The sequence below is a fragment of the Stomoxys calcitrans genome, chromosome 5 (genome assembly GCF_963082655.1).
Source record: "Stomoxys calcitrans chromosome 5, idStoCalc2.1, whole genome shotgun sequence".
Classification (NCBI taxonomy): domain Eukaryota; kingdom Metazoa; phylum Arthropoda; class Insecta; order Diptera; family Muscidae; genus Stomoxys; species Stomoxys calcitrans.
Window position 1 is genome coordinate 149,173,463 of NC_081556.1, and position 144,179 is coordinate 149,317,641.

General features: G+C 36.6%; 9 protein-coding genes and 1 long non-coding RNA gene across 25 annotated transcripts; 6 read left to right on the plus strand and 4 right to left on the minus strand.

The window, feature by feature from the left end:
- Positions 1–12,986: 12,986 nt before the first annotated feature.
- LOC106084648 (chromatin assembly factor 1 subunit B) lies at positions 12,987–15,630 on the plus strand. The gene is made up of 2 exons (XM_013248500.2): positions 12,987–13,620; positions 13,686–15,630. The coding sequence occupies exons 1-2, from the start codon at positions 13,043–13,045 to the stop codon at positions 15,529–15,531; spliced, it is 2,424 nt and encodes an 807-aa protein (XP_013103954.2). The 5' UTR covers positions 12,987–13,042; the 3' UTR covers positions 15,532–15,630.
- Positions 15,631–17,149: 1,519 nt separating this feature from the next.
- LOC106084644 (mediator of RNA polymerase II transcription subunit 23) lies at positions 17,150–25,575 on the minus strand. The gene is made up of 18 exons (XM_013248489.2): positions 25,469–25,575; positions 25,310–25,403; positions 25,075–25,225; positions 24,641–24,941; positions 24,066–24,581; positions 23,917–24,003; positions 23,759–23,860; positions 23,599–23,699; positions 21,868–22,116; positions 21,687–21,814; positions 21,447–21,621; positions 20,895–21,383; positions 19,379–19,702; positions 19,093–19,316; positions 18,944–19,026; positions 18,728–18,875; positions 18,223–18,667; positions 17,150–17,867 (listed from the first exon to the last, which is right to left on the minus strand). Exons 1-18 carry the CDS (start codon positions 25,505–25,507, stop codon positions 17,231–17,233), a joined length of 4,293 nt encoding a protein of 1,430 aa, XP_013103943.1. The 5' UTR covers positions 25,508–25,575; the 3' UTR covers positions 17,150–17,230.
- On the plus strand, positions 18,599–19,432 carry LOC131998045 (uncharacterized). The gene is made up of 3 exons (XR_009398509.1): positions 18,599–18,689; positions 18,764–18,900; positions 18,960–19,432. It is a non-coding gene; the product is annotated as an uncharacterized LOC131998045 (long non-coding RNA).
- A 343-nt stretch (positions 25,576–25,918) lies between the features above and the next one.
- Positions 25,919–31,106, plus strand: LOC106084637 (uncharacterized). Its single transcript, XM_013248479.2, has 3 exons — positions 25,919–26,025; positions 30,519–30,730; positions 30,796–31,106. The coding sequence occupies exons 1-3, from the start codon at positions 25,984–25,986 to the stop codon at positions 30,974–30,976; spliced, it is 435 nt and encodes a 144-aa protein (XP_013103933.1). The 5' UTR covers positions 25,919–25,983; the 3' UTR covers positions 30,977–31,106.
- Positions 31,107–31,167: 61 nt separating this feature from the next.
- On the minus strand, positions 31,168–52,602 carry LOC106084636 (dnaJ homolog subfamily C member 13). Of its 2 annotated transcripts, none has more exons than XM_059368477.1 (23): positions 52,481–52,602; positions 51,756–52,054; positions 51,538–51,678; positions 41,571–41,715; positions 41,033–41,231; positions 40,471–40,975; positions 39,593–40,390; positions 39,387–39,536; positions 39,030–39,221; positions 38,851–38,970; positions 38,703–38,791; positions 38,254–38,422; positions 37,190–38,187; positions 36,655–37,115; positions 35,578–36,599; positions 33,764–33,939; positions 33,151–33,700; positions 32,768–33,091; positions 32,320–32,697; positions 32,084–32,251; positions 31,907–32,029; positions 31,585–31,843; positions 31,168–31,524 (listed from the first exon to the last, which is right to left on the minus strand). In XM_059368477.1, exons 2-23 carry the CDS (start codon positions 51,945–51,947, stop codon positions 31,409–31,411), a joined length of 7,275 nt encoding a protein of 2,424 aa, XP_059224460.1. In that variant the 5' UTR covers positions 51,948–52,054; positions 52,481–52,602; the 3' UTR covers positions 31,168–31,408. The 2 variants fall into 2 exon arrangements, with proteins under 2 accessions (XP_059224460.1, XP_013103932.2); XM_013248478.2 differs by having other exon boundaries at positions 41,033–41,234.
- A 492-nt stretch (positions 52,603–53,094) lies between these two features.
- LOC106084624 (cyclin-dependent kinase 5 homolog) lies at positions 53,095–54,479 on the plus strand. The gene is made up of 4 exons (XM_013248451.2): positions 53,095–53,333; positions 53,401–53,668; positions 53,733–54,017; positions 54,078–54,479. Exons 1-4 carry the CDS (start codon positions 53,166–53,168, stop codon positions 54,233–54,235), a joined length of 879 nt encoding a protein of 292 aa, XP_013103905.1. The 5' UTR covers positions 53,095–53,165; the 3' UTR covers positions 54,236–54,479.
- Positions 54,480–56,913: 2,434 nt separating this feature from the next.
- On the plus strand, positions 56,914–61,676 carry LOC106084635 (flotillin-1). Of its 3 annotated transcripts, none has more exons than XM_059369068.1 (8): positions 56,914–56,992; positions 57,196–57,282; positions 57,538–57,613; positions 58,030–58,384; positions 60,028–60,498; positions 60,558–60,701; positions 60,769–60,933; positions 61,206–61,676. In XM_059369068.1, the coding sequence occupies exons 2-8, from the start codon at positions 57,231–57,233 to the stop codon at positions 61,221–61,223; spliced, it is 1,281 nt and encodes a 426-aa protein (XP_059225051.1). In that variant the 5' UTR covers positions 56,914–56,992; positions 57,196–57,230; the 3' UTR covers positions 61,224–61,676. The 3 variants fall into 3 exon arrangements, with proteins under 3 accessions (XP_059225051.1, XP_059225050.1, XP_013103931.1); XM_059369067.1 differs by lacking the exon at positions 56,914–56,992 and adding an exon at positions 56,999–57,087; XM_013248477.2 differs by lacking the exon at positions 56,914–56,992 and having other exon boundaries at positions 57,002–57,282.
- A 4,273-nt stretch (positions 61,677–65,949) lies between these two features.
- Positions 65,950–78,170, minus strand: LOC106084634 (sulfhydryl oxidase 1). 2 transcript variants are annotated; one of them, XM_013248472.2, is made up of 3 exons: positions 78,012–78,170; positions 76,174–77,860; positions 65,950–66,665 (listed from the first exon to the last, which is right to left on the minus strand). In XM_013248472.2, exons 2-3 carry the CDS (start codon positions 77,611–77,613, stop codon positions 66,162–66,164), a joined length of 1,944 nt encoding a protein of 647 aa, XP_013103926.2. In that variant the 5' UTR covers positions 77,614–77,860; positions 78,012–78,170; the 3' UTR covers positions 65,950–66,161. The 2 variants fall into 2 exon arrangements, with proteins under 2 accessions (XP_013103926.2, XP_013103925.2); XM_013248471.2 differs by having other exon boundaries at positions 77,917–78,170.
- Positions 78,171–84,205: 6,035 nt separating this feature from the next.
- Positions 84,206–137,253, plus strand: LOC106084645 (SPARC-related modular calcium-binding protein 2). Of its 12 annotated transcripts, none has more exons than XM_059369056.1 (12): positions 84,206–84,512; positions 84,699–84,874; positions 107,195–107,514; positions 131,279–131,435; positions 131,508–131,998; positions 132,560–132,674; positions 133,131–133,268; positions 133,518–133,624; positions 133,689–133,996; positions 134,771–134,914; positions 136,449–136,618; positions 136,692–137,252. In XM_059369056.1, the coding sequence occupies exons 3-12, from the start codon at positions 107,431–107,433 to the stop codon at positions 136,760–136,762; spliced, it is 1,785 nt and encodes a 594-aa protein (XP_059225039.1). In that variant the 5' UTR covers positions 84,206–84,512; positions 84,699–84,874; positions 107,195–107,430; the 3' UTR covers positions 136,763–137,252. The 12 variants fall into 12 exon arrangements, with proteins under 12 accessions (XP_059225039.1, XP_059225041.1, XP_059225040.1 ...); XM_059369058.1 differs by having other exon boundaries at positions 84,703–84,874; XM_059369057.1 differs by having other exon boundaries at positions 84,206–84,506.
- Positions 137,254–139,052: 1,799 nt separating this feature from the next.
- Positions 139,053–141,988, minus strand: LOC106084647 (GPI ethanolamine phosphate transferase 1). Its single transcript, XM_013248499.2, has 2 exons — positions 141,162–141,988; positions 139,053–141,095 (listed from the first exon to the last, which is right to left on the minus strand). The coding sequence occupies exons 1-2, from the start codon at positions 141,946–141,948 to the stop codon at positions 139,288–139,290; spliced, it is 2,595 nt and encodes an 864-aa protein (XP_013103953.2). The 5' UTR covers positions 141,949–141,988; the 3' UTR covers positions 139,053–139,287.
- Positions 141,989–144,179: the final 2,191 nt, after the last annotated feature.

The following is a 144,179-nucleotide window of genomic DNA, read 5'->3' on the forward strand; positions in this document are numbered from 1 at the left end:
AATCTCTTCAAACTCTTCAGATATGAAATGGCCATTACTATATTCAAGTTTTTTTTTTAACAAACACAAAACGGGAACTGTAACTGTTACCAAGCACAAAGTGAACAAAGAAATTCTGTAAACGCGATCAAATAGTTTTATTGTTGAACATACACACAACGACAGGCTGTTTTTTAAATGTATATTTTGCAATCACAAACTCTTAATTTTTAATTGTCTTACTTTTAAGTATTTAATATGTGTATTACAAATTTATATACATTACATTTATTTACTTGCCATAATACTACTTAGTAATCTCAAGTCAATGCTTTACAAGAGTCTAAAAAGAAAAGTTAGGCCTATCATTTGTATTTGTTTTTCAACGAAACGCACAATTAATTAAGCTTAGAGAGAAGAGAGAAAAATAAGAAAACACTATGATAAAAAAAACGTCCACATTTGAACAGGATTTAAAATATTTATTACGCTAAAACCATCCTTCGGAAGTAACGAAAGCGGAAACAAAATTATGGGAGACCATTTACAGTGACAAACTAGTAGCAGGAAATATTTGTTATGAGAAGAATCAGCCATCTAGCACAAAAGTGTAAACAGTCCCGTTACAAGTAGTGGGTAAATCAATAGAAGGTAGAGTTAATTTTCCAACATATTTACCATCCCTGGCTTATGTCATAACTTCAAATATTATCTCACTACGGTAAACTTATTTTTTAACCTTAATTGCAGAGATGTAACATACAAAGCTTGAAAAAAGCATGACGCTTGCTTTTATTGATCTTCCCTAATAAATGGAAAGTATTGGTCAACAAATCTTTAAATTAATTTAAAATTGAATTTTGGCAAATATTTCTTGTGTAAAATTTTTTATTTCTTAGCCTTATAAAAAGGTTATATGAAAATTTGCAAACATTGGGATTTTCTTGGAAACCTCTGGGCTACAACTGTTCAAATGAAAAAATCGAAGAATTTATTTACTTTCGGCATATCGTTTACCATTATTGCCTTTAATTCTTCTAATGAATTTAGAGTTCAAATTGACTTAAAAGTTGGAGCAAACGTTAAAAACATCCATAATAATATGTAATAGAAAAAGCGTTAGCCGAAGACCCCTTTGTCAGTAGCAAGCTGATCCTGTACCGATTTCCTTTAAAAACTAAAAGCACAATTTGATCGTTGTGAACAAAAAACTAAGCCTAAATTAAACAACAAAAGTATATTTAAATATTTATGTAATATTTTTTTTTAAATTGTGTATGTATATGTAACTATGTATTGTATTAAATTATTATTTTTCTTTAGCAAAATGGCATTTAACAATATAGTATTTCGTTTATTTAAAAAAAATATGTTTTTATTAAAAGAAAATAATCAATAAGCATAATCAATTATAATTTGAGTTGTAATTAATAACAAACATACCATATTCTCCCTGCTCTTTTTAAAATTCGTTTTAAAAGCTCTCTATCTCTAATAAACAGTTTTAATTTTTTTAATTTATTTCATATTTAATATAATTTTTTTTTTGTTTTAATTTAAAAAAAATTTCAAACCCATTTTATTTAAAAAGAAATCAATATGCGTTATTATTTATAATTTATATAAATTTAAAACAAAAACAACATATAATTATGAAATTAACATCTATTAAGTATAAAATATGTATTTATAACAAGATCTATTTTTAAGGCAAATCTTAAAACAAGAGTAAAAACCAAAACAAAACCTTACTCCATGAATTTTCGTAAAAGTGTGCTAGAGTGAGTGCAGAAAGTGGTAACTCCCAAAAAATATTAACTGTGTTTGGCCAAATTCTTTACACTTTTACAAAATGAGTAGAGTAAAAAATTTTGTTAAAAATAATGTTTCCACATTCTGTATTTTTTGAAAAAGTTCCTCAAAATGGCGACAATTATAACGTTTTTTTGTCACACAAAATGAAATGTACGCAAAATTTGGAATTTTTTCGAACAAGTATTTATAATAATTTAACAAACAAAAAACCAAAAATTTCTTAAATTCATAATACACATAATACATATTTATTTAAAGCTATAAAAAAATAAATAAAAATAAAAAACCAAACACTTTTTTCTACCTTTTTTTATTTATCATATGCATACATACATATGTATGTATGTGGAAAAGATGATAAATATAAGCAAAAAAAACAAAAACTTTAAACGACCAGACGTTAATATTCTTCAAATTTCATAGATTTTTATGTTATGCTAAAACTACAACCTCACTTAACCATTTTGTATCGAATTATTGAAAAAATTCAACAATTTACAATAAAAGGTGAACAGTCCTGTTTTTGTTTCCAAATCAAAAAACAAAATTAGTCTGAATTCCTATGAATTTAGGAAAATTTACTGTCCTTATGGCCGTCTTCGACCCTCAAATGAATGTCGCAATCTATCTGCAGTTAAAAATTGATCAAACAGTTACTTAAGCCAACAGGGTTAGACTTGTTCAAATATTTAATCTGGTACAAAAGAAGTTTGCCCACAATTTTTCTAAATGTTTAGAGAGTGGAAAAAAACATACGAAATGAGATAGATGTTAACTTAAATGTATCCGCTTAATTCTGGATTGTATAAATAATTTTATACTTCATGTTTACAGCACTCTTCTGCAGTAAGTTAGCGGAATGCAATCAGCTGACTTAAAAACGTTTTTATATTTTTTCCTTCATTCTTCCATATTTAGCCACTCAACTTTTGTTTTAATAAAGTTGTTGAAGAAAAACCTTTCCACTTTTTGCCTTGTACAAGTGACATTAGCATCTATTGAACTGTTTTGCTCAGAAATATTGCCACACACAAAAAAAAAATTATTAGTGGCCTAACGATTTTGTATTAAAACGCCAAATGTACACACTTTTGTAGTAGTTTTAAAATCATTCGAGAACGCAAGATATATTTATTTACAGGTAGTGGCAGTTGCCCAACAACAAAATATTTAGTGCACTATCTGTCAAAATCAGTGATAAGTGCAATTCTTATTTTGTGTATGTTACTAGTTTGCGCCATTTTTCGTTGTTTGTGTGTCATGGTTCTTAACTACCACAACCAAAATTAGTTGACAGATAGTGCAGTTCGTGAGAAAAAATTTTACTCAGGTAGGTACACTACCTGGTAATTATGTCATGGTTTGGGTACCGTTCTAATTGGGTATTTCAATTTCGTACGCTTGTAAGTACTGAAACAAAGTAACGGTGGACTTTGGTTACATGTACCATATGAAACATATTGAATGCAATACATGGTTTGTTTTTATTAAATATGTTAAAAATGTTAAATATATTAAAAATTTTAGCAAAATATGCCTACAAAAAATTTTCAAGCATCAACAATCAAACTGATGCCTGGTTGCTTTTTTGTAAAAATACATTTTGAAATGGTATCCAATGCATAGTACAATCATGATATATGCATTTACAGGTAGTGGCAGTTGGCCGACAAAAACAAATTATTGAGTTCACTATCTGTCAAAACCAGTGATTAGTGCAACTCTGATTTTGAGTATGCTACTAATTCGCGCCATATTCCGTTGTTTGTGTGTGGTATGGTTCTTAACTATAATACACGCACACGCCAAAATTCGTTGGCAGATAGTGCACTTCGCGAGTGCATAACTACCTGGTTATTATATCATGAGTACAATTAAGTAGTAGCGTTATTAACACAATAACAATCTCTACTCTGAGATGCAAATGCGGTAAATTGAAATGTCAACGAGGTTTTGGAAATAAACTTTGTTTTACAACGTGTCTTCTTCAAATGGGATTTATTTTTGTATTTTCATCATTATAACAGTGTTTTGTGGCTTATGTGTGGAATATCGGATCAAATAGAACATTTGACAGATTTCCGTTACAGAACTGTTAAATAAATCTATTTTAAGGGTTCATTAAGTTTTTTGAATAAGGCCGCTAATCCATGAATACCATAAGAGTATCCGCTTACTCAAAAATATGGACAAATTTGGCACAAATTGTAACTGGAAGTCGTTCGCGTACATTATTTGCAGCAGAAGAGAACGGGAGAATACGTGAGAGCGAGCAAAATGTTGAGAGTTTGCCAAGGTTTTTTTTCAGCAGAAATTTGCAGCATCATACAGATTTGTTAGAAAAACCAGCTGTTTAATTAAAAAAAATAGCAAATGAGAGCAATCGCTGTCCTCACTCTTCTGCAAATTTCTACTGGAAAAGTGCGCGAACACACCTAATGTGTTTAACCAACCATTTATCAAAGGATCAAAGGAAAGAAAAAACGATGGTTTGCATGACATAATTACCAGGTAGTGTACCGTACACAGCTGAGTAAAATTTTTTCTCGCCAAATGCACTATCTGCCAACGAGTTTGGTTTGTGTGTGTATATTATAGTTAAGAACCATACCACACACACAAACACGAAATGCACCACATCAACTCTGCTTCAATGCTGTTGTCTTTGTTGTGTATTGTTGTTTGAGTTTTGTTTGTTTTCTGACAAAGAAAAAGAGTCCGTCGGATTTCACAATAATTTAATAGGCATTTTCGCTGTGAATGAAGTCAGTACTAGGCTTTACGTGCTGTAGAACCAGTCTTGTTTTCATTAATTATTTTTTCTTTTGGCGCAGGTAAGAAGTTTTCACCATATTGTTGAATTCGATCAGATGACTTGAAATGACTAGCCAGAACAAGCCCATATGTGGTCTGCCATATTTTGCTTGCTTCATCTATAAAGAAACTCAGAAAATAAGTCAAGCTTACCCAAGATACACTTGCAAGAGATAACGATCAGCTGACTTTTTAAGTGCCAGAACCGCTAATCACTCGTTTCTTTATGTAATATAATTGCGTATAACAAACTCCGAATCAGAGTTGCACTAATCACTGATTTTGACAGATGGTGAACTTATACTTTGTTGTTTGGCAAGGCGGATTTATAAAGGTGGTCTCACGCCTCACGCCGGCCAAGTTTGACGGTATTAAGATGTCAGATTTTTGTTTGCATTCTCTTTGTTGTCATCTTCTTTCTCGCATATTCTCCGCTCACGTATTCACATGTATACACACACGCACACAAACTTCTTTGAGTGTGTTGGCAAAACGTCGATCAGCTTGATGTGAAGATGGCGGATTACACCATATGAGTTGTGGTTGTTGTTACAAATGAGACCACCTTTAATTGTTTAGCTATGGTTGTTTGGCAACTGCACTTACCTGTAATAAATTGGTCCGTTCGCGTCTTTTCCGTTTTATTTGAATTTAACAGCTGACTTTCATAAAACAGCTGTTCGATGCTGCAAATTTTTGCTGAGAAAAAACTTCTAGTAGAAATTTGCAAGATCGCAATTACCAATCATTCAAAATTGTGCTCTGTCTCAAGCAAAATATATCTGTATTCTTTCGCCAACTTTTAGAAATCAGTTGATTTTACAGAGGGAGAACAGATGACTTCGATGAATTGACAAACTAATCGAGTGACAAAATGTTAGTGGTCCAGATGCTAAATTTGTTTCTTCATTCTCCTATGAGGTGAGATGAGGATATCGATTGTTTGCAATTGGTTTCAAAAAGCTAACTATTAAAATAAATACAATTAGTAGGGACATAATGATATAAGTTCAACAAGAAAAGTGTGACTTTGTTTGGGCATGCGACTCACTGTTTTTTATTATGTAATCCACCTTGGTTATTTTTATTTCTAGTTTTGGTTATTTTTATATATATATATATTGTAGATTTATGATTTTTTTAAAATTTCCTTCGAGAAGAGAATTACTTTGAACACTCGTAAACATCTTAATTGTATACTTTCTCTAACTATAAACAGCCAGCATTTAAAACTTTTAAAAGCTCATATTTATACGTTTTTTTAAAAACAAGCTAATAAAAACAAAAAGCACAATTTCATCTTAAAATCTTAAAACAAAAAATTAAATTGAAAAGAACAAAAAAGAATGATTGATATATCTCTTATAAAACAAAAACTGAATATGTAAACAACAACAAAAAGCATACCTATACATTAATACATAAATACCAAGAAAAATGGAAGTAATAATAATATAAATACAACTAAAACCAAATTTTTTCTCTTCACAATTTTTACAGAAAATTATCATAAACCAAAAATAAAATAAACATTATTTACCATTTAAAATAAATTAAAGAAATTAAGTAATACTAAATAATATTTCGAAACAATAAACTAACTAATTAATTAGTGATTAATTTCATTGATTAGTGATTAATTAGTTAAAAAATAATAATAACTAAAGAAAAAAAAAACAAAATAACAAAGAGAAAGACAACTTCAAAGTGACCATTTTTACAAATAATACAAAACAAAAAACAAATGTCTCTAAAACCAAAACAAAAAACACAAATTATTTGTAATTATATTTATTAAACAAAAACCAAGATGAATAATAAGGAAGAACCTCCAAAAAAAAACATAACAGAAACTATAAACTTAAAAAAAAAAATCACAAATAGAGTAAACGTTTACATTAATGAGTATAAGAAAAATGAAAAGAACAAAAAACCAAATCGAAAATCTTCAAAAAGGAAACCAAAAATAAAACAAAGATGTAATTATAACAAGTTATTTACTAGAAATCATTTCAAATAATTTTGAGAAAATATAAACCAATTCAAAACAAAACAAAAATCAACAACAACCACAAGAAATTTAATATGTTTCATTAAAACCAAAAAGCAAAGGAAAACAAAACTTTAACCAAAACCAAAAACAAACGACTTGATTTTCAAAATGGACAGACTACATCCTAACTCTGCAGGAATATATCTACACACACACACACATACATATAAACGCATATTTAAATTGAAGGTATGGAATTTGAATTCTTTATGATGCATTTCAAATATAATATATGAAGAGAACTGCTCATGATGGCGGATTTTTTTGATTCCTACATATAGGTATACAGCTAACTGCAATTATATCGATCGTCTGAAAATCAACCTTTACTACCAAAACCATTAAAATGTTCGCACTCAATATCAGCTGTTTCCCCTCCATAAAATCAGTCGATATTTCGCTTTGCCCTGGTGTATGAGGTCAATGCACTCTACCAAGCTTCTCAAACGTGGAAAACACAAAAAACTAGTGGTTTTGACAATTAGCCAATCTAGCCCTGAGTGTCTGTGCCAGGCATCCACTTTGCCTAATTCTGTGTGATGTAAAATGAGCGTTTTTTTGATCTCTTCTATGCCAAAATCCAGTGATTGTGTAAAGGGAAACAGGATATATTAAGCAGAAAAAGATACACCTACAAGAGACGCCACCGAATGGTAACTTATATATCAGAATTCACTAATAGATGGTTATGTCACAGGTTTCATTGAATAAGGTTAAGCCAAGCGATCAGCCAACATACCATTTTCTTAATGTTTGGCAGTTCTAGGCATTATGGATGTCGTAACGTTTTCACCTCTATGATGACAATTTTCAATCGACAGATTTGACATGCTTAATGATGTTCATGGGGCCTTTCCACTTTATGTTTTCACATGTGACCTAACCTTCTATTGGTGAATCCTTGTTGTGCCAGTTGCAGAAAGTCAATAGTGGAAAGGATCCATGAACATAAAAGATGCCAAAATGAGTCGATTTATAAATAACGTGAGCAAAAAATGTGAACAAAGAGAAACTTGGCATCCTCAATGACAAAAACCGTCTACAGTTTAAAAGAAATTATATGTAGACTGATTGTTTCCACAACCTTATTTCGTGAATCCTGCCTGCCTATTAACAGTAAGCCCCCGTTTACACTGCTCCGGATTAAAGGCTCTCGTCAGTTGATTTTGTAAAGGGAAAACAGATCGAGCCATTAAATCCGGATTTCAAGAGCAGTGTAAACGGGGTTTAACAATGTGCTACATTACCGCTCATGACATAATTACCAGGTAGTGTACCGTAAACAGCTGAGTACAAATTTTTTCTCGCGATGGGCACTATCTGTCCACTAGTTTTGTTTTTGTGTGTTTATTATAGTTAAGAACCATACCACACAAACACCGAACTAGTAACATACTCAAAATCAGAGTTGCACTAATCATTGATTTTTACAGATAGCGCATTCAATATTTTGTTGTTGGACAACTGCCACTACCTGTAAATGAATATATTTTGAGTAAAACCCCGTTTACACCGCTCATTAAATCCGGATTTAAAGCTCTCCTCAGCTGATTTATAAAGGGAAAACAGATGATCGAGCCATTAAATCTGGGTTTCAAGAGCAGTGTAAACGGGGTTCAACAATGTGCTTCACTACACCTCTCATAACATAATAACCAGGTAGTGTACCAGTAAATTTTTTTTCTCGCGCAGTTTTGGTTGTTTGTTTGTATTAAAGTTAAGAACCATAACTCACACAAAAAACGAAAAATGCCGTGAACTCAAATGAATCACATACTCAAAATCAAAGTTGTACCAATCACTGATTTTGAGACATAGTGCACTCAATATTTTGTTGTTGGGCAACTTCCACTACCTGTAAATGAATATATGTTGCTACCGCTTGATTTTTCTTACCACAGGGTTCTCATTTTAAATTCTTATAATGGAGCTTTAAGATTTTCTCAAAAGGTTATAAAATCTACACAGAAAACTCCTACTCGTGTCAAGGCGGATTAAAAAAGGTGGTCTCACGCGAACAGCTGTTAACAGCCGGCCAGGTTTAGCGGTATTAAAATCAAGATTTTTGTTTGCATTCTCTTTGTGGTTATTTTCTTTCTCGCATATTCTCTGCTCATGTATGCACACGTACACAAATTTCTTTGTGTGTGTTGGCAAAACGTCGATCAGCTTGATGGCAAGATGGCGGATTGCACCGTATGATTTGTGCTTGTTGTACAAATGAAACCACATTTAATTGTTTTGCCATGTACTCATGTAAAACAACGTATAATTGACATTTTCTAAGCCAAACTTTTTAACTGAAGCGCCAAAAAGCAAAACGTCAAGAAACCGTTTTTTAACAAAATACGGGACTCAAGAAATTTAACATCAAATTTTTTGTTTCACTCAAGGCTTTTTTAAATCGCCTTCCAATTTAATACTCTCGAATTCTACTTTACAGGTATAAACTTAAAATCTGGCTATCACTTTTCAATATTAGACCGGCAACCTCTTTCAATTTAAATTATATTACAACAAACAAAACATTCACACTCATACATACAAAAAACTACAACAAAAAAACGAGTTATTAATAATAGTTAGTAAAGGATCATTAGGTGTTAAAACTTCTTTGTCTCGCGTTTAATTTTAATTTTGCTTATATATATAAACCAAAACCAACAAAAAAAATCTAAATTGCTTTAGTTGTACGAATTCATTTTCTATTTTTAAAATCGGTTATGTGATATATTTCCTTCTCTAAATTTGTTTCATTTTTGTTCAACAACTTATTTTTAAACATTTCTAGTTTTTCCTCTCTCTCACACTATCTCTCTCAATACAGTCTTGTTTCTCATTCTCATAAAATTATTGAAATACATTAAGTAATAATTGACTCATAATAGTAGAGAAGAAAAATAAAAAGGAACAAACTACTACGGATAATATCTGAAGGCAAAAAAACTTGAATAAAAAAAAAATCTAACAACCAACAGATTCGAAAAACAAAGAGTCCTTAAAAAACAAACAAAGAAAAACAACACACATTTGTATGTAAAAGTGAAAAAACCAAAAACAAAGATGTAATGGAATCTCCCAGTGTTAGAGAGGGATAATCTTGAATTAATATAAAATTATATATTATATAATAAAAAAAAATTAAAATTAATAAAGAAACGGTAAACCAAAAAAAGAGCTTAATATTTTCTTTATAGGTTTCTACCTGGCAGTGGCCGGTTTGGGAGAAGTATGTGTTTTGTAGATGTGAGCTTGGAATGCCAAGCATCTCAATATTCTTGATATTACAGGGTAGCTGACACAAAATGAGAATATATATTTTGTATTGATTCAAATGTGTGGAACTAATCTAATGGGTTGATTATGGATTGCAACTCAACAATAGTTGCGTTGCCAGGAGATACAACTTTGAAATAAAAATCTGTATCAGGATTCACTTAACAAGATTGTGTTAATTGATCAGCAGGATTCACTAAATAAGGTTAAGCCCAAGGCGGATTTAACAAGGTGAACAGCTGTTAACATCCGGCCATGTTTGACGGTATTAAGATGAAAGATTTTTGTTTGCACTTTCTTTGTTGTTATCTTCTTTCTCCCATATTCTCTGCTCATGTACGCACACGCACATAAATTTGTTTATGTGTGTTGGCAAAACGTCGATCAGCTTGTTAGATTTGTGGTTGTTGTTGAACCACCACCAAGCTATCAGCCGACATACAATTTTTTTTTAATTTTTGGCAGTACTTGGTATTGACAACTTACAACTTGTTTTTTTTTTACATTTATTCTTTGTTAACGTTTTTTACTATTCGATGACATTTTCAATCGGCAGATTTGGCAGGCTTAATAATGTTCATGGGACCTATCCACTTTATGTTCTCGCAAGTGACTATTTGTGAGTCCAGAGCAATCAGCTAACATATTGGGTTGCCCAAAAAGTAATTGCGGAATTTTTTAAAAGAAAGTAAATGCAGTTTTAATCAGATTTAGAATGAACTTTAATCAAATATACTTTTTTTTACACTTTTTTCCTAAAGCAAGCTAAAAGTAACAGCTGGTAACTGACAGAAGAAAGAATGCAATTACAGAGTCACAAGCTGTGAAAAAATTTGTCAACGCCGACTATATGAAAAATCCGCAATTACTTTTTGGGCAACCTAATACAATATTTTGAGTTTTTGCCGTTGCTCAACATTCAACTTTTTTTTTGCATTGCATTTAAAATTTTTTTTTTCATAAATATTATGATAAAATCATTTATATCATGGACATTTTTCATTCTGAGTACGAATAGAGTGCGATCCAATCGGTATGTATTCTCCTATTTATTGTGCTACACGTATGTTCGATGAAATAAAAGCTCGATTTAAGCGAAAAAGTTGCATATTTATTGCAAAATCCATTTGATGCTCACAACTTTCAGAGTTGTCATCTTTGAAAATACATATGACAACACATATCGTGTGATACCAGCTTAAGCATTCAAAAGGTCTTGTTTTGTACTATTTAAAATACACATTTAAGAACCTAGAGCCCATTTTACAGATATTTATAACAGTAGCTTCAAATCAGATCACATAATGCATCATGGCTGAGTTATTTTATAGGTTGTCTCATTTGTACAACATAAAAACCATATGGTGAAATCGCCATCAGAAAGTGTGCGTACATGAGCAGAGAATATGCAAGAAAGAAAATAATAACAAAGAGAACGCAAACAAAAATCGTACATCTTAATACCGTAAAATCTGACCGGCTATGAACAGCTGTTCGCGTGAGACCACCTTTTTAAATCCGCCTTGGCTGCAACCATGAGGTAGCGTACCGTAAACAGCTGAGTACATTTTTTTCTTGCGAAGTGCACTATCTTTCAATGAGTTGTGGTGTGCGTATTATATTGGGTTGCCCAAAAAGGAATTGCGGATTTTTTAAATGAAAGTAAATGCATTTTTAATAAAACTTAGAATGAACTTTAATCAAATATACTTTTTTACACTTTTTTTCTAAAGCAAGCTAAAAGTAACAGCTGATAACTGACGGAAGAAAGAATGCAATTACAGAGTCACAAGCTGTGAAAAAATTTGTCAACGCCGACTATATGAAAAATCCGCAATTACTTTTTGGACAACCCAATAGTTAAGAACCATAACACATAAACAACGAAAAATGGCGCGAACTAGTTACTCAAAATCGGAGTTGCACGACTTTGACAGATAGTGTACTCAATATTTGATGTTGGGCAACTGCCAAATAAATGAATATATCTTGGCTGCAACCCATGGTACAATTAAGGTGGCGTCATTAGCACAACAACAAAAACCTACTCCCAACGAAACTACCTTGAGTGGCAACTACCGTAAATTGAAATGTCAAAGTGGTTTTAGAAATAAACTTTGTTTGTGTGTTTTTATATTTATATTTCCATCCTTATAACACTGTTTTGCTTATGTGTAGAATATCGGATCAAATAAAACATCCCCTCAAGATTTCAGAAAAAATATACAGCTGTGTTATCAATCCTTTGACATTTAGATTGGGTTGGTATTCTATTCTGCTTACGGAATGGCTGCTGAAATTTTTAATTGTTTCGCGAGCGAAATTTGACAGCAAACAAATGTTTTTGTTTCCATACTAAAACACGTTTCTTTATCTGCACTTATTGTTTTCTCTATTTTATATATTTTTTCTCAAATATATATCAAATCAATAAAACAAACTTAAATGATGCCGGCAATAGTTTCAAGTGTTGGCACTATAGTAGTTTTTTGCCATTTTCTTTATTATATACAGAGTATAACTTTTCCGCCGATTTTCAGCCAACGTTTCGCCCACGTTTTTTTATATGGATTTTGACAGCATTCGGCTCGAAAAACTGAACAGAATACCAGGATGCACTTATAAAGTGAGGTCATGCGAACAGCTGAGTAAAATTTATGATATCAAAGGATTGATAGCACAGCTGTGACTGTATTCTAAAATCTTAAAAATATGTTCTATTTTATCCGATATACCACACATAAGCAACAAAACAGAGTTATAATGATGTAAATACACATTTGAAGAAGATAAGTTGTAAAACCAAGTTTATTTCTAAAACCACTTTGACATTTCAATATACGACATTCGCCACTCAAGGTAGTTTCTTTGGGGGAGCTTTTACCGGTTCCTAAAATTATTCATTATTTACCGTAACGTATAAACGCATGATATTTATTCACTAACTAATTTCTTATGCTTTGCGTACACTAAACGTCAACATTGATGAAGCACTAATTCACTTTGGCGCCTTTAATTCCATTTTTCATTAGCATTTTTCAGGTTGTGCAGTAAAGTTAGTTGTTTTGATAAAAGTTTTTGAAAGGTTTTTTTAGTTTTGTTATAATGAAGTGCAAAATACCTGAAATATCTTGGCATAACCGCGATCCAGTGTTGAGCGTTGATATACAACCGAAAACTTCATCGACAAACATCTATCGTTTGGCTTCTGGCGGAACGGATGCTCACGTCTTGATATGGTACATGAAATTAACTTCTGGCGAGCATGGAGACATTGAATTGGATTTGGCCGCTGACTTGACTAGGCACCAGCGAGCAGTCAATGCTGTTAAATGGTCACCCAACGGAGAACTGTTGGCTTCCGGTGATGACGAAAGTGTTGTTTTCATATGGAAGCAGAAATCGGACAATGAACCCATTAATATCTTAGACCCCACTAATGAACAGGACAAAGAAGTGTGGATCACTTTGAAAGTTTTGCGTGGTCACATGGAAGATATTTACGACTTAAGCTGGTCGCCAAATTCATTGTTTTTAGTTTCTGGATCTGTGGACAACTCTGCCATGGTCTGGGACGTTCAAAAAGGAAAATCATTAGCCATTTTGAGTGACCACAAAGGATTCGTTCAAGGTGTTGCGTGGGATCCCAAAAATCAGTACATAGCAACATTAAGTACTGATAGGTAAGTTGTTACTTCATTGTCAGTGTCCCACTTTATTCTAATTTATTTCTTTCGCCTGTATATAGGTATTTAAGAATATTTGACATACAAACCAAAAAAGTGCTGCACCGCATTAGGAAAGGAACACTTCCTGTGCCCGAAGATAATGCTTTGCATGGCAAAACTATGCATCTCTTTCATGATGATACATTGCAAACATTTTTCCGCCGTCTAAGCTTCACTCCTGATGGTAAGCTTTTACTCACACCTGCTGGCGTTACAGACTACGAGGGTTGTACACAACCTTTACATGCAACATATGTGTTTAGTCGTTATGGTTTCCGCCAACCGGCCATCATTTTGCCTTGCCCTGAACAATATACAGTGGCGGTTCGTTGCTCGCCCATTCTCTATAGTTTGAGACCACATGATCAGGAAAAAAATCCGCCCGTTGTGCCTTTGCCGTATCGTATGATTTTCGCTGTAGCCACCAAAAGTTGTGTCTACTTCTATGATACACAGCAAAAGCAGCCTTTTGCACTCATATCGAATATTCATTATACTCGTTTGACAGATATAACGTGGTCCAATGATGGTCGTATAGTTGTTGTCTCAAGTACTGATGGCTTTTGCTCGCTCATCACCTTCGAAGAGGGAGAGTTGGGAGAAGTTTATAAAGACTCTGATGCAGTGCTGGAAGCTGCTTTAGCCCAAGTTATTGCGAAAAATTCCAAGACCAAAAAATCAAAGGACAACGACAACAGATCAAGGAAACCTTCCATGGATGAGAATAGCCAGTCTAAAGAAGTGGGGACACAAGCTCAAAAGGAAGCATCGCTGGAAAAAATTGTTGAAAAGGACAATGCGATTGAAGCTTCAACTGGGGTCAATAAAACGGAAGAGACTAGTGAGGCAACCACTAAGGAAAACAATGAAAGTACAGAAGTGTCAAATGATACTCCCAAGGCCACTCCTATAGCCATTAAAAGAAAGCCTGTTTTAGAAACCAAGGTAAACAAGGAAAAAGAAATAACCAAAGCAACACCTATTGCAATCAAACGGAAGCCAGGACCAATTGATAATTCCGACAAGAATACACCAACTCCTATCGCCATTAAACGCAAGCCTGGTCCTGTTGAAACAAAACCTAGTGAAAATGTCGATGAGAAATCTGATACAACTGAAAATTTAAACACTGAAGAAAATACTCCCCCGAAGGCCACAAAACCTGTTATAATACTTGATAAGGAGATATTAGGTACAGACGAAAAATTTGAGTCTCCCGAGAAAAAGTGTCGTCCTGCTACACCCATATCCGTTAGAAGGCATCCGCGCACGCCCAGCAATACACAACAAACGCCAACACAATCAGCTGCTCAAAGCCCGACAACATTTTCAAAAGTCCTGCATCCCCAGAGCGAACAAACCACACCTTCTTCTTCTCTACAAAAACCAATAAAAACTCCACAAAGAGAAAAGAAACCCACACCCATAGCTGTTAGAAAAACACCAAGAAGTATTCCTGTGGTCAATACGCCCACGCTAGTTGAAGAAGCATTGGATGCTTGGCCTGTAAATAAGGATGCATTAAATACAAGTCCAACGATTGAAACGGACACACTAAATTCTCAGAAGACAGTGAAAGAAAGCGGTGTAACACCATTACCAAGTGAAGAGACATTCGATCGAACAGAAGACATTTGTTTAGTTTATGAAGAAACTGTGGAAGAGGCACCAGCACCACCAGTAATATCAACATCAACAACGTCAATACTTGTCAAGCAAACATCGGTATCCGAAGAGTCTTCCTCAAAAATTGAGAATAAAAGCGACGTTGCAGCTAATCCTGCAACACCGAGCAATAAAACTCCGCGTCGTGTAGCTTTGAAAACCATATCCACGCCTAAATCTAAAAAGAAGCTATTGGACTAGATGTAACTGTTGAATCGTTATTTGTTAAGAAGTTTTGGATTTGTATTGTCTATTCTCTAAGGTATTCGCGGTTCTCTTTAATACAAATATTCAAATGAAAAACTAAAAGTTTATTCTTTGGAAGGGGACAATGGTTTGGAGCATACGAAGTTTCCTTCAGAGAGAATATTACGACAACATTTTTTATGGAGAGGAAATTCAGACGAAATTTTCTGTGGATAACCAATTTAGACAAAGTTTTATATGAATAGCAAATTTCGACAAAATTTCTAAGAAATGACAAATTTTGACGAAATTTTCTATGAAATGACAAAATTTTCTACGGATATAAGATTTTGAAGCAATTTTCTATGCATAGCAAATTTTGACGAAATTTTCTATGACAAAAATTTGACATTTGCTTCAAATAGCAAATTTCGACGATATTTTCTACGGATAGCAAATTTCGACGAAATTTTCTATAAATAGCAAATTTTGCCGAAATTTTCTAATGATGGCACATTTCGACGAAATTTTCTATGGATAGCAAATTTGGACAAAATTTTCCATGGATAGCAAATTTCGAGGGCATTTGCTTGGAATAGCAAATTTCGACAGCATTTTCTACGGATAGCAAATTTTCTGTGGGTTGCAAATTTTGACGAAATTTTCTATAAATAGCAAATTTTGACATTTTCTATTGATGACACATTTCGACGAAATTTTCTATGGATAGAAAATTTGGACGACGACAAAAATTTTACGAAATTTTCTACGGATAGCAAATTTTGACGAAATTTTCTATGGGTAGCAAATTTCGACGAAATTGTCTTTAGATGGTAAATTTCGACAAAATTTCTCATGGACGAATTTCGTTGTAATTTAAATTTTTTTGGATAGCAAATTTCGACGAAATTTTCTATAGATGGCAAATTTCGACGAAATTTTCTTTGAAATTTCAACGAAATTCTACAAAAACAAATTTTTCCGTGGATAGCAAATTCAAACAATATTTTCTATGACAAAATCTTCGAATTGCAAATTTCGACGAAATTTTTTATGACAAAAATTTGACGAAATTTTTTGTAACAAAAATTTGACGAAATTTTCTACGCATATCAAATTTTGAAATTTTCTTTAGATGGCAAATATCGACGAAATTTTTTATGACAGAAATTTGACGAAATTTTCTATAGATGGCAAATTTTCTATGCATAGCAAATTTCGACGAAATTTTCTATAACAAAAATTTTACATTTCTTCGAATAGCGAATTTCGACACAATTTTCTACGGATAGCAAATCTAAACGAAATTATCTGTGGAAAGCAAATTTGCACTAAATTTGTATGGATGAAATTTTCTATGACAAAATTTTTTTCGAATAGCAAATTTCGAGGAAATTTTCGACGAATAGCAAATTTAGACGAAATTTTCGACGGATAGCAAATTTCGAACAAATTTTCTATAGATAGCACACTTCGACAAAACTTTCCAATGATAGCTAATTTCTACAATATTTCTATAGATAGTTTATTTTGAAGTTTGTTTCTAAAGATAGCTAATTTTGAAAAATTTTTCTGTACCCTAATGCAAATTTCTTTGCCTACGACGTAATGTATTTTAAGAAAACAAATAAAGTTTGTGTTTGTTAATATTTTTGTATAGTATACCATAATTTTTTAGTTTATAAAAAAAGTTTGATAAAAAAATTTCTTTGCATTAATTATGACGCATAGGGCCTCCCATATTGGGCGGTTGTGACTGTTGCTGTAGCTGTTGTTGTTGCTGCAAGTGATGCAACTGCTGTTGTTGCAATTGGAATTGCATTTGCTGCATCGGTTGATTCATCTGTGTTAGTTGTTGCTGTTGCTGTTGTTGTTGTTGTTGCTGCTGTTGCTGTTGATTTGGCAAATTGGCAAAATTCTGTTGAATTGGATTATTAGCAAATGCCGTCGATGTAGTGGTTGAGGGCTGAAGAGCTGGATTTAAACTGTTCTCATTAACCTTATCCAAATGTTTATCTTCAATATTTAAATGACTTATGAAGCGCAAACGCTTTTGTAAAGTTGGTCTTAAGCGTTTTATTATAGCTTCCGACTCATTCTTAATGATATTGCCCACATGTATGTATTTGATGTGGTACAAGAAATCACATATGGGATCCATATACTCTAAGGGTGCTGGACCATGTTGCTTGTCAACTACTTCTAACATTTCGTAAAGCAATATAGCAATACCAGCCACTGCATTCGGTTTCTCTTGCTCAATGCGCTGCAAAAATGGACCAAAGACATGGCAAAGAAATATTAACTGATGTTCGGTGCGGACACAAGGCTTCAATTTCTCTTTAATATATCTGGAAAAAAAGGGGGAGGAGAAAAATTTTGTATCAGTGAGTTGTAACGGCTCCGCTGTGCTTTAGCGTCTGTAGGAATTTCAAAACGTAGGTTGTGGTGTGTTATCGATTTTTTTTTGAGCAAAATAGGTATGTAGTACATCACACTTGTTGCAAACAGATTCATTCATTATTTGGATCCCTCAAAGTAACATAACCTCAATATATCTCATTTCAACCTTAACCTGCCATTTATTACTTGTTTTAGGAAAACATACCAACCACCACAAATTCGAGACCACACCAAATCTATTGTATGTGACTTGAGACATGCTAAACCTATAACAGACTCCTTTACAGTACGTATTTTACAAACCTTGTCATTGTAGCCAATTTAAAGCCACCCATATGATGAAAAACGGAATGTGCCACAGCTAAAACCACTGCATACGTCTTTTCCACCATAGCCTCTCGAACCATTTTGAAATTGAACATTTCAAAGGCATTGAAACGATATGACCATCTCAACATTTTGGGAGAATTCAGAACTTCCTGCAATCTATCGTAGATGCCGCTCCAATAGGCTTCAGGCAACTCGGCCAATACAATACCCACAGCATTCAAATAAGTGTGAATTTCTTTTTGTGGTATTAAAGCATAGCCCTTGACTACAACATCAATGATATTATTGGCCACTATATGTGGGGCAATGGGCAAACTCAACAGCTCAACACAAGTGACATACATGGCATGGGCGGGAGCATTGGAGAACTCGTTGAAACGCCAGTCGGTATTGAAAAATACATTTTTACCACTAATGGCTGAAACAAGACAGATTTTTTAGTAAGAATTTCTGAAAGGAAATGTAAAAAAAAACTTACTTTCAGCTAAACGTGTTATTAATTTCATATAATAAGACAACTCTGGATTCCACAAGAGGTCTGGACTTTGCAAATAAAGTTTATATTGTTCGCTTACACACCAGTTGGCAGGGCGTATATCGCAAAAAGAGCCAGTGACAGCACTTACCTTTACGAAAAGGACAACAAATATGGTGATATAATAGATATTTAAAAAAAAGTAATTAAAAATTTTACCAATTTCTTTTTTAAGGAGGGGCGTTCCCTTAAAATACGCTCATAAAAGTGCAATGTATTGTACAGATAGGAGATGGGACGATCTGGGGGTAGCACAAAAAAATATCAACAAAGGAAAAGCCAAATTTCATATCCAATATTAAGTTTACCATGGAATTTGTATAATATGCTTAAATGCTCCAAAATCACTTCCAATATTTGATGGACATGTTGTATGGGAAGTTCTATAAAACGATGTATAACTACATCCAATACCGGCAGAAAACGCAGACACATATTTGAAAAATACACAGGTAAAGGGGGATGCGATGCCGATTCGTCTGGAGCAAATTTTTCAGGATATTTTTGATGGAATGACAAATGCTTCTCATGCCTAAAATTAAAAATATCATAGAGGAAAAAGACAAATCACTACATATTTGTCATAAAACTTGCCAATTATTTTGTTTCCAATGATCCGGATTGTTTTCCTTGCAAAAATCGGTGACCCGATTTCGCAATTCGGAAGCTTTGAGCAACAATAGTTGAATAATCAGGAAACAAACTTGGGCTTCATTTCCTTCCTGCGTGCGTAGAGCCAAGCACAAAACTACTCTGTCTATGGTGACCACATTGTATTTCCATATCATATTATTAATGGAATCCACGCATTTGTGAATAAATTCTTTGCCATTGGACGAGACAACTTCACTGACCAAATAATCGCAAAGTTTTCGTAGATTCGCTGACAGTGCACGGGCGCTGATGCCTTCTAATATTCTGAGAAAAGTTAAAAAGAACTTTATTTTAATTCTTAAATTCCAAAAAATTAAATTTTTCAATTTTCTATGAAAATTTTAATTTTCAATTTTCTATGAAAATTTTTATTTTCTATGAAAATATCAATTTTATATAAAAAATTTAAATTTTCCATGAAAATATCAATTTTATATAAAAAATTTCAATTTTCTATGAAAATTTCAATTTTCTATGAAAATTTCAATTTTCTATGAAAATTTCAATTTTATATAAAATATTTCAATTTTCTATGAAAATTTCAATTTTCTATGAAAATTTCAATTTTCTATGAAAATTTCAATTTTCTATGAAAATTTCAATTTTCTATGAAAATTTCAATTTTCTATGAAAATTTCAATTTTCTATGAAAATTTCAATTTTCTATGAAAATTTCAATTTTCTATGAAAATTTCAATTTTCTATGAAAATTTCAATTTTCTATGAAAATTTCAATTTTCTATGAAAATTTCAATTTTCTATGAAAATTTCAATTTTCTATGAAAATTTCAATTTTCTATGAAAATTTCAATTTTCTATGAAAATTTCAATTTTCTATGAAAATTTCAATTTTCTATGAAAATTTCAATTTTCTATGAAAATTTCAATTTTCTATGAAAATTTCAATTTTCTATGAAAATTTCAATTTTCTATGAAAATTTCAATTTTCTATGAAAATTTCAATTTTCTATGAAAATTTCAATTTTCTATGAAAATTTCAATTTTCTATGAAAATTTCAATTTTCTATGAAAATTTCAATTTTCTATGAAAATTTCAATTTTCTATGAAAATTTCAATTTTCTATGAAAATTTCAATTTTCTATGAAAATTTAAATTTTCTATGAAAATTTCAATTTTCTATGAAAATTTAAATTTTCTATGAAAATTTCAATTTTCTATGAAAATTTCAATTTTCTATGAAAATTTAAATTTTCTATGAAAATTTAAATTTTCTATGAAAATTTAAATTTTCTATGAAAATTTCAATTTTCTATGAAAATTTCAATTTTCTATGAAAATTTCAATTTTCTATGAAAATTTCAAATTTCAAAGTTTTGTTTTTTAATAAATTTCAATTTTCCATGAAAATTTCAATTTCAATTCGTTAAAAATGCTTTTCTTTGTATGGATTTTTTTTTAATTTTAAAAATATTTTGACAATGCTTATTAACTTACTTGTAAGCCACTGGGCTTATATTTTCCGTCTCCCAAATCATTTTGTAGAGTAAACACAAGAATAGAGGACTTGTATTGGGTTTTATGAAATGGCTTATAATATCATTTTCATTCGACATTGAGGTCCAAGTTCGATACTCCTCTTCAACAGATTTTTTGAGTAACTGCTTGTTTTCAACCGGATGATTGTTTTGTGCAAAAAATTCTGCCAATGCTGGCGGGAAGCATGCCAATGAATGCGAAGCCCAGGAATGTGGAGTGTTTTGCATTATGGTTGAGAGTAGTTCCTTACACCAAGCCTGCATATCATCGCCCGAGGCAGTGATGTGCATCGACCGGGCTAAAGTTAAGATTAAGACGCGATTAAGTTCTTCACTTTCTGCGGAAGCCACAGATGCGGGTGACTTCTCATTAAAATAACGCGAAAGTTGAGGTTGAAACTCAACCGAACCCAAACCATTGATGAGACGTAAAGCAGTCGACTCAAAGCTATAAGAAATATATGTCTTACATTTCATTCACATATAGGACTAGCAGAAAGTTTCTACATACCACAAATTCAATTGCATTTTATTAGTTTGTGGCATGGGAGCCAAAGAATGTAAATGCGATAACAGCTGAACTCTGTAATGAGTGGGTATGTGATGCAGTCTATAGGAAAACATCTCAAGTAATGTGTGCAAGATACCCCAAGCTTGATGTTTAAATACCGATGGCAATAGTTGCGCTAAAAAGAAACAAAAACGAGGCCTTGCAGTAACCTAAGATCTTATATTCGTTTAAGAAACTCACTCAAAAATCCCTTTATGCCTAATGATTCGATTTCAGTATATACCAAAAGTCGTGCATACGTTTCAACTAAAGCAGGTGTGGGCACTGTAGTTTTGCTTTGGGCTTGTTTTATCATCTGCGATACAAATCTAAATGGTTGGTTATTAGTATGAAGATGTATGAGGTGACTCAATGTACTTACCCATGTATCAAAGACATTTTACTGTGAACCGTTAAACTATCCAGTACCACCATGGAAAATGGCACTGGCTGTAAAGGTGCTCCCGTGGCCGTTTTTACATTTCCCGTTAAACCTTCTATCAGAATATTCATTGGACGAGTAAAGTACTCTTGATTCGTAGAATAAGCATTGCATATTAAAACAATACGAAAATCGTTTCCCAAACTCATAGTCATCATAGTGTTAGGCATAACCAAATGTTGAAGGAAACTTTAAGGAAAAATGTTATGATAGTGACAATGGTAAACTTCATTATTACTGTTAAAAGGGTTAAGGGTTAATGGAGTTTGAGATAGTAACTTTAGTAACTACCTCGGCACCGCCGTAACCGAAACAAATGACCCCAGTTTTGAGATAAATTGAGGAATAATACTGGCAAACAGATGCTACTTTGGACTAAGTAATAAGTTTAGAAACATGTCCACCTCTCCACACACAAAGATTACACTATACAAGACACTGATACTAGCCGTGTTGTTATATGGTTCTGAAGCATGGGTACTTGTGAAAGCAGATGAGGCAGTGCTTGGAGTATTTGACAGAACGATTCTTCGTAAAATATATGGACCCGTTTGCGTTAATGGTGAATATAGGCGACGTATGAACCACGAGCTGTATGACGACGATAGCATATTTACACGCATCAAAATACATCTGCTGCGTTGGCTAAGTCATGTTGTCAGAATGGATGAAGAAGCTCCAACAAAGAAGTATTTTGAAGGCAAACACGGTGGTACAAAACGCAAACCGGGAAGACCAAAAGCCCGATGGAAAGATCAAGTGGTGGGAGACACCTCGACACTTGGTGTCAGAGATTTTGGAATGAGCGCAGGCTTGTGGAACAAATGTTCTGTCATAGCCAATTAACGTAAGATAAGTACATTTAATAGGTCTAACTGAGCTTTTTATTTAAAAATTCAAGCAAAAGGGCTCCCGAACAATTAGGCAGAAGAAGGCAAAGGATTTTTGAGAGATAAGCATTGTGTTGTTGTAGCAGTGTATTATACACTGAGGCGGCAGCCCTTGCCGATGAAGAACTCCATCGGGTCAATCCGGGACGTACAACTGGCAGCCATGGGATTGAGAATAGAATTGTTTTATACGAATACAGAAGTGAAAACCTAATAACTCATAATCTCTTAACGCCAAACATACATCAAATAGACAATCAGACACATACACATCATTCCTAGCCCAATTCCGAGTGGGCTAAGATTGATGGCAAAGAAACACGTCACCTGTCGATCTGGCCGGCCAATCCAACTCGACTTACTACCAGATCCCTCTAAACGCCTAGCAAACGAACAAGGGGTACGGACACAAACAACTTAACCACCGGCACGGAATAACTGTGAGCACCACACAGGCAGGAACATTGAGATCAGATCTGTGTGGTGTTCATGGCTGTCTCGAGAAGCTTAACTGCAAGCTACCGGGCGCGTACACAGGTTGCGAATAGTGGATGCTCGGACAATGAGCATCATAGACACTAAGTATAAGAGCAAGAGCCGGTGCCACCCCGTTCACTCACAAAGACTCTCCGTATGGAGCATTCCACCATCGGCAAACTGTGGAAGCGCCCGGCAGCGCTCGTGATAACGATGAATATCACACAGATCGGAGCTTAAAACTCCAGCCTGTGTGGTGCTGTGGTATTGGGATAATGCTTTACGTAAGAAAGGTTTGTCTTACTCGTGATGATTTTTAAGGGCCACTGGTAATGGACGGGAAATATTCATATTTTCTGCTCTGGCTTTTTTCATTAAGTGTATCCATATGCATATAGGGGCCATCTGAAAAGTGGTGAAATTTTTGGGTTAAATATAAGTATTTTTGTTAATAGTTTTTTTACCTGTCTCAAGCAAGAAGATTTATTACAATCTGGTAGTTTTAAAGGTTCTTGTTCTGGGTATAACAAATCAAACAATTTGAACATGGGAAAGAAATTTGTAATCTGCAAAAACCAGCTAGCTTATAGCTTATATTCCAACCATAAACACATTAACTTACGGGATTTTTCTGTATACTCCCCGATATGAATTGCAATAAAATCCACATAAGCTGATCTCTACCCTTTCGCAATTCCTTTTTTGATAACTAAAATTGGCAAAAGGAAATTTGAAAATATTGTTTGAAGATTTGGCAACTTAGTTGTTTACCTTTTCGTACAAAGCAATTATGATGTGCATAAAACTGACAAATTGAAATAGAACAAAATATATTAATTGGCAAGATAAGTGCAGCCAGATCCATTCATTTTGAGATATTTGTTCCTCGGGTACATTGAATCCACTGCCTGCTGCATTTTCATTTGATTCGGTCATTTCCATGGCATTTATTATCAAGTTCACCAGTTGATCTTCCAATGTATTGCAACGTTGTTTTTGGTGTTTTTGCAAATTCAACATAACCGATACCATTTCCTTGGAATAGCTTTGGCCCAGCACATAACGCAAAAGTTGGGGTTGTTCTTCCATAAGCTCTAGCTCATATGGGAGAATGCCTTTGAAATTAAATTTCAATGTATTCGGATCTAATTTCCATGAATTCATCATATGATCTGCATATCCAAAGTGTTCAACTATAGGCAACATGTGTGTGTGGCCTATTATCGATACCATTTGAGCTGTTTGACGAAATTCTTCAACGACATCGGTCATCAGTTTATTTAGTTTCTTAAAAACAAAAATTAATTAGTACGAGCTTGAATGTCTTTGTGGGTACTATGCCTTACCCAATGATAGGGAAACGGTTTCATAAACTCATTTGCTATAAAGTATGCCGGCAACAGGCAATTTTCCCTATCGAATATATAACGTATGGTATCTTCCAATGCCAGCAATTGTGGCAAATATGTTACATTGACGTTGAGGGGAAAAGTTTGAGCCTTATCCCTACAGCTTTTCATGATTTCTCGCACACCCTTGTAGTCGACGTGATCAATAACCTTTTTTATGAGATGGAAACTCTCTATCCAAAAAAGTTTATTTTCATAATTAAGTTTCTCGCAAAGAAGAATTTTATCGCAAAGCAACCTGTAAAATAAACAAACAGGTTAGACTTAAGGATGCTATATTAATAAATACACTAATTGGGATGAGGCAAAGGATACCATATCCGCATCCACTTTACGTCTGAGTTTCAGGCAATTTTGTAGCTATTACTTACTTTGAAGTCAAAAGGTGAGCTTCGGTTAGTTTACCCAATGTAGCCATCAATACTTTCAAGTGGTTGGCATTTGTCACGGTGGCTGCTTTTTGCAGATATTGTCTGACAATATTCTCCTTGTTGTCTTGCGGAACATTGGAGAAGGCTTTGACTGAAAGAAATTGTATGACAGTGTTTTAGTTATAAAAAATTGACATCGCTTTGCCTTATTGCCATTGAAAATTACCCTACTTACTGATATCATTGGTGAAACTTGTGGCTCTATCATTTTCTCCGTTGGGGTGGTAAACAATTACGCTCAGAAAAGCTTCTTCAATGGTTTCCACTTTCTGGGATACAAACAAACAATTATTAGTAATTTTAAACGAATGGTATTTAATATAGAATAGTGTACCAAGTAATTATTAACATAATCCAAAATCTGAACTTCCATTTTGCCGGATTCACAATTTATAAGAAAATACTAAAATAATATCCGCCCGGCGTAAACAAACACAATTATGACACAGAGTTGCCATCATTTTCATTGGTTTTGTGCATTTTTGGAACGGCAAAATAAGTCTTCATCGTATGACCGAAATTTAGTAAAGAAAAATGTTGTAGTTAACCCATAGCTCCATTTGAGTAATGACAAAACAAACATGTAAACGTCATTAGCTTATTTTATTTGCCAGCAAAGAAGGAACAAAAATGATAGGGATGTAGGATGTAGGTGGCTCATTACTTTTTTGCTGACTTTTCTATGACAGCTTGTGGCATCCCTGTGTAAAAAGTTATCGAAGTTATAATTTTAAATCGATTGTTTGTAATCGATTTTTGATTCATGCTACACAGGGTTGTTATACTAAACTATAACGTCAATTTTAAATCAAAAAGAAATAAGATTTAAATCTTAAAAATAAAATTAAGATGTTTAAAACTTGGCAAAAACCACTGCATAAACGAAAATTAGTAAGCATAATTTCAAATAGAAATATAGGAATAATGTGGGTGCAAAGCGAATTAAATAAGAAGAAGAGAAGTACACGAGTAATACAAAAGAACAACTTTATTCGTAGACGTTAAAATAAGGAGTGAAATTACAAAGTAGAATGATTATGAAAAAGCAAAAATTGGAAATAGTAATTGGACTGGAATAAGAGAATAGGGTGACCAGATTCTTACATACGCCGCCACAATCCAAATACTATTTGACGACAAAAATTTATCAAAAGTTTTCAAACAACATTTTACAAAAATATTCATGTTTGACTTTACTTAAAGACTTGGTAAACAAATCTGCCACATTTTCAGCTGTGGTAACATATTCGATTTGGATCTCTTTTGCATCGAATTTTTCCCTTATATAGTGGTACCGAATATCGATGTGTTTACTTCTCTTATGTGCCACTGGGTTTTGGACAAGGAACTGGGCGCTTTGATTGTCACACTTCAGGGCAGTCGGTTCTTGAACGTAAGCATCTAAGCCAATTTCTCGCAGCAAACTTCTTAGGTACACGACTTCCTTCGTCCCCTGGCACATAGCCACGTATTCAGCTTCCATAGAACTGAGAGACACTTGGTTTTGCTTTTTGGACTCCCATGCTATGGGTCCACCAGACATGAAAAGCACAAACCCACTGTAGGATCGACGATCGTTAACATCTGAGCCCCAGTCGGCATCTGTGTATGAAACTAAATCATTAGCATTTTTAGAATAAGTTAACATACCCTTTGGTTTCAGCTTAAGGTATCGGAGAACATGTTTTGCTGCAGTAAAATGTTCTTTCTCGGGATGGCTGCTAAACTGTGCTAGCTTTGATACAACGTGAGATAAATCAGGGCGAGAGTAGACAGACAAATAATTCAGTGCACCAATCAACGACTGGTATTTGGTGACGTCATAACTACTACAATTCTCCTTCGTGCACTTCTCAAGCACCAAACCATTAGCAAAAGGTGTACTTGCAGGCTTACAATCTGTCATGTTCCACTTGGCCAGTAACTCTCTTACATATCTCTCTTGATGAACAGCTATCTTGCCTCTTAATCCCTCTCTTTCGACTTCTAGCCCCAAGTAGTACTTTGCTGGTCCTCGATCAATCGCGTCAATATGCTGATTCAAATCTTGAACAACGCATTTCATAATGGTCTCCGATGAGCATGACAACAAAATGTCATCCACGTACACAGCAAGTAAGACAAGCTCATCTTTTATCTTTTTCACGTACAAACAGTTGTCAGATTTGCACCGCTCGAACCCAATTGTCAACAGAACTTCATTCAATTTTCGGTTCCAGTCTCTGCCGGCCTGCTTTAATCCATAAAGCGATCTTTTCAGTTTACACACTCGATCTGGATACTTGGCATCTTGAAACATTTCGGGTTGTCGCATGAAGACTTCTTCTTCTAATTCGCCGTTGAGATATGCTGACACAATATCGATGTGATTCACCAAATATCCCCTTTGAGCAGCTATGGCAAACAGCATTCGGATAGCAGACACTCTTATTACCGGAGAGTAAGTTTCTGTGTAATCGACTTGGGGTTGTTGTGAGAAACCCTGGGCTACTAACCTCGCTTTAAATTTTTCTACTTCACCACTTTGGTTACGTTTCGTCACAAACACCCACTTACACCCAACGATATTTTTGTCAGCTGGCTTTTCTACGAGTTCCCACGTACCTTTTTGCTGCAAATTTCCGAACTCTTTCTGCATCGCCTCTTTCCACATTTTCGCGTTTTTGCTCTTTAAGGCCTCTGCCACTGTTTTGGGGTCTTCTTCGTCTTGCACAAAAGTATTTACAAGAGCATTTGCTGATTCTACTGCACGAACTTTTCTCGGACGTCCCTTTCGACCTGTCCTAAGAGTTGTTGGTCTTCCTCTTCTTCTTTTCACACCGGGCACTACTTCTTCTCTTTCTTCAATTGAGGTGTCAGATTCAGAATCCACATCGCCGCTGTTGTGTGCTTCTGTTCTGGCGATATCCCCTCTTTCTTTGTCCACAGAAACATCAACAACAAACCAATCGTCATTCTGCTCCATTTCCCCATTCATAACAGTTGGGGTTTCTTTTGCTTGTTTGGAGAAACTGTCTTCGAAAAACATGACGTCACGGGCGATCGTAATTGTTTTTTGTTGTTTACTATACAAACGGTAGCCTTTTGTTTGATGAGCATACCCAACGAATGTAAGTCTTTCTCCCTTAGGTAGTAGCTTTGACTTGCCTGGTCGTTTGTCTAAGGTGACTACGTCACAACCAAATATACGTAGGTGGGCTACTGAAGGCTTTCGTCCAAACCAACATTCGTATGGTGTCTTATTTTCAAGCACCTTCGTGGGACAACGATTCCGTATATAAGTGGACGTATTTAAGGCTTCTGTCCAAAGCGATTGGGACAATCCAGATTCCAGCAACAAGCATCTAGTCATTTCTACGAGCGTTCTATTAGCCCTCTCGGCAATCCCATTTTGTTGGGGGGTATAACAGACTGTTTTTTGGTGGTTGATGCCTTCATTCCTCAAAAACATTTGAAACTCATTACTAAGGTACTCTGTACCATTATCGCTTCGTAGGGTTTTTAAAACATTGCCCGTCTGTTTTTCGGCATTCACTTTAAAATCTTTGAAAACTTTTAGGGCATCGCTCTTCTTCTTCAAGAAATAAACAGTTGAAAACCTCGAGAAATCATCGATAAACGATATAAAATATCGTGATCCACCTTCGCTACATACTCGCATCGGCCCGCAGATATCGGTGTGTACAAGCTCCAAAGGTTTAGTGGTAAAGGTTTTACCATAGCTTGGAAAAGGCTGAACCGTGATTTTACACATTGAACATGTAACACATGGAAAACATTCAGGGTCTGACGACTCAACAGACATACCACGTACCATCTCTTTACTAGACAGCTTTAACACATCTCTTATGTTAAGGTGGCCATACCTCTTATGCCAAAGAACTCTTTCATTGTTTTGTTTTGCCATCATCAATCGTTCCCTTTTATTAAGCTCCACAACAAATATGCCAGCATGGGCCTTCGCCTCAAATATCATCTCCCCTTTGCTTGTTGTTGCAATTGCCTTCTCTTTGGAAAAAATCACTTCGTTGTTGTGCTCAATAATTTTATGCACAGATAAAAAATTAGCACTCAACTCTGGCACAAAGAGAACATTAGATAGAGTGATGTCGGTAAAATCCGATTTAATATTTACATCACCTATCCCCTCTGCATACACACAATCACCTGTTGCGAGAGATACCTCTTGCTTATGGGCTTTGAACGAAGAGAACAACAGCTTGTTTCCACTCATGTGTGATGAGGCTCCACTGTCTACGATCCACATCTTGTCATTGGAGCATATTGCCTCTTCACTCGCACGCATTACCATTGCCTTGCTGTTGTTGTTGTTGTTGATGGATCTGCATTGGGACTTTATGTGTCCACGTTTACCGCAAGCATAACACTTTATATTCTTCTTTCGATTCTCGTCGTTGTCTTTTTCACCTTGTCTTCTTCTGAAGTTTGCCTTTTGCTTGGAATTTGCTGCGAAAACATGTTCCTCTGTCACGTGATGTCTTTCCCCTCGTCTTTGAAATTCTTCCATTATTTTAACCTTGAGACGATCAAGTGGGGGCAGAACATCTCTGCTTTCCACAGCAATGACGAAACTTTCGTAGTCTTCAGGTAGGCTACACAGCAGAACAATACTTACGAAATCTTCTGGAATAGTGATGTCGATTTCCTTTAGAGATTCGACGAGGCTGGTAAACTCGTTCATTTGTTGCGTAAACGATGATCCCTCCTGGATTTTAAACCGTACCAAACGTTTGAATAATGTCACCTTACGAGCTGGATCTTTTGTAATATAAATGCTGCCCAACCTTAGCCATGCCTCTCTGGCCGTCTTACACTTCTTAACGTGAATCAGCTCCGATGGTTTTATACTTAGCGTGATGGTGGCCAACGCTTTCATGTCCAACGCAATCCTTGACTCCTTTTCCTCCTTGGTTGCAGTTGTAGGACAAACACTATCAACTACCGACCAGTAATCCATCGTGATGAGGAGGCTCTTCATATGAATGGCCCAACTTGGGTAGTTTTCCCCATTCAACTTCTCAATTTGGAGCGAACCGGACATTTTTACTTTAAACTTTTAACAATTTACAAAAAACGACTTTAAACATATACTCGACTGACTTGTACTTTCTTATTTAATTTATTGGCACGCTGGGCCCATAACCTTTGTGGGTGCAAAGCGAATTAAATAAGAAGAAGAGAAGTACACGAGTAATACAAAAGAACAACTTTATTCGTAGACGTTAAAATAAGGAGTGAAATTACAAAGTAGAATGATTATGAAAAAGCAAAAATTGGAAATAGTAATTGGACTGGAATAAGAGAATAGGGTGACCAGATTCTTACAAATAATCATTAGTTTATTATTCTAAAATATTTTGCAGTGGAAACAAATGTCTGTTACAAGTAAAATTGTTTACTATATGCGACCGTTTGTAGAACAATTAATTGAAATTTGGCTGCAACCGTTGCCATTCCCAACCATTTTTAAATTAATATACTCTGGCATTTTGAATATCTTTCTTCTAATGCCCATTGTTTATCCCATATTAATTGTTATTCTATATTATGGAATAGTACAATACTTTTTTGAAAAGTAGGTTATTGCTCAAAATGAATTAATAGAATTTATAATTTTAATGAATTAATATTCTTTTGTAGAAGCTTGGATATGCGATTTACTCAAAATATTGATTTGATACATTTTCTAGAACAATTATTTTCATTAGAAACCTTCAAAGAAAATCAAAACTCCCTGTTTGTACCCTTCCTTAAGGATATCTATGCCTTGGCTTGCTGCATTGACTATATTCGACTTGCCTTGGCCATAATGATGGGATAAAAATTGGGAAAGAAGTAAATTAAAACTCTAGCTATCTACATGAATTATTTTAAATTTTATTTCATCACTTTGTTTTATAAATGTTGAATTCTTACCGTAAAAATAAAAATTATAATTTTATTATAATACATATGTATGTATACTTTTTTATATATTAATTTACTTGCATTCTGCAAAAATAATAAAAATAGAATAATGAAGGAAAATGAAAGGTGTGTAGAGATTTTTTATACTGTATAAAACATTTGTTTTTATATAAATTATATACTATTTTCGCAATATGACCTAAATTTAAATAGAAAATGTTCAAAACATTTTTAAATAAAAACAGTTTTTTATGGTTTGCCTTTACAGAAAAAGAATAGATTCACTGATGCTGGGATTGTGAGAGGCTATGTGAAAACATTAAAAAATGTTTGTTAAAGGTAAATATTATTCCTCCGGAGGTCGAGCAGATGGATCATCGCGGTCCATGGGTGGTGGAGACGTAAGCACTTCAACATTTTGTGCTGGTCCTTGAGTGAGGTAGCCTGCGGTAGGATTTATACCTAGAATAAAAAGATTAAAAAATAAACGAAAAATAAAAATAATAAATTCTTAAAATTTACCTGTTAGATATCCTCTAACATTAGTATCGGTTATAAATAGGTCATGTCTTTGATCTTTAAATTCTGCCCACACTGGATGTTTCTGCAGGATTTGATTCACACGATCTCCATAGTTGAGATTTGTAGTCATACCCTTAAGGGCAGCAACTATTTGTGCCTTAACAGCTGAAGCATTGTCAACGTAATCGAGACGGCTATCCAAAAGACCCAACAAGAAAGGAATGAGACCAGCTTCCAAGGATTGGCTTATTAACGAATCCTGTTAAGTGTAGACACTGTTGTTAATTTTTTATATACAAAAATCTCGTGAAAAATTACTAACATGTTGATGCTTAAAAAGCCGACTTAAGGTTTCGCAAGACTTCTCTATGCAATCTCTGTTATGCTCCATGCACTTCTTCAAGGGCAAAATGCACTCGGTTTGCGAAATAGCACTGACACAAAACTGCAAAGGACAAAAATTAATCCTTAGGCGACAAAAATTATTACTCGTGCATACCTCGGACAGGGATAATTGATGTAATACTGATAACGTATTCTTTGGTTGTACGGACAATAGGTTAAACAATTTCGGTATATGGCCTAATACAGGAATGTCATCAGCCAAATTGGGCTGGGATCTCAATAATTCCACCAAGGCTGTGGTCGAAAGATCCAAAACGTCTTTCTATTTTTTTTTGGAAATAAAAGTTTTAGTTTATCTTTCGACAATATTTAAAGCTATTACCCAATTACCTCTGACGAACTTTTACTTATTTGATCAACAACAAAATCTAAGAGATCTGATAGGAATTGTTTGGGCTTTCGCAAGGTCCAAGCGGGATTAGCAACAAATAGACGCAAATAAACACCGGCCACAACTATCTCATTGGAAATAATATCTTTAAGAATTTCAGGATCCTTCCATAAATGCTTGGCATTGAGTTTTTGAGCTCGGTAGAAACTGTCACACATATCAGAAACAGCATCTCCCACATTAGCTCTAGTCTTATCGTTCCATATCAATTCTGGATGCTCATGTATCGACTCGAATAGCTGAACCGATGTTTGAGGCGACTCTATCATAGCATCCACAAATAGAGCAGGCAAAAATTTTGATACGGTTATGCGGACCTAAATGGAGATGGTTGCGAGACAAAGAAATATAAAGTGTTAGCTTCAATGCTTAAATCATGGAATATACCTTGGGTCCACTCAACCTATCAGCAGTCATTTTTGCCATAATCTCGGCACACATCTCTCGTATGGCAGGATTGCGGGAATTACAAAACATGTCCAATAAATAAATAACGGCTCCTTTTATTTGGGCTTCTTTTATCATTTCTTGGACATTCATGAGCCCAGACAATGTCTCTAGCACCTTCTGTTGGCTTGCTCTTAAATCGGGATCTTTAAGGGCAACCAAGAAACTACCCAACAATTCGCAGGCTGCAATTTCCGTTATACAATCCTTATTACGCGACACCAGGGCAACGACTTCCAAAGCCACCGTTTTAATTGTAGTATTCTAAGGAGTAAAAACGAGACTTAGCAACAAAACAACCAATAAAATGTGACAAACTTTACATCGCTAAACAGATTATTTGCCAAAAATCCAAATATCATATCAAAATTTCCTATACATTGAATTTCCACTTCGTGATTAGCCTTGATGACAGCTATCAATGCTTTGAGCACCATTATGATATGCTGCTCCACATTGCCATCCTTGGCAAAATCATACTTATATTGACTTTGTATTTTCTGCTGTTCCAACATCGCTTCAGTTTCTAACTTTTTTCGTGATTTTGAACGATTGTAGGCATTTAGAACTTCATCAAATGTCTTGCCACTTCTGTCTGTGGTTTGATGATGCTGCAGCTTAAGTTGAGGATGATTTGGGGCCAAGGTGGGTTTTAATATGCCATCACTAGCCACGCCGCCAGTTGAAGGTGAGACCACCGCATCTCCACTATATGGTATGGTTTGAGATGAATTTTTCAAACACATCATGTAATGATAGGCTTGTTTCAAATATTCCAATAAATCCCAGGCAAATTGTTTGGGATTTTGTATAGGGAATGTGGGCATATCATTATAGATGCGTATAAAAACACCACCAATTTGTAATTCATCTCTGAAAGTAAACGATAAAGAAAGTTATGAATGAAAAATGCTGGCCGGCCAATGTTTGGCTTACTTGTGTGCATCAAATTCGTATTGTGATACCAATTGATGAATTTCCGTTATATCTTCAAAGGTTTCTTTAACTGAGGCCGAACGCTGTTGCTCTAGGAAATCTAAAAGTTGTGCTCTGGTTCCATTGTCCCAAATTAAATAAGGATTGCGTGTGTTCGATGTAAGTAGTTTTAAAATCTGAAAAAGATGAATATCTACGATTAGGCAATAGGTCTGTTCAGGTACTTTTCCAGCTAACTTTTCCATTTAACTATCTTAAAAAAAAAAATTTTAAATTTAAAAAATTTGCCGGCAAAAGTTTGCGAACGTATTTTGTTCCAAAATAATGGTTGCTGCCTTGAATCTTGTTAAAAAGTTAAATATTTATTTATTTTGATTCTGAGCTTATTTATATGTATAAAATTCAATTTGTGTTTGTTTGTTTTTTTGTTCCGTATATACTCAAAAACGGCTGAACCGATTACCTTGAAATTTTAACAGTTTGTGTAGGTTGGTCTAGAAGGAAACATAGGCTATATAATTTTTTTATATCGGGAGGGGGCGGACCCTCCCCCTTACCCCAAAAGTACTACCCAAAAATAAAAGTGGACCGATTGGGACAATATGGGATTCAAATGAAAGGTATTCAAGAGTAGAGTACGAATTTCATAAAAAAAAGTTGGGTCCAAGTACCTGGGGGACAATATAGGGATCGGGACAAATTAGATATCGGGTGGATATCTAATATCTATCGAACATATATTCGACATTCATGTCAATATGGGACTCAAATGCGGTAGATTACAAATATGGCATAAAACACTAGGTCCAAGTAATGGCAGGCCGCCCATCCCCAAATACCCCCCAAATGGGCATATTAGCCGACTATTGACTATGAATGGTATTAGAGAGTAGATTACGAATATGACATTAAAATTTGCGTTCAAGTCAAGGTGGCGCTTTTATTCCTAAAAATATGTCAAATGGGTTATTTGACCTATTATGACAATATGGGGCTCAAATGAAAGGTATTTGAGAGTAGAAAACGAATTTGATATCTATATTTGGAGCCAAGTGTTTTGGGGTACGCCCTAAAGCACCCCCTAAACTGAACTTCATTTTTGTTGGGAATAACGAACGAATTTTATATCCATATTTTAGTCGAGAACAAAACCCTAATGAAGAACATTATCATCAGGAACTGAGAAGGGGCTAATTATTAAACATCAATGAGTGCTTTCCGATTCAAGTTTAAACTCAATGATAAGGCAACTTTTTTTATAGCCGAGTGCAAACGGCGTCCGCAGTGTGACACCTGTTTGGGTGTCAGATATTAGAGAGATAAAGAAGGCGCAGCGGAGTGGGTCCGGTTTGGCTATTAGTAAATATAAATTTAGTATCTCTGCCCACTCCTGCGTTCTATTCCGCTGGGAAGTAAAGTACGCGAACGACATCCAGTAAGAATTTACGCAAATTTGCACAAAATTTTGGAGTGCGCGAACACACATAATATGTATATTATCAATGCTGTTTTATTTTAGTACATACTATATAGTGCAAATCACTATTAATCGGTTATTACTAACTGTTATCGCATATCGTTAACTTCCCCGTATTATTTTGCAGTGCAATACTATGTAAAACATCTGAATTGTAGAAATTGAATTGGATAGGACCAAAACAAAACACGGTAAAAGGATATAAACAAACTACAGATTTACAAAAAATAGATTAAATGGGCAAAATTTTTAAAAAATATGAGTTAGCTACAAGATTTGGACAAAACTCTGAAGTCAAATGCTTGTCAACACATCTCAGATTAGCATATGTACTTACTTCGCAATCCTTTTCCTTCGTCAGCTTATTTGCTATATACTTGGTGAGTAAACGTTCCAAGACTTGATTTACCACTGCATTTTGAGCTTCAGACGTTACAACATACTTTTGTGTTAAAAGATCCAAAACTTTGGCGGCCTTGTGATCGGGTGATGTAGCTTCCGAACTGGCTGTGGAATCCTGTTTACCTACAACAGCTACTGATGTCGGTGAATTGCTGTTTAAGCTGGCAGCTTCCTGGCCCGTAGTTATAGCCAATTGTTTATTTTGCAAAGGATTTTGTGCATTTTGGGTATACGTTGTGGGTTTCGTTTTGGGTGGTGGCGGTGCACTGGCTTTTGCACTTGCATTGGTAGGTGAATTATTTCCTGATGAAGACACAGATTTACTATCAGTCTTGGAGCGCAGCTCTAGGCCATAGCCCGCCAGAGCTATACATGCTAAGACTGACATTTTTGCCAAGGTATTTGCCTGTTGTTGTTGGTTGGTTTTATCGCTCACCTCCACACCGCTTTCATCCAGCGTGTAATCATACTCGAAGCAGAAAAGTAATAGGGACCATAGCACTCCATTACAGGCCAGATTACATTGTAATTCATGGTTGTTGGCAGCCAAACTGGTAACCAAACTAACCGAGAGGGTGTGTTTAAAATAAACCACACGACATACATCCGACATTAGGCGTGGAAGGGTAATGATCTTCTGTTTGCACTTCTCAAAGTTGCAGGCGACTTCAAAGCAACGCGTCACATTTGAAATCACTTGATAGTGCAACGATTCTGGCTTAGAGTCGGCACCCATTATGGAAACGCAACGATCGTAGGCCTCAAGCAAGGCTTCAATGCCCTCTTCTCTTCTCAGCTCTTCAGCGTTTAGAGCGGAGCAATGCACAGTATGGTAACAAAGTTCTGAAGCAGCGGTAAGCAGCTGAGTCTCCTTAGAGAACAAATCGTCATCCTTGGTCTCCAAACGTATGGTTTTAATAAGTTGGGGATAGCCAGCATATTTATAGGGACGTAAAACTGGAAAACAACGTTGTTGAAAATTGTAAAAACATAAATCAGTTGCACCACTTACCATCGGCATATCTTTCAAATAAAATGCTTTGTGTCCTTAAAATTAGCACAATATTATTGGGATCCGGACCACCTGAACTCCATACATTGCGTGAGCACAAGAACTCGTAGGCTTGATTGACTTTTTCGAAAACTTCGCGACCATTGGGATTTTTGTCCGGATGGTATATCTGAGCCAAGCGGTAGTAACTTTTCCTTATCATGGATTCATCTGGTTTAGGGTGTTTGTTCAAATCGATGCCTAAATCGTTGTATGCTTGCTGGACGGTCATTTGCGGGGGTTTCTTCTCCACCTCTTTGCGCCAGGCATCCAAGGTATGCTTCAACAATTGCACTGGATCCGATATGGGCCAATTGGGAAATTTCTGTGTATCACATAAATGCCTCAAATAATAGATATGGCAAAACAGTTCATGTTCTAATTGAGGATAGCTTATAGCAGGTATGGCAAGGTATGGGTATCTAAAATTACAATACAAAAAAAAAAATCCAAAAATTACCCTCGAGCTAAGCTATGGACCGTTAAAGAGGCTTACCTGGCCATTGTATGGCCTTTAAGGCGCGGAGTAAAATCAGCGATATGTGCTGCTATTTTTTCTATTAACAATCGTCGCATTTCTGAACTCCATATAACTTCAGGTGTATCAAACTCTCCCAAAAATATTTCCGCAAACTTCTCGGCACTGTAATTTTCTAGGAAGCAAACCATGGCTTCTGGCAGCAATTGTCCCAATATGCTGCGATGCATTATGCCTGACTGTGAGGTTTCCTCACTACGAAAACCCTGTTTCATGTGAGTCATTTTAAGAAACTTTGTTATGGGCAAAATATTGCTGCCGCTGTACATTAACATGAAATAGAAGACACCTGTCAAATAGACCTTGGGCATTTCCGGATTATCTTGCATGATTTGACACAATAGAGTGGCTACACGTTCCAAAAGCCCCGGGTCATGGGTCAAACAAACTTGGACAATGTGCGGCAAACATATGAATTCAGAAAGTTTACGTGACAATTTTGGTCCGGGAATCAGCACAGCTTGACCATTTTGTGTTCTCGAAGGGAAAAAGCTGGTGCACTTAATTAGAATATCCAAAATCATAGAAGATAGCTCCGTTTCGTTATATAAAGGTTGACCTTTGGCAATAAGGCACCACTTAAGTTGGGGTATCTGCTGCAAAGAACGCCAGCCATCCATGCCTATGGCCCAGCATCTTGTTTTAGGTGTTATGATCCCTTTCGACCACAGCTCCTTTAACTCCGAGTAAGTAATGGGACCCTGACGTTCAGGTTTTTGACCCTCTTTTTCTATATTATAATACCAATCCTTTTCTTCATATTGTTGCATGTTGGGACCAGCCTCAATGACATTGGTTTTGGTGTTGGGCTGTGCACGACCCTGATGTAAATGGGCCAGTGTTATAAGATCCACTAGACACTGAACGTGTTCTACCAGCGGTCTGCAATTCGATTTCTCCAATACCAAGCAGGATATCAGATGTATGAGGGCATCTCTTAACGAGGGCGAATAGCACTAAGGAAACACAAAATATCGATTCACATGGGAAGTTAGAAGGTAAATCATAAACGATTTTCTTACACGATCGCTTAATTGTAGTATGTATGACATATCACCAAATTGGCCAATTTCGCTGTGATAACGTTTGTACACCTTTGCCAACGCCTGTAGCGAAGTTACAGTCAGTTGATCATCATTTACACGTTGGCGACATAAAACACGCCGATAAAGAGCATTGAAAAGTTCCACTCTGAAATGAAAACAAACATAAAAAACAGATCAGAATGACTTTCAGTAAACGGGCCCCTTTCAGATGTATGTCCTTTCATGCTGAACATTAGTTCGCGAATGACTAATGGCGACGCGAGTGGTGTGTGATCATTGCCTATTTTTTTCTTGAGCTACATTTTTATTTTATTATATTAGTTTATTAGACTTTTCCCCGGGCAATGCTTATGTACTGAGTATGTTACAAATCCTCCTCCACTCTTTGGTATTGGGTTTTGAAAAAACAAAACAAAAAGACTTACGGATCCTTCACCAAATTCTGTGGCCAATCATCTTTTTCCAATATCAAACGTATATAATAGTCTCCAATTTGTATTTCATCTGCCAAGCACTAAGAAAAAGAAATTAAGAAAATAAGCATTGCCTCAAATGAAAACTGGCTACGCTTACCTGGTAGGTAACTTCAAATTCCTGATAATTCCAAGCCACTATGGTATTACCAGCCAAGTCGCGGTCATTAATAAATTGTCTCAACTCATTTTCCAAAGATATTCTCAATTCCTCTCGAGTCTAAAATTTATGTATGCATAAAGGCTATGATAGCAAATTTCTTAGGATTTGTTACCCACCTTATGATTCCATATCAAATTGGGTAAACTGTGGTCTTTGGTGAAATTATAAAAGAAATATGGAAGATTAACAATGGTTTCCGAAGTCTTTTTGCGTTGCCGGCGATTGCGCAAAACAACAGGTCTATTTTTTAATGCTTGCGCAGCAGTATCCTGTTGTTCGATTAGGCTCATGCCCCAATGTTTTATGCCCTGTAAAAAATTAAAGTATTTGAGAAAAAACATATTGGCTGAAACTCAAGACAATTAATGGCCGCGATTAATTTTTCGGCCTATATATTAATAGATTCCCTAAAACAACCACGTATTGTTTTCTCTGACATGCTTTGTGTTCTAAAGCTCTGTACTGCTTCATACCTGTAAATGCTTTTCGATGACATTTTTACGAGTCCTATTGGAATGTTGAATGGCAAATTTTAAATTATCACGGAAATTCAATTTGTCTTCCTCTACATCGTTTTCGGGAACGGTCTCTTCCGACTCCAGAAACATCAACAAACCTGCAGGCTGTAAAAACACAATGCTAAGTATCAAAACTAATAGCTTATATTGGTTTTACTTACAAATATTCGCTTAAACAAGTCAATGGCATCGTTATTATCGGTTATCCATAGTCCTATCAAGTGTCTAGATAATTGACGGTGTGTAGCTAGAGTCGGGTCATTGGATGGTGTATAAAGAGCCACCAGCAAATGGCGACACAATGCGGCCTCATCTAAAGCCAGCGATTGCATTTGTTGGGCAACTTGCAGCTCTCCCTCCTCAATAATCGCTCTTAAAACCAAACCTGCTCCCTTAACAATGGCCAATGAAGGATGTTGAAATAATTTATAGAGGTAACGCCCTCTTTCTGCCACCAGCTCTAAAAGTATATCGAATTGTTTGCCATCTGTGGTCTCACTGTAAGGCACACATAATGCAAATGTTAGGAAATCCAACATTGCGGATAAAACTAATGCACCGCTGCCATGACTGACATGGGTAGTCCACATATTGAGCAAAGTTTCCAAAAATGATTTCGATGATAGTATGGATGATTTGTTAAGTTGTTCCTGTTTCAAATCGTGATCTGAGTTTACAGAATGCATTAGGGAATTGATCATATCAATAGCCGAGTAAGTAACGGCCAAGTCTTTTCTTCTCAGAGCCGCCACAATTTTGGTGCCAATAATTTCACGAAATCCTGGTAGATTGGTAAATGCAGCATAACCCACTTTGCTGGCAAGTAAACGAGTCAATGCATGAAATATGGCTTCCAATTCCAAATTGGTTAGCTGGGCTGTGGGATTGTCGACTTCTTTTTGGGCCAAAGCTTGCAAAGCACTAAGTATAAGCTTTTCCTTGTTCTCAGCAAATATACTCTGAAAGTAATTTTTGATATCAGTAGTAGTAGTAGTAGTACTTTGAAAAAAAAGGACACCATCACCCCCTTCTAACTTACATCTTGTGTTACACTATAGTTCAAACCACTGTGTGGAACATTTGCATTGAAACGTTCTAGGACTTCATAGCGTTTTGCTGGACTTTGAAAATTATTCATAACCAAGCGCAGCAGATTGGCTTCAGTCTCTTCGTCCACACAACAATTGAGTGGCACATAGCGTTTTCCACGAGGAGTATTTACAATTTGTATATGTACATCTTGGTTGCCACTAGAACGCACCGCGTCTAGCAGTGTAGCCAACAAGGAGTCTCGATCATTTGTTGTATACGAGCGCACAATTCCATTTTTGTATTCAATACAAAATTTTTGCAGATTATCCTTATCACGTACTAGTGCAAATACCTCACACAGGGGTCTTAAAGTACAAACACTATATGTTTGAGGGTCACGTTCCAGTACAGTCGTCTCGGTTAGGCAGAGTATACGCTTGACAGGATCTGGATGACGCGGTGTAACTTTCTGCACAGTAAATTCGGTCATAGAAGTTTGGAATTGATCGCCGCTGTAAGTATAACAAAATATTATTTAACGGTTTTGGGAGAATGTAAGGCTTTTCCACCTGTATTTTCCAAAGCGTTGCCTTTCAAACTGTTCCAGTGTTATCTGGGACTTTAATATCTTTATGTCTATGCCCAGAAATTGTGATGATTTTTGTGCTATATTCTGCACAATTTCAAGATGGTTCGTTGCCTTAAACAAGTGCAGCCGACTGAACCCTCCATAGGCCATAACAATACCGCCTTCATAGTCAGAAATCCCTGCTTAAAACGGGCGCATTAAAGGAAAATATAAGATGAGATATGTGTGAAATATACATATAGGGACAATAGAAGCTGAAGCAATACAAAACAATGTTAAGGCAGTGTTGCTAAGGCCAACCAGAGCCAACTGATATGCAATAGAGGGAGTAAGTTTCAAGTGCCAAGAAATTTAGAAAAAATGTTGATGCTCCATTTTACATACCAATCGTCCCTGCGGCATGTTTTAGCCTAAAGTTGGTGCATTTTATGTTTAATCTATTTCTAGCTATTTCCGAAAACCAAATACCATGAGGCCGTTTTGCCAAACTCTAAGCTAAAACATAAAAAGTGTGATACCTATTATGCCCTCTATGTCCTTGTACATATAACTGGCAAGTATTTCATTTGTCGTAGGGTCCAATTGATCCAATGAACATGGTGTCACTTCTAGTACTGTTGGCAAACTTATACCAGACCAATGGTATTTGTAAGCTGAGAAGCGCTGTAATGAAAAGAATTTTATTATATTAACCTCAGCGGGAGAAAACAAGATGCATGAGCATTAGAGTGGGCATTTGGAGAGGTTATGGAAAGTAATAAAAACCTAACGGTGGAGAAACATATGTATATATCTTATCGAAGAGTGCTTTATGGTTAAAGCTCAATCAGAGAGTATCCTTTTTTATAATTAAATTCAAATCATGGCACAGATTAGCACCTCAACAAAATTTTAATTTTTGATAGATGACAAGATTGATAGATTGCTACGTTTTATTTTGGTACTATATAGTTGCTTTGTTTTATTTTAGTAGTATTAACTAAAAATCACGATTAATGTGGTTTCTTATTTTCTGTTATCGCATGATATCGATAACTTACCAGTACAACTTTCCAGAACTTCTGACGTGCACTGGATAGATGGAAAATTAAAAACATCGTACACATGATGTGCCATGTAGGTTAGTTTGTACTGGCAGTGCTTTACAGACTCACTTAGACAATTTTAAGTCCATTGTGATAACAAAGTAGAGACATACCAACTGGTAATCCAAACGCGCCAACTTGGCTACCGGCTTCCATGGCAGCCGTTTGTACGTACCGGATTGACCCGATGGAATTCTTCATCGGCAAGGGCTGTCACCTCGGTGTTCAACACACTGCTACAACAACAAATATATGTATGTAGGTGATAGAAAACTAACGATAATATCGATATCTATTATTAGAAATATAAAATGATGCGAATATCGATAGTTTGCCAGCTAATATATATAATTTTTTGTTAATATAGGCTGTTGCCGATTGATAGCAAAGTTGTAGAGCTTGTAAAAATATGACGTTTAGTGGGATGAATAATTTTTGAGTAGAATTCAAAGCAAATGTTGACGGTTATAAAGCAGAGTTCCATGTAGCTGCTTACACACACATATTTATTTGTTTATGATTTACTGATGATTTTGTTAAATATATAATAATGTCACATTGCCATTTGAAAATTGATGATAAATGCTACACTGTTGAAAGAAATTGGCAGAACAAAATGTTTTTAACAATTTTTGTTTGTTTCTCTTTCGAGACGAGCTCAATGATCGGAGATGCAAATGGAAAAGGAAAGCCAAAGATAGCAACCACTATGGGACGCGTTTCGTCTTTGGTTTAGAAGACTTTTCAACCATATTAGGTGTGATGGCTTCAAGGGTCGTGCGTTGGTATGTTGTATTTGAATCGTATTAATTTGCGAAAAAGCATCTATGATACAATTACCACATTAGCCAAGCTCGACAACCCCGCTTATTTGCTGTACTTTTTCCAATGCATTTATTTTTGTGTAATGGCAGTCATTCTGTCTGTGGTAAATTACACTTCTTCCGTACCACACATGATTTTGATCATCTGTTGGAAGTTGTATTGATGGCTTCGAACGCTAAGACAACGGCAATAGCTCACGCTGTTCCTCCGTGTGCCCAGGTTCGAATCCCGGCGGGGCTTCGCCGAGACATTTGCAACCTCTATATTTGTTGGAAGGCGTCGGCATCAGCAACCATTTGGCTTTTACATGTTAATAAAATCATCATTAATCCAAAGAGACTTTTATCTGTGAACAATGCCCAAGTATTTAATTATTCTAATTGCAAGTTTACGAAACAATTTTTTTTTTATGCAAGTCTTGGATAATTTTCAATAAATTTTGATTATTTGAAATATTGGGTTGCCCAAAAAGTAATTGCGGATTTTTCATATAGTCGGCGTTGACAAATTTTTTCACAGCTTGTGACTCTGTAATTTCATTCTTTCTTCTGTCAGTTATCAGCTGTTACTTTTAGCTTGCTTTTTTTTTTTTTTTTTTTTGGACTTTCAGAACGAATGGCGGAGACAAGTCTCACATATGCCAGGTTATATCCAGGAGCAGCCGTCCACACTGCCAAACTTAAACGATATCACAAAGTGATGTAGGTGCTAAATCCTCCAAAAAGCTCGTATTAATTCCAATTATATGTTCCTTTTTCGTCAAGAAGTGTTGAAAGTGGTTGAGTCTATCGTCAGGATTGTTGTACGTCGAGGGTGCTTATGCTATTAATCGAGAAGATGCAATAGAAAAAGAAATTAGCATCTAAATATCACATTCGCCCAAGAGGGCATATATCACAGATCCATTAAACTACTCCAAGTAAAGTGGTAAGGTGAGTGTACAATGAGATGGTGGTATGGACAAACAAAGCATCAAATAAAGAAGCGAACATGTAACAGCATACATGAAGCGATCAGATTCATTCATCAAACATCAATTTTAGCTTCTTGGATGAAACACAATAAACATTTATATTCAGGTACTTGTTTACACTCAAGCAGGTCCTTGAGATTGGTATATTTACTAAAAATACTAAAACGAGATCTCAGTGAGCGATATTTAGGGCACTCAAAAATCATGTGCCCCACAGATTCCCGACAGCCACATATGTCAAAAAAGCATGACAAACCGGGGTTAAATCTATGCAAATAGGTTTTATCATAGGTGTGTCCTGTAAACATTCTATTAAGTATCTTTTTCTCCGCAGGTTCCAAGTCAGCCCCTAGGAACCAGGGACGGGAGGGAATATCAGGAAACATCTCAAAGAACTTTCTGCCTTTTTCAGTAGATTTCAAACGATAGTCACGATTCCAAATATCATATATCTCATCCTTTATACGCCTTAACCCTTCCTCGAGGGTGTAATCAAAATTAACAGGGGCACCAATATCAGCTGCATACTTAGCCAGCCAGTCAGCAGTCTCATTGATTTTAATACCAACGTGGGCAGGTGCCCATACAATATGGCATTTGTTGATATTAGAGAAATTCAGCTTCCGAAAAATTCCAGCAACAAGGTGATTCTTCGTACGAGGGGCACTCAGCAGTCTGCAGGCATTTAGACTATCCGTAAAGACAACAAATTCACAGCAGCCATCCTCCACCGCAATCTCAACTGCCTTAAGCAGCGCTATTAACTCAGAGAAGAGGCTTGACGTCTTCCCCTGAATTCTAAACAGGAACCGCTGATCCCGCGTGGCATTAAAAACGGCACATCCAGCACTCCCAGCCTTCACCGATGCATCCGTGGCAAACACAACAAAACCATCATCTTTATACTCCGCTATCTCTTTGCAATACATTTTCTGAAAAATCTCTTTAGCAACATTGGCTCTGTCTCCACAAACAATCGAAGACCGCACCGTCAGACTGACAGGCCTGCACTCTTCCTCTACAACAGAAATCACATCAAAAATCTCCTGAAACATGTGATAAACATGACTATAGCTGGAGCGTACATACGGGTTTTCCGCAACCATTGCGTATAAATCTGGGTTCATAGATTTCACTCTTAATAACTCCCTAGCCGTCAGCCACAAACTGCGCTCCGCGGCAGGCATCTCATTTGCAAGGGCATAGATCACATGAATTGGCGTAGAGGGCGTCACTCCCAAACATCTTCTCAGAGTGGCATTTTGAGTTGTCATAATCTTCTTATTTATACTCATCGGAGTATGGGCTGCAGTAGCCCTCGCATACTCCAGCTTCGATCTTATCAGAGAACGATATAGATTAAGAGCTACGGCTGGATCCAGACCTCCCTTAACAGGTGTCAGAAATTTAAAAACATTTTTTCTTGACTCAACTTCCTTGGCAATTCGAGTGTAGTGGTCTTTAACGGATAACGATGCAGTTATCGTCCTTCCTAGATACTTAAGGGTCTTGACTTGTTGAATCACAGCTCCATTAACAGACAGGCTCACCTTCTTCCTGCTGCCCTTCGCCAAGTACATAATCTGGGATTTATCCGCCTGAAAGGAAAGATTTAATTCTTTGCATAGATCATAAAAGGCTTGCACCTTCGTCTGAAGCTTCTTCTCCGCTTCATTAAAGTCTTTATCAAACACCATTATCAAGAAATCATCCGCATATTGGTAAACCAAGCTAGACCAATCTTCTATTCCGTGTAGGTTCTTCGTGTAAACATTAAATAGCAGCGGGGATAAACAGCTCCCTTGCGGCAGACCATCGACAACAGTGGTTGTGCTTTTGCCAAGACACAAAATCCTATTTGACAAAAAATTGCGTATCCACGCTATATAATGCATCTCCAAACCACAATCAACCAAAATCTTGCTCAGTACCTCAATCTTGACACAGTTATAAGCATTTGCGATGTCTAGGGCCACAATCATAACTTTAAAACCATTCGCCTTAAGAACCGCAGTACGGTGCAATAAATCATTAACACAGGATGAGGTAGACCTCCCCCTCCTGTATGCAAAGCATCGCTCAGGCAAGAAACCCATAGCCTCCAGAAAGCAAGCAACCTTATCCTTAACCATAAGATTAATCATTTTCAGGAAGACAGCTATTAAAGAGATTGGTCTGAAATTCCTATAATCCTTCAAATCTTTGCCCGGCTTAGGCACCGGCACAATCTTGATCCTTCTCCAGCCATCTCTGATTAGATTATTCGCAAAGCAATTATTAAGGGCAGTAAACAAAACGCTCTTAGAGATATCCGGAAGTGCTTTGATCATGTCATACGTAATGCCGTCACAGCCACCAGCCGACGCCTTTCTTTTGCCATTCAGCACTCTTTCAAAATCCTCATATTCAAACTTTACAGCCCTTGGGCACACCAGATCCATTACAGCTACATCATCATCACACGGCACTTGTTCCTTGAGAAATTTCAAATATGCCTCATTATTTTCAGCATTCCACGAGCTGGTAGCACCGATCTTGCGCCTCCCAACCACGTTTTTTACGAAATTCCAAGCCTGTTTCGTTCCCGGGTCAGCATTCAGACCAGCCAGGTTAGCCTTAAAACTTTCTCTCTTTGCATTCAAAACTGCCAACTTCCACTCTTTCCTAGCAGTGCTCGCCGCTTCAATATTCTCCAGCGTAGGATATCTTTCACATTTCTTAAAGGCAGCTTTTTGAGATCTAAATAAGACATCCAAGTTCTTCTGCCACCAGAACTTGGGAACCCTGTTATCTTTAATCTTGAAAGTAGCACTATTTATTTCATTCAAAAAGGACTTTTCAATCTCATCCATATCAGGCCCAAAAGAAGTTCGACTTAAGGCGTCCGCCAGCAAATTCTTCGCTACAAACTTGCCATAGGAAATCCTATCCGACTTAATTGTAATCTCAATAGGAAAGTGATGGCTTCCACCAATTAAAAAGGATAAAGTGCTCCATTCCATCTCCGACGCACCATTAGCAAAACAAAGGTCTAAAACAGTACCATTATCATCAGCCAAGGATCTCTTGAAGGTATGTGCACCATTATTAAAGCAAATAAAGCCAGCATTGTCAGTTAGCTGCTGCAGGATCCGACCTTTAGGCATGGTGACACTGTCACCCCAAGCCAGGCATCTCGCATTAAAGTCACCAAGCAGTACAACATCATTCAAAGTCTCCAGGTAGTTCAAAAGAGTCGACATCTCAAGCTCGAAAGCAGGAACCGATATAGACGGAGGACAATAAACAGCACAAAAGACAAAGTTCTTCTTTAAGTTCAGAGTTTTGACAATCACAATATCCAAGTCAGTAACAAAGTCTAAAGTTTTAAAACTAATATATTTTCTTAGGCCAATGGCCACGCCTCCGTAGCCATCACCACGTCTCTTTTCCGCCAGGTTAAAGTTAAAAATTTTATTATTCTTGTTAACGTCCTCATGAGAAAAAGTCTCACATAAGCAGCAAATATCAAAACCATCCTTGTTTAGCAAATATTCTAATGTAGCTTTGTTCTTCTTCAGCGATTGCACATTATACTGTAATATTTTGATTGTCATTGTTACTGGCCGTAGAAATCAACTGAACATCATTACTAATTCCAACTTTATTAACACGCTCTGAAAAATGCCTGACAGCCACCAGGCCCGCATCACTGCCCACTTGCGTAAAATGATCCCGCATAAATTTCAACAGCTCTTGCATGATCTTCTCCAGCTCACTCACCCTGCTATAGCCAGGGTACTGGTATACTGGCTGAGAGGGAGACACCTCATCAAACATTCTCGGATGTATCTGCGCGCCCTGCGCCACAGCCACCTCCTTACGCGCGTTAGAAACCTTCTTCGCAACCGCATTATACGCCCACGGTGTCAAAATCCTGTTAGACTCTCTGACTCTATCTCTAACATTCCTTCCTCCTCCTTGCATCTGCGGGAAATCCTCATTGTCCATCAGCTCCTCAAATCTATTAGTTCTTACTTGTCCAAACGAATCCAAAACCTCCGACCTCGACATCTTGTTCTCAGCCATCAACTTGTTGATCCTTGTCTCTTTCTGCCAAACTTGGCACACATCTCTGTTAGACGCCAGATGGCCAGTCTTCCTACAGAGCACACACCTGATGATCTCACAGTCTCCTCCGCATTGATCGCCCTCTACGCCACATTTCAGACATCTTCTGCTGGACTTACAGCCCATCTCCAAATGCCCAAGCCTTCCACACTTCCTGCATTGCCTTACACTCGGATAGAACGTATGCACCATTGTTCTCGTATAATTCACCTTCACATCTCTTGGGAGTGCACCCCCGCTAAAACCAACCTTCACCGACCCAGTAGGAATCATCCTTGTTCTATCATCCAAATCTCTTCTAGTGAACCTCTGTACAGACATCAATTTAAGAGGAGAATCCTCTATTGCTAAGCATCTTCTTACATCAGCAGCAATTTCGTCCTCAGTAATCGACAGAGGTACATCCCTGAGCACACCAAAAGTTTCCACAAAATTACGTGGAATGAAAGCCTTCAAATTTCTCTCAGCCAATCTCTTGTTACTAACAAACTTGTTGGCTGCCACCGCAGTAAAGAACTTAATCTTATACATTGTGCGCCCCACATCCTTAATCTCATCAATGCCATCACTAGCAGAAATAATATCTTTAATTTTCTCGTACAGATATAGACCATTTCTTCTTCTCGTATTTCTAATTTCATCAGACTTCGATGTATCGACAAGGACAGCAAAGTCACCAACATGCCCCTCATTATAAGTAATTATCACATTCTCCTCTGTTCTTCTTCTCTTATTCTGCATCTCATCTTCCCCCTCCCGTCCTCTAGATACCCCGTTACCTGTTTTAGCGGCATCCATCCTTCTACTTCCAGTCGCAGCACTCACACCAGCACACATCTCACCACTCATACCACTAGCAACATTGCTTTCCAATATCTTGTCGCAGCTCGCACCAACACTTCCAATACTCCCAACGGTACATTCAATAGCAGCACCCTCAGCAATCATTTCACTTGCACACGCTTCATCCATATTTTCCTCAAGCATTCTCCTATTGACATCATACGATTTCTCCTTAGTCTTAATCAACTTGAAATTATCAGACACCACATGCGCCAAAATGAGCGGCTTAGCCGCCATGGCGCTTTCTTTCTTCTTCACTCCCAACGACAGCTTCCTGGATTCACACCACTCCAGCAGAAGCCTCCACCAACAGCCACACCACAGACCAAAATCCTCCAAAAGCCACTCAGCACCGCAAAATCACGCTTCCAGAACAAAAGACACCAGCACGAAAAAGTACAAACGTGTGTGTATGTATGTGTGTATATGCAGTTGAAACAGTAATATTCGCAAAGACCAAAAAAAGCGATGTACACTCACTGACAGCCAAATACGTAATGTTAGCTTGCTTTAGAAAAAAAATGTAAAAAAGTATATTTGATTAAAGTTCATTCTATAATTTATTAAAAATGCATTTACTTTCTTTTAAAAAATCCGCAATTACTTTTTGGGCAACCCAATAGCTTGGTTCAGGCAGAAATGTCAAAAATTTGTATAGTGAGAAAAAAAAGCACCCCCTACGTCATTTTTACATCTCACCATAGGAGATTACTGTCATTCGACTCATACCCTTCCTTATTTCCAAAAAACATAAAACAAAACGTAAATATCCAATAATACAAGCTAAAAGAAAACGGGATTGTTTTATTTTGGTATAATTGGTAGTGTTTAGTATCATGAGCTCGATGGCTGTTACGATGATATCGATATTTTTCATGTTACTTTTTTACTGGCAACATTTATAAGTCAGATGATACTGGATTATTTACCGTTATTTCAGTTGTGTACGGCAAAACCGATGAAAAATGTGCTCAAAAAAGTGATTCGCGCTTATTAGAATAAAAATTTGTTAGAATAATAAGAAATAACCAAATTATGAAATGATAAAAAGAAATTGTTGGCTTTACAAGTAGGAAGGAATGAAATTTAGATGCTCCAATAGCCAAAAATTTACAACAGATCGTTGAGTGACTTTCAAGCAGTAGAGAACACGCAAATGGGCCTTGTTCAACATAAATCCACCAAACCTTATGTAGATGCTAACTTAGGGTTTTAATTTTTAGGAGGACAAGATTAAAATATGCGAACAACGTGGTAGTTTTGAAATCAATAACAGCTCCGAGTTTCGTCAAAATTGAATGACTTCATGAAGTCAAGTTGAGATGTTGGTCACCACTCCAAATTTTTTTCGAAATCAAATAAAATGCAAACCTATCAAGATGTAATTCAATAGGGGCCATTTTCGAAGATACCCACCTATGGGCAACTTAATAGTTTTATTTTTGAAGAATGTAGCGTGATTTTAATGGCAGACAGACGCCAAACAAAATTGAGATAGGTATAAATATTGAAAAGAGGATTTAAAATTAAGAAGCTCTCAGAAGCCTACCTACGCTTACATACTACATCTCCAAATTCCCAAGGGGAAATATATACCGATCAGGACAATGAGGGACTCATGTGAAGGACTTTAAGTTTCAAAGCAATACTAATAAATTGGATTAATTGAGCTTAAACGATGGTAAGTATCACATCACACGGATGACAAAAACGCACAACTGAAAATCACGATATGTCTGTCTTATGGAACCTAAACCAATTGTGTTGAAATGAGGTACAACCAGAGTGATCGAAAAATCGGTTATTTGGAAAAACGGTCTTTACCCGTTTTTAAAAACCTGAGATTTTAAACAAAACTAAAATGGGTGGTTTTGTTAATGAGCCTAAGTTTTTCTAGAAAAACGTTTATTGCAAGAATGACAACCAATCCCATGGCAGCCGGTTATACGTAGCGGATTAACCCGATGGATTCCTTCATCGAAAAGGCCGCCTTAGTGTAAAACACAGCTACAACAGCAATAACCAAATAAGATAATATGAGAAAAATTTCAGCGTTGGTTACCCCTCCTATTGCTGACGACATTTGTGAGGTTCTATGCCATGTAAAAACTTCTTCCAAAGAGATGTCGCACTGTGGCATGGGCTTAAACTTGAATTGGACAGCACTCATTCATATGAGAAGTGTGCCCCTGTTCCTCAATGAAATGTTCATTAGAAAATTTGCATTTGTGTGCCGGATTGATTCCATCGGGTCCGGTACGTACACCCGGCTGCCATGGGATTAATCTATGAAATTTAAACTTGCATTGTTAATTGTAAATTTCTTTTTAAAAGTTAAAATTTAATTTATATCACTTTTCGGAAGTGCTCAAAGTTTAAATTACTTACAATAAAATGGGCAGAATTTCATACTTTTTAGTTTGCATTAAAAAAAAAAAGAAAACTGGCAGTTTTTTCATGCACCAGTGCACCGAAATACCCGGTTTTAGATATAAAGTTTTTTAATATCTAAAAAAGGGCGGACATAAAACAAGGTCAGAGCTAAATTGCCTTTATGCACAACATACCAACCTATTAACTATTATGAACCACTCTATTGTTCATGCTTTGTTTATATGTACATATATATCTATATAATATGTTACATACATGGGCATTTTTGGGTTTATCCGCAAATTCTTTGTAGTATTTCAATATAGATGTTAAAATATCATTACGATACTCCGAGGATAGCTTAATTGAATCAACTTTCTTGTCTTTTCTTACTTGTAAGACAAATTCATTGGGTATCTGAAAAGAGCAAAATTTGAATGAATGTTATGTTAATTACATCCTTATGAATTATTCATTAACCAAATTCCACTTACATTAGATGCCTTGGAAGGAGCCGCAGACACAATATCTGAATAGGACCATCGATTTGTGAGATCTAATTTATCGGGATTGTAGGTTGATATACCCAAGTTTCCAATGGATAATATGCGTTTATATTTTCCCTTCCAGGAATGTTTTGTTACCAGAAAACATTCCAAATCTATGCTCTCCTTGGGAGCCACCATTTTTGCAAATGTCAGTCAGTTCAGCAACCTCCTATACTCCTCCCCTCAAGTCTTCTTTCGACAATGTTTTTAATTGTAAATTTTCAATATCAATCACTTTTATTAATCTGCAAAGAAAGGCCAAATGAATGAAAAATGTCGGCGATAAAGAAAACTCAACAGCAACAACACGTATAATGGACTCTCATATCCCCAACATTTTGACTCATCATTGTCCGTGGCCAGCCGATATCAACAAAACAAAGTCACATCACGATAGAAGAAAAATACTAAAATATTTTCCAAACTGCCATTGCTAAATAATTAATCTAAACCAATTTCCCAGCCTCCATTTTTTAACTTTTACATGTATTTAATATCGCATGTCAACAATGATGGAGTCATTTAGATGATTATTATATATGGGAAAAAAGGGGAGTAAACGTCATATGCATAGATTCACGGTTTCTTGTGACACTTTTTATCCACATAAAAGTCGTAAAATTCTCTGGTTATTTATTCTAATAATTTCGAAAGATAAGACAATTCCGTACATTCTTTTTTATGGAAAAACATTGTTTATACGATTCTCTTTCACTTTTAATAGTTTATATCCGCTTTAATTTCCATTGATTGGGGATATTGCAAAAAGCGAAAAACAGCGCTCACACACACACGAAACCTAATATCGTTATTAAATGTCATATCAAAGTACAGAGTTGTATTAGAATGATATCTTAAATTAAAACGTGCTGCGTACTTTAATGGCCAATTACAAAAAATTAAATGAATTTCGCTCTATCAATGTTTTTGTTTTTTAAAGAGCTGATTTAAATGGTACCTCATCATTCTCTTACTTGGACCACGAACATTTCATTGAGGAACCGCAGGGATACTCCTCTTGTATCAATTAGTGCAATCCGATTCAAGTTGCTATCTGCTCCTGGTGGAGTTCGTGCAACCTCTCCACAGATAGTGGCCACAATAAGAAACAACAGTTAGCTTCCTGTAGATTTATGTGGAATAAAGGTAGGTTTTATTTTCTTGCATCGGGATGGTATTGAAAATGCCACAAAGTCTGTCGTGCGCCAAAATTAAAGAGCATCTAAACGTACTTTATTCTGCAACTGTGCCTGTAAATATATTATTGTGGCTGTTTTTGTTTTTTTGACATTTGACATTGCTGTCAACATTGCAAAAATTGTTTAATTGCTTAATTCCACTCAATAAGTATTTGCAATGCAAAAGTATGAAAAATTGGAAAAAATCGGTGAAGGTACATATGGTACCGTTTTCAAAGGACGTAACAGGGAGACTATGGAGATAGTTGCCCTGAAGCGTGTGCGATTGGACGAAGATGATGAAGGTGTGCCTTCCTCCGCCTTACGGGAAATTTGTTTATTGAAGGTAATATGGAATAGACAAAAATCGCTTTCTGGCTTCATTATAAAATTATTTTATGTTTAATTAAAAGGAGCTGAAGCATAAGAATATTGTTCGTTTATACGACGTCTTACATTCCGAAAAGAAGTTGACACTGGTTTTCGAGCACTGCGACCAGGATTTGAAGAAATATTTTGATAGCCTTAATGGGGATATCGACATGCAAGTTTGTCGTAGTTTCATGCTGCAGCTGCTACGAGGTTTAGCCTTCTGTCATAGTCGCAATGTATTACATCGTGATCTAAAACCTCAAAATCTATTGATAAACAAAAATGGTGAACTGAAATTGGCCGATTTTGGTAAGGTCTCTTAGCATGTTGATGCCTGCATGTTTTTTAAATGACTTTGTTTTAACAATTGTAGGTCTTGCTAGGGCCTTTGGCATACCTGTTAAATGCTATTCCGCAGAAGTAGTTACTTTGTGGTATAGACCTCCAGATGTTCTTTTTGGTGCCAAGTTATATACAACATCTATTGATATGTGGTCGGCTGGTTGTATATTCGCGGAACTAGCTGATGCCGGTAGACCTCTTTTCCCCGGTTCAGATGTTTTGGATCAATTAATGAAAATATTTCGTGTTTTGGGCACGCCAACGGAAGAGACATGGCCGGGTGTTACCCACTTATCGGACTATGTGGCTTTACCACGTAAATATCGCATATTAATACTTTTAAAAGGTGATTTATTAATGTTATTTTTTATTTTAGATTTTCCTGCAATCACCTCCTGGAGCCAAATAGTACCCCGCTTGAATTCCAAGGGCCGAGACTTATTGCAAAAATTATTAGTGTGTCGACCAAACCAGCGTATTAGTGCAGAACAGGCAATGTTACATCCATATTTCACCGAAAGTTCCAATCATTAGAAGGAGATTAATATTTGAGGCGTGCTTTTAAGTAATTCTCCTGGTACCAAAAATAGTTTTATTTTCTGTTGTTAGTGCTCGTTCGTTTCGTTTTCCTTTTACTTTTTTCGATTTTATCCAAATTCTATACAATTAAGTTATTCTAAATAAGACTTATGGAAGTTGATATTAGTGCGATCTTTATAAGATGTGTCAATCATAAAACATGATTGTTAAATTATTTACCTAAGAAAATAAAAATAGAAAATAATGTAAAAACAAAAAACAAATTAATATACTGCAATAAATTTTCAATAAAATTTAAATACACATTTAGCTTGTAGCTTTGATAATGAATTGTATATCCTATTATATGTATAGGATTTATAAAGATTCCTCCACGATGGCGAATTTTCGTACCTCACAAATGTAGAGATTCATCCACGATGGAGAATTTTCGAACATATAAAAGAGTAATAATTAGGGCGGGAGAGAAAAGAAATCCTTCATCGTCCTTTTTTACCTAACACTTTGCCAAGTCCGTTTTAGCTTTTGAAACAAAATATAGAAAATCATATGTCTCTACCTAACTTTTATCAAAAGAAGATATAAACGAGGGGAACATTAGGACGTTATTACTCAACCCCGAAACTTCTGAAAGATGTTTGTATTAGTATTCTAGCCCAGACCCCTGGCTACAAAGTTGGAGGTCAGATGAGAATTGTTCTCCCAAATTCCAAAGCCCCATATTTTTACGACGGTGAGGTGGTTCCCAGAGGAGGCCACCATAGCGCAGAGGTTACCATGTCAGTCTATGACGCTGAAAGCCTGGGTTCGAATCCTGGCGAGACCATCATTAAATTTTTAGCGGGTCCGACCCCCAAGCACCCCAAAACAAGTTGCGGATAGTGGAATGCTTCGTGCAGGAATTAACTGCAATTGCAGTCGTGGACAATTAGCGATATCAAGTGGAGAGTATCAGTGAGAGTCCGGACGGCACAGGTTCTTGATTAAATGTTGAGTGCCTATGATATTCGATACGACACAAGGCGAGTTATTGAAGCCTTTAAGTAACAAATGACTATAACGTTACAACTGCGATCGAGCTTGCTCATCTGTGAAGTTCGACGAGAATCTGACTTTTAAATGGTTTTTTTCCTATGCTATTCTTTGAATAGAAAGCATTGAACAATGGTCTAAAGCCGGACAATATCCTGCAATGGAATCTCAATTGACGAGAATCGCCAACTCCACGTATAAAAATGTGGCTGTAACAAAAACAATAAACACAAATTAATTTGTGTTTATGTTTTTATGTGGACACTATTATGGGTGTAAGATTTCCATAGCAAGAAAGATTCGATCATCAAAGCTCAACTCGAGGAGAAAGAAGTGCAAAGTTCATTCTAGTTTATTTTCTGTTGTCTTGTGTTCTTGCTCGACCTTTACCCTTTGGTAAAGATATCGATTGGAGAGTCTCAGGGTGGCACCCGCTCCTTAAATGCTGACTGCCTATGATACTCGATACGACAAGATGTGATATTGGAGCCCCTATAAATATCCAATGCTCTTAACGTTCCCACAGCGATCGGTTGTATGGACTTGAACAAGCTTGCTAACCTATAAGGCTTGACGAGGATCGCTAATACGACACAACAAAATTCATTTTTATACACATATGACTATACACACTATTGTGGGTGTATGGTTTCCAACCTATGAAAAAGATATCGATTGGAGAGTCTCAGGGCGGCGCCCTCTTGCTTAAATGTTGGGTGCCCATGTCACTCGATACGACAAGGCGAGTTATTGGAGTCCATATTCATGCTACTCACATAGCTACATTATTACTTTAAATATAAACGTAAATTAGAAAAAGTTTGCAAAACAGGAACATTTCCGTTAACTCAAATTAGCTAACAGTTTACTTAAATCTAGCTTAATCCCATTATGGGTATGAAAACAAAAAAAAATATTACACTTCACTAGGTTGGATCCAATAAAATATTGTTGAGAAAAAGTAGTGAACGAAGTATCTGATTTAAAAAAAAATAAATGAATAAAAAAAATATGGCCAAAAGAAAATGGCGTTTATGACAATCCATGTTTCATTTAGTTTTTTTGTCTTGTGTTCTTGCTCGATCTTCATGATGAAGAAAGTAGTATCCTTTGATATACAAGCGGCCTTATTCACAAAACTTAAAAAGCCTAAAAATAGGTTTCTTTGACAGTTCTACAAAGGAAATCTGTCAAATAAACCCATTTCAAAAGTACATAAAGTTTTGTGAATACCGGTGGAAATATTTATTTATAAAAATATTTATTACTCTTAATACTCCACCTTAATAGAAGCATCACAACATAACACATACACCCCTGTTTAATTGAAAATATTATGACAGATTTTCGGTTTCCCTCAAATATGTAGGTTAGCAACACTCATTGAGTCTCATTTCAAGGCTGGTATTATGTTAGCTTTTCGTGATATTTTTCGCCGAATACTTTTTTTAGATAAAAGATTTTAAAACAAAAAAATTGCTCATTTCTTCCAGTAGGATATTCCCTCATTACTTATGGTAAAATTTTAATAAAACCGTTATTTTTTCGTTGATATTTGTGTATTGTGTATGTAAAATAAACATAGTACCAGCCTTCAGACGGAAATGTAAACATTGGGCGAGTATTAGAATCGACCTGCGCAATTTAATGAAAGTGGTTTTCGAGCCGGCCAAATATATGAGTATATACTTATATACTCATACTTTTTCGACTGACAGTGTACTGCCAAAGCAATAATAATATATATTTATTCTTAAAAAAAAAATAATTTCTAATCAAACAGTGCAAAAGAAATTGGAATCTCAATACGGAGTGTAATATTCGTAGATACAAAATCACAAAACACTAATACACTCATATTTTTATTGTGTTCTAATTAGAAATATCTTGATAACAATCAATATTTATCTATTTATAAGCAGCCTTAGAAAAAAATCTTTGATATTGAAACATATAAATGGCTTGGGGGTTTGTTACTTGCGGTCCCAACGAGGCACTTGTGGTTTCAGGTATGATGGTTTTAAAAACAATTTCGGAAATACCCAATCTGTGCATTAGTTGTAAAGCATGAGTATAATTTCATGAAGAAAAATGTAAATTAGAACAAATTTTGGTTATTTCCATAAATTGGTGATATCAGCTTTTTGACGTCATCCAAATTTATCGAAAAATTATCGAATCCTATGTCTTGCTATGCAAATGATGCTTGAAAAATCCATCCTACCGTTATAACGAATTCTTTTACTTGCATATTCATATTTCAGGATGTTGCTACATGAAACCACTTTTAGTGCCTGGAGGTCGTGCATTTGTTTGGCCAACTATACAACAGGTTCAAAGGTAAATCAATAAAAGCTTCCAAAAAATAATACAATAGAGAGGGATGCATATAAAATGGGATGCAATTCGGAGTCAATGTGGAAACAAGTTCTTAAATTAAGAATGAAAGTATTCAAACCAAAAAAAGGGCAAGTTTAATCCGTCTGGAATTGATTTGACGCCGCCATTTATACAATAAATTATGTGTGCTGTTTTGTGCTAGACCATTTAAAGTGGCAGTATTCCCTCAATATTAAGTTAAAAAAGATAACATTAATAACATAAACTTGTACAAATAGCAATAGAATGCGAGAAATATTCCCGCTGTCCCAAATTCCCATTTGCATACAAATATCAGGTATTATTTTGTGGAATAGCCCATAAAAAAAAACTTCATTCACCATTCTCCTTGTCACTAACTCATTTTTCTCTTACAGAATTTCCTTGAATACTATGACACTGCAAGTTGAAAGTCCTTGTGTCTATACCAGTCAAGGTGTACCCATATCGGTGACTGGAATTGCCCAAGTGAAAATTCAAGGTCAAAATGAGGATATGCTTTTAACTGCATGTGAACAGTTTCTGGGTAAACCAGAATCTGAAATACGTCACATTGCTTTAGTCACTCTGGAGGGTCATCAACGAGCCATTATGGGTTCTATGACTGTGGAAGAAATCTACAAAGATCGCAAGAAGTTCAGCAAACAAGTGTTTGAGGTAGCCTCCTCGGATTTGGCCAATATGGGTATATCAGTGGTCTCATACACCATCAAAGATATACGAGATGAAGAGGCAAGTAATAAAATCAATGTAGCACGCATGTAACTAGAATTTTAATTTAGAATCTTTTGTTTATTTTATTTTTTCTTTTTCCATATCCTAATTTATTTAACATATGTATTTTGTATAACAATTATTACAGGGAGATTCAAAGGTAGGCATAATTTGTACATACCTACAACCTTGTGTCTGTTACCCGAAATGCAAATATAAATCGTATCCTCTCCCATTTGGGAGATTAATAAAAGAAAAACTAAAATCATTTGGATTATTTTCGTATTTTTTTGATTGATAAGACGAAAACCATTTTATTTTATAGCCTTGAATTTGGATTATAATTTAATTTTTTCAAAATTATCATCGTTTGAATTTATGTTCGAACAAAGTAAATTTTATCAATATCTTCGGTCTTGCTGCCAACTTCATGAATTTCTAACACCCAGTTTTGACCTGCACCAGCAATCCCATGGCAGGCGGTTGTACGTACGTACACACTGATACAGCACCAGCACAATCCCATGGTAGCCGGTTGTACGTACCGGATTGACCCGATGGAGTTCTTCATCGGCAAGGACAGCCGCCTCAGTGTACAACACACTGCTACAACAACAACAAAGAGCACTTCTCTTCTTTCGAAGTTTCGACTTTCCCTGTTTCAGTAAAAATGTTGTCGGTTTAGATGTCTTTCTGGCTGGTGCATATTTTTGAATTCTCACAACAAGTCCCAGCCATCATAAGTGGGACAAAGTGCAGCTTACTGGGAAAATTGATAATATCTATTTCTTATAGACCTCCTGAAAGAACACCAGAAAAACAAATTTGAAGTCCTTTTTGGAAATAAAAAAAAATAGAAATTTTTCTGCAAGATTAATTTTGGCCCATCGGATATTTTTGAATTCTCACAACAAGTCCTAGCCAACATATGAGGGACAAAGTGCAGCTTACTGGTAAATTTGATATCTATTTTTATATATCCCTTGAAATAACACCAGAAACACGAATTTGAAATTCTTTTGGATAGTGAAAAAATAGATCTTTTTGCTACAAGATTATTACATTCAACAAACTGAGTTACTGACTGCATGCCTATCCCGCGACATTGATGGGAGAAAGTCAAAAAGATATTTTTTGCTTAATGAGATTCCATTTAATGCTTTCTATTCCAAGAATAGTATAGCAAAAAACATTGAAAAGTCAGCAAAAAGTGTGTTGTTGCTAGAAGCATTTGACTTGTTTCCTGCATCGCGATTTCATTTTCGACCAAGAAAAATCATCAGCATGAGATGTCAAATGGATAATGGTACTTTACAACTATTCCCACTAGAGTAAGTTGTAAAGCACACATCTGAATTTGAACAGGACTCTTTAAGACGACTTGTTTCATAAGCGCAATAGAAAACAAATCAAATCTTACTTCCCTTATTCAAATCCATCTTATCAAAACGATCAAATTGATAAACAAAAATAAACAAAATTCTTTCTGATTCTAAATACGATGTTTTCTGCTTTTCGGGTGACATTATATGTATGTGTTGTTGTAAGGCGTTGGCTATTTGTTTTGTTTTGCTTGCTTTCGATTTTAATAGCAATTATATTTGTTTTCTACTCATATTAAATAAACTCTAATTAAAATGCTTATAAATTTAACCATGTAGGGATATTTGAAATCTTTGGGTATGGCCCGAACAGCTGAAGTGAAACGTGATGCCCGTATTGGCGAAGCTGAAGCTCGTTGTGATGCCCAAATTAAGGAAGCCATAGCCGAAGAACAACGCATGGCTTCACGTTTTCTAAATGACACCGAAATCGCAAAGGCCCAAAGAGATTTCGAAATTAAGAAGGCTGCCTACGACGTTGAAGTTCAAACGAAAAAAGCTGAAGCTGAAATGGCCTACGAACTTCAGGCGGCCAAGACTAAGCAACGCATCAAGGAGGAACAAATGCAAGTCAAGGTAATTGAGCGCACCCAAGAAATTGCAGTGCAACAGCAGGAAATTCAAAGACGTGAAAAGGAACTTGAGGCCACAGTGCGTCGTCCTGCGGAAGCAGAAAAATATCGCTTGGAGAAAATTGCTGAGGCCAATAAAATGCGCATTGTCATGGAGGCTGAGGCAGAAGCTGAATCGGTATGTACTTAAAAAAAACACATGTATGTACTTTAGTTGTAATCAATTCTCTATTTTAGATCAAAATACGTGGTGAAGCTGAAGCTTTTGCCATTGCCACAAAAGCAAAAGCTGAGGCCGAACAAATGGCCCAAAAAGCCGAAGCTTGGAGAGAATATCGTGAAGCTGCCATGGTTGAAATGTTGTTGGACACATTACCAAAGGTATGTGCGGCTTTAAAAGTATATTATTATTTTATATTAATTTTTTTTTATTATCTCTATTGCTCAGGTGGCCGCTGAAGTTGCTGCTCCACTCTCACAGGCCAAGAAAATTACCATGGTCTCTAGTGGACAAGGAGAAATTGGTGCCGCTAAACTCACAGGCGAAGTTTTGCAGATTGTTAACAAAGTACCAGAGCTGGTCAAGAATATAACTGGCGTCGATATCGCTAGGGTACGTCCCAATCCAGCATTTATATAAACTATTCCCTCACAACTACCACAAGAACCAAACACAAATGGTGTACTCTACCATTGAGACAGACAAACCAGACATCGAGCTAACCCAAAGCAACAAAAGACTTTTTAAGGCAGCTAACAATCTCTCTATTACACACCACTTCACTCCCTCCATTGCCCCTACTCTTTTCTTCTAACTAATAACAACAAGTTGTAAAAAATTCTTTTTTAAATTGGTACTTTTTTTGTTTTCTTTTTTATTTTCAGTCTGTGCATGCTGCTTAAAAGTATGACTCGTAGAATTCGTATTGGAAAAAAACAAAAAAATCAACAATTTTATTACATAATTTTTACAAAACAAAAACACAATACATTTATGACACATGAATTATGATTGATTGATGATGATTCAAAGATAACGCCTCACCTAAAGGTGGCAACCATTCATCAATTATCTGATCCTTTCCTACTTTTGTTAGCTTTTGATACTTTTCCTTATCGTAAATATATTAAAAAAAAACTTGCATTTATATCACAAAAACTAACATCATCAACCATCAGAATTCGTGGATTTACTTTTCGCACACACAAGTTTTCTCATAAAAAAGAAAAAACAAAAAAAAAAAAACGAAAACAAAGTTTCTTTTCTCTTGCATTTGTTTTTGCTAATATATTAACAAAATTACATATTTTTTAAAGAAAATTTACAGAAGAGGGTATTTAAAAATAGAAATATACACTTGTATTTTGTACTTTTCGTGTACTAACAAATGACAAAACCAAAAAAAAAAAAACAACAAAAAACAATGATTGTATGTAATTGTATCTTTCATGTCAACAAAATATATACTCTTTTTGTATAAACAAATATTTTTGAGAAGTTGATTTTATTTGAACGAAAGGTACTACAAAATATTTAAGGACAAAAGGTTAATGCAACCTGACTTAAATTTTTGCCAATTTTTTTTAGTTATTTAAAGGCATTCAGTATTTATCCAAGAGCCGGTGCCACCCGGTCTCTCACTGAGATTCTCCACTCGATACAGCTGATTGTCCGCGACTGCAGCAACTCCATATGGAGCATTCCACTATCCGCAAACTGTGGACGCGCCCAGTAGCTCCCTATGCTTTTCGTGATAGCGAAGAACACCATACCGATAGGAACACAAAGTTCCAGCCTGTGTGATTCTCATAGTTATCCCGTGCTGGGATTATTGGTGTTGTTCAATGCAATTGAATTCGCTTTAGTGCAATGTCGATAAACTGAAAATACCGTTTAACTGAAAATTTCTCACAATCTAAATTAAATTTTTGTATGAAACTAGTATTACATATGTAAAAAAGTTATAACTTTGGAAAACTATCTGGAAATGAAACAAAACGAAACAAGGTTTCTTTGTCTGCACCCCAAGTGCTGCCAGCAAGTGACTTGAGGACCTTGTTTCTACTTTTGACTTTATCGCAGATTTCTGTGGCATGTGAGGAGAATGTGTAAGAGCTGTCAAATGTGACGCCAAGTATTTTGAGACTCTTGATGGTCGGAATCATTTCTCCATCGACCATCACAGTCAGCTCAGTATTCACCTGACACGTATTTGTAGTGAACAATGTGGCTGAAGATTTGGTGGCGGATATCTTCAGATTTCTTGCAGCGAAATATGAGGCAAGCTCGTTGAGCGTCTTTGCCACTGGTGAGAGAAGGGAGATCCGTCTGTAAGACTTCCCCAAACTCGGGTCTTTTCCAGGCTTGAGTAGCGGGATCACTCTGCCCATTTTCCAGACATCGGGAACTATAAGAGTGTTCAATGACAGGTTGAGGACAGTGGTAAGGTATTCAACTCCAGGTAAATCCAGATTCTTCAACATCAATGTAGAGATTCCGTCGGGGCTTAACGCCTTAGAAGATTTGGCGCCACGGATGACATTCGTAACATCGCCCACGGTAAATTGTGACGCCTGTTCATCGGCTCGGAGACCACGAATACGGCGAATGGATCTCCTCCTTGCCCTGTCTCTCTCGGGAAGCACAATAAATTGACGGTTGAACAACCTGGCGCATCTCTTCGGATCAGTCACGGTTATTTCGCCAAAAGTGACTGAGTCCTGTCATCCCGTCTACCGGGGTTCGAGAGTGACTTAACAGTAGCCCACAGTTTGCCTACACCGGTGCCTAAGTTACATTGCTCCAAGTGTTCTAGCCACAAATCCCGCTTATGTTCGTTGACTACCCTATTTATTTCCAGATTCAGCTCGCTGATTCTGGGGTTAGCGGGGTCCATAGCACGAATCACATCACGCTCTTTTGCGAGTACCACTGCTTGCGCCGGGAAATTGGGTCACACTTGGGGTATTCGACCGGCTGGTATAAAGCGAGCGGCTGCTTCGTTGATGATGTCTCGGAATTTCCTCTCGGCCACAAGCACATCAGAGGGGGGTGGCAGTTCACTGAAGCGGCGATTGGTATACTCTCTGAAGCCAGTCCAATCGGCCTTCTTATAATTGATAAACGTCCGGCGCTCAGAGGTAATGAAGTCGGGTGGTCGGTCGATGGTGAGAATTATGGGGAGGTGGTCTGACCCCAAAGAGATGACGGCTTGCCAGGATACGTCACTCAGGAGATCAGGGGATGCAATTGAGATGTCTGGCGAGCTGCTGCAACTCCTCGTAATCCTAGTGGGGGCATCCTCATTCCCCGTGCAAAACGTAGAGCTATCAATATGCTCTGCCAAAGCTATGCCACGCTTACCTAGGGGAGAATGCCATGACGTGTGATGCGCATTAAAGTCCCCTAGAACCAGACGATTATGGCCAGATAGCAACCCACTTATGTCGGGGTTGTAAGGCTGGCCATAAATCGGGACACAGCTACCAAGCGGCGGTATATACACGTTGTATAGCTCTATTTCGGCAGTACCAGACCTGACTGCTATCCCCATGCATTCCATGTAGGGGTCACTAGCGTCAAGCGCAGGCGAGATAGGTCTAACTGCACGGATTGGTGTATTACGAAGGCCAATCCCCCACCTCCATTCCTTGAGCGATCCTTCCGTAGCACATTGTATGCGTACAACCGGCTGCCAGCCAGCTTTTGGGTATAAATGGGTATATACCCGGGTATTTACCCAATTTACCGGCTAAATACCTTTGGGGTATTTACCCATCGCCCATCTCTATGTATGTCCCTATTGTGTTAGGGACCACACAACACACGTCACCTGTTTAACTGTCCGGCCAGACCCACTCGTCTCGGACTCAGATCCCTCTGAACGCACCACATCTTAGTAGCAGAGTTCCTGGATCTGGATACTCAACAGAATTAAGCAGACGAAAGATGGAACACAACACACTGCTAAAACAACTACAACTTTTGGTAAAATTTAACTAAAATATTGGGTTGCCCAAAAAGTAATTGTCGGTAATATAGTAGTAATATAGTCGGCGTTGACAAATTTTTTCAACGGCTTGTGACTCTGTAATTGCATTCTTTCTTCTGTCAGTTTTCAGCTGTTACTTTTTGCTTGCTTTAGAAAAGAAGTGCGCGAAATTTTGTTTACATTTGTTTGTTTGGTGTCAATTTTAATATGGGTACCACATGTATTGAAAGAAATTCATTTAACAAACCGAATCAACGCTTGTGATATGCACCTTAAACGCAATGAATTCGATCCGTTTTTAAAACGAATCATAACTGGAGATGAAAAATGGATTGTTTACAATAACGCTAGTCGAAAACGATCATGGTCCAAGCATGGTGAACCAGCTCAAACCACTTCAAAGGCTGATATCCACCAAAAGAAGGTTATGCTGTCTGTTTAGTGGGATTGGAAGGGTGTTGTATATTTTGAGCTGCTTCCAAGGAACCAAACGATTAATTCGGATGTTTACTGTCAACAATTGGAGAAATTGAATACAGCCATCAAGGAGAAGCGACCGGAATTGGTCAATCGTAAAGGTATCATATTCCACCAGGATACCGCTAGACCACACACATCTTTAAGCTTGGCTAGGAACTTTTAATGCATCCACCATATAGCCCTGACCTTGCACCATCAGACTACCATTTATTTCGATCTTTGCAGAACTCCTTAAATGGTAAAACTTTCGGCAATGATGAGGCTATAAAATCGCACTTGGTTCAGTTTTTTTGCAGATAAAGGCCAGAAGTTCTATGAGCGTGGAATACTAAATTTGCCAGGAAGATGGCAAAAGGTTATCGAACAAAATGGCAATTATATATTTGATTAAAGTTCATTCTAAGTTTAATTAAAAATGCATTTACTTTCTTTTAAAAAATCCGCAATTACTTTTTAGGCAACCCAATATATAGTAATTTTATCATTGACATTTGTGTAATGTTTCAAAAAAGTAATCGCAAAAAATATGGGTTTACAATGGCGAAAAACGAACATGGTACCAGCTTTGACTTAATAATAGCCAAGTGGTGGGGAAGAGTACATATGATTCAGACCGGCAAAAGTTGAAACTTGTTCACATTGACTAAGTTTAATACATGCCTAACCTTTTTCTTATTCTACCACTTCCAATGAGAGATATCTGCAATGCACACACCCGCACGCAGACACTTTTAATGCTGTCATAAATAAATAGCAAACTACACCACAGCCACCCTCCACCCAAAGGTGAGAAGCAAGTAAGTACTTGAAAAACAAACTACTGCAATTATTATTTACTATCTGTAAAAAAATGTGTTTTTATTACGTCGAAACAAGTGTTTAGTTTATATATCTACATAACAAATGGAATGGAAGGGAAGTATTTTGGTTGTGTGGGGATAACGAAATCAAACTATAATGGGCTATAATGTAAAATTTTTCAAATTTTTCGTCTTTTTTATTTTTCATACATTTTTTAATGACATAGTATAATAGATAATGATATTATTAATAATAATAATAATGCAAATGTACAAAAAGAACATAACATGATATAGTTAAGGATATGAAGAAGAAGGCGTTTTTCTTTGTTGGTTAAAATTTTCTAATATAAAAAAATAAACTTTAGAGCTTATATACAGAAAAAAAGACACATAGAAAATATAGACAATGGAATTATTGAGAATAACACATGTAGTACTATATATATATAAAAGGAGCCCTTACAGTGGCTGGCTAACAAATCGGTTTTCTTCGATTATACATATCAAGTCCAAGTTTCATTTTGAGTTGATAACGTGTGTCACGTTTAATTAAAGCAAATTTTGAATTACACTTTACCCAAAAGATTATGAGCATAGGGTTTCTTGCGATAGCCACCCTTTTTCATTGCGAATAATTTAAAGGCCACAACCAACATCACAATGCAAAATCCATACAACAGCATGCCCATACCCATGTCCATGTCTGAGAAAACACTGCTTATCATACGTTTTTGTCGCATTTTCTCCAAGGTAGGTGGTAGTATATCATGATTATCCACACCATAGCGACTGATAAATTCTGGATTATGAATATTTTTAAGAAACTGTAGGACATGATCTTTATCCCAGTTCGCAGGTGTCTGAGATGCAGCCGACGGCACTGAGTGAGAGGTATCTTTGCGGCATTGTGAACAGCTTGAGGTTGAGGGAAATTGAATTTTAGGGAATTTCGGATCGTCAGTTTCGTCACCAGACAAGCGTTGATTCACTTCGTTGTGGGCTGCCCAAAGCCATAGAACAGCTTCATCCTTAGTGGGATTGTTCCAAATGTTGCGTTTCATTGCCATTTCCTATAACAAAGGTAATAGAAAAATATAGTTTTTATTAAAAAAATATTTAATTTCTTTTTCTAAATTTCTAAGATAATTACAACTCACGTCTCAATTCGTACGTTGTTCTAATATATGAATATGAATATAATGATTGTATACTTCTAATTAGTTTTCTATGCATTTGTAGACAGAAGTTGTTACTATTGGGTTGCCCAAAAAGTAATTGCGGATTTTTCATATAGTCGGCGTTGACAAATTTTTTGACAGCTTGTGACTCTGTAATTGCATTCTTTCTTCTGTCAGTTATCAGCTGTTACTTTTAGCTTGCTTTAGAAAAAAAAGTGTAAAAAAAGTATATTTGAATAAAGTTCATTCTAAGTTTTATTAAAAATGCATTTACTTTCTTTTAAAAAATCCGCAATTACTTTTTGGACAACCCAATATTTCTTCCATACTTTTCCTAGCCTGAATTCGTACTTTGAAATATGTTATATGCAAAATCTGTTTTTCGTATTTTTCCAGCCATATGAGGTGATTTTCCGTGAGCCATGATTTTCTAGTGATCTTTTCGTGAGTAGTGCGCGAGTGTACTCATGAGCCTGTGTGAACGTGAGGCAACATGGAAAAGTCGTGCGTTATTAAAACTTTTCTCTCGTAGGCCTGAGTACAAAAATCACTCACGTGCAAATCCCTACCGCAAAGCAACTCCTCACTCAGCCTATAAACTGTAAAAACACACTTCTATAAGAGGATGCGTTGGATCTTTTTATACTCTACACCACTATGTGGTACAGGGTATTATAACTTAGTGCATTTTTTTTTTTTGGTAACACCCAGAAGGAAGAGAGATAGACCCAATGGTAAGAATCACCTTCTGATTCGATTTAGTTTTGTCCGTCTGTTTGTCCATGTTAATCTGAGCACAAACTACAGGTCGCAGTTTTCATCCGATCGTCTTAAAATTTTGTACAGGCATGTGTTTCGGCCTAGAGACTAAGCCTACTGAAATTGGAAAAAATCGGGTCAGTTTTTGTCCGATTTTGCAATTAATTATATATATATATATATATATATATATATATATATATATATATATATATATATATATGGCAACTCAACTGGAACTTTGGATATAGCTGCCATAAGGTTTTGGGCCCATAAAAGGCGCATTTATTGTTCGATGTTGGCGAAATTTGGGACAGTGAGTTGTGTTAGGTCCTTCGACATTCATCTTTAATTTGGCCCAGATCGGTCCAGATTTGGATATAGCTGCCATATAGACCGATCTCTCGATTTAAGGTTTTGGGCCATAAAAGGCGCATTTATTGTCTGATTTCGCCGAAATTTGGGACAGTGAGTTGTGTTAAGTCCTTCGACATTCCTCTTTAATTTGGCTCAGATCGGTCCAGATTTGGATATAGCCGCCATATAGACCGATCTCTCGATTTAAGGTTTTGGGGCCATAAAAGGCGCATTTATTTTCCGATTTCGTCGAAATATAAGACAGTGAATTGTGTTAGGCTCTCGGTTCAGATTTGAATAAAGCTGTCATATAGACAGATATCACGATTTAAAGTCTTGACCCCATAAAAGGGGCATTTATATACCGATTTTGTTATGCTTTTCGACATCCGTGTCGTATATAGTATAGATCGGTTTATTTTTCGATATAGCTACTAAAAAGACCAATATTTTGTTATACACAATTGAAGAAAGAGTTGTACTTATTAGTAATTGGTCCACATCGGAACATATTTTAATATAGCTGCTTTGGGGCATAAGGTATGCATTTTCACCGGATTTTGACGAAACGTGGTTTACATATATACCCGAGGTGGTGGGTATTCAAAGTTCGCCGTGGCCGAACTTAACGTCTTTTGACTTTTTTTTTTGAGACTACATATCGCCTGATAGCACCTTTAGTAAACAAATCAAAGACTATAGTTAAAAGTACAATGCACCCTTCTTATGTTTGTCGGCAAACAGGTGTTTTGCTGTGTTTCACCCAAATAAAAGTTAACACCTGTTGAAACATCAATAAAACTTCCTTGTGTATGCAAAGAAATTAAAATTTTTATTTCAAAAATAAATAAAACAACAAATAAGGTTAAATCCAATACTAAAGAAAAATATTGTGGGTAAACATAGCATAAAAATTGCTATAACAACAGAAATGTTGACTTGAAACGTTATGTAACTCTTCGAAATACTGACCTAAGAACCTAATAAATATATTTATATGGATGTATATTAGTGTTGATATGCAAATCTAAGACTTTTTTCTCTATACCAACACCAATCCGGGAACAAATACTTCTTATTGATGCACATCGGTTGATATTGCATATAGTTCATGTTCCCCCTATAAAACTATCATCCGACTTCGTTAGCAGCTGGAGAGCCTTGTTTTTATCGGAGTAGTACAAATATTTTTAATTTAAGCTCTAACTTACAATATGTTTCGAATTGACTTATACCCTCCCTAATTTACATATGTAATACCTTCCACAATTGACTTTTCAAAACCTGTGATCAGTGTTGACCGATTAGGGGAAATTTCCCCAAACCGCGATTAGGGAACATTTTTCTTATTTGGGGCATGGGAATTTTGATGGGGGAAAAAGTAAACAAGTAAGAGCGTGCTAAATTGGGCCGGGCCGAATCTTATATACCCTCCACCATGGATAGCATTTGTCGAGTTCTTTGCGCGGTATCTCTTTTTAGGCTAACAAAGAATAATGAATAAGAACAGTTATGCTATTGGAGCTATATCAAGTTGTAGTCCGAATTGGACCATTAATGAATTGAATGCTAAACATTGTAGAGTTCATTGTGTAATATTTCAGTAAGAATTACACCTTGTAGGGGCTCAAGATGCAAAATCGGAAGAGAGATCGGTTTATGTGGGAGCTATATCAAGGTATATATCGATTCAGACCATACTTCACATGTATGTTGAAGGTCATGGGGGAAGCCGTTGTACAAAATTTCAGCCAAATCGGATAATAACTGCGCCCCCTAGAGGCTCAAGAAGTCAAGATCCCAGATCGGGTTATATGGCAGCTATATCTGGTTATGTACCGATTTGGGCCATACAGTTCTAGGAAGTCATAACAAAACACCTCGTGCAAAATTTCAGCCAAACCGGATGATAATTGCGCCCTCTAGCGACTCAAGAAGTCAAGATCGAAGATCGGTTTATATGGCAGCTATACCAGGTTGTTAACCTATTTAAACCGTACTTAGCACAGTGGTTGGAAGTGACACTAAAAAAATATCAAACAATATCACAGCCAAATCGGATAAGAGTTGCGTCCTCTAGTGGCTCAAGAAGACAAGACCCAAGATCGGTTTATATGACAGCTTTATCAAAACATGGACCGATTTGGCCAATTTACAATCCCAACCGACCTACACTAATAAAAAGTATTTGTGCAAAATTTCAAGCGCATAACTTTACCTACCTTACTTTATATTTCTATGACAGAACATTTGTTCCACTAGCCGAACGTAGAATAGCATTCCAAGCGCCTCGATCTAATGCGCTCATTCTAAACACTCTGACACCAAGTTTTGAGGTGTCTCCCACCACTTCATCTTTCCATCGGGCTTTTGGTCTTCCAGGTTTGCGTGTACCACCGAGTTTGCCTTCAAAAGACTTCTTTACTGGAACTTCTTCCTCCATTCTGGCAACACGACCTAGCCAACGCAGCCAACTTTCTCCATTTTCTTTATCTGCTCGGTTGTGCAAGGCTTTTTGGGAGTTGAAACCATCCATTTCGTCTTATCTCCATTTACTGCCAGACCCATTTTCACTGACTCTCCTTCGATTCTTTCAAAAGCTGCAGTTACTACTTCCGGTGACCGACCTATGATATCGATATCGTAGGCATAGGCGAGTAGCATGTGCTCTCTTGTGATTAGTGTGCCATATCTATTCACATCTGCATCTCGTATAATCTTCTCCAGCAGGATATTAAAGAGATCACACTATAGGCTGTCTCCTTGTCTGAAACCTCGTTTGGTATTAAATGATTCGGAGAGTTTTTTTCTTATTCCTACTGAGGAACTCGTATTAGCAAGTGTCATCATGCAGAGTCTTATTAATTTTGCAGGGATACCAAACTCAGACATTGCTTGAAATACCTTTGAACGTAAAGGAGTATCGAAGGCGGCTTTGTAGTTAACAAAGAGATGGTAGGCGTTAATTTGTCCTTCTCGGGTCTTTTCCAGGATTTGGCGCAGTGTGAATATCTGGTCTAGGGTAGATTTACCTGGTCTAAAGCCGCATTAATAGGGCCCAATTATCTCATTGACTTTACGCTCGAGAGTATCTTGTATGCGATGGGGAGGAGACTTTTTCCTCTGTAGTTGACACATTCCGTCTTGTCTCCTTTCTTGTGTACGGGACATAGTATGCTGAGGTTCCAATCATCAGGTATGCGTTCTTCTAGCCAGATTGCGTAGATAAGCTGATGCATACGCCTTATCAGCGTGTCGCCTCCGGTCTTAAATAGTTCAGCGGGTAACCCGTCGGCTCCTGCTGCCTGGTTCCTTAGTCTTACTGTTACTGCTATTGGACCTCAATCCGACTAGGAGGTAAACATTCTATACCATCATCAGGGATTGGTTCTGCGGTATCCTCTTCGCCGCCAACATCGGACACTAGCAGTTGGGTAAAATGTTATTTCCATATCCTCAGCATGTTGTCTGTGTCCGTTACCAGATTTCCTTCTTTGTCTCTGCAGGAGGATGCGCCTGCACCAAAGCCATCGGTTTGATGTTTAATTCTTTGGTAGAATTTCCGGACTTCATTCTGACTCCTGTACATCTCAATTCGCTCTTATTTACGTCTTTCCATTTCCCTTTTCTTTCTGCGGAATAGACGATTCTCCTCATTCCTTTTCTCCCGATACCTCTACCTTATCTGGCGCGTTGCTACTGATTGCAGGGTTGCTATATATGCCGCATTCTTGGCTTCAGTAGCATCTCGACACTCTTGTTCGCACCATGGGTTTTTGGAGGAGGCTTCCGGTACCCAAGTACGGATTTCGCGGCATTTTCCATGGAGTGGGCAATAGTTTGCCACTGTGCCATTATATCATCGGAACAAGGAGTGCTTTCATGAAGCAGTTGGGTCAGTCGAGTGGAGTATGCCGCTGCCATTTGTTGCGTTTGCAGCTTTTCTATGTCCAGCTTCCGTGCAGTGTCAAATCGTACTTTCCTCGCCATGTTCAAACGGGTGCGAACCTTTGCTGCAACAAGGTAATGATCCGAATCTATATTCGCTCCACGGATCGATCGAACATCTAACACGCTGGATGAATGCCCTCCATCTATCACAACGTGATCAATTTGGTTTCTCGTGTTTTGATCATGTGACAGCCATGTGGCTTTGTGAATATTTTTATGTTGAAATCTGGTGCTACTAACTACCATAATCTAACAGCCTCAACCCATTACTGGACGTTATCTCGTGGAGGCTAAACTTTCCGACTGTTGGACGAAAAATGTCTTCCTTCCCTATTTTCGCATTAAAATCTCCCAGAACGATTTTAATATCATGTGCGTGGCAGCGGTTATATTCTCTCTAGGCGCTCGTAGAAAATATCCTTGGTCTGCTCGTCTTTGTCTTCCGTCGGGGCATGGGCACAAATAAGGCTGATGTTGAAGAATTTGGTTTTTATGCGGATTGTGGCTAGCCTCTCATCCACCAGAGTAAAGCTGGAGACAAGGTGTTTCAGTCTCCGACTAACCACAAATCCGCGGCCAAATTCATGCCTCGTGTAATGGCAGCTATAGTATAGTTAAGTGCACATCTAAAATGTTTATTTTATTTTTTAACTAAACACCTTAATCTCTAAAGCAAGGCGCCATGCTCTAATGTACATACAAATTTTACATACATTTTTCATACTCGTATAACTTTGATTTTTAACTTTTTGTGTTGTTATTTGCTTTATATATTCGAGGATCAACACCTTGTCTATAGTATATCCATGGATTTTCAACAATTTATTGTATTTGAACATCACGTAGCAGAATTCACTCTAGCTGGTGCACAAATACACAGACAGATCGACAGACAATGGGGGAAAAACAAACTTGTCTTAATAATTGGCTTGATAATTCAATTAGAAATAATAGCAATCACATTTTTTTGCATAAAGTAGTATAAACACAAACAATTTAGGAAAGCAAGCTGTGACGAAACGGAGATTTAAAGCTATAACTATGCATATACAAACATCAAAGTATATATCCATATATGACTATGAAATAAGTCCCAATATGTGTGTGTGTTTCGGCTCAGGTGATTTAGTACGGGCAGGGAAACACAACAAGATTTTACGGCGAAGGTCATTTACTAAATGCCACAATACTCTCGCTCATCGATGTGTGTAGCTTTGTATTGTGTTGGGGACAAATACCAATAAGAGTACATATGTCAAGTTTGACCAAACACCGGACAAAAGACTATTGCATTATCATTATTTGTTATACATATTTTCAAACATATTTCTCTAAGAGATGAATGAACGCCTAAGGCAATTATCATGGTATTGTATTATTATCAAAAGCTCAACAAAAATATATATATATAATACAATAACATTCAAGTCGCTGTTTTTGCTATAGGAAAAATTATTCTGCTTAACATTGTTGCTTTTAGTTTGATTGCAGATAGATAATTTCAACTATCTCTCAAGCCCGTAATGCCGGACGTTGGGGTTGCGGTATTTGTTCTCATGGAATATGAACTAAAAATGCTAATAAACAACAATTTATTCATAACCAGTAAGAAAAGGCACAAGTCGGGCGGAGCCGTCTACTTAGTACCCTAAACCAACGGGTGTACGTAATACTTTTAATATATAGCACTTATATCCAAATCTAGTCAGACTTTAATTTTGCACACCTATTGAAATATCCAATAGACGATTTTGCTTACGATGGTACGAAAATTGTGGCTTCTACAGACTTAAAAGTCGAAACGCATAAAAGATATATATGGGAGTTTTATCTAAATCTGATTCAATTTTAATGAAATTTTGCACACGTATTGGGATGTCAATTAGAACATCCCATGAAAAATTTTGTAGAGGTCGGACTAAAATTGTAGCTACTACAGATTTAAAAGAGCACATCGGATGAAAGATATATATGGTCCGATTCTAATGAAATTTTGCACACATATTGGGACGTCACAAAAAGCACTTCGAGCCATATTTGGTAAAGATCGGAACAAAATTGTGCCCTCTACAACCTTAATAGGTCAAATCGGATGAAAGTTATATATGAGAGCTATATGTAAATCTGAACCGATTTAGATGAAATTGCAAATGCACACGTATAAGGTCGTCACACGAAACATCTCACGCTAAATTTGGTAAAGATCGGTCCAAAAATGTGGCTTCTACAGCTTTAAAAGCGCATATCGGATGAAAATTATATATGGGAGCTATATCTAAATCTGGACCGATTTCAATTATATTTTGCACACATGGTGGGACGACAAAAAAAACACTTCGTGCCAAATTTGATAAAGATCGGATCAAAACTTATGCCTTCTATAGCCTTAAAAGCCCATATCGGAAGAAAGATATATTTGGGAGCTATAACTAAATCAGTACCGATTTTTTTTCAAAATCAATAGCGGTCGTCCTTGGGCCAGAAAAGAGACTTAGGCAAAATTTTGTGAAAATCGGACAACAAAGGCGACCTGTACCTTGATTACAAGAATACATGGACAGACAGACAGACAGACGGACATAACTAAATCGAATCAGGAAGTGATTCTAAGCCGATCCGTATAGCTATTGATGGGTCTAGCTCTTCTCCTTCTTAGCGTTGCAAACAAATGCACAAATCTATAATACCCCGTACCACAGTGGTGGTGTAGGGAAATAAATCGAATGGATCACAACATTTGGCATCATTTCTATATTGAAATTTGCATTGATTTTGAACATGTCTCACTCCCAGTCTCACTTGATCATGCAGAAAACTGTATAAAAAATGTAACTTGTAGTTCAGCATACCACCACTATTAAGCGGGATGATTCTAGCCGAGTGTGGGGTCTCAATACTTGGCCAGCTGGTTTTGGGAATGTGAGTCGTGGCAGTGTAAAAATTCAATCGCAGTGTGAATGCCATCTTATCCGACAGGGATAAGTATGTGCATCACACACGTTGGAACTTTGAACACCGATCTAGGTGGTATTCAATAATACTGGCATGGTCCTTATGTATACACAGACGCTGCAACTGCAGTCAGCAGCGGTATCAAGTGAGAGGCCGGGCGGCACAGGCTCTTGCCTAAATATTGAGTTCCTATGATACTTGATTTGATAACTGAAGTGAGAAACTCAGTTGAGCACCACACAGGCTGCTTGATTGATTGGATTAGCTGCAACTGTTGCGGCCAATCAGCGGTATCGAGTAGAGAGTCTCAGTGAGAGGCTGTGCGCCAGCGTCCCTTGCATAAATACTGAGTCCGAGTTATTGGTCCTGCAACCAATGGTCATCACGTTTTCGCAGCGATCGGGCCTATGGACTCATCTATAGGAGCTTGGCGAGGGCCGCTGACCAATTACATTGACCATTGCATGGTGAGAAAATATTTATAGTTTTTTTTTACCTAATTTGGTATGGTTGAGGGAAGGCATAAATGTGCTCTGCATATCACATTGTATGCCATCGTAGCGCAGAGATTAGCATGTCCGCCTATGACGCTGAACGCCTGGGTTAGAATCCTGGCGAGACTATCAGAAAAAAACTTCAACGGTGGTCCTAATGCTGGCAACATTTATGAGGCACTATGCCATGTAAAACTTCTCTTCATAGAGGTGGCGCACTGCGGCACGCCGTTCGGAATCGACTATAAAAAGGAGGCTCCTTATCATTGAGCATAAAACTTGAATCGGACTGCACTCATTGATATGTGAGAAGTTTGCCCTGTTCCTGTAATGGAATGTTCATGGGCAAAATTTCCAATTTGCATGTCAGATGTTAGCCGAACCGGTTAAGAATTCAATCCCTAATGGCTCAAGTAGTGAAGTAGGGTGATTGCTTTATGATCGGTATTATTTTTTATGGCCTAGCGGAAGTCGTCCAGTAAGAAAATCAATTCTAACACAATTTTGACCCTACAGGTAACTTTATTGGTCTATTAAAAAAAAAATTGCCAAATTGAATAAAATTTGAACCCTGCGAAACCGTATTTTTTGTGGTTTTTATTTTTTTTGCGATCAAGGTGTTCCATATTTAGTAAGGTTAAAAAAAAGCCTCACCTAGCAAGGGGGCGACTTTATCACTACATTCATCTGACTGGTGCATAAACATTTTGGAAACGGAATTTAAAAACTTATACCCCGAATATCCACAGGGGAACACTATGTCATTAAATGCTCTCCAGATTTATCTATTATTAGTATGTTGAGTATTTATAAAAACTTTTCACAAGTGTTATTCTTGTTAAGATCTAATGTTTTTTGAAAGTCGTATCATTAGCCTCTTCACTTACCTGAAAATGTTTAGAACATTCTGTACATCCAAAGAAATGTTTTACATATCCATGCATGGCCTGCAGCACTTCCAAAGGATCTTCACTTTTATCTGAAGTTGCGGCTTGAACTGTCATAAAATGGAACAGTTGCCATAGAGAGCATGTGAAACCCCTTAATCCCGTTTTTGACCCAATACATCCAATATAACGTTTAGAAGAGAATGCCGAACCACCATGCTCGTCTTCTAAACGCTTAAGTTCCTTTTCGAAATCTTCACCGGATAATTCCTGCGTATGGCGTTTGGTGTAGGCTGAAAGATCTTTGATCATTTTGCGTCCTGCCGAACCCAAAGGATTGTAGTTTTCTAAAACTCCCAAGAAACGTTGTAGGGCCAACAACTTTTCACCGCTGATGTGAGATGATTTTGGTATTTCATTGTACAGAGTACCCCGCACAGCCATTTCGAGATCAGCTTGATAAACCATGTGTTTATTGCGTCGCACTTCTTCAATAATTTTGGCATTTTCATGTTCATCAATCACCGACGATGAACGTGTTAGGGAGGGATCGTTCGTTGGCGGTTTCTCGGTCAAGTGTTGTGATTTGAGAAAGCTTTCAATGGTTTCTTTATAGGAAAGAGAAGTCTCATGCAATGAGCCATAGGGCACTATGGAACCCTGGCGACTCACTGTAGCTATGCGATAACGACTGCCATCGATTTGGTATTTACCCGCCAACTCAAGATTGGAAGTCCTTTTAACTGCTATATTTGGATATCTTACAAAATGTAGGGCAGTCTCTATGCCAATGGTTGTGTTCTCGGGCTCATAGACAATCACCACAAATTTTTTCAAACTGTCCAGACCATCAAATAATGCCCCCGTGGACACGGTATGTGCAGCCTGCAAAGGCTTCAAGTCTGGCCACGAGGTCATGTTGCTGGTCTTGTTTTCGGCTGCCACATATTCGGCCACTAGACTTCTTATTTCATCCGGAACTTGTGTAAGAATCTTTATGCCATAATTATCAGGCGAAGGTGCATAGCCTGGACCAAAATACCTCAAAGTGGGGTAGGCCATTACTTCATAATCTCTGCAAATACCATTGTTTTCGTCCGCCGCACAGTCTATTGCACTTATCGGCACCACATCTCTCCAATCGTATAGCTCATCGGCCAGGAGCTTGTATGTGGGAGCAAACTTCCTACAGTGGCCGCAATAGCTATTGTAAAATTCAACTAAGATGGAGCGATTCCTCTCCAAAACCTCCTCCTTAAAATTGACATCGGTGAGTACGCGTACTTTGTCCGTGTGATTATATAGCCCTAATTCTTGCGATTCTGATTTTATTAAGGCTTCATAGCTGGAACGTGGTACTCCGGCATAGGCAAACGCTGATAATAAAGACACCGCAATCAAAGCAGCAGAGGTGGCATAAATACCCAACGTCGACGTCATTGTTTGATTGTTGTTGCTTTTGGCTTTGGATGTGAGTTATTGCACATATATCGCGTTACAATTAAATTAACAACAAATTGGTTTTACAAATTTCTCATTTTTGGCTTTCACTGCTTTCGTCGTTTTCCAAAGACTAAACAAACAAATTTCTTGTTGGGCTCACTACAGTACTAAAGTTCGCCTCATCCACAGGCAGACACAATCACAATTTAACTATTCGAAAAACGATGGACAATGGTTTAAAAACCTGAAGAGAAATAAATTATTTATTTATTGTATGCTAATTTCAGAGAGAGAAATTACAGTGTTGCCAGTATTGGAGTATTGGGGATTTCTCCCACAATTGGGGACAGTGTAGGGTCTATTTGAGTTTGTATGGGCTCAATGCGATTGCATACCTATGCTATCCTCTCGACAATGGTACATAGGGTATCTTGAATTTCCTTTAAACTGGGTAACACACTATAAGATGTTTGTTCCAATGGACGAACACCGACTCGAGAGCAATTATTCGGAATTCAGAATCGGGGCTTAGTAAATGACTGACTGACTAACGGTGAACAGAGGAATTAATAATTTTGTAGTTGTGAATGTAAGTCGAATGTCTTGAACAAATAAAGAAGGACGGACGGAGACTTTTTATACATACTATTGTCTCTGTTATATTTGTTTACGAATTAAAAAGATAAAACGAATGAAGAAGAAATTACCAAAGAGAATAAAAAAACGTTGAGCGCCAGAGGCATTCAAGGCAGGGCTGGAAAATACCAATTTTTATATGGTACTTAACAGGTACTTTTTTAACTGAAAGAGTCCTTTTTAATTTTTCAAAAGTATGCGAGTATAAACTTGTAAATTTGCATATGAACAGCGGGGGTACTTTTCTCATATCGATAAGTGCTGTCAAATACAAGTGTGTGTGATATCAAAATCAAATACTAGTTTAAGCTCAATGATAAGCACAGTCCGAACGGTATGCCTGAGAGCGACACCACTTGGTACAGAAGTTTACAGTGCTGATTACCCAAGGTAGGTACCTCACGTGTCGTCAGTAGTGGAATCTTACAAGATGTTTTAAAAAAATCGATAACGAAAAAGATATCGAATTTGGCATTCAGTTATCACTTTTAACGATGATCGACATCATTTAAATCATCTGTTTTCGTTAATGAATTGAAAATCGTGAATTAAATGACAATCATCTGGTGTTTACTTTGAAGAGAAATGAAAATCATTATTTATAGTGGCCCATGGGGAAACAAATAAAGGTGGTCTCATTTGTACAGCAACCACAAATCACATGGTGCAATCCGCCATCGTGCCATCAAGCTGGTCTACCTTTTGCCAACGCACGCCAAGAAATTTCTGTATATACTTTGTATACTTGTGCGTACATGAGCAGAGAATATGCGAGAAAGAAGATAACATCAAAGAGAATGCAACCACAAATCTGACATTTTAATACCGTCAAACCTGGTCGGCTGCTAACAGCTGTTAGCATGAGACACCCTTTTTAACTCGGTCTTGGTAGTTATTGCCAGGTTTGACGGTATTAAGATGACAGATTTTTGTTTGCATTATCTTTGTTGTTTTCTTCTTTTCCCATATTCTCTGCGCATGTAACACACGTATACACACATGACATAATTACCAGGTACATGGGGTACAATCCCATGGCAGCCGGTTGTACATACCGGATTGACCCGATGAATTCCTTCATTGGCAAGGGCTGCCGCCTCAGTGTACCACACACTGCTACTACAACAACAACAACCAGGTAGTGTACTGTAAACAGCTGAGTACAATTTTTTTTCGCGAAGTACACTATCTGTCAACGAGTTTTGATTGTGTGTGTATATTATAGTTAAGAACTATAACACACACGTACACAAAATTAGATTTGCACTAATCACTGATTTTGACAGATAGTGCACTAAATATTTTGTTGTTGGGCAACTGCCACTACCCGGAATATATCTTGTATACACACACGCACACAAACTTCTTTGTGTGTTTACAAAACGTCGATCAACTTGATGGCAAGATGGCGGTTGCCCCATATGATTTGTGTTTGTTGTACAAATTAGAGCACCTTTAATTTTTTCGCCATGAACAACCACAAATCATATGGTGCAATCCGCCACCTTGGCATCAAGCTGTTCCATCCCTCATTCCGGACTGCCAGATTAATTTTGTAGAAAATCAACGCCTGAGGCAATATAGAAATACCACAACACTCTCGTCGCCGTGGCGTTAAACCCCGTTTACACTGCTCTTTAAATCTGGATTAATGGCTCGATCATCTGTTTTCCCTTTATAAAATCAGCTGACGAGAGCCCTAATTCCGCATTTAATGAGAGGAAGAATATGGAAAAAAGAAACTGTTATCCAGTGCATTTCTAAGTAAGTTTACGGATATTTTAAGTAGTATACCATATTATATCTGGATAAAATTTCGTATGCGAAGAATATTTATGTTATTTTATTTGCACAACAACGGCGATCAATAAAAGTCATTAAAAATAATAGCAAGCCATCTATTTGACATCATGCGATTTTAGATAAATCAAATTATTTGTCCTCAAACTTTTCCTCCGTCAGAAAAAGCCGTAACTACTAACTATGGCGTTATCGGCAATCTAAACTCTAAAACTTTACATGGAACATCATGATGCGTGGTCATTGGGTAAAATAAAGATGTATGCGTCACATGTACACATGAACATCATTCATAGTAAAAAATCAAAATCATTTGAATTTTTGGATGTTGGCGTCTAACGATTAACAATTACTCAGAAATGCGTAAACATTTAATGGATTCTAACTACCCACACAATGTAGAAATGTAAATCCACAGGGTAGTTGTTAAATTCTAACTAAACTGCACTATAATTTGGGGATTACCCAAGTTGTTTGCTTTTTAATTGTCTTCACCCGTAGAACCAAAATATCCAACACACGTTTTATTCATTGCTCAAAGGTTCAAGTGGAGTAAAATTTTATGTGTGGAATAAAAAAAATGGTACAGTTAAATGAGTTATTGGGCCTGGAAAAATAGTCTGCGGCCTTCAAAGTACCCAAAAATGGAGAATGAATTATACCGAGGTTTTTTGAAAATAAGAGACAAAAAGATTCCTGTTAGCGAATTTATGTTAGAAGAAAGGGCGAAAGAAAGAGTTCCATAATGACATTAAAGAAAATATTAGGAGAAAAACTTTCTTCACAGCCACAATTGGTGGATCCTGAATTTAGCTATTGCACTGTATTAATTGCTTGCAACGTTGCTACTAGAGAAAAAAAAATCCGAACAAAATTATCCGAAGATCTACCTAATACCCACCTAGCCGACAAAAATCTAAGTTATATGAAATCTGTTCCGCTCTGGGCACACATTCTTAAAGCTTGTGGCGTCATTACAATAGAAGGACGTACTAAACACAGACCTTGTTAAACTGTCATAGGGTCAGAAGAGGATTATGTTTGATTGGAAATCTTTCTTAATCGTCCAACCGACCCAAACCAAAAATTAGTAGTTCATCCCACTAAATTTAAAACGGCAACTCTGATTGGCTAATTTCAAAGAGAGAGAGAGAGAGAGAAGCCATAGACAGTAAAGTCCACAGATGTTCAATTCATAGACATTGGAAGAGATTAATAACTCGTCGTACTCAGCAAAAAATAGCTGAGTTGTAACGAATAGAAATCTGCGGTTTTATTTTATTTCTTTCTTTAAAGAAATGGGAACAAGGAAATGAGAAAACACAAATAAATTAACAGAGAAAGGCAATAGCAAAGCGTAAATAAAGCAAAAACATTTACAAAACTGGTTTAATTGTAGCTAAATCATCATTTTTTTCGTTGAAAACAACATCATTGTCCATTCACAATTATTCTGTTGCTCAAATTTTCTCGTTAGTTTCTATACGTTTCTACTGGCAGCTTAACAAAAAGTCGAATGAATTCATAGCGAGTGAAAGATATATTGTATTGTAGATAACTCATGCGACTATTTGCACATGGAACAGTGAACAAAGCTGTTTTTTTGTCGGCGGCTTGACCAAAATCTTGACCGACGGCGGCGGCTCGTCCGCTGAGCCGATTCAAAAATTTTATTTGGCGGCTGTATAATTTTATGATTTATTGTTCAGCTTTGTTGGTTGGCATTTACATTAACAAAACTGGTTTAATTGTAGTTAAGTCATAATTTTTTTTCATTGAAAATATCATCATTGTCCATTCACAATTAGTCTGTTGCTCTAATTTTCTCGTTTGTTTCTACTGGCAGCTTTGCAAAAAGTCGAATGAATTCATAGCCAGTGAAAGATATAGATAACTCATGCGACTATTTGCACATAGACCAGTGAACAAAGCCCTGTCTATTTGTCGGCGGCTTGGCCAAAATCTTGATCGACGGCGGCGGCTAGTCCGCTGAGCCGATTCAAAAATTGGATTTGGCGGCTGTATAATTTTATGATTTATTGTTCAACTTTAATGATTTTTTCTTCAACTTTAATGATTTATTCTTTAACTTTAACAAGTATAAAAAACTTAAAAAATTAAATTATTTTATTAATTTGTTGTTGATTGTTGTATTTGTTTCTTAATTTGCTGCGTCGTTGTTTACCTTTGTTGTTGTGTGCGTATGTACTGTAAAATAAAAAAAAAATAAGTGAAGTGTTAAAAAGAAGGAATTTTGTGAAAAATATCTTTTTGCGTGGTTTTTAGATTTATAAAAGTAAGTAAAAATCAAGAATGATCGAATTATCGATAGTGCGTACTCCAAGTTGTATACCCTTACGGCCCTTTAGACGACACATCATGATCATACTCATCGTGTGTACGCATGATTACCGCATATACCGAATCGATTTTTTCTTTTCTTTGATTTTATTCATGGCGAAACAATTAAAGGTGGTCTCATTTGTACAACAACCACAAATCATATGGGGCATTCGCCATCTTCTCATCAAGCTGATCGACATTTTGCCAACACACACAAAGAAATTTGTGTGCGTGTATGTATAAGTGTGCGTACATGAGCAGAGAATATGTTCGCGTGAAATCCGCCTTGGGTTTTATTTAATTTTTCATAATTTATTACTTAACCTACTATTGATTCATGATGATATACCTTGTAACAAGATATATTCATTTACAGGTAGAAGCAGTTGCCCAACAACAAAATATTGAGTGTACTATCTGTCAAAATTAGTGATTAGTGCAACTCTGATTTTGAGTATGTTACTGATTGGCGTCATTTTGTGTGTGCTGTGGTTCTTAACTATAAAACACGCACACAACCGAACGTTATGAAATCTCGTTGACAGATAGTGTACTCCGCGAGAAAAATTGTACTCAGCTGTTTGCTGTACACTAACTGGGTAAGTTTGTCTTGGTTAGTTTTTTGAAATTTTCCTTACTAGAAGCAGAGTACTACTTTTCCGCCTATTTTAAGCCAACGTTTTTTTATTGGGTTGCCCAAAAAGTAACTGCGGATTTTTCATATAGTCGGCGTTGACAAATTTTTTCATAGCTTGTGAGTCTGTAATTGCATTCTTTCTTTTGTCAGTTATCAGCTGTTACTTTTAGCTTGCTTTAGAAAAAAAGTGTAAAAAAGTATATTTGATTAAAGTTCATTCTAAGTTTTATTAAAAATGCATTTATTGGGTTGCCCAAAAAGTAATTGCGGATTTTTCATATAGTCGGCGTTGACAAATTTTTTCACATCTTGTGACTCTGTAATTGCATTCTTTCTTCTGTCAGTTATCAGCTGTTACTTTTAGCTTGCTTTAGAAAAAAGTGTAAAAAAAGTATATTTGATTAAAGTTCATTCTAAGTTTTATTAAAAATGCATTTACTTTCTTTTAAAAAATCCGCAATTACTTTTTGGGCAACCCAATATTAAAAATGCATTTACTTTCTTTTAAAAAATCCGCAATTACTTTTTGGGCAACCCAATATATAGAGTTTGACAGCATTCCGCCTGAAAAAGCTGAACAGAATACTCGGCTTTATGCAGAATATCTATTGTCAGGATTGCCATCATATGTTTTTCACAAATAAGTGCGGCCACTTGCAGAAATACCTCTTATGTGAATAATAAAATAAAATTAAAACCAATTATTTATACAATTACGTGCACTCGTCTTTACATTTTATTTGACTGCTGTGCCCATACATGTTTTACAAATTTTAGGTATAAATTTTTCAAATGTTTGCACTTTTTTCATGGTATTGTTTCGACAGGTTGGCAAATTGCGTTACCACTTCATAGCTAACGAACAGATTTGCACTGCATTCTTTGTTTGCGTTTATTTTTACCCTTCACGGCTAGTATATTCAATACTAAAATTAAACACAGCAATTGTGTGTAGCAAGCAGGAGATTCTTGCAGGCCAAAAACCCTGGTGGGAGTCGAACTCACGACCCCTGAGTCGGACTGCGTGCCCTCCTACCCTCAAAACGTCAATAGATGCCGAACCGGATTTCTTGTTAAGTGATTATAAGTATGGAAACACCTACATACATTGTATATTTGATTTAATTAATTTAAGTGTTTTTATGATGATAACATTCAAAGATTGTTTAGCTTCTACCAAAACAATAACAGAGACCGGCTTCAGAAACGCAGATTGCTAATGCCTGCCTTGCTCAATTTCCACATCAATTATTTGTGCAAAGAGACAAAGAGAGTTTTTACGGTAATATTGTTGTTGCTCCCCACGGCAGCCAAACAAACTCATATCGCAAAGAGTGGTTTAAAGCTTTTTGACATAAAAGAAATCATGGGCTCACTCAGTCTAAATATAAGCATGCAAACGGACAGTTGAACATAGTATTTTTTGCTATTTTTTAAAATAATAACAAACAAAAAAAGAAAATCTACAAAATAGGTATATGTGATAAAATGTGAAAATTATAAGAAAAAATTTTAAAACTAAAAAAAGAAGTTTTTTATTAGAATTTGTGTGTAAGGCAAATAGGAATCAATAAATTGAAGGTCTGTGGATCAAATTTTATATAATATATTAATTTTTTTTGTTTGTTGAATAATTCCTTTTTGTGTTTCTGCCATTTAAAAAAAGACAGGCAGTTGTTTTATTGTGTGATAAAGCCAAGTGACCATTCGTTCATTTAACGAAACCAAAAACTAAAAACAATATATGCTGAAAAATAGATGTGCAATTTGAAGCGAAAACGAAATATTTATTCAACACCGGTCTCAAGTATGAAAAAGGGAATCGCCGATTACTAAATTGGGGTAAGTCCAAATTGTTGGCACTAAGCAAAATTTCAAATTTGCTAATGCGCCAAATGATTGTCCATTACAGTCATAACCAGAGTTGCCGTCACCAACAAACATTTTGTATGTTTAAATTTTTCCAAGAAACAAATGTTATCTACCGGTAATTTGGCTCATTCCCATACAATTTCTTCAGCGCATCCATACTAGCTTATTTTGAAGTCTTTCGAATTGGATAGCCACTTTGGAACGTAGCCAGCCATTAACAATACATTATTATCTTTGGAAGATGTAAAAGTGGTCGCGTATGCTGATGACGTGGCAATTGCGGTTAGGGGAACGTTTCATAACACTCTAAGAGATATACTTCAGGATATACTTCAGCTCTACGTGCAACAGCGAAGTGGGCAACCGAAAGTGGTCTAGGTGTAAATCCGTGCAAGGCTCTATTAGGTCTTTTCAGAAGGAGATTCAAGTTACTTACAGTGGCATCGGTCTCCTTGGGAGGAGAGTATGTTTCATTTACTGAAAGCGCAAAATACCTGGGTGTTTTTTCCAACATTTTGGAAAAGGCAAGAAAGTCAACTCTTGCCCTATATACTTGAGAGAAGGCTATTGGCAAAAGTTGGGGGTTTAAACCGCGGTCATGCACTGAGTATATACTGCATTATGTTATACATATAATGTTATATGCCGTAATGGTCTGGTGGACGGCGCTTTAATGCCTCCTCAAACTGCTACGACCACTGCTGTGAGGCTAAGAGAGCTTCCATTTGGTCATGCGGCGCCTACTGACACTGTGTTATTCTAGATATAATGCTCGATTTCCCAGGCATTATGGATTACACACTGTCTGAGCCGCTTATTGATAAAAAGAACTGTACCACTTTTCCTGATAGAATCAATTGGAACTACAATATCCCCTTGGTAATAAAAGTAGCATGGACTTCAACAGAAATTTGTTTTTAGCTTATTTGACAGCTATATGATATCAATGATGTCAACATACAACTGTTTTCTACCAAAACAACGCTTTACACTCCGAACATAAAAGCTTAATTACAATTAAACAAATTAGCAGCAATGTGGAAACATTGTGAGATTACACAAAATTTAATTGATGTTTAGCAACATTTTACGCACAATCGAAGTCAGTACTAGGCTAAATGGAGTATTTTGTCAAAATTTGATTTTATTATTTAATTTTGGGTTAGACAATTATTGTGATACAACAGTAGCGATAGACCAAAGCTCCTGGTGGGAATCGAAGCTTAACACCGCGCTGGTTATCCAAGCACATAGAAAATTAAAATTTTCTAAGGAAATTATAAAAGTTTTGAAAAACCCCGCTTACACTGCTCATCTAATCCGGATTTAAGGCTCCCGTCAGCTGATTTTATAAAGGTAAAATAGATGATCGAACCATTAAATCCTGATTTAAAGAGCAGTGTAAATGGGGTTGTAAATGAGTGTCTAAAAACTTGCCCACAAAATTATTTCGAGATAATTTCACAAATCGGCAACCCTGGTCACACCTGCAATTGCAATTTCTCAATGCTCGCTTGCTTTAGCTCTCGTTCCTTTAAAACGCCCTCGAAAAAGCTTTGATCGAATGCATTCAATCGAATATCTATCGTCACTCAGTCCAATTCCTATAATTTCTGGCGCCAGTAATTTTTTTTAAATGAAACTATACTAGAAACAAAGACACAAACAAAAAAATCATTGTCGATCATCTTTAGAGCTGATAATTTAGCAATTAAAATTTTTTTGCCACTGTTTAATTTTTATTTGAGTTTTTTTTACGAATGGATTTGCTTGTTTGATGATGTTGTTGTAGTTGTTGCTGTCTATTTGGCTTTGGTAATTTGATTTCGGCTTGCTTTTCTCTCTTTTTTTGACATCTTTCAAAGATTAAAGTCTTCTTTTGAAATTTTAATTTTTTTAATGCTTTTCAGATGTTTATGCATACATGTTGTATGAGTGAACGAAGAAAACGCTGTCTTTTTTTTTTGGAAAATAAAATAAGTTGCCTCAAGTCGAGCCAACGCTGTGTGGTTTAATGTTTTCATTAAATAAAAATAATATAAAAATTTTTGGAAAACTTTGCACTTCGTCCGGGCATAAAAAATGTCGTCGAAATATTATTTTGCAGAAAATTTTGTAGAAGTTTGATTTTTATGGAAATGTTTTTCACAATGTGGTTTCCATAGAAATTTTAGTCGAAATTTGATATTCCTAGAAACTTGGTTCTCTAGAAAAATTTTAAAGAAATTTTAAAGAAAATTTCGTCAAAATTGAAATTTTGCACAAAATTTTGCTTAAATTTTATTTTATACAATTTGTTTTTTATATTTGGTCAGAGTCGACCTTAAGATACATTGGGTATGCAGTTAAAGTCGTCTAAACTAAAATTTGCTTACATTTGAGAATCCAACATTTTGGAAAGGACAAGAAAGGCAACTCTTGGCCTATACACCTGCAAGAGAGCCATTGGCAAAAGTTGGGGGTTTAGACCGCGTGTCATGCATTGGGTATATACTACAGTTGTCAGACCTATAATGCTATATGGTGTTGCGGTATGGTGGACGACGCTTCAAAAGTCCACCTACTGCTCAATACTTTAATACTTGAAACTACGATTTCCCTGGTAACAGAAGTTATATAGACTTCTATACGGATGGTTCCAAACTAAACGACCAGATGGGCTTTGGGGCGTAGTCTAAAGATCTAGAACTGGTCATATCGAAAAGGTTATCCGACCACTTGAATGTATAACAAACGGAGATCCTTGCAATGAAGGACCATGTGGAATGGCTAAGATATAATGTCGTTATGACGATTGCCATCAATATCTTCTCAGACAGCCATTAAATCCCAGGAGAACGTATTTCGAAACACAAAAACCGCCCTCGACTGTCGCAGATCTCTCAACGAGATGGCTGAACAGTTCAAAATTCTCCTGTTCCGGTTGCCGGGCCGCAGGGATATCCAGGGAATTTTAAAGCGGATGAACTTGCGAAACTGATACTACCCTACACATTTCAGGGATACTGGAATCTGTGGGTATGCCTCCAGCGACTTGTAGGCTAAGTTTCCAGGATCAGGCCCGAAAGACAACGAATGATAGATGGTCACAAATAGGGGGCTGTGAGCATTCCGAAACTATGTGGCCTAATCCAGACTTGAAGAGGTCTACTGCTTTGCTGTCATTCATTGGCTAGAACAGACGTCTCAGTCATTGTGTCCGCCATGACAGGTCACTGTCTAATCGGAAAACATGCTGACAGACTGAAGGTTGCCAGCAACGACTTTTGCAGAAGCTGTGAGGACATCGAAGAAGAAGGAACTATAGAACATCTTCTGTGTATGTGTCCCGCACTAGCAGTCAGAACAAGTTTCACATTAGGGTCTCATTTTTTTCAGAACCTATCTGATTTAGCGGATGTGAACATTCGCAAATTGTTGAGCTTTTTAAAGCAATCTGGATGGTTCAACGGTAGGAACTAGAAGGCATCTTCCTTCTTCTGTTCCTGTGGTATGACAATGGACGAAAACGTATAAGTGAGCCTGATGGCAGACTTAAACCTAACCTAACCTTACCTATATTTGAGAAGATTAGAAGATACATATGTATGGGCGTTATATCTATGATATGAAATTCGGCATGATATGATAGATCATTAGAAAAGCTTTCGTGCCACCAAATTATCGCAGTATTAGTCAAAATCGGACGAAAATAGATATGAGAGCTATGTCTCAAACTGAATCAATTTCGACCAAAGTCGGTATACATAGAAGAAGTCATAAAAGAAGACATTGTGCAAAATGTTTAGAAGATCCGTTATGAAAAACGCTAACAAAGATTCTAAAAGTAAAATTCGGGCCATACATACATATATGGGATCTATATTGTACCCACCACTGAAGAATGGTGGGTATTGCAAAACATCGAAATAACCATTTCCGACCCTATAAAGTATATATATTCTTGATCTGCGTAAAAATCGAAGGCGATCTAGCCATGTCCATGAAATCCCTCTACAGTCTTTAAAAATAGAGATATTGAGCTGAAACTTTGCATAGATTCTTTTTTTGTCCATTAGCAGGTGAAGTTCGAAGATAGGCTATATCGGACTATATCTTGATATAGTCCCCATATAGACCGATCCCCGATTTAGGGTCTTAGTCCCATAAAAGCCGCATTTATGACCCGATTTTACTGAAATTTGGGACAGTGAGTTGTGTTAGACCCTTCGACATCCTTCTTCAATTTGGCTCAGGTCGGCCTAGATTTGAATATAAGTTGCATATAGACCGATCCGCCGATTTAGGGTCTTACTGAAATTTGGGACAGTGAGTTGTGTTAGACCCTTCGACATCCTTCTTCAATTTAGCCCAGATCGGTCTAGATTTTAATATAGCTGACATATAGACCGATCCCCCGATTTAAGGTTTGGGGCCCATAATTGGCGCATTTATTGTCCGATTTTGCCAAAATTTGGGACAGTGAGTTGTGTTAGGCCTTTCAACATCCTTCTTCGATTTGGCTCAGATCGGTTCAGATTTGGATATAGCTGCCATATATACCGATCTCTTGATTTTAAGTCTTAGGCTTATAAAGGGTACATTTATTATTCGATCTCGCCAAAGTTTGGTACAGTGAGTTGTGTTAGGTCCCTTGACATCTTTCTACAATTTGGCTCAGATCGGTCCAGATTTGAATATAGCTGCCATATAGACCGATTTTGAGCCTATAAAAAGCGCATTTAGTGCCCGATTTCGCCGAAATTTGGCACAGTGAGTTATGTTGGGACCTTCGACATCCTTCTTTAATTTGGCTCAGATCGGTTCAGATTTGAATATAGCTGCCATTTAGGCTGATCTCTCGATTTAAGGTTTTGGACCATAAAAGGCGCATTTATTGTCCGATGTTGCCGAAATTTGGGACAGTGATTTGAGTTGGGCTCATCGACATCCTTCTTCAATTTGGCTCAGATCGGTTCAGATTTGAATATAGCTGCCATATAGGCTGATCTCTCGATTTAAGGTTTTGGGCCATAAAAGGTGCATTTATTGTCCGATGTTGCCGAAATTTGGGACAGTGATTTAAGTTGGGCTCATCGACATTCTTCTTCAATTTGGCTCAGGTCGATCCAGATTTGAATATAGCTGCCATATAGACCGATCTCTCGATATAAGGTTATGGGGCCATAAAAGGTGCATTTATTGTCCGATGTTGCCAAATTTGGGAAAGTGAGTTGTGCTAGGACCTTTGACATCCTTCTTCAATTGGCTCAAATCGGTCCCAATTTGAATATAGCTGCCATATAGACCGATATCTCAATTTAAAGTCTTGGCCCCATAAAAGGCGCATTTATAATCCGATTTCACTGTGACTTATGTTAGGCTTTTCGACATCCGTGTCGTATATGGATCGGTTTATTTTTAGATATTGCTACTAAACAGATCGATATTTTGTTATACACAATTGAACAATTCCATTAAACATGTTTCAGCGACCATCGAAAACATTTATTTTGCTCTATATCTCGATCTTAAAAAAAAACTAAAACTTTCTTTATGCAAAAAAAAACGACACAAATTACTTGGGGTAAAGATGTCAAATACATAAATCATTGCCCGTTATTATTCTTTGCAAATCAATTATGAAAATAAATCAATCTTTCTTGAAAAAATTTGATTTCTTATCACGCGAAGCTACATATGTGGTGTCATTAAAAAGGCTGCCCTAAAATAAATGCAAACACACACACACACACACACATATGTGTACAACCTACTTGCATGAGAGGCGGACTAATGTACCCACCACACACTTTTCATGGTGGTTAGTTATATTATTTTAGTACGCGTGTGTTTGGTTATCACATCAAAAGTAATTGAAATTAAAACAAGAAGAAAACACTAGAGCAACAAACCAAAAAGCAAACAACAACACTAAAACAACTAAAAGAAGACAGGCTCAATTAATAAATTAAATGATTACAATTTTTGTCAAGACTGACTTTAAATTAATGACAAGTAGCAGCGTCATGTCTGAGCATCATTCATCGTGTATTATTTATGGCACAAACGCAAGCTAAATGTTATTGATATAGGAGTACATCTTGACAGAAATGTGAGTATGTATATATAAACACCGTTATAGGAAAGTGAAATTGTTTTATAATTACTATCCTGGAATGAATATTTTATGTTCATGTTTTTATACCCTACACCACTACTGTGGTACAGGGTATTATAACTTAGTGAATTTGTTTGTAGCATCCAAAAGGAAGACAGATAGACCCATTGATAAGCATACCGATCGACTCAGAATCACCTTCTGATTCGATTTAGCTATGGCCGTCTGTCTGTCCCTGTTAATTTTTGTACAAAGTACAGGTCGCAGTTTTCATTCGATCGTCTTCAAATTTGGTACAGACATGTGTTTTGGCCTAAAGACGAAGCCTATTAAAATTGGAAAAAAACCGGTTCAGATTTGGATATTGCTGCCAAATATATGTTCTTCCGATTTTCAGTAATAATGCATTCTCTCGGAAGGATTTTTTTATGATTCTTGACATTACTGGTGAATTCGGAAATTCGGAATTTATGGAAATCGGTTCAGTTTAGATATGGCTCTCATGTATATATATCTTCCGATTTTCACTCCTAGAGCCACTGCAAGAGCATTTATTGACCAATCTTCCCAAAACTTTGTACAACGCTTTCCTCGATGACTACCACAATATCTAAGAAGTTTGCTCGAAATCAGTTCAGGTTTAGGTATAACTCCCATATACATGTTCGTCCGATTTGCAGTAATATTGCAATAAAATGGTCTTTTGTTAACCGATTCTTTCGAAAATCGGCAGGAAAGATTTTATTTTGACTCTCGACATTACTGGTGAATTTCATGGAAATCGGTTCAGATTTAGATATAGCTCTCATATATACAAATCGCCCGATTTTAACTTCTAGAGTCACAGCAAGCGCATTTATTGACCCATCTTGCCAACATTTTGCATAACGCCTTCCTCGACGACTACGACAATATCTGAGATATTTGCTTGAAATCGGTTCAGGTATAGGTATAACTCCCATATATATGTTCGTCCGATTTAGAGAAATATAGCAAGAAAATGGTTAGATTCTCCCGAAATTTTGCAGGAAGGATTTTCTTATAACTCTCGATATTACTGGTTAACTTCATAGAATACGGCCCAGATTTAGATAAAGCTGTCATATGTGTATATCGCCAGATGTTCACCCCAAGAGCCACTACCAGGGCATTGTTTCACCAATATTGCCAACATTTTGCACAACGCTTTCCGCGACGATTACCACATTATCTGAGAAATTTTTTCGAAATCGGATCAGAATTAGATATAGCTCCCATATATATATTCGTCAGATTTTGGGTAATTTGCAATAATGTTGTCAAATGGAACCGCAGTTATTACAGTTTGAACATATTTGCTCGCCGATGTCCATAAAAATTGGTTCAGAATTGGATATAGCTGCCACATTGTACTTATAGGGCAGGAGTAGGGTATTATACAGTCGGCACCGCCAGACTTTTGCCCTTCCTTACTGGTTTATCGTCAATCTTTAATGAATCTATGAGTAATCTTTCTTTTGGGATAGTCAAAGACAGATATACAACAGTTGCTCTTTATGCATAACTATCGATATCAAGCATGATGAACCGATAACTCGGTTGACTGGTGCCTATCGTCCTGTTACCGCCAAAAAAGGTAAGTAAGTACATGATAGAAAAATAACGGTACTTTTCCAATACCGCCTGGTATTATTTTGTTCGAGTCATTGGTAAAGATTTTTTAATACAATTTGGTATCAATTCAATACCAGACGAAGAAGGCTATTAAGAATTGACGGCGTCCCATTTATATTCTTGTCATCGCTCCAGAAGTGTTGTTGAGCTTTGTACTTAAAATATTGACGCCATTATAAAATATTTGATAAACAAATAAATAAAATGTTTTAATGGAATTTGATTGCGTGAAAACCTGTTCAAATACTCAAAGGCGTTGAAAATGGAAATAGTCCAAAATTCTTAGGATATTCTACATTAAAAACATGATAGTCTTTTGTGTGGAAAACGTTACTGTTTTGATGTATTCATATGAAAACCACTTCTGGGAATCGATGCATATGAAATCAATTGCTGAATACAAAGAATTGATGTTGGTCAGGGTGTTAATTACTTTTTTTGTATTTATTTATGTAAATAATCAAAATAAAATTAGATTATAGTTATTTTCAATGGTTTTTTTTGGTTCGTTAAGGGGTGGAATAATCAACAACGGTTTGGTACAATAACCATCTGGTGCTAAAACCAATAACAGATTGGTATTAAAAGCAACACCAGTTCGGTATTAAGACTAGTACCAAACGGTACTAATCATTTTTCGTTTCGTCCAAAGCAACCGGTATTGTTTTTGTACCATACGGTGTTGCTTTACTATCAATACATGATGGTACTGAAATGAGCTCGTTTGGTATCAACTTTTCTCTGGGTGTAGGTTAGGTAAGAGTGGCAGTCCTTTACCGACCCACTTAGACAATTTTAAGTCCATTGTGATACCAAAGTAGCGACAGGCCAAGGCTTCTAGCGGAAATCGAACCCATGTCCCCTGCACTGGTAATCCAAGCAGGCTACCAACTCGGCTACCGGGGCACCCTTCTCTGGGTGTAACAAAAATTTGAATTTATAGGAAAACCTCTTAAATGAATTTACCTCATTCCTCATAAATTTATTAAGTGTTCGTTACTTTGACACTTAATTGTGTTTGTGGTAATTTTTTAAGCTCAGTTTGAAGAAAATTTGACTTTTTAAGCGTAATTTTTTGTCTTTAAATGAAAATTGATCAATGCCACCAGTTCACAAATCACACCATCATCGGGATGCATCGGCAACTTTTGTACGGCGTGTGACTGTCCATCACCTCCAGGCGCGACATTTCTGCTTGTTTACGTATACATTTAGGCAGAAATGAGCCTCATAGATAAAAAAAAATATTTTTATGTTGCTGTTGTCATAAAGAACGAATTTTCATAAAAAATTTCAATAATTTGCGTGTTCTCTATATCGAAGTACATTTTCACTTTGACAGATGACGTTTGTACATATTGGGTTGCCTAAAAAGAAATTGCGGATTTTTCATATAGTCGGCGTTGACAAATTTTTTCACAGCTTGTGACTCTGTAATTGCATTCTTTCTTCTGTCAGTTATCAGCTGTTACTTTTAGCTTGCTTTAGAAAAAAAGTGTAAAACAAGTACATTTGATTAAAGTTCATTCTAAGTTTTATTAAAAATGCATTTACTTTCTTTTAAAAAATCCGCAATTACTTTTTGGGCAACCCAATAGTTATCATCCAGTGCTGCCACCCCGAAAACCTTAGCTCATAAAAAATTACAACGTCTTTGTTTTTTTTTTGAGATAAATCATATGTTGCAATTTTCTTTGAATACTACTGGGAAAGTAAAGAATTCTGAGAGAGTTTAAAGAAACTCACCATAGGTTTATAGGCTTTTCATAAAAGACTTTGATCCATCATATGCTTGGGACAGTCTTTATATTTGCCCAACCAAACATTTTGTTCCAAATGCGTGTGTGCCTTGGCTAATGACATTAATTAAAACTGTCACTCTGATTGTTTTATTTATTTGAATATGAGTTTGAATTGTTCGTGAACTCTTTGCCTCATGCAGACTTTTGATACACACAGATATGTACACTCAAACACTCGTGGCCGTCTCAGGAGATATGCAAAAGAATAGAGTTTAGTTTAATGGACAACAATTTCTTGCAACTCTTTTAACCCTCATTGCGTTTAAAGTAAATTATTTAATTGAAATCAGTTTCGTAGGTCGATGAACGGATTTGAACTGCGAAAAACTGCAACACATCTATTTGTTAGACATTGGGAAACTTGGATTTACAGTTGATTTCATTAGTTCAGAATAGTCGTAGATTTGCTGACAGGTGTTTTTGTACAATCATCTGCACTAATAAAGGGTAATTTTTTAAGAGTTAAGTCTTTCGGGGTAGCATTGTGGTGATAATTGTGTCCAAATCTCACACAGTGACGGAATTTTCGAACGGATAGAGTCATCTTCCTGCTTATGCGCAAAATTTCGGAGCCCTACAACGCCGTAGGAAAAGAAACATTGAAAATAATTTTAATCTAATTTTATTTCGATTATTTATGTATGTCAATAATTACAAAAAATAATGTTACACCGTGACCAACCTCAATTCTTCGTATTCAGGAATTGATTCCATATTCATTGATTCCCAGAAGTGGTTTTCATGTGAAAACACCACCACAGTGTCGTTTTCCACACAATGGACTATCATGTTTTTGATGTAGAATGTCCTCAGAATTCGTACAATTTCGATTTTCACCGCTTTTGAGTATTTTAACAGATTTCCACGCACCCAAATTGTATTAAAACATTTTATTTGTTTGTTTAATAAATATTTTATAATGGCGACAGTATTTTAAGTACAAAGCCCAACAACACTTCTGGCGCGATGACAAGAATATAAATGTGACGCCGTCAATTGTTAATAGGCTCCTTTGTCTGGTATTTGCCAATGACTTGAACAAAATAATACCAGGCGGTATTGGCAAAGTACCGTCATTTTCCCACCACTGTAGGGGGTGAAATACGGTGTTGCTTTATTATCAATACCGTATGGTACTGAAATGAGCACGTTTGTTATCAACTTTTCTCTGGGTGTAGGTGGTCCAGGCGCATCTGCAAAATTTCCTCGGCATTTCGAAAAACTATTCGGGTTGTCCGATATAAAATTTTTTTTTGCTGGATAGTGCTCAAAAATCCCTACAAAAAAGTCCGTTTTTCATTTACAATATCTCCCCTGGTTTCGGGGATATACGGGTTTAAATTTTTATTTGTTAATTTGGACGAGATTGGCTTCGTATATGGCAATTCGTTAAGGCATTTGTGAATCGATTTTAATTTTTATGCATGATTTGGATTTGTTACAACGACTTTGCCGCAACAATTGCCCACATCTGATTATTCAGTTCAATGCTATGCAGTTTGGAAGTCAAAAAAGTGTATTTTTTGCATTTTTTGACCAAAAAAGTATTTTTATTGATTATTATTTATTGATTATCTATCAAAACGCATTGTTTCAAATTTCAGCCACTCTATATCGGGAGATCTATATAACAGCTATACCCAAATATGGAATGATCTGGACGATATCCAACAAAAAGATTTGTAGGGGTACCAGAACTCGTTGTGCCAAATTTCATCGAAATAGGATGAAATTTACTCCTTTTATAGGCTCATTACACTATATCGGAAGATCGGTCTATGTGACAGCTATATCGAAATATGGTCCGGTCTGGACCACATTTAACAGAAATGAGTAAGGGTCTACCAGATCTAACCAGGTTCTAAATTTCATCGAATTCGGTTAATAAATGGATCTTTTATAGCCTCAATATCCTATATCGGGAGATCGAGCGGTCGGTCTATAGGGCAGCTATATCCAAATATAGTCCGATCGGAACAACACTTCACAGAAATGGGTGGGGGTCTACCAGAACTCACTGTGCTAAATTTCATCGAAATCGGATGAAAAATTAACAATTTATTGCCTCAAAACGTTCAGTCTGGATATTGGTCTATATAGCGGCTATATATTGTATAACTAAAATCTGATGTTACGAGATCAGAAGGTTAGGTTTATATATAAAAGATACGAAATAATCAAAAATTGTTTGGAAAATGTTTTTATACCCAAGATATCTGCAAAATTATAAATACCCAATAAAGGTATTTATTGGGTATTTACCCAAACAATTTGGGTATTAACCCGGTAGAAACCCATCTCTGGTCATTATGGCTTAAATAACGGTATATTGTATTCAGCGGCTTTTAACGTTCTAATTAGGAGTTGCCAGAATAACAAAAATAACATTGGGTGAAAGAAGATTCACTGGGTGTGTCCTCACAATAGGAATTCCCCATATTTTATGTTGGATTTATGATTTATATCTAAAATTGAATGAATTGTATATTGAACAGTATCTTGCCCTGTCCAAAATGTTGGATTTGAAGTTCAATTCAATTTCACCCAGGTATTTTGCGTTTTCTGTAAATGGAACATTCTCTCCATCCAAGAAGACAGGTTCCACTGTAGACAACTTGTATCTCCTGCTGAAAAGAATAACTTCTGTCTTGCACGGATTTATACCTAGACAACTTTCGTAGCCCACTTTGCTGTTACACGTAGAGCTTCCTGAAGTATATCTCTTAGAGTGCTGGGACATTTTCGTCTAACAGCAATTGCCACGTCATCAGCATACGCGACCACTTTTACGCCATTTTCTTTCAGAGACAATACTATATTGTTAATGCCTATATTCCAAAGTTGCGGAGACAGTACACATTCTCGAGGTATTCCTCTGCTGACCCATTTTTTTAGATCCACAGATCCCAAGCCTGCCGTAATGCAGTTAAAGTTATTAAATAAAAAACTTTCTTACGGTAGAGTTGATGCCTAGAAACTTCAACTCCTTCATGATTGACGTCGGTTTTACATTATTGAAAGCACCTTCAATGTCAAGAAATGCCATTGTATATTCCTTGACAGCGAGAGAACACTCTATGTAGCCGACTAGGTCGTGAAGGGCTGTTTTTAAGTGAATTTGTCTCATCAGGGTTTAGTACGGTAAAACTCTTTCTTTATATACCCTCAGCACACCTCCTGCATCTGTGGGAAGATCACCATCTTCATCACTACAAAAGTGTTTGTCTGGTCCAAAGTCAGCAGTTTAATCCTTATATTCTCGATTTTTCTACACTCAGTTCATTCCATAATTTTTCTTCTTCCCACGGAATAGAAGACACTTCTCCTCTCTCTTTCGTTCCTTTTACTAAATCACCCAATATCTCTCCATTACACTACTTGTTAATATTGACTATGCAAAATAATCAAAGATTAAAACCGACACTACTTAAACCTTTTTTCTTTTAAAAAAGACGAAAAAAAATATTCGTGTGTATCATAAAACTACAGATAAACGAACCTTAATTTCTACAATATATATGTACCTTTAACACAAAACACACACACACATAAGCTCTGCCAACATATGACCAAGAGCCCGTGTACAGTGGTGCTGGCATTTTTTTAAGTTTTAAATAGGCGTCATGCAGTCTGGAGTGAACAATTTCTTCTTATAAATATTCCTTTTATCTTCATCGCTGAGTGGGGGTTTTCCAGATACATACATGCATGTACATACACTTAGACATGTACAAGTGAATGGTTTTCCAGTAACAAATGTATAAGGGTGAGTTGAAATTATTCGAGAACTTTTGGTTTTCACCATCGATATAGGTTTGGTTTTCACCATCGATATAGAGATATAGACCACTAAACTTTACATACTCAATGGATTTTAAAACAACTATGGACAAATGTTATTAAATTTTGTTACATTTTTCAAAATGTTTTGTCTTAAACTTCTATCATTACATTACATATGCGTAGTCACCTTCTGTATTCATAAAAGCCTGGTTATGCTCTCGTAAATGTAAAGAGGCAATTATGCTGATTACCAAACGTAGCATTTAACATTTCAAGCAAAACAATTTTTTTTAACAAATAAAAGACTTGAAGGGAAGAGAGATCTGACGTCGAAGAACTTCTGGCATAACTCAAGTGTAGGTCGGAGAAGATGGCCTTCCACGCAGTGATGCTTAAAGTTGAGACGTCTCTCCAACTGAAAGAGTACGCAATGGTGGTCTTCTGAATATTGAGAGAGCATTTAATAACGAGGAGATGGGTCGACAGTCACCGCCATGAGCCGCGCGGGGGGAGAGAATAGGGCCAATTTTCCCTTCTGGATACTATTGATGCAGTGGGCAGACAGAGGAGGGTTTCAGGACTCAGGGACTGGATTGGGACTATACTGGTAGCTCTCAGCTGAGCTTCTCGTAATGACGATGAACACCAAACAAATTGGAGCTCAGAGTTTCAACTGATGTGGTGCATATAATCATTGCTGGCCGGGTCGAAATCAGTATAAGTATATGGCGGCCTTCCGTATGAGTATAAGGAGGCCACCTATGATACTGAACGCCTGGGTCACAATCCTGGCGAGACCATCAGAAACAATTTTCAGCGGTGGTTTTCCCCTCCTAATGCTGGCAACATTTGTGAGGTACTAGGCCATGTAAGACTTCTTTCCAAAGAGGTGTCGCACTGTGGCACGCCGTTCGGACTCGGCTATAAAAAGGAGGCCCCTTATCATTGAGCTTAAACTTGAATCGGACTCATTGATATGTGAGAAGTTTGCCCCTGTTCCTTAGTGGAATGTTCATGGGCAAAATTTGCAAGAAAAAATGGCGGCCCTCAAGGCCGTGGGCTCTCGTATAATGAGGTCATAGTGTGTGGAATCCTTGAATAGACCTCAGTTTCACGACATAGTGATAGCATGGATTAGCGGATACGACAGCGCCGTATTGGCGGTTACTCCTACTCTCTTCTTTTAAATTCTTGTTATCACATATGTCTCACTTTTTTTACAACATTTACTTTTCACAACAGGTCAGACTGGCCACCTTTTCATGATGGGCTAACCAATTAACGTTTATTATAAACAATAAATTGTTATAAATGCCACAGAGAAATAGAATAGGAGATAGCAGTTTTCTAAACATTAATTTTTAGTTTTGAAATTTCTTCAAACTTAAAATTTTACCACCTGACACGAAAACAGAACGTAAAATTTTGTTTTTACTGAATTCTACTTTCTGTTTACGGTCGACAGACGTTCGGTAATCGATTGCATGCTTTTCATAAAGCAAAACAAAACAGCTGACACGTTTTCCTATGTTTACGAGAGCATAACCAAGCCTTAAGACTTTCCTTCCAATCGGCATGTATTCTTATATGTATTTTATATTTTTTTTTATCACATGTGTCTACAAGTATGAATGTTCGATTAAACAAGAACTCGCTTTAATCGAAAGAGTTGCATATTTATTCGAAAATCCATTTTTCAAATACAATTTTTCATACGTATCACACGATGTGTGAAAATTTCAGAGTTGCTACCTTTGAAATACATATCGTGTGATAGCAGCTTTAGCAAATTTTGCTAGACTAACTTTGTTATGGAAAATTTACTCTGAATTGGGACTTCCTGTCAAAATTTGTATCCAACATTTGTTAATTTTTTGGTAATTTTTTTGTAAAGGAAATTTTTTGATTTATTTTAATTTCTTTGGTATTCTATCCAAATTTTTCTGCTACAAAAAGATAGGCGAAGATTTTTTAAATTGCTCTAAATAGACATTTCGCCACAGTTTTTTACTGTAGGAAACTTTGTCAACATATTTTTACTTTTGAAAATTTTATAAATTTTTTTTTGATATGGATAATTTTGTCCTAGTTTGTCTTTCACAGCATTTTTTTCTTAAAATGTTATTTCATGCCACAATTTCTTTGTAATGGGTAGTTTGTAAATCTTTTTATGTCTTGCAATGTGAAGTTCTAAAAAAAGAAACTGTCTTAAGAGTGCTTTTAAATACTTTTACTCTTTAAATTGTAAAAGATGGTTTATATTGTCGTCGTAGATCCACCCTAAGATTAGATGGCTTAAACCATTACACACTTACTTACATACCCATTAGTCGTTGAATAAACTCACACATCGAAATGAAAGGACAGACACCAATAACCTAATATGCCAGACTGGCTAAACTTAGCACCGACAGACGACTGATTGACCCTATCGCCAATTAGACAGCGAACCACCATATTCACCATGTCTGGTTTTGCCTTATGAACACTGACTTCAATATGCCACCCTATATGAGTATGTGTGCGTGTGTTTGCGTTAAATGTGGGCTTGCACGTCCAATAAACGAAAGATCAAAAAAGAAAAGAAAATAAAATAGAATGTTGTCGACGGACGATGAAACTCTTGACACTGTTGCATGTTCGCGCTTGTATCGTGCGGTGACGCTGCCACTGCTGTGTAAATGTTCTACGTAGAAAATCCATTTCAATTCTACGCTTGCCATCACAATAATAACAATAAATCATTGTACGCCAGCTAACCAGCTAGCCAGCCAGCCGGTCGACGATCGAGCCGTACCCATGACAATCTTAACTTGGCCTTAAGGACCTAATACATACACACCCCAAATGGCTATGCTCTTATACGTATTGATATGGGTGCACATGTGTGTGCCCACGTGAGTCTATGGTATCGAACGAATGACCGGCCGGCCTGCCGGCTGGTAAATCGAATTCGTTCGTAACATCTCCAAATTAATAAAATGTAAAGACACTTGTATGGAGGCAGTTGGTTCGATTATGAAAATCCCAACAATAACAGCAACAAAGAAAATACAAGAGGAATTAAAGAGGAATCTCTCGAAATAATGTAAAAGTGTGATCAAATGCATGCACAAGCACAGTGGTTATAAATGGTACTGCAATAGTCAGTACAGTCGAAAAGGTTTTACTGGATCAACTTAAAGCACATGCATGATGCAATTAAGAGGTAGCGTTATTAGCACAACAACAAAAATCTACTCCCAACGAAACTACCTTGAGTGGTAAATGCCGTAAATTGAAATGTCAAAGTGGTTTTAGAAATAAATTACGTTTTACAACTTATCTTCCTCAAATGTGTTTTATATTTGTATTTTCATCATTATTACACTGTTTTGTGGCTTATGTGTATAAAATTGGATCAAGTAGATATTCTTTTTAAGATTTTAGAAAAAAATCACAGCTGTATTATCAAGCCTTTGACATTTACATAGATTTACTGCAAAATCACAACATATATAAAAAATTGTACTCAGCTGTTTGCATGACCCCACCTTATAAGTGCATCTTGAAGCACATGCAACTCCTTTAATAGTTTTTTGGTCAGATAATTGTTATCCGACTAAATGTAGATACCGATAATCCCATTGAGGACTTAAGGAAATTTTTTCATATCTGTTCTTTTCGAATCCATTGGCATTGGGTATTGTTTTTAAAACCTTTCCCATGGGAAGGGAGATACCAATTTCCACATTCCGCTTGTAATGCCTCAAACTATTGGACTTTTAAACCCCATAAATTATTTTGTTCTTTATCGGCATTACAATAAATGTGGAAATGATAGTGTCCACCCGTCTGCCTCAAGCACTTTAACTTTCGACTTAATGAGGCTAGCTGCTTAAAAATTTCCACAAATACTTCTTGTAGGGCACTAAGTATTGAAAATCTACCAAATCGGTCCTGCAAACAGTGGCGAGTAGGTTAAAGGGTTGTGGAGTCGACCGGAGTCGAAGACGCAGCCGGACTATTGAGCCGTAGTCGGAGTTTGCTCTCAGACTCCGACCCGAGGTCAGAGTCGAGGGCTAGATTCGGCAGCCCTGACTTTTACCCTGTGCCTATAACTTATTTTCAAGGTTTAACGTTTTGAATCCGAGTCAGAGTCAAGTTCGGATTTGAGTTAGACTGCTTCGATTTCGGCTAAATACTCTGACACGAGGTAGGAGTCGACAGTCAGACTCCGCAGATCTGCTACTTTCTCTCAGTATTCACCTCGTCTTGTCAGTGTCAGAACCTTTGCAATCCAACCGAAGTCTTGTTCGTTTCACGGTGGCATCTGGAATATCTTTCCTAAGTCTTTAACTTGGAACTGGTCGGCATACCTTTATTGTCAGAATATTCATCTTTTATTTCATGCGGATTCTAACGAGGTTGAGAAAATTATTCAAAGATCAGAGCGGTTAGTAAGTTGACAGTCTTGATTTTAATTGCCCTATGTGAGGATAGGTTATATTGGTTTCTCAATGTCAGCCTGCACCACTAAAGATACAAACAGAATGAGTGCGTTGAAAAATGCAACTCTTGAAACAAATCCCACAAAAGCGCAAAAGGCAAGATAAATTCATTTACAGGTAGTGGCAGTTGCCCAACAACAAAATATTGAATGCACTATCTGTCAAAATCAGTGATTAGTGCAACTCTGATTTTGTGAATGTTACTAGATCGCTTCATTTTTCGTTACTTGTGTGTATGGTTCTTAACTATAATTGAAACACACGACCAGAACTCGTTGACAGATAGTGCAATTTCCAACTTTGACAACTGAAATCGATCGGCGTCAAATTTAATTTTTTTTGCGCCATAATTTTTTGACATTTTTTTGCAGAGTTGCATTCTTCAGCGCATTCATTTTGTTTAAGCCTCAATTTTGTCTCATTGAAAATAAGCAACTTTTGTTCGCTCGTGTATCAGCTGAGTAGAGTCACTTATTTCAGTGACTCAGAATTAGTGGATCTGGCTGTTAGAATCTTGTTGAAATTCGTCTTTTCTCATCTCGTTGAAGTCTTGTGCTGAGATTGAGCCCGCTAGCTTACGTCTTTGATACCACTGTTGATCGACACATGCACTCAAAAATACATATTGGGCTGTTTTTGGTTAGTTTTTGTTTTTTTCTTAAAATTAGAGAATACAGGTTCTCATGTCTTTTTGTTGTCTTTACATTTTTAATATTGTCTTTCGTTCTCACCGATGTCGTTGTCGTTCTTTTTTAGACTAAGTCAATATGTGCTTAAATCATTTGTAGTGCACAAATATAATGGTGGAACGATGATACAGAGATGGACAAACTAGTGTTATTACCGTATGTGATCCCTCATCAGACTTAAATCGGCCCTACAATATTTTTGCATTTAATAGTTTAAGTTATAGTACATAAGATCACGTTAACACTGATCATTAAAACCTGTTTTAATGGCACAATCAACTGTTCTACCTGTATAAAATCAGCTGACGGATTTAATGAACAGTGCAAACGTGCTTTACGGTCCTGTTTTCGCGTGATATTAAAATCTATTACAACACCTAACTTGGATAGTGACCTTAATAGTCGTTCAACCTGCGCGGTGTTCTATTTGCACTCTATCTAGTGTAAGTCAGATGTACTAGATAGAATTCCAGGTAAGAGTTGTACTGTATTATTGTCGATATTTTGCGATAACACCCGATAACACGTTATTTGCACTGTATAGATTAAAATTACACATGGCAATTGTATTGGATAAAGGCTCATCTCTCATTGCCGATAACATGCACTTTGCACTACACAATAATCGGTATCATTTTCAAACCAGTAATGTAACACAATCTGATGTTATTGGCACACGATCTGATTTTATCGTTATTGTTATCGGAGCAAATTCGATTAGTGAACTGATTGCTGTTTTGTTTTTCATTCAACCAAAATCTTTAGGGGCCGATGAAGTATTCTCTTTGCAGTATTTTTTTGTAGAAATCTAAACTTTCCATCCCTGATCCTGATGTTGGTGAGAAGCAGTTGTATGGAGTATGAAGTGCGATCAATCGCCTGTCTTTGAATGCAACAGGCACTTGAGAGATACAAAGAAAGATAATATTTTTTGTTTGTGTGTTAATTTCTTTATGTTTGTAAGCAGGCAAAGGTAAAGGAAGGTGCACTCGTATTGTTGTGGTAGTTGTAATATGATGGTGATGTTGCCTTTTTGTTTTTGCCATGCACATGTTAAACGAAGTGGATACTAACAACAACAATGATGCACCTATCAAAATGTATGCGTTTTACGTTACACTGTTTCCATCGTAGTACATACTACAAAACTCCTTGTCATAGTATGTGATCCTTGGGGAGTTTTTGGTACCCATGATAGATTCTTCTCCTTGAGCGCGGAGGAGATCGACGGATCGCAAAGTTTACTATCGTCGTTAGGAGGAGATTTGGTTTGCAGTGAGAGCCACAGATGTCCAATACTAAAGACTCTTTCTAAATGCGCTAGGTGCAAATATTAGGAATAATCGAAGAAAATTAAGAGAAGAGAGAATTTTGAGAATACTGTGAATGAGCAATGAAAGTGATTTTGCCATTTTTCAATCGATTGTGGTAATTTTACTTGCTTTTAAACATAAGATTATTTTCACAAAACACGTTTTAACTTTGTTGTTAGCTTTATTTTTGTTAATTTAAATTTTTTTAGTTTTTATATTCACTTGGGGTGCGGGCAATCATACCTTTTTGGCTACATAATAGACAATTAGTTAACCAGTGGTAAACTACGCTGACTCAGTGCAGTCTCCCAAGTTCAGCGCCGGCAATTGGAAAAAGATCCACCCTGTCAGAAAGCCAATCGACAAACTACGACAAGTTGTCTCCTTAGTTCGTATGTGGACATCACCATATTATGGATAGAAAACCACCGCCTAAGTATGTCTGGTTGAATGAAGTAGCGCAGCGCTACTAAAGAAAACCTCAAACAGATATGGACAGCATTCATTAGGATATGGCATGGAAACGGCTGATATCCGTGGGGTCGATTAGGTTGGATAAACATATTGGACTGGGTTGGTGCCAAAGTGATATATATGTTACCTGCTTGTAACCAGGAACTACATGATACACGTCACCATTTTATCTGTCCAGCCAATCCTACTTGACTTTTAACCAGATCACACTTGAAACAACCCACCCAAGTCGCAGAGTTAATATTGTGTTGCCCAAAAAGTAATTGCGGATTTTTTAAAAGAAAGTAAATGCATTTTTAATAAAACTTAGAATGAACTTTAATCAAATATACTTTTTTACACTTTTTTTCTAAAGCAAGCTAAAAGTAACAGCTGATAACTGACATAAGAAAGAGCAATTACAGAGTCACAAGCTGTGAAAAAATTTGTTAACGCCGACTATATGAAAAATCCGCAATTACTTTTTGGGCAACCCAATAGATTGGAAAATAAACAGAATTGTACAACAAAAACGGTCAATTGTAGAGACTGGCTTTAAATCCTCATCTCCGATCGACTCTGCAGCCCTACACATATGCGACTCCCCCTTATATGTCATCATTAGAATTTTTGAAAATTTATTTTGTAAACGGTGTACGATGATCATAATACAGATGGACAAATAATGTTTGGTTATTATGGAAGTCGCAACTCTTTGTGTTCTTGCTGTTATGTTTACCAAATTCTCTCCTCCATCCACTTAAGGAATCCCTCTTCTCATGACAATTGAAAGGTTTAACGATTGTCCCTCGACCCGTACGGCTGGCTGGCTGCCTGGATGTCTGTCTTATTTCTTTTCTTGAAAGTGTGATGCGGCCGACCGTCCGCTTAGTTGTGGTCAAACTCAAGGGTAAGGAGGTGGTAGCAGCGGCGGTGGGTTTGGTAATGTGTTGGTCGAATGAATGGCTGATGGTTGTTATGTTTTGTTCTGTTTTTTTGTTTTGCTTTTTTTTTGGGTTGAGATAAGATATGCCAGACACGGTAGACATAGTGGCGACATGCTAGTCTGACTGTCTTCGTGCACCGCCACCGTACGGGCACTCTGAAGAGCTCTGCTCACTCCCTGCTGCATACATACATATGTATGTATCGTGGAGACAACCAAGCGCTCACCATCTTGAAAGGCTATGCAATTGTTCGGACATTGTTTGGCCATACATATGGGTATGGATGGACATGGGTAGGTTGCTTGGTACTATGCATGTCCGTCCTTCCATCCATCTGTCTGTCTGTTCATATATCTGCATTGGAACTGTGTAAAGCAGAAATGCAGACTTGGCGAGTCTAAGAAGCCCAGACAGACATAGGGGCGACCGACCACAGCAGTTGCTTGCTTGTCTGCTGGTGTTGCTGGCTAGCGATGGTGTTGCTGTTGCTGCTACTGCTGCTGCCGCCGCTGTTATATTGCATGTGGTAGTTGTAGTTGTCTGCATCTAACAGATAACCAACCCAAGCAACGCGTTGTGTTTTAGCCAAGGTTGGGTCTTTGAATACTTTAACTCAGTTGCGTTTCAATCGTTGTTAAGTCCACAGCATTTGCGCGTTGCCTTGCTTCTCTCGATCGTGTGTGGGGTGTTATTGAAAATTTATAAAGAAAAAAATAAAATAAAAGAAATCATTATATATTTTTTGTAAACTTTTACCTAGTATGTGTGTCCTTTGTTTGGTGATTTATAATTTTTTCGATTGCTGATTATTGTGTGATTATTTTGCGGTTTTATGTTAACGCAACATTTTTTTTTGTTGAGAAAAATAAAGAGCGATAAGCGGCAGCAGCTCTCTAGTAACTGATGAGTGCCGTTACCTGGCTGCGCTCACAAAAAACATCCATCAATCAATCTATGCAACGAAGTGCATGAATAAATATGGCAATACCACCCCTCAACCGCCTATTTTGTTAAGTGACTTAAAGTGTTTTTTTCTTGTTTGTTTTCCTTTTCATTTTAGAACTCTTTGTCTGTGTAACAAGTCCTATTGGAAAGAAAAAGACTTATTCCACACCCATGGATGATTTTCGCAAAAGTCAATATAAACGCGCACAATTGTTTATAAACATTTAACAAAAGAAAAATAAAAAAAAACATAAAAAACAAGAAGAGTATCTGGTGAATTTGGCAGCTTATAAAGAAATTGTTCTGCAGCCCATTTGTAAGTGGATCAGCTCATCTATTTCTGTAGACACCATGATATTAAGAAGTTTGGTGGTGTTTGTCCTTGTTTGCATACACTTTGGCAACGCTGGAAATGTAAAGCGAACAGAAATGACGGTAAGTGTATCTCTATTTAGTATGCATGTTATTTTCTTCAGTTATTTGTTTTCAAAGTATTCTTTACCTATACATAAATTTGCATGTAATAACTTCCCCAAAGACTGTTATAGGTGTCCAACTAATAAACAGGGTTTCCTTGCAAAACTATTCTAGTGAGATACCCAATCTTTAACAAGATTAATACTACAGTATTCTCTTATATAAGAAGCTATTAGGCGTCTTATAATTTTTGGCAGGCAGGTTGGGCTCTTATAAATCTAGAGTAAATGTAAAAAGTCAATTATGCTTATTACAAAATGTAGCATTTGATATATCAAAAAAATCAATATTTGCTGAGTTTTATTTTATTACCATATAATGGAAATCACGTTTAATCAGTTATTGCACTGAAATGCTATCCAGAACATCTGACTTACACTGGAAAGGAATAAAATAAAGACCTGAAGATGAGTGTGGCCGTTATGGGGGAGCTTGATGCATACCCCATGGGTATAACATGCACAGATATAGGTGCAAAATTTCAGGCCCCTAAAAGTCCCGGGGGCTCATTGTTGGGTATTCAAAGTTGGCCAGCTCGGCTCTGCAAATTTTTGTTCGGGCTGCCAAAAGAGAATTTATGCTCCGATTTTCAACATATATCTTTTAACGCCTTACTCACAAAACCTAATGAAGCCTTAAAATAGGTTTATTTGACAGTTCTATAAAGGGAATCTGTCAAATAAACCTATTTCAAATAAAAAGTTTGCTGAAAAAGGCAAACACTGTCTGCTGAATATAAGTAGTTGATTTTGCTGCTATGTAGCAGTAGTTCTGCTATTGCAGCAGTAGTTCTGCAATTTCAAAGTAGCAGGCTTACTGCTGAAAAGTCTGTTGTTTGCTGCTTAATTACGAAGGGGATGTTAAAAGAAACAAATAGAAGCGTGCTAAGTTCGGCCGGGCCGAAACTTTGGAACCCACCACCATGGATTCTGCTAAAAATGTATACAAACTTAAGTTGAAGAGCATAATTTTATTCTACATGCCAAACTTCTGTCAAATCTGCAAAAATTAAAGCTTCTACATTATCCGAACAAGGATAATCGAGAGACCAGTTCATATGGGAGCTATATCAATTTATAGACTAATTTGGACCGTACTTAGCACATAACGTACTTGGAAGTCATAACAAAATACTACATGCAAATCAGCCAAATCGCAGGAAATTTCTGGCTTACAGAGGCCCAAGAAGTCAAATCGGGAGATCGGTTTATATGGGAGCCATGTCAGGTTATAGACCGATTTGGACCGTATTTGGCATAGTTGTTTGGAGTCATAAGAGAACACTATGTGCAAAATTTTAACCAAATCGCACGAAATTTGTGACTTCCAGGTGCTTAAGAAGCCAAATCGGGAGATCGGTTTATATGAGAGCTATGTAGACCGTACTTGGCACAGTTGTTGATAGTCATAACAAAACACTATATGTCAAATTTTAGCCAAATCGGGAGATCGGTTTTTTGGGAGCTTTATCTAAAACTGAAACGATATGGCCCATTTGCAATCCCCAACGATCTACATCAATTTTAAGTACCTGTGCAAAATTTCAAGCGGCTAGCTTTACGCGTTCGACCGCTATCGTTATTTCGACAGACGGACTGACGAACATGGCTAGATCGAATCGGAATGTCGAGAAGATCCAGAATATATGTACTTTATGGGGTCGCAGATTTTTTTTGAAAGATATTCGTCTACAGAATACTGAATAGCTAAGGTTGAAAAGATAATACTGAATAACTAGAACGATATCTTTATTGTTTTTGGATAATCTCCATTTCAATTTTGTTTTTCAAAATTTACTTGGTTTGTCTGTTTGGGCTTTCTTTTTTTGGTCTTAAAATCTTATGGAGATTCCATTGTAGGATATATGTAAAGCACCATGATCCATTTGACATCTTCTGCTGACTTTTAAATGTTTTTTGCTGTACTGTTCTTTGAATAGAAAGCATTAAATAATCGTCTAAAGCCGGACAATATCCTGCAATGGAATCCCAATAAGATTTAAAGAGCAAAAAAAGAAAGAATAGGATAGAAAGAATAGAAAGCATTAAACAATGGTCTAAATCCAGACAATATCCTGCAATGGAATCTCAATTTACTTGGTTTGGTAAAAAGAACATGAAAAAAAAAGTTTTGTGAAAATTTGCACATTTCACAAATGTGATGGCAATGCTTGGGCCCCGTCAATCGAAGACTGTGCCGCTCGCATCCGATCGGAAACCTCTTCCCTTTCTTCGAGGTTTCCTATCGTCGCCTCGATTATACCGCGTTGGTAAGAGCTGTTCCCATCCTCAATCCATTCTCCCATCGCCTTAAGTCTAATAGCCGCAGTGGCTGCCTCACACTTAATCTGTATGTCAATGGGTCGGATATCTGGAATAGACTCCAGTGCCCTAGTGGGCGTGGTCCTCATCGCATCCATTGCAGTCTACTACTGAGGCGTAAGTAAGTATTGGTCTAATCACGCTCCTGTAGAGCCAATGGACTATCCTCGGTTTCAGACCCCATTTCGAGCTAACGGCCCGTCTACATAGTGCCCAACATCTGTGGGCGTTTCTGAATGTGTCACCTCCATTTAGTTTCCTGTCCATGATCACAGCTAAGTATTTGACCTTGTCAGATATCGAAATCGTCTTATTGAGGAAACGTGGTGCGTTAAATTGGCCCACTTAACTCTTCCTCGTGAACAGGCATATTTCAGTCTTCTCTGGGTTAACATTGAGACCTCTGGGTCTAGCATAGTCATATGCCATATGCAAGAGCCTTTCAGCCCTTCTGCATAGCTGGTTCGGATCCTTACTCCATAGAAGTATTATAACATCGTCTGCATAGCAGACTGTTTCGAATCCCTCCTCAGTACAATAATCTTACAGAATAAAAAACTATCGTTGGACTTTTTCATAGCTTGAAAGTCAATCCTTCGTAGATAACCATATGGCGTTAACGGGACCTCCTGCAGAATACCACTACCTTCATTTAGGATCCAAGTGCCATGAAGTTTATGGTCCACATGTTGTCATCTTGTTAGATTAGACTCTAGTTTGATTTTATAATCATGACCAAAAGATTAGAACTATGGCCTCTATATAAGACTTGCAGAAATCGAACTGAACTCCCGCAGCCCCGAAGACCTTTTAAAATGATCGCAATGTTTGATGTTGCTCTATGCTGCCTTCAACCCAAAAATTATGTTTGTTTTAAAAATTGATTTTCGTTTAAACACTTTATATGATGTTTTCCTTTTTTTCGATCAAAAAAATTCTCACACCAATCTCAGTGGGACAGACATCTCCACGCGTTGTCTTATTATGGGAAAAGGGTTCAAGGTATTCAAAAGCAACATCAATCCACAAATGCATATGAGTATATGTAAATGCGTACATACATACAAACAAATACACATATCCACATAGCCAGTCATACATTTTAAGACAAAAGGTAAAGGAGCAAAAATCCATCCATTCCCGAAATGAAGAAATCCCAAAAGAAAAAAAAGTACTTGCAGCTTGTTGCGCTTACTGTCGTCGAATGGACTTTGTCGGCCAATCCTTTTGGTTATAATTCTGCCATGGTTTTTTTTTTCTTTGCTATATGCCATACAAAAAATGTCATGTTGGTTAAATGGACATAAGAACATCATATAAAGTATGCTTTGCCGTTTTGTGTGTATGTATGTATGTGTGTGTTTCGCGTTTTTATTTATAAACCACTGTTTTATTAAAGCAGCACTTTTTTCTGGCTATGAAGAATGATAAAATAAAAAAAAACTACACATTGCGGCATCTGTGTGTTGTGTGCAGTGTTGCCAACTTGGAGTGTTTTAAAAAGGATTTTATTAAAAGGGAGGGATTAACAACAAAAGCAGGTTCTAGTGCAAGTCAATTAAACAGGATAGATTTATAATGCAACTCACATGTGCTATAGAGAATACAAGTTAAAAGTTGTACTGGATTGTTCAAGATAACGGGAGAAATCACTGTATAGTACTAAAATAAAACACGGGCAGGGTTTTTAATCTCTTGATCTGGTTATAAAAAAGTAGAATCCGCTTAATTGAAAACAGCAATATACAAGAACTTTGTTTCAATTATACGAAGTCCGGATATTTGAACCGAGCTGCTAACATTTGTGCCACGGTGGCCTTCAATCCGTTATAGTTACTTAAAAGACACCAAACACACACATATATATATCGATATCTTGTTAACTTTTAAACGAATCAAGCGGTTTGCGAATCGACCAAGCCGTTACCGAAAAACGAAAATTATCCATTCAATCCGTAATAGGTAATTTAAAAAATATTCAACATATAAACAGACCTTCTTGTAAACGAACCGCCCTTAGTCTTCTCTGGGTTAAAGTTCCAGCCCTTAGGTCTAGCCCAGTTGTATGCCATCCCCAAGACATCCGCATATCTGATTCGTATTCCTACATAATTGAAGAATTCTAATAAGAGTCTTCGAGTATTAAAACTTATTAGCAATTTGGCACAAATTGTTGCTGGCCGTTCGCGTACTTTATTTGCAATTGAAAGAGAGCGAGAGAGTGCCTAAGAGCGAGCAAAATTTTGAGAGTTTGGTAATTAAAAGCTTGCAAATTTGTACTTGGGGTTATTTTCCCAGAAGAAAATTAATAATTTCCATAGGACTTTTGGTTGTCCAGGTTTGGGTGTACCACCGTGATTGCCTTCAAAAGACTAATTTGCCGCAGCTTCTTCATCTGTTCTGGCAATTTGACCTAGCCAACGCAACCGTTGTATTTAGATACTTGTAACTATGGGCGCCCCGAGCCGAGTTGGTAGCGTGCTTGGATTACCAGTGCAGGGGTCGTGGGTTTGATTCCCGCCAGATGCCTTGGTCTGTCGCTACTGTGGTATCACAATGGACTTAAAATTGTCAAAGTTAGTCTGTAAAGGACTGCCACACTTACCTAACCTAACCCAACTGTGGAATTATCGTCATACAACTCGTGATTCATACGATGCCTATATTCTCCATTAACTCAAACTGATCTATATATTTTAAGAAGAATCTTTCTCTCAAAAACTCCAAGCACTACCTAGTGTGCTTTCCCAAGTACCCATTCCTACCGCTACTCCATCTATTTTATTTCCTGTGATGGGACTTACTGTTACTCCACCTATTCCTTATCTTATGGAATATACAGTTTCAAAGGAGGATTGGATCTTAACATTGGTAAAAGCTCCTTCCATAGCAATGTGGTGCATTGAAAGATTATTCTATTCATTGCACAAACCTTATGCAGGGCGGTCTCTTAGGTTCATTTTTATTTACTTCCCAAAATTCGTATTGTGGAACCGAGTTTACTTCTCAGAAGATCACTTGGCCTTATATAACTTCTAAAACACATTACACAATTTTTCCCAATAATTGTTTGCTATGGTAACACTGGCTGTACTTTGTAGACTGTTAGTACACCCGCACTTTTCGAGAAAATCGAACTTTGGAACTAAATTTAAACCCCGTTTACGCTGCTTCTTAAATCCGGATTTAATGGCTCGATCATCTGTTTTCCCTTTATAAAATCAACTGAGGAGAGCATTTAATCTGGATTTAATGATCGGTGAAAATCGGGTTTTACTACTTTGCATATCACTTGGCCCCATAGAACTTCTATAACATATTATTACACAATTTTTTCACAATAATTGTTTGCTGTGGTAACACTGGCTGTACTTTGTAGTTGAGTCCATAAAACATTCAGGTGTTCGATTTGGAAAAGAATTCTTCTTAGGCTTGTTGGTCGCGCAATATTGCAACTCAGCAAGCAGACAGCCAGCTAACCGGCCGGCTATCCACCCAGCCAGCCATACAGTCAACCAACCAACGCTTCCAGACAATTTGTAGTCACTTTTTAAGATTACTTCAGTTGGATGGGACACACTTTCGATACCTGGAATATTGAAGTGTTTTCTTGGGATTTACACTTCTTTTCCTACATCGCTACAACATCATCGGCCAGTATACTCTGTCCTCTTCTTTTTGTTTCGAGTTTTTATGGGATTTCAATGTCTTTTTTTGGTTTTTTGATTTTTACGGCTGTATATCAATTTTGGGTTGTTACTGTTCCATTTGGAATTCCTTTATGATGATATGCGCGCGTGTTTGTGTAGGTTGCTGGTGGATGCAATGGGTTGGGATTCACACAACAGTCATGGATGAATGAAGTTATGTTATACCATAATTTATTACGTTCTAATCTTTTTAAGTTGTTCATTCGCCCAGAAGCTGTGGTTTTTTATTCGCCCATAATCCTTGGGGTTTTATTAATAAGAATCAATTTGTCATAAAGTATGGAATAACTTGAAATATTGCTCGACAACTCAAAGATTATTTCAAAACATTAGCGGGGATTTAAGTTTCACTTTTTCTATGCCCATTTTATCTGTTTTATGATGCTATTGTCATTGTTTTTAGTATATTATAAAAAGTTATATGTCTTCATATCTTTCTAGCTGTGAAATTTTCTTATTCAAGAAAAAATATAGGTAGTTTTCTTACTATTGGGTTGCCCAAAAAGTAATTGAGGATTTTTCATATAGTCGGCGTTGACAAATTTTTTCTCAGCTTGTGACTCTGTAATTGCATTCTTTTTTCTGTCAGTTATCAGCTGTTACTTTTAGCTTGCTTTAGAAAAAAAGTGTAAAAAAGTATATTTGATTAAAGTTCATTCTAAGTTTTATTAAAAATGCATTTACTTTCTTTTAAAAAATCCGCAAATACTTTTTGGGCAACCCAATATTTCTTAGAGATGTGCCGTTTCAAATTCAAATCCTCCCTTTTGTCAATATATGTATGTTTGAGTGGCAATACTCTTCTTTACCAAAGAGAAATGAAATAACGGATGAATTTAATTTCTCTCAAAATTTGACAGCAAATGTCAAGCTTATAGGTGTCGTTAATTATTTTATCAAAGCAAGAAGCTCTGCCAAAAAAAAAAATAAAAAAATCTAATTTACAACAAAAAGAAATGAAAATTTAAATAAAGCTGGCAAGCTATCGATAATCGCAACATTCGATAGGTTTAATAATATATATCGACGGTATCGATACTATCGATAATTTCCCATCACCTATATTTCAAACGAAAAGGGGTTAAGTTCGGCCGGGCCGAACTTTTGATACCCATCTCCTTTCGTCATAATTTGGTGAAAAATGCATAATTTTTGCCCCCATAGCAGCTTTATCGAAATATGGTCCGATTTGTACCAAATTCGACATGAATATTGAGAGGTCTAACAAGTCCAAGTCATTGTTCAATTTTGTAGAACAAAATATTGGTCATTTTGGTAGCCATATCCAAATATAGACCGATCTGAATCATATACGACACGGATGTCGAAAAGCCTAATATACATCACTGTGTCAAATTTCAACGAAATCGGATTATAAATATGCTTTTTATGGGGGCAAGCCTTTAAATCAAGATATCGTTTTATATGACAGCTATATCTAAATTTGAACCGATCTGGGTCAAATTGAAGAGGGCTTTTGAAGGGCCTAACACAACTTTCTGTCCCAAATTTCGGCGAAATCGGAAAATAAATAGGCCTTTTATGGGTCCAAAAACTTAAGAGATCGGTCTATATGGCAGCTGTATCCAAATTTGGACCGATCTGGACCAAAATGCAGATCGATATTCAGTCAAAAAATTAAATATCGGTAGTGCCATCGATATTTTACCAGCTCTACATTAGGAACAGAGAGAGAGAGATGTTCTATGATTTATCTACATTCACTAGCGCCACCAATCAGACTATGTGCGAACTTCAATTTAACTTAACCTTTAATCGAGAGATCGGTCTATATGGCAGCTTAATCCAAATCTGAACCGATCTGGGCCAAATTGCAATTTTTTGCAAAATCGGGCAATAAATGCGCCTTTTATGGGTCCAAGACCTTAAAGCGAGAGATCGGTCTAAATGGCAGCTATATCCAAATCTGGACCTATCTGAGCCAAATTAGAGTGGGATATTGACTAGCCTAACACAACTCACTGTTCCAAATTTCAGTAAAATCGGATAATAAATGTGGTTTTTATGGGCCCAAGACCCTAAATCTGCGGATCGGTCTATATGGGGGCTATATCAAGATATAGTCCGATATAGCCCAACTTCGAACTTAACCTGCTTATAGACAAAAAAAAATAATCTGTGCAAAAGTTTCAGCTCAATATCTCTATTTTTAAAGACTGTGGCGTGATTTCAACAGACAGGCGGACATACAGACGAATGGACATAGCTAGATCCTCTTAGATTTTTACGTTGATGAAGAATATATACACTTGATAGGGTCGGAAATGGATATTTCGATGTGTTGCAAACGGAATTACAAAATGAATATACCCCCATCCTTCGGTGGTGTGTATAAAAATCATGAGATCGATTTATATAAAAGCAATATCAATGCACAAAATGAAATCAAGGTTAATAAAATCAGTCGGGAGTCATGAGAAAAATCATTGTACAAAATGTTAGCCTAATCGGATGAAAATTACGCCCTCTATAGGCGCAATGTATCTTAAAGGATACATTAGTGTTGCATTGCTTATTTTTGTTAAGTTTTGCAAAAATTTTGCGATGATATCTCCGGACTCTATCACCCACTCAGCGACTGTTTCTCATATAAAGAGTGGAAAGCATACATCATAATATTCGTCATCATCATCTTTATGTGTGAAGAGTACATGCATAAAAGTTTATATTCAAATGTGGGGTGCTTGTAATGGATATGGGTAGCTATACAAAACGACAGTTTCAATTGTCCGACTAAAGGGCGTTCAGCCAGACAGACAGACAGATAAAACATAGACGACATCGTATAACATTACATTACATGAGTAACAGTTGTATTTTGATTGAGACTTTGTCGTCGTCGTTGTATTGTTTGTTTTTCTCTTCTTCTGTTTGACTTGAGTTTGATTGAGTTTTTGCTGAGCACGCGTCTTTGTATGATCGTTCTTCTTCTTCGTTTACACATACATACATACATGCGTATATACCCCATACTATGTCATGAGATAGACATGGGCCTACCAGTGTTCACTGAACAAACATAGTGGGGTAGTAGTGTAATTGGATACACGAGTACGCAGGCGCAAATAAACATGGATCACTACAATACATACAACGCAAAGTAATAAATACAAAACAAAAATGTAAATAAATAAACATTGAACAATTTAATAAAAAAAGCTTTAAAGAGTTCTCTCTTTAGTTACAATGAACTTGTACTCTTGTTTTTCTTATCTTTATGGAACGCTAGGGTATGAGTCAAACAATTATTGATAGGTAACCTTAGATGTTTGATATAGAAAAAAAAAAGTTAAAACAAAAAGATAAATAGGAGTACCTACAGAAATTGATATAAACAAACAAATGATATGTGATGTGCATTAAATTACCACACAATGGTCTTGCTTTGTTCTTATAACCCATATTTAAAAAAGATGGTGATCCATGGAACAAATGTAAAGAATTGTATGAACATTAAGCATATCACACGTAAATCTTGGTTACATCCCTTATAGGCCGATATGAAGAAGCTCTGATGAAATTTGGGTTGTCAAAACAATGTAGTACATGCACATACTCCATACGAAACGGTGGAATACAAGGACCCACAATAGTTATGTGTAAAACGGATGGGGAACTTTGCCCATCGCTGTATAGTGACCTTATATAAGAAATTAAAAATTTTGATCAATTTTGCTGTCCTAAAAATTGTTATAAAAAATAAATCGGTGTGCTTCGCCTTTATCCATATCAACTTGGAGGGTATTATTTTATTTAATTCCATATTGTAGTAAACCATTTGCATGTGCAATCAAAGGAATTTTGAAAGTATGTCGAGGCAATCGTCTTCATGATTATACCGGTATTCACAAAATTCAATGCACCTCTAAATCTGTCAAATAAATCGACTTAAAAGCTGCATTAAATTTTTGTAAATACCGGTGTTAATGTTTACATGTACCCTTCTTCAAAATTTTCTAGTTCAGAATCCCTTCTAGTAGATGTCTGGTTAGAAGTCTTGTTTTTGGATGACGCCGCCCACAGCCACTACTGTATATCTACTGTATTCTCAAAGATCTTTAACTTAACAGAACGAACTAAATGCCCTGTAGGGTTATGACTGCAATTTTCAAAAACTTTCATTGGACACTGATATTATCCTCATCGTGTTGCATCTCCACCCTGCATCTGCCGGAACGTTATTGAGCCGGAACTACTCTGGTTTGCCGGGGGAGGTCAATTTCTTCAGGTGCAACTGGATGCGGTCGTTCTGCAATGGCCACATTCACCCGGTAGCTATTTACCGTATCTGCTACCGTTTCTTTGGATAACCACCACCACTATATGTCCAAGATATTAAATCGGGAGATAGGTTTATATGTTGTTGTTGTTAGTGTAGCAGTTTGTTGTGTTCTAACTTACGTCTGCTTGATTCTGTTAAGTGCCCAGATCCAGGAACTCTGCGATTAAGAACGGGTGCGCCCAGAGTGATCTGTGTCTGAGTCAAGTGGGTCTGGCTGGGCAGTTAAACAGGTGACTTGTGGTCCCTGGTCACAGTTGGGATATACATCTTGCACGTCTGCATCAATCCCTGCTCTGCAAGAATTGAGGCGGCTGCATCTGCCGGAATGTAATTCAGCCAGAACTACTTTGGTTTCCTCGGGGAGGTCAATTTCTTCAGGTGCAACTGGATGCGGTCGTTCTGCAATGACTACATTCACCCGGTAGCCATTTACCGTATCGGCTATCGTTTCTGCATGAATGTTGTCTAGACTCGCATGATATGCCGCCTGATCTAGAGGTTCTCTCTTGTAGCGCTGAACCTCACGCTCTAGATCATGTCGATGTAATTGAAGGCTTCTGGGCGGTGGATACCTATCCACAAGATGATGATTTGGATGGTCTCTGCGATAACAGCCCAAAAGGTATTGCTTAAACAGCATGCAGTTATGTCTTAGCTTTGGTAGGTTCTTTGTTTCCTGATGGAGTTGGTCCACATGAGAACTGAGGAGAAAGCCCATCGCAGTTTGAAGAACAGCATTCTGACAGATCTAAATATTATTCCACTGCATGTCACAGAGATGACGAGACCTAACTGACGCCGTATAACTCACCACAGACCGGCCAAGTGTTTTGTACGTGGTCAACAAGGTTTCTTTGTCTGCATCCCAAGTTTTGACTTCTTGAGGATCTAGTGGGCGCACTTCTCATCCGATTTGGCTGAAATTTAGTATGAAGTTGTTTGCTATAACTTCCAACAACTGTGCTAAGTATGGTTTGAATCGGTCTATGTTTTGATATAGCTGCCGTATATACCGATCTTGGATTTTGACTTCTTGAGCCAATAGGGGGCGCAATTCTCATCCGATTTGGCTGAAATTTTGCATGAAGTTGTTTGCTATGACTTCCAACAACTAATTTCAGTTTGGTTCAAATCGGTCCATAACTTGATATAGCTGCCATATAAACCGATCTTGGATCTTGACTTCTTGAGCCACTAGGGGGCGCAATTTTGCATAAAGTATTCTGTTATGACTTCCAACAACTGCTATAAATATTGTTCAAATCGGTATATAATCTGATATAGCTGCCATATAAACCAATCTGGGATCTTGACTTCTTAAACCTCTAGAGGTTTAAGAAGTCTTTTTCTCCAGAAATGTCAGTATTGCACCATATCATGGTGAACTACAAACATTTTGACAGCATGGCAAATATGTATGTATGTTGATTTAAGGGATTCTCAGTAAATGTCAATTACAAGGTATACGAGTGTGCATAAACATGCAAAATAGCCTTTAGTCGACTGTCACCATGGTTGGACGTCACTAGAGGCCACAGCCATTAAATTTCTATGACTTTTCTCCAAACTTAAGGCGAAGGCTTTAAGACATGCCATGAAGTCTTGTCCATAATCCCACTCATTCAAAAAGAAACACGCATGCGCGCATACCAGGGCGCTTAGAGGACATATGCACACACACACACACACACTAATATTGAAACTCATTTCACTCACTCACTCATTCAGTCACTGTCTAGACTGATCCAGACAAGAAATGACAATTAAAAAATTACAAATGCAATCAACTTGGTCAACAGCAGTGGTCATTGCAAAGACATATCTCAAGCATTGAAGTTTGTGTGTGAGTGTGTGTGTGTGTGTGTTTTATGAAATGTAACCAGCAAGTGATTAACAAGCTCACAAACATAATTGCACAATCTTGGATTGTTTTCATTGCAGCAGGCTGGCATATTGGGTGGCAGCAAGGAGGTGGACATGATTTAAATTCCAACGCCTTAGAGAAGCTTAGAAATGATTTCATGGTTCTACTAAAAATAGATATTTATGTAATGCCTCCATTATACCAAACCAAAGGAAAATAATTTCTCTATGATTAGATGGAATTTGCCACTTTCATAATAGTGATCATGATGATGAGCAGATCTTTTATCGCCGATTGTTGTCGTTGTTTTTTTTTATCTATTCTATTTATTAGTGCATTTGTCAGCCTCATGCATGCCACACGCCACACGCAATCGCAATCATACAACACGCCATGCAGCTCTCAGTTAACCAGTTGGAGCTTCCAATGTTGGCTGGCTGTTGTCCCAAAGTCATCTCCTGTGGCCTTGTGTGATAAATAATGTAAAGCTATGACAACACCTACAGTCAGTCATCTTCATGCCACCGACATAACTGCGGGCAAATCTTAATTAAATTCTATGCACATCATCTTTATCTAGCACTTGATCTGTTGGAGAAGTGTAATGCGAGCGCATCTAGTATGTATGTATGTTTGTACTTGGACACAAAACCAAGAGGCGCCTCTTGGCTGCTGGACACAAGCTTAACAGCTAGGGGGCAAAAAAAAATAGAACTGGAATTGCGGTTTACTACAAAAAAAAGTGGTATGAAAATTTTCATTTGTATGTTCTAAATATTAAAATCAAAGACACTTTGTGCTTGTAGCATAGTTTGGGATTCAAAAGTCTGGGCTTTAAAGATTTTGATTGACCCAAAAAAAAAAACAAAAAATCTTGGCCTTTTATGTCAAAAAATGAATTTGCCCATGTCCATTAAGGAACAGGGCCAAACTTCTCACATATCAATGCGTGCTGTCAGATTGCGAAGTTTAAGCTCAATGATAAGGAGCCTGCTTCAAGTAGCCGAGTCCGAACGGCGTGCTGCAGAGCGACACCTCTTTGGGAGAAGTTTTTGGCAAAGTACCTCACAAATGTCGCCATCATTAGGAAACATTTTTTCTGATGTTCTCGCCAGGATACGAACCTAGGCTTTCAGCGTGATAGGCGGACATGCTAACCTCTACGCTACGGTGCTATGCAGTCTTCGAAATTCATGCTGATTGATGCTCGGCGTATGAAAATTCTCCAACGATGCTCGGGAGGAGCAGCCCCTCAAGCATCTGGGCTACTACTGAAAGAAGGGAGAGACTCCCCCAAGTCCCAACGGCGTTCCGCAGTGCTACATCTCTTTGAATAGAAGTTTTTACATTGCCAAGTAGAAATATCGCCAGCATTAGGAAGCGATAACCACTGCTGCCAATGTTTTCTGATGTTCTCGCCAGGATTCGAACTCAGGCGTACAGCTTCATAGGCAGACATGCTCATCATCATACTTAACCTCTATAAGTGTTTGATTATATTTCCCATTTTTATTGCCCCTACCTCGTAAAAAAATTTTCTGACTTCGCCCTCGGCATTCCTGCTTTTCTGGGACTAGAACTGAATTAAAAGTAGTGCTGGCGCTGTCTCTGGCGCTGACTACCATAGTGGCACACATGCAATATTTCACATTCCAATGGCATTTTACTGGAAGTTCAAAGAGAAAGCCGTTAAACGTTGTCCGCGCTATCATTTGTAATTGTTTGCAATGCCCACAAAGGGCGTTTTTGTATTGAAAATACACCTCATGCTGAATTAATTAAAAAGCGAAATTATAATTAATTGAATAATTCAGAAGATGACAACATTTTGTTCACTATTTATTTTTTTATTTACACTGAGAAAAACTGAGAAAATTTAAAATTCCTCCTGAAGTGACTGATGAAAAATTCAGTAAAAATTTGCTCAACACGTCTTTTGGTTCCTTTAATGTTGTTGTTGTTAGTAGTTTATTGTGTTCTATCTTTCGTCTTGCACGTCGGCATCAATCCTTGCTCTGTAGGAGTTGAGGCGGCTGCATCTGCCGGAACGTTATTGAGCCAGAAATACTCTGGTTTGCCGGGGGAGGTCAATTTCTTCAGATGCAATGGGGGGCGGTCGTTCTTAGATAACATTCATGCAGAAACGGTGGCAGATGCGGTAAAAAGCTACCGAGTGAATGTAGTCATTGCAGAACGACCGCATCCAGTTGCAGAAATTTTGCCTTATAGATTTGGCGCCACGGATGACATTCGTAACATCGCCCACGGTAAATTGTGATGGCTGTTCATCGGCTCGGAGACCACGAATGCAGCTAATGGCTCTCCTCCTAGCCCTGTCACTCTCGGGATGCACAATAAATTGACGGTTGAACAACCTGGCACATCTCTTCAGATTATTTCTGTCTCAAATTGTCTTGTAATTTCCAAATCTGGCAACAGTTTTTCTTCAACAGCTTTGCAGATACCCAGCGGCGGAAAACAGTTGCCATTCTCAAAAAAACTACTGTAAGTTGACCTAACAAGAGAGCCGATACACATACAGGCTCAACTTCTAGCATGTTGCATTATAGAAGGTCTAAAAGACACCATTTTATCAGCCAATGAAAGTGCTACTAGTCATTCCATGACAACTTCTCAGAATATTGCTAAATGAATGAGCTGTAGTACATTTGTCTCTTTAGTTTACATTTTATACCCTACACAACCATGGTGGCAGAGGGTATTATAATTGTTTGGAGAGCTAAGAGGGAGAAGACCTAGATCAATTGATAAGTATACCGACCGGCTTAGAATCACTTCCTTATTCTATTGTCCGTATGATAGGTCTATATGGCAGCCATATCTAACTGACCTGAACCATATTTAAGTCAGATTTTGGGAAGCTTAAAAAACTCACAGTTTCAAATTTCAGCGAAATCGGATAATAAATGCGGCATTTATGGCCTTAAGACCCTTAATTGGCAGATCGGTCTATATGACAGCCATATCTAACTATAGTCCGATCTTAGCCATTTTTGAGTCAGATTTTGGGAAGCCTAAAAAAACTCACAGTTTCAAATTTCAGCGAATTTGGATAATAAATGCGGCATTTACGGCCTTAAGACCCTAAATCGGCAGATCGGTTTATATGGCAGCTACATCAAAATATGATCCTATCTAGACCATATTCGGGTGGGATCACGGTAGGCCTAAAAAAAGTTGACTGTATAAAAGTTCAGCAAAGTCGAAAAATAAATGCGCTCAAACCCCTAAATCGAAAAATCGGTATATATTACAGTTATATCCAAATATGATTCGATTTGGCCCATGTGCGAACTTAAAATGCCGATGGGCGAAATTCGGATCTTTGCACAGATTTCAGCTCAATATCTCAATTTTTTAAGGCTGTAGCGTGATTCAAGCACACGAATGTTATGTTGGGTGTGAGTAAAAAAAGTGATGCCGCAAAGTTCGTAACGGCCTTGATTTTACGTTTCGATTTGCAAACAATTATTTGCGAAGATATGAAACATAAGTGACCAAGGTGGCGTATGACGTATGGCCCGTGTGTACTTAAGTATCAAATAGTGCTCATACGCACCACCGACCAATAATAATATAAAGAAATTATTTTAAACTGTTGATGCTGTGCCAATTGTTGGTGTTCTTGCCAAATCATGACCACTATCGTAGACATACCACGCATTTCTGTCATACAACGTGATTTTTTAACAAAGTTTTGCCAATGTTACTTTTCTTATAAAAATATAAAATAAAAAACAATAAATAAAAAATAAAATAACATAAAATAAAATAAAATAAAAAAATTATATTAAATAGAATTAAATAAAATAAAATAAAATAAAATAAAATAAAATAAACTAAAATAAAATAAAATAAAATAAAATAAAATAAAATAAAATAAAATAAAATAAAATAAAATAAAATAAAATAAAATAAAATAAAATAAAATAAAATAAAATAAAATAAAATAAAATAAAATTAGATAATATAAAATTAGATAAAATAAAATTAGATAAAATAAAATTAAAAAAAAAAATAAAATAAAATAAAAAATAATAAATTGTTTAAAATTAAAATAAATAATCATAAATTTAAATTATAAAAAAAACAGTAAGATAAGGCAAAAGTCGGGCGGTGCAGACTGAAATTTCAGCCAAATCGGATAAAAATCGCGGCTTGTAAGGGCTTAAGAAATCAAATCTGGAGATTGGTTTATATGGGAGCTATATCAGATTATAGACCGATATGGGTCGAACTTAGCACATTTGTTGAAAGTCATATCGGAACACCACAGGCAAAACTTCAGCCAAATCGGACAAAAATTGCGGCTTCCAGTTGTTGGAAGTCATAACGGAACACCACATACAAAATTTCAGCCAAATCGGACAATAATTGCGGCTTGTAAGGGCTCAACAAATCAAATCTGGAGACCCGTTTATATGGGAGCTATATCAGGTTATAGACCGATTTAGATCGTACTAGGCACAGTTCTTTGAAATCATAGCAGAATACTACATAGAAAATTTCAGCCAAATCGAAATTACGTATGGGAGCTATATCAGGTTAAACACCGATTTGGACCGAACTTAGCAAAGTTGTTGAAAATTTAACAGAATACTACATGCAAAATTTGATCTAAATTGGACAAAAATTTCGTCTTCCAGGGGCTCAAGAATCAAATCGGGAGTTCGGTTTATATGGGAGCTATATCAGGTTATAGACCGATTTGGACTGTAATTCTCACAGTTGTTGGAAGTCATAACCGAACATTATTTGCAAAATTTAAGCCAAATCGGACAAAAATTGTGGCTTCCAGCCGCTCAAGAAATCAAATCTGGAGATCGGTTTATATGGGAGCTATATCAGTTTATAGACCGATTAGGACCATACATGGCACAGTTATTGGGAGTCTTAACAGAACACTACGTGTAAAATTTCTGCGAAATCGAACAAAAATTGCAGCTTCCAGGGGCTCAAAAAGTCAAATCATGAGATCGGTTTATATGGGAGCTATATCCAAATCTGAACCGATATAGCCCATTTGCAATTGCCAACGACCTACATCAATAGTTAGTATCTGGGCAAAATTTCAAGTGGCTAGCATTACGCGTTCGACCGTCGTGATTTCGTGACGGATGGTCATGGCTAGATCGAATACAGAATACATATAATTTTTTGGGTCGCAGATCAATATTTCGAGGTTTTACAAACGGAATGACTAGATTAGTATACCCCATCCTACGAAATGGTAGTGGGTTTAAAAAGAATACCTCTAAATGTCTACAGATTCTTCCAAAGATTTCTACCACATTATAAACATTTTTGGAAGATTCCATCATCTAAAGTTTAGATTCTAAACCATGAAGTTACTCATACACATATGCACCTACATACCTTTCTAAAATGAACACAATAATTTAATTTAATAGAAACAACTTCGACATTAACAGAAATGTTCAAAACGGGAAGGAGTTGCATGAACTAAAATAACAACAAAAATATTTTATCAATTAGTAATAAAATAAATAAATGGCACCAAACCTTTCAAACACAACAAAAAAAGATAAAAATTGTTGTTACGGCTAAAACTATCATCATCATCAGCATGTACACACAAAGAAATTGTGGGTTGTATTTAAAAAATACTAAAAAAATCACTAAAGGGAAAGTTGTTTGTCTTACATCCTTATCCTCATATAAATATTGAAATAAAATATTTTTCTTATAAAAAGTATTTTAATTTTATTTACTTTAAAAATGACATAATGACATAATTTCTACTTTCTGTGTACTGGACTCCGTAAAGTAAGTGAACACTAAGACTGGTTAGCCATAGACAGTTTGTGTGTTTTTTTTTAGCCTGGAGCAAGTGCGAAATATTGTAAGACTTGTAGTACTTTGACTACCGCCATTCCAAATGCCACAGCCATGGACATGGCGGCGGCAGCATCAGCAGCAATACAAGATATCTATCTGTCTGTCTGTTTGTTTGTTTGTCTGTCTGGCTGTCTGTCCCCCTTCAAACGTTTGAAATCAATAATATCGACTTTTTTATGTGCGATTTAAACAAAATCAATTTATAATGATTTATGAACACAACTCATGACAACAACAACAAAAACAAAAAAACCCATAAAACATAAAAATAACTGGCGTGTGGATAATTTACGCAAAAATATTTGCCAAATCCTTGCAAAATGGGTTGTATAGATAACTTCAGTGATATGAAGTAAAATAACAAAAAAAAATCCCATAGCTAATAAAAATCATACAATATTGGCATTATTTAGCAAATTTCCAACTATAATTAGTAAAAACAAAAAAAAAATAAATTTCAAACGTAAGAAAAGAAATATGTGAGAATTTAATTGTTACAATATTTTCGAAAAAAAAACAAAAATAAATAGAAAAGAAATTTTGGACGAAAATTTAGGAAAATCTACAAAAATTGGATTCCCCACGACCATGAGTTCTGTTAAAATATGGGAGTTATATCTAGTATAGGCCGAAATGGAACGTACTTGGCGCAGTTGTTGAGAGTCATAACAGAACACTATATGCAAAATTTCAGACAAATCGGATAAAAATCGCGGCTTGTAAGGGCTCAAGAAGTCAAATCGGGAGATCGGTTTATATGGGAGCTATATCATGATCTTGATCGATTTGAATCGTACTTGGCACAGTTGTTACAAGTCAAAATAGAACACTATGTGCAAAATTTCAGCCAAATCGGACAAAAGTTGCGTCTTCCAGGGGGTCAGGAAGTCAAATCTGGAGATCGGTTTATATGGGAGTTATATCAGGTTTTTGCCCGATTTGGACCGTACTTTGCACAGTTGTTGGGAGTCATAACAGAATACTGTGTGCGAATTTCATCCAAGTCAGACAAAAAATGTGGCTTCCATGGGCTCAAGAAGTCAAATCGGGAGATCGGTTTATATGGAAGCTATATCGGGTTCTTGACCGATTCAGACCGTACTTGGCACAGTTGTTGAAAGTCGTAACAGCACACTATGTGCAAAATTTCAACAAAGTCAGACAAAAATTGTGGTTTCCAAGGGCTCAAGAAGTTAAATCGGGAGATCGGTTTATATAGAAGCTATATCAGGTTCTTGAGCGATTTGAATCGTACTTGACACAGTTGTTAGAAGTCAAAATAGAACACTATGTGCAAAATTTCAGCCAAATCCGACAAAAATTGCGGTTTCCAGGGGCTCAGGAAGTCAAATCGGGAGATCGGTTTATATGAGAGCTATATCAGATTTTAAACCGATTTGGGAGTCATAACAGAATACAATGTTGTTGGGAGTCATAACAGAATACAATGTGCAAAATGTCAACTAAATCGGATGAAAATTATAGCTTCCAGGGGCTCAAGAAGTCAAATCAGGAGATCGGTTTATATGGGAGCTGTATCAGGTTCTTCCCCGATTTGGAAAGCACTTGACACAGTTGTTAAAAATCATAACAAACACTATGTGCATAATTTCAGCTAGGTCAAATAAAAATTTAGTCGTCCAGGGGCTCAAGAAGTCAAATCGGGAGATCGGTTTGTTTTAAAGCTATATCGGGTTCTTGACCGATTTGGACCGTACTTGGCACAGTTGTTGACAGTCATAACAGAACACTATGTTCGAAATTTCAGCCAAGTCAGACAAAAATTTTGGCTTCCGTGGGCTCAAGAAGTCAAATCGGGAGATCGGTTTATATGGAAGCTATATCAGGTTCTTGCCCGATTTGGACCGCACTTGGCACAGTTGTTGAAAATCATAACAGAACACTATGTACAAAATTTCAGAAAATTTGATATAAGTTGTGGCTTCTATGGGCTCAAGAATCAAATCGGGAGATCGGGTTATATGCCCATTACTCATACTCATAGGCCCATTTGCAATCCCAACGACCTACATCAAAAAAGTATCTGTGCAAAATTTCAAGCGGCTAGCTCTACGCGTGCGACTGCGGTCGTGATTTTGACAGACGGACGCAAATTGCTAGTTCGCATCATATACTTTATGGGGCTTTATGGGGTCCTAGATCAATATTTCGAGGTGTTACAAACGGAATGACTAGATTATTATACCCCCATTCTGTGGTAGTGGGTATAAAAAGTAAGGAAAAACAAAAAATAAACTCATAAGCTTGCCCGAGCCAGAAATTAGATACCCACAACCATAGGCACTTTTCTCATCTGGAGATCGTTATATATAAAAGCCATATTCAACTAAAATTTGGTGTGGACCGTATTAGGAAAAGATGTGGAAAGGTCAATATAACCCAACTATTCGAATTTCAGTGCAATCGGTTAAAAAATAATCCTTTTATGAGCTCAAGAAGTTCAATCGAGAGATAGCTCTATATAGAAGGTATATCCAAATGTGGCCCCATATGGATCATATTCAACGCAAATATAAAAGGTGTCATACCCCCACTCTCTCTACAACAGATTGATTAAAATTATAGCGCAAACGGCTAAATTAGATTTTCACGATCTATATGGCAACTTTATCGAAATATGAATGTCCGTGAAGACAAAGTTAACTTTAACTAGTAGAGACACAAACCAATTAAATTTTCAGTGTTATGTTAACACATTAACAGAGCTCTGTTATAATGTCAACAGCAAATATTTATTTTTTAAAATTAAAAAGGGATTTTAGCTCCAAAAAAAAAAGCAATAAAAACCCAAAATATTAAAATATTAAATTATATAAATATTTACCATTATCACATATATAAAAAAACTTTTCTCGCCAGTGCTATTCTAGATAAAGATAAGCCCACTGTGACGGACTGAAAAATAGTGCGTCAATCACCACTTGGGGATTTATTATATGGACCAAGGGCTTTCGAGAAATACTTTAGCCTACAACTAGAGTATTGAAGGAAAAAAGATATCGGACATTTTCGATTGTATTGGCCCTAACAGAAAATTTTCACTTTAGAGAAATATGAGTCACTGTGGCAGACTGAAAAATAGTGTGTCAATCACCGCTTGGGGATTTATTTCATGGACCAAGGACTTTCGAGAAATGCTTTAACCGACGGCCAAAGTAATGAAGAAAAGCAGATATTGACCATTTTTGATTGTATTGGCCAAATCAGAGAAGTTTCGCTTTAGAGAAAGATAAGCCCACTGCGGCGAGCTGAAAAATAGTGCGTAAATCACCGCTTGGAGATTTATTATATGGACCAAGGGCTTTCCATAAATGCTTTTACCGACACCCAAAGTATTGAAGGAAAGCAGATATTGGCCATTTCTGATTGTATTGGCCATATCAGAGAAATTTCACTTTAGAGAAAGATGAGCCCACTGTGGTGGATTGAAAAATATTGCGTCAATCACCACTTGGGGATTTATTATGTGAACCAAGGGCTTTCCGGAAAAGCTTTAACCGACCCCCAAAGTATTGAAGAAAAAAAATATTGGCTATTGAGAAACAAGTAAAAAGGCGTTAAGTTCGGCCGGGCCGAACTTTGCATACCCACCATCTCGGGTATATATGTAAACCACCTTTCGTCATAATCCGGTGAAAACTGCATAATTTATGCCCCCATAGCAGCCATATCAAAATATAATTTGACCAAATTCGCCACGGACATTGAGTGGTCTAATAAGTACAAGTCATTGTTTAATTTTGTAGAACAAATTAAAGAAGGATGTCAAAAGACCTAAAACAACCGCTGTCCCAAATTAAGGGACAAATGATCTGGGCCAAATTGCATGAATATGTCGAGGGGTATAACACAACTCACTGTCCCTAATTTCGGCGAAATTGGAAAATAAATGCGCCTTTTATGGGTCCAGGTCCTTAAATCCACAGATCGGTCTATAAGGTAGCTATATTCAAATATGGACCAATCTCGGCTAAATTGTTAAAAAAAAAATGTTGAAGGGCCTAACACAGCTCATTGTCCCAAATTTCGGCGAAATCGGACAATAAATGAGCCTTTTATAGCCCAAACCTTAAATCGATAGATCGGTCTATATGGCAACTATCCGATTTGGCTGACATTTTGTATAACGGCTACTCCCATCACCTTCAACATACGTGTCCAATATGGTCTGAATCGATCTATAGCTTGATACAGCTCTCATATAAACCGATCACCCGATTTTGCTTCTTCAGCGCCTACAAGGCGCAATCCTTTACCGAATGGACTGATAAGGATTGCGTGACACAATAAACCACACTTAGCGCAGTTGTAGGAAGTGATACCGAAATACCACGTGCAAAATTTCAGTCAAATCGCACGAGTATTGCTCCCTCTAGAGGCTCAGGAAGTCAAGACCCAAGATCGGTTTATATGGCAACTATATCAAAACATGAACCGATTTGGCCCATTTACAATACCAACTGACCTACACTAATAAAAAGTATTTGTGCAAAATTTCAAGCGGCTGGCTTTACTCCTTTGAAAGTTAGCGTGCTTTCAACAGACAGACAGACGGGCGGACGGACATGGCTAAATCGACTTAAAATGGCATGACGGTCAAGAATATATATACTTTATGGGATCTCAGACGCATATTTCGAGGCGTTACAAACAGAATGACGAAATTAGTATACCCCCATCCTATGGTGGAGGGTATAAAAAGATGCACATATTGGAAGCTAAGACTGCCGAAACTCGATATACATGCATTACGACATAGTTTCCTTCACGGTTAAGGAAATAATGCATATTTAGAAAATGCAAACGACGCAAACTGCATGCCATTGAGAGCAGAATTCTGTTTGCAGCATGTTTTTAGATAATTCTCATCTATATTCACATGCGCCACCAACCAGTCTATGCGCAAAGTACAAATACTTTATGTTTATATGATTTATCTATGCATAGTTGCCAAAGTTTTAATCTGTTACAATTGAAATGAGATGACAACCAACGAACTCACCTCTACTTAACACACCACGAAAGCTGGTCAAAAATAATAACACGCACAAAACTAACTCTTTACATACTTTCTACATCAACCAATACTATGAACAATCTTCCACCTCATTAGCTTCATTTAACCATCTTCATGCAATTTACCACAACCCACGAACACCCACTCTCTCTTTCTCACTCTTACAACAGTTACAAAGTGATAGGCTCTCTCTTGTTTATATTCGAATTAAATTACTGTTATTCTATGCATCTTTTGTGTTTTAATGAAGTTAGTGTAGGTAAAGGGACAACAACAATATGCCCAATCTATGTTCTGAAATCTCTCACACTCGCTCTCTGAATTTATCTCAGCTTTAATGCCATTCAGAGGCGTACATAATGGATTTCTCATAGAAATTATGCTCAACAGTAACCAACATAACATGAATTGTTATTGAGAGCACAACATTTGGCAATTAGTCCGCCAACATAATCGGGGAAGAGCGTATTGATAAAATTTGTTGGCTATGTTGGTAAACTTTTATTTAGAGTAGTTTTTAACGTATTCTAAACCCACTTTTTTTGTTGGAGATTCTAGTAAATCATTTTCTATTTGTTAGTATTATTAACTCCTTATTATTTCCAGATATCTGAATGTGCTGCCAAACTTGGTGAATGCGATGAGAGTAAAGGACGTCCTGTTTGTGGCACCGATGATCAAACATATCCCACCAGATGCCATTTGCTGCGGGTGCAATGCAGTGGCCATCAAGTAAGCCTTAAATATAGAGGCGCTTGTAAAGGTAAAAAAGCAATTTACGAAATTGTTAAAATGAAAACCCGCTAATTGACTAAAAACTTTTCCACCAAAACAGCTTGCAATGAGGCTCGGGAATATGCTTTAAAACATCGCTCCAGAAATCCCCCAAAATTTATACCACGTTGCAAATTGGATGGCACCTATGCTCTCATACAATGTCTGACAGACAGTGGATGTTGGTGTAGTGATATCACTGGCACTCCCATTGAGAACACCTCAGTGCGTACGGGTAAGCCCAAGTGTCGTGAGTTTAGTCGGCGTTCACCTTCACGCAATTCGGGTAGTACCAAGAAACGTCCCTGCACCCAAGAGGATAGAGCCATGTTCAATAGTAATCTCATCAATGTATTCCAAAGTGAGTACGTACGCAGTACCAAGGCCCAATATCAACGTGGCGATGTTAGTAATAGAAAATTGCCCTTGGAAATTCTAACACCACCCAATGATGCTGATGTAATGAATTGGAAATTTTCGCTTTTGGACGTAAATCACAATCAGATGTTGGACAAGAGTGAATATCGAGAATTGAAGAAGCTGGTGAAAAGGGTAAGGACAAAAACCGTATGGTGATCTTAGTTTCCGAACTGTACGATAAATGCGGAAAACAATGGAATTTTCTTAGGAATAATTTAAAATTTTCTCAAAATTAAATTTTCTCTAAAAACAAAATTTCTCTAAAATTTTCTCTAAGACAAAATTTCTATGAAATTTTCTCTAAAGACAAAATTTCTATTAAAATTTTCTCTAAAGACAAAATTTCTATGAAATTTTCTCTAAACACAAAATTTCTATCAAATTTTTTTCTAAAGACGAAACTTCTATGAAATTTTCTCTAAAGACAAAATTTCTATGAAATTTTCTCTAAAGACAAAATTTCTATGAAATTTTCTGTAAAAACAAAATTTCAACGAAATTTTCTCTAAAAACGAAATGTTTATGAAATTTTTTCTAAACACAAAATATTTATGGAATTTTCTGTAAGACAAAATTTTTATGAATTTCTCTCTAAAGACAAAATTTCTATGAAATTTTCTCTAAAGACAAAATTTCCATGAAATTTTCTCTAAAGAGAAATCTCTGTTTATAATGAGTTTTCATTTATTTTAGGCTGTCAAACCCAAACGTTGTGGTCGAGCTTTTGGAAAATTCTGTGATGTTGATAATGATGAGCGCCTTTCTCGAACGGAATGGAATAGTTGTCTATCAAAGGATGGAGTGAACCGTAAGTACATGTGCTTTTGTCTTCACATAGTTCCAAATTTTTTTGTTCAGTTTTTTTGATAAAGAATTAAAAAAAAAATATAAAATTTTAAACTTTTTGCATGAGTTTTTTTTTTTTTTGTAAATTGGCAAATAAAAAAAAATTGGCTACAACATATGATTTTTCATATATTATTAGGTCATTTACTAAATATGGGTCAAAAATATCACAACAATAACAACAACAACACAAAGCATCGTAAAAACAATAATGTTCTACACCCGAACACGGCCTATCATTATCAGTCTCCCACATCTACCACCAATTTGAATACGAACTCGAATCAAATGCCACCACCTCAACCACACCCATCCACGACCACGAGTGTTCACCACCACCATATTAATAACAACATACACCATACCCACCACCACCAACACAATAACAATAATAATCATCAAAATCGTTTACGTCCAGATTCGTATGAGGAAAACGAAAGTAATGCTGCTGACGATGATGATAATGGCAGCAGCCAACATTCGGACTCTGATGAGGGCGATTTCGAAGAGATCGATGATACATTTGGTTCATCCACCAATCTTCCATCTATATATAGTACGTACTCTGCATGTTTATAAACAACAACAAAGAATTCTGTATAATTCGATGTTTTTATTTTATAATTTTTTGAATTTTCTCTTTCACTCTCTCTATCCATCTGTCTGTCTCTCCATCTTTTTCTTAACTGTCTGTCTGTTTTGTTTTTTACTTTTTTGTGCATACATACAATTCTCTCGTTTAAACGAGCATGGCATGTTTAGTTCGGGGTTTTTATAATAATTTAAGTTTGTTTTATAAATTTTGGGAATCTTTTTAAAGTTCTAAACACCCACTCGGAGCTGTCGCCGAAAGAATCTGATATCGAATCAGATTGCCTGGCCGATCGAGCAACCGCTTTGGAGGAGCTAAAGGTTTGTATTGCTTCTAATGAACTTAATTTACCAATAAAGAAATTATTAAAAAAAAAAATAATAGAAATTTCGTCTTCATTTCTCCTCTAAACAGCGTGGCAATAGTTTATTCTATGTTCCGGATTGCACTCCAGATGGTCGTTATCAAAGAGTTCAATGCTATAATTCAACTCCCTATTGTTGGTGTGTCAACGAGGATACTGGCAAAGATATTCCCGACACTCTGGTAAAGGACAGGCGACCACAGTGTGATTCCTCTCTGTATACAGAGACCCGGCAAATGAAAGGTTGTCCGGATGAGAGAAAAGCTGTTTTTCTTAAAGATCTCAAAGAGTTTTTAAAAACAAAAATTATTGCCAGCTCTCATGTGAGGTAAGTTTTGTAATAAAGTCAAAATGTTAAACAAGAACAACAAGGTGATACCTTTCTATGGAGGCTATATCCTAAAGCTGAATCGATAGGCTAATTTTCAATACCAAGACTTATGTTCCAACTCCATTTAGGGTTTTGCTCTTCTAACCTGGTACCTTAACCCCTACCTAGAATTCTTCCACAACCCAGACAATGACCTTGAACTATTTGACCGTGTCATCTTTTGTTATGGCGAGACGATAGAAATGTCTTTACTTCTCAACTTAACAACAGCAACACTGGCAATACAAATTATTCTCTCTGGTAGTAGAGCAGAACTTCTCTCTTAAATCCATATCATCATTAATAGTAATGAGCAAAGTAATCATAATCGTCACCATATTTCACTCATGAATATACGGTAAATTATAAATGAATCAATAGTGTTGTTGTTGCTCGAACATGCCGGTCTCCTGGCAATTCAAATATGTCGTTGTGAGTGTGAAACTCACCACACTGCTCTCATGTGTTGAACAGCAAAGCATGGTAAGAATAAATATGAGTTGGAAGAATGGTACTAATAAGGCGGTAAACATTGTTTTTTTTTATTAACCTTTATATTTAGATTTAACTTAAATATAAAGATAACACCTAAATTTGAATTGTGGAGCTGCAGTGACCACAATTTTCAACCAATCTGGAGAAAATTTGGTGTAATTTACTTATTTAAATTTCTGTTTAAATCTCAAATGTCTATTGCATGAATTTTTATTTAACAATTTTTCTTTCACCTAGTTCACCTAGTGTCAATACAACAATATGGAATTCGGAAGATGAACGCATAGCCACTTTAAGTTTTGTTATATTGGACAAAAATAAAAATAAAGCTTGGGAAAGAAAAGAATGGAAAACATTCCGAGAACTAGTAAACAATGTGAAGTAAGTAAATCTAATCTTATATATAAAAATCAAATTGTGTTTGTTTGTCGATTTGTTCGTGTGTTCCTTATAGACTCAAAAACGGCTGAACTGATTTCCTTAAAATTTTCACACATTTTTTAATATCTGAAGGGGGGGCGGACCCTCCCCCTTACCTTAGTTTTCTGAAACTCTAGATCGCAGAAATGGGTGGTGCGATTTAAGCTAAACTTTGTGTGCTATCCTATAGTAACCTAAAAACAAAAATTTTAAATCAAAATTTCGGATGGGTTACCAAGGGGGGTCGCCCCCAAAACCTACTAAATATTCATACATATATAGTCTAATCACGACAATGTGGGACTCAAATAAAAGGTATTTAAGATTAGAAAACGTATGTGATATCCAATTGTCGGGCCAAGTGTTTGGGGGACCATCCCAACCCCCAAAACACCCTTAAATCGGACATATTTATCGACCATAACAATATGAGAATCAAATGAAAGGTATTTGGGAGTAGAATACGAATCTGATATCTAAATGTGGTACCAAGTTTCACACCCCCCAAATAGGACTTATTTTCTGATCATAGCAATATGGGGCTTAAATAAAAGGTAGTTGAGGGTAAAATACGAATCTGATATCCAAATGTGGGACCAAGTGTTTGGGGGGCCGCCCCTCCACTAAATTTACGACCATAGCAATATGGGATTCAAATGAAAAGTCTTTGGGAGTTAAGTACGAATTTTATGTCAATATTCGGGAAAAGTTTCTATGGGGCCAACCCACCCCCATAACACCACCCAAATAGGAAGTATTTGCTGGCCATTGCAAGATGGGACTCAGATAAGAGATATTTTAGAGTAGAACATGAATCTGATAAATATTTTCAAGGCCAAGTCACTGTGTGGCCGCCCCATCCCCCAAAACACCCCTAAATCGGGCATATTTACCGACCGTGTCAATGTGGGGCTCAAATGAAAGGTATTGGGGAGTAGAGCACGAAATTTAAACCCATTTTCGGGACCTATTTTCACAAACAGCAATTATTTACCAAACATCGCAATATGGGGCTCAAATAAAGGTATTTGGGAGTAGAATAAGAATATACCGGTTCAGCTTAACTTTAATATTTTTGGTTGGAACATTTTTTAAAATTGCTTTACCCCATATTAGTTCCGATTGATTTATGGCAACTTCACTTATTGCAATTCAAAGGTAATTTGTTGAAGAAAGAGTGGGAAGGGGAATTGTTTGCCCTTTTCATTCCCCTTAGGTAAGCTTCACACTAAGTAATTTTACTTACTGCAAATCTCAGTTTGTAGAAAAGTCAGGTAAGGGGAATAGTTTACCTGTTCTCTTCTCTCTCTCCCTCCCTTACAAAACTGAGTCAAATTGCATAGTGTGAATCAGAACTCACCACTGTCTCTGCGACAATCTGAGATTTGACGTATAAAAACATTTTCAAGTGTGATTAAGGCCTTACTAAAGTTTAAGTTATGTTTTTGTATTGAAGTTATAACCACAACCTTTTTCTATAAACTTCTCTTTACAGTCCATTGCGTAAATGTGGTCGCAAAATGCCACGATATTGTGATGTTAATAGTGATAAGCAAATAACCCTAACAGAATGGCTTAGTTGCCTTCAAGCCCAGAAGATCAATGGCAGCAATAACACCTCGAATACCCTAAATGATGCAAAGCAACAAAATTTCCCAACAGCAAGTAAGCTACATAGCAACACCATCTTCCATTTCATCAAACTAAACTTAAACCCCATTTTTTTGCTTAATTCCAGATAATCCAAGTTCTTCCAAGCCCCCTAAGTTAAGTGGATCAAATCCTTTGGAACAGTATCTCAAAGATTAACCGTTCAACAATTAGACTTAGACATTGATTTGAAACAAAACGAAAGCTACTGTCTCAATTCGCTGAGTATTTTTGGATTTATAAACCAAAAATGTCCTATCATTCCAATCGCATATCAAACCTAAAGGAAGTCACCAGCGATAATGGTTGAATATTTTTGTGATTATTTTGTGAATATATTGTGGTTTGATTTATTATTATTATTTTTCTCTACATATTTCAAAGTGCCATGCTGCAATTCCTTAAGGATCATTATTGCAATGCTGTATGTTTTCAATATTTTTGTTAAAGCATTTTTTTTCGGAGATTTGTTTTTCAACATCCCCTTGAAAACAATGAAAAATTATGACATTTTTTCTCAGTTTTTTTTTTTTGTATTTCTATTTTGTTGGTTTCTTGTAAATAGTTAGAAATGCTATGTTAGCTTATAAGGAATTTATTTATAAATTATTTTTATAGTTTTCTTTTTTGTTTAGTTATGACATATAAGCATATCAATGTAGCTGTGTACATTTTTAATAAATACCACATATAGTTTGTAAATGAACTTAAAAAAAAATAAAAATCCTAAAAAATCGGTTTTAATTTCAGGTCAAATATGAATAGTAAATTAAAAGGATTTAGCTTAAGTTTTCTCTTATAATACCAAATTTATTTGAAATTTTCTCTAAAGAAAAAATGTCCATGCAATTTTCTCTAAAGACAAAATTTCTATGAAATTTTCCTAAAGACAAAATTTCTATGAAATTTTCTCTTATTCTCTAATTTCTATAAATTTTGAAATGATACGAAATTATCTCCAAAGACAAATTTCTATAAATTTTATCTTAAGACAAAATTTTGATAAAATTTTTACTAAGGCAAAATTTCGATAAAATTTTCTCCAACAATTTTTTTTTTAAATTGTCTCTTATGACAAAAAATTTCGATGAAACTTTCTTCAAAGAAAAAATTTTGATGAAATTTTTGCTAAGAAAAAAATTTATTCATATTAAATTTTTGAGTCAAAATTTCGATCAAATTTTCGTCATTGTCAAAATTTGAAATGTCAAATGTCTCTAAAGACAAAACTTCTATGAAATTTTGTCTAAATTACCATGAAGTTTTCTCTAAAGAAAAAATTGTGTTTAAATTTTCTCTGAAGATACATTTTTAATGACATTTTTTCAAAGAAAGTTTCTTTGAATTTTTCAAAATAAAATTTTTTTATTGCAATTTTCTAAGACAAAAATTGGATCTAAAATGTTGTCTAAACAAAATTTCGATAACATTTTTCTACACTAAGAATTTTGATGAAATTCTCTAAAAAACGTTTTAATAAACTTTTTGCTAAAATCAAAATATTTTCGTGATTTTTCGAAAAAAAAATTATATAAAATTTTCTACAAAATTTATATAAAAAACTTCCTAGGAAAATTTGTTGATGAACTTCTCATTAACACAAAATTTCGATGAACACCGAACTGCGACTGGTTGTCTTCTCAGTTATCACATAGACCACTCCATCAGGAGACAAAAATCCTACAATCCCATGGCAGCCGGTTGTATGTACCGGATTGACTCGATGAATTCCTTCATCGGCAAGGGCTACCGCCAACAACAACAACAAATATCCTACCAGCCTGAAGACATAACTACATGCTGTCTAAGCAAATCCTTTAGGGCTGTTATCGCAGAGACCATCCAAATCATTATCCTGTGGATAGATATCCACCGCCCAGAAGCCTTAAGGTAGATCTTCATGATCTAGAGCATGAGGTTCAGCGCTACAAGAGAGAACCTCTTGATCAATCGGGTCTAGACAACATTCATGCAGACACGGTAGCAGACGCGGTAATTGGCTACCGGGTGAATGTAGTCCTTGGAGAACGACCGCGACCCATTGCACCCGAAGAAGTCGACCTCCCCCGGCAAACCAGAGTGGTTCTGGCTCAATTACGTTCCGGCAGATGCAGCCGCCTCAACTCCCACAGAGCAAGGATTGATGCCGACGTGCAAGATGTATGTCCCTATTGTAACCAGGGACCACACGATACACGCCACCTGTTTAACTGCCCAGCCAGACCCACTCGACCCGGATCCCTGTGGACGCACCCCATCTTAGTCGCAGAGTTCTTGGGTCTTGACACTCAACAGAATTAAACAGACGAAAGATAGAACAAAACAAAATGCTACAACAACAACGAAAAGTGCGTGAGCTGTTTAAACAAGTGTTGCCAAAAAGATAACAGCTAAAAAATCACCCTTTATAATTGAGAATATCAATATCTTAGATTTTTTTAATTTTTTTAATTATTATTGAGGAGGTCCTCTTATAAAGTCACAGCAAGAAAATGGAGTCATACAATTATCTTACTTTTAAATACTTAAAATGCCGTTTGTCACAATAAAAGACTTATTTATAAAGAAGTAATAAAAGCGGAATACAAAATCTAATACATATACATTTACAAAACAGTTTTTTTTTTTATAAACTAAAATGTTTATGGTAAATTAATGTCACAATGGTCACAATTTATACGCCATTAGTTTTCATTTCTCTTTGGAATTTTCAATAAATACTTGGATAAATAAACAAATAGAGCCAAGACCACTGTGGTGACTTGCATTATAACAAAATGTGATATGGACGAACCAATCTCCAACCAAGAACCTTGATTTTTCACCAAAAAGAGAAAATTCAAGCCCATCACATCGCATAGCATTAAAAGGCAAATGAAAATATTCTTTTCATTGCTGACAGCAAATGGAGAGAGAGCAAATATGGAGGACATAATCAATAGCAGTGGTATTATCAATTTGACAATAACCAAAATCATGATGACAAAGGGGGAGAAGGTTGTAAGGAAACAACGTATTATATTGGGATCAAATGAACTGATCGATGCTATGTTGCCGGTGCCAAAAAATGAAAAGAAAGTATACAGAATCATTACAAAGGCGTAACGAAAACTCAGTGTCAGCTGGGCAGGTGAGGATTTAGAGCCAAGATTGAAAGCAAATTTCTCTAGTTCTACCAAGGAAATCAGTTCGGTAATTAACAACAAAATGAAAACGGCCTCATAGGAAGTACAAAACAAGCAATACAATGACGTCAAGAGGAATATCATCTTTTCCAAGCGTTGTTTCAGCGACACTTCCAAAGGTCTTATAAGCACCGAAGCCATCACATAGACCAAAAATGCCCAAGAAATAATTTGCGAAATCAAATATATTCCGTATTGCTGAGAGTGCATGTAAATGCATAGGCAGGCATTAGCCAGAGCAGTAAAAACCACTGTCTTGTCTCTAAAACCAATGGCAGTTTTTACCAACATTGATCTTAAAACGGTTAAAAATATGCCCAGATAGAGCAGGGCATTGTTGGAGTAACCTACGGAAGGTGGCAGTAAGGGAAATATAGCCAAGACTATGCTAGTGAACAAACCCAACACAAACTTGGCTTTGTTGCGATAGGCTTCTTTGTGTAGCTTTTCATAAATGCTAAACAGCAGGAATCCCATAGATATGGCCCGCCTCTCAAAGAATGTGTAGACTAAAAGCTCAGCGCAGGCCAGCAGCAGTAACACCTCTCTGACATTTAGGTTTAAACGCAAACTTGCTTTCTGGGAAGTGATAAAATAATACCACACCACCACTGGCACTAGAAGATAAAAACTTATAACCAATGCAAGTTTTTGCAATATACAAAAACTTAGAACCACCAAACCGAGGCCCAACACAAGAAGTCTATTTCCTGATGAAACTTGAAGTGGTCTCTTCGGCATTCTAGTATCCAGCAAAAGAGATAATAAATGAGCCAAAAATCCCACAAAAGTTGCAGTAGTCGCCATTAGCAAAGGCCAGCGATAATAGCCGAAATAATAGTCAATGCCCTGTAGGGCTGCCTGCATTAGTTCATTGCTACCCTCAAGGGCCTTGGAAAAGGATTTGAATGTAGCCTGTTTCTCAATATACTCCAATTTGGCTGTGATGTTGCTGGCATATTTGGGCATATATGCTGCTAGCCATCCCCTTTGGTGTTGTTTCAACAGCCCCATGTATTGCTCCACCAGCTGAAGGGCATTGTTGTGAGCTGCTTGATATTTATATTCCATTGAGGTGTTAAGAAACTCCGAGGGAAGAGTGCCAAAATTGTTCATGGGTGTAGCAATGCCCAACAAAGCGGACATTAATGGGGCCATTTGAGCTTGTTCCATACGATACAAGGGATGATATGTATTGGCGTTCAGCTGGTATTGCTCTTTGGCTTTGTTTGGCTGAGCATTCACACCGGCTCCCCAAATGAAGAAAGGTGTCTCGGTTTCATACTTGTCGCCAGCTCCATGGGAACCTAAAGTCACCAAAAGTTCATTAACAAAACATGTTAAAATTTACAAATTGACTTTTTAAACATTACCTGCATTTGTCATGCCATGGTCTGAGGTCAACACATAGGCGGTTTGGCCATCTTTGAAGACGTTTTCAAAAAGTTCATACATCTTGGTTACACCCTCCTGGGTGTATAAAAGATTTTCTATAAATAACTCGGAGCCAGGTTTATGCACATGTCCAGCCGTATCCAGGCCCAGCAAATGCAAAAAGAATATGACTTTCTGCTCATGCTGCAATTCTTGTGATTTTCTGGCCAGCAGTTTTTTCACACGTTGAAAAACCCATTGATCTAACTCATAGGTTTTCTCCTTGCCAGAGAAATCCAATTCATGGGAATACGAATCAAATAACAAACGCTTCTCATCAGCTTTGGTTAGACGGGAAAATATATGCAGAACATCATGGGCACCCCAGGCATATGTTTTGCTACTACGATTAAACACCGTATCAAATTCAATGGGATTCTCCTTCCAACCTCTGGTCACGGCCGATGGATCTTCATAGAGACCGGCTATTAGAGCTATATGACCTGGTCTTGATTCCGTGGGTACTCTAGTATGGGAAACGCCTACCAAACCATTGTCCACTTTGAGTATTAATTGCTTAAGATGTGGAATGTGCTGACACTGATTATGAAAAAATGATTCAGCTCTTAGGCCATCGGTCACAAATAACACTAAACGTTTTGCAGGAGCCTGCAGAGTTAATGCAGGTTGAGGTTGTAGACCAGTTATGACGGGAGAACGAAAATATATCACGAATATCGAACCCAACAGAACGATATGCAGTATTACAGAGTACACTATCCACATTTCGACGATTTTGGTAACATATCTATTTCAGCATTTTTTTTTTTTTTTTGGACTTTAATTGAAATGGCAGAGTACGACTCTATATGCCAGGTTGTACTTCCGAAGTTGGTGTCCCCACCAACTGTATATAAAAACACGTGTAATAAAATTACAGAATTAAAAACAATGTACAGTTATAACTGTACTGAGTATAACGATGACTATGCACCGAATCCCGAAGCGTCCACTTCAGACGAATTCTAAATGCAAAGTGTTTTCAGCATTTTTATATTTTAAGTTTAATAAATGAAACGTGCAAAAGTCAACTAGCCAATGGCAAATACAGCTGTATAAATACAGACAGCTGTGCCATGGTTGAATTAAGAAGGTAAGTCACTTGCCCTCGTATGGAACTTTTCAATTCCAGAGTTGTATACAAAACTCTCTAGAACGTTAAAAGCCTTGGATTTTAAATATTTTTTTAAATCTTGTTCATTTTTTCAATTCCAGAGTTGTATACAAAACTCTCTAGAACGTTAAAAGCCTTGGATTTTAAACAGTTTTTTAAATCTTGTTCCTTTTTTCACATTTTAATTGTTTTAGTTTATAATTTGCACGCTCATAATCATAAAACCTTTGATTTAATAGCTGCTATACATGATTATCCAAATAAAAACTAGAATGTCAATTAGGATGTGCTCAAGATCAAAAGATTTATGATAAAAAAACGAGTAAATTATAAATTAAAACAATTAAACAGCGAAAAAGGGAACAAAATGTGAAAAAAATTAAATCCAAACCAAGCATTTGACATTCTAGTGGGATTTGGAAACAACTCTGGAGTTGGCTGTTACAAATCGGTCTCTGCTACAACAGAGTTGTCCTATTGCTTTAAGTGCTGCCATCTGCATGTGAGTTTCAATTCTATAATTCCAGTTGAGAAAAGCAACATTTAAAAGGAATTAATGAAACGTTTGATATAAATTGAATTAATTTATGTAAAAAATAGAGTTACCCCACATCTATAACTAGTTTAATGACTATAGAGAAACAAAAATATGTATATGGCAGCTGGTTGTACGTACCGGATTGACACGATGGAGTCATTCAACGGCAAGGTCTGACGCCTCAGTGTACAACACACTGCTACGACAACAACACAACTAGCCACATATTAGGTCTGTTCGCGTACTTTTCCAGTAAAAATTTGCAGGAGAGATTTGCAAAGAGCCGTTTTGCATTCTTTAAAAAATTTGCAAGCAAAAGTACGTGAACGACTTCCATTGAAAATTTGCAGAAAAACAGCTGATTTTTGTTTTGGTTGATTTTCTATTTGCTTGCTTGGAAAACAATTGTTTGAAAATAAAAAATGCTGGCGATACTTGTGCGGTATTTACTTTAGATAAACGTCAATTAATTGATCGGGGAGTGAAAAGTCTAAAAGGGGAGCCGTTCGTATATCCGTGATCTCCGTGCCGCTGGACAACCAGACACTTTGTCATCATTGAAGATATCTGTATACGTTCACAAGTGGCAGACTAATTTGCACTCATTTTTTTAAATCCCACTGTGCATCACTTATTATCTGCCCAGCTAGACCCACTCAATCCCATGGATCACTTCTGCCTTTTTGATCCATTTTGGCGTAACCTTTTGTATTTTCATGTAACAGCTGCTTTTCATAAAACAGCTGGCCTTCACAAATCATCTGGTCAAAGTTTGTGCAAATTTGCACAAATTTTTGAGTTCCCGAACACAGCTATTTCTATTCCAGATAATCGAGGTTGTTTTATGATTTAAGCAGAGTTACATGGTACATCATGATCGTACTCATCGTGTGTATGTGTTATTACAGCTTTTGCCTAAAACGATACATTGATGTTTTCTTTTCTTTGATTTTATCTAGATGTTCATACTTTAATTGTCATTTCTTAACATTATTTGTCACAGGCGTGTTTTTCCTATCTGTCAATTAATGATAACACATTTCTTTGTAAACGGTAATGGATACACGTCTTCCATCGAAAAAAATCAAATGATTTTGATTTTTCAGCCATGATTGATGGTTGTAAATAAGTACATGTGATACTATTACAATGAGCATACATCAGATGTGCCATGTAAACTCAGCATTAGATAAAGTGATTTTTGATAAATAAAACAAGTTGAAGGTTTTCTAATAGCCTCTTTAATGGATGAATCGTTAACAATTAATAATAAAGCAAAGTGATTATAAATTCTTATACCAAGAT

Coding starts and splice junctions, on each gene's coding strand:
- LOC106084648 (XM_013248500.2), top strand. CDS start 13,043: ATGAAGTGCAAAATACCTGAAATATCTTGGCATAACCGCGATCCAGTG. Junction 13,621..13,685: donor GCAACATTAAGTACTGATAG/GTAAGTTGTTAC, acceptor GCCTGTATATAG/GTATTTAAGAATATTTGACA.
- LOC106084644 (XM_013248489.2), bottom strand. CDS start 25,507: ATGGAAGTTCAGATTTTGGATTATGTTAATAATTACTTG. Junction 23,861..23,916: donor GGAGTATACAGAAAAATCCC/GTAAGTTAATGT, acceptor TGGTTTTTGCAG/ATTACAAATTTCTTTCCCAT. Junction 18,668..18,727: donor AATAACACGTTTAGCTGAAA/GTAAGTTTTTTT, acceptor GTCTTGTTTCAG/CCATTAGTGGTAAAAATGTA.
- LOC106084637 (XM_013248479.2), top strand. CDS start 25,984: ATGTTTAAAACTTGGCAAAAACCACTGCATAAACGAAAATTA. Junction 26,026..30,518: donor CACTGCATAAACGAAAATTA/GTAAGCATAATT, acceptor AATATTTTGCAG/TGGAAACAAATGTCTGTTAC. Junction 30,731..30,795: donor GTACAATACTTTTTTGAAAA/GTAGGTTATTGC, acceptor ATTCTTTTGTAG/AAGCTTGGATATGCGATTTA.
- LOC106084636 (XM_013248478.2), bottom strand. CDS start 51,947: ATGGTGGCTCCCAAGGAGAGCATAGATTTGGAATGTTTTCTGGTAACA. Junction 38,188..38,253: donor TACTACAATTAAGCGATCGT/GTAAGAAAATCG, acceptor GTGTTTCCTTAG/TGCTATTCGCCCTCGTTAAG. Junction 31,525..31,584: donor TGTTAGAGGATATCTAACAG/GTAAATTTTAAG, acceptor TTTTTATTCTAG/GTATAAATCCTACCGCAGGC.
- LOC106084624 (XM_013248451.2), top strand. CDS start 53,166: ATGCAAAAGTATGAAAAATTGGAAAAAATCGGTGAAGGTACATATGGT. Junction 53,334..53,400: donor GGGAAATTTGTTTATTGAAG/GTAATATGGAAT, acceptor TTTAATTAAAAG/GAGCTGAAGCATAAGAATAT. Junction 54,018..54,077: donor GGACTATGTGGCTTTACCAC/GTAAATATCGCA, acceptor TTTTTATTTTAG/ATTTTCCTGCAATCACCTCC.
- LOC106084635 (XM_059369068.1), top strand. CDS start 57,231: ATGGCTTGGGGGTTTGTTACTTGCGGTCCCAACGAGGCACTTGTGGTT. Junction 57,283..57,537: donor CGAGGCACTTGTGGTTTCAG/GTATGATGGTTT, acceptor TTCATATTTCAG/GATGTTGCTACATGAAACCA. Junction 57,614..58,029: donor ACTATACAACAGGTTCAAAG/GTAAATCAATAA, acceptor TTTCTCTTACAG/AATTTCCTTGAATACTATGA.
- LOC106084634 (XM_013248472.2), bottom strand. CDS start 77,613: ATGACGTCGACGTTGGGTATTTATGCCACCTCTGCTGCTTTGATTGCG. Junction 66,666..76,173: donor AATGTTCTAAACATTTTCAG/GTAAGTGAAGAG, acceptor CCTTTGTTATAG/GAAATGGCAATGAAACGCAA.
- LOC106084645 (XM_059369056.1), top strand. CDS start 107,431: ATGATATTAAGAAGTTTGGTGGTGTTTGTCCTTGTTTGCATACACTTT. Junction 133,269..133,517: donor CAATCTTCCATCTATATATA/GTACGTACTCTG, acceptor TTATAAATTTTG/GGAATCTTTTTAAAGTTCTA. Junction 133,625..133,688: donor CCGCTTTGGAGGAGCTAAAG/GTTTGTATTGCT, acceptor AAAAAATAATAG/AAATTTCGTCTTCATTTCTC.
- LOC106084647 (XM_013248499.2), bottom strand. CDS start 141,948: ATGTGGATAGTGTACTCTGTAATACTGCATATCGTTCTGTTGGGTTCG. Junction 141,096..141,161: donor CCATGGCATGACAAATGCAG/GTAATGTTTAAA, acceptor TGGTGACTTTAG/GTTCCCATGGAGCTGGCGAC.